Source organism: Lygodium microphyllum, chromosome 12 (assembly GCF_053477565.2).
Source record: "Lygodium microphyllum isolate KBCC chromosome 12, Lygodium_microphyllum_v1.1.10, whole genome shotgun sequence".
NCBI lineage: Eukaryota > Viridiplantae > Streptophyta > Polypodiopsida > Schizaeales > Lygodiaceae > Lygodium > Lygodium microphyllum.
The window spans coordinates 80,031,527-80,175,705 of record NC_141146.1 but is presented as its reverse complement, the minus strand read 5'-3'; the positions used below and the strand labels follow the sequence as shown (position 1 = coordinate 80,175,705).

The 144,179-nt window shown below is 41.9% G+C and overlaps 1 protein-coding gene and 1 pseudogene across 2 annotated transcripts; both read left to right on the top strand.

Moving 5' to 3' along the window:
- Positions 1-49,236: 49,236 nt before the first annotated feature.
- LOC148027972 (uncharacterized) lies at positions 49,237-112,328 on the top strand. 2 transcript variants are annotated; one of them, XM_087689666.1, is made up of 11 exons: positions 49,237-49,519; positions 49,625-49,698; positions 76,799-76,879; positions 76,991-77,108; positions 86,217-86,497; positions 87,856-87,969; positions 88,055-88,099; positions 88,229-88,291; positions 111,237-111,313; positions 111,520-111,628; positions 111,729-112,328. In XM_087689666.1, exons 1-11 carry the CDS (start codon positions 49,474-49,476, stop codon positions 111,789-111,791), a joined length of 1,071 nt encoding a protein of 356 aa, XP_087545792.1. In that variant the 5' UTR covers positions 49,237-49,473; the 3' UTR covers positions 111,792-112,328. The 2 variants fall into 2 exon arrangements, with proteins under 2 accessions (XP_087545792.1, XP_087545793.1); XM_087689667.1 differs by having other exon boundaries at positions 49,239-49,519; positions 88,235-88,291.
- Positions 112,329-132,508: 20,180 nt separating this feature from the next.
- On the top strand, positions 132,509-133,242 carry LOC148027971 (uncharacterized; annotated as a pseudogene).
- Positions 133,243-144,179: the final 10,937 nt, after the last annotated feature.

The window sequence follows — 144,179 nt, the reverse complement described above, 5'->3', positions numbered from 1 at the left end:
AATGCCAAGTAGAGACATGTCGTCAAAACCTTTGAGTATGACCCTACTTATGTAGCTCCTACCTCCTCTGGAATTTTGGCCACCATCTGTAACGTGTCCACTAGTATCATCTAGGACACGTCTTAGTAGTCCATCGGAAAGGATATCTAGAAAGCTCCGCCCGACACTCCCATGGAATGTTACGGGGTTTGCAATCTAGGGCTTTCCGCGTCTGCCACGTAGTGGAAGTATTCCGGCCGTTCCCACTTAGGATCGACCTGAATTAGGGTTTTCCTGATTGGTCATAACCTGACAGCAACTAGCGTCAAACCCAAGTGAACTACTTTACGCAGAAACGCCAGGTTCGAAGCGGATTCACGCTGCACTTGGTTCAAGGAGAATGGGAAACGAGAGGAATGCAAAGCTCAACCTCTTTGCCATAAGGCATAGTCCCATTCCGTTCCCCTAAAACAACGTAAATCGAGTTAAATCATAACTCTAGGTCAACATTTTTGTTGTTCGTGTCCTTTGACCATCATCCTGCTACTCCTCGTGATTTGAGAAAAGTTCCCCGCCAACCGGGACCACCCATCCGTAGGACGGACCTATGGCCCATCCCCCGCACTTTCCTCAGGTTGTTTTAGTTATTTAATTATCTAACACATTACTTGGACATGTAACAACCAGCTTCTTTAATTAACCTGTTAGGCACTGGTTCCTTCACGTAATCTTATCACTTGACATAGAAAAACAATATCAGACAAGTTCCTTATTAACAGGTCATCATATTTATCTTTGAAATACAAAGAGTCCAGCCCGTAGGGATTTATGGCTAGAGCCCCCCCTAGCACCCAAGTGTCCTCCTGCTCCAAGTAGCGCTCAACAGAGAGATCTCTCGCGGCGGGTTCGGTCCATATTCCCAGCGCGGTCAACAACCCCCTTGGTTAGGGTCAGACACGCAGTCGGGGGTAACTGAAGCTGCCTCTCCCTTCAGGCCTTCAACCTGAAGTATAGATATTCATTTATCTTTTAATTCATTGGTCAAACAAAGCCAAACAGTGCTCTAAAATTTGTAGCAAGCACAAACATTTCCATTGATTGTTTTTATTGGCAAACTACTAAGGAATGAATCCTTCCTTTCGAATGCATCCAGCATTCGATCCGGGATGACTTGCAACTTGGCAAGATCCCCTATATCCTGGGTTAGGGCGTACCCTATTAACCCAACTTGGTCAAACCTTAAAGTTCATTGGGTACTTTAGTTTCTAGTCTTTAATCTTCAATTAATCTTCCTTACTCAAGAAGGATATCAAAGTATACATCCTCTTGCAAGATAACTTGCGTAAGGATCCGCCATCCTCGTTGCAAGAATTTGGCCTTTCTTCTTGTGAGCCAATCACAAGATCATATGACTCCATACTTGCTACGCAAGTGCTGCATCGTACTATGCGATAATGGAGTCACGAAACAATCTGTTTCAGGTTCTTTAAGCTGACATCCTTACACCTAGGGTTTCCTAGCTTCATTTTTGTAAGATTCTCAGGGACAACCCTAGATCCTTTTACGATTACAGTTCACTGTCCCTACATTCTATGAATGTGGGCAAGTATTTAAGGTATAGACGTTTCTTGGAATTTAACTTATTCCTAGCGAGTATTTCGCAGCATAGGTGTTTTGAGTTTATATCAATTTGGTTAACTCCAGAAGATAATTTCGAGATTACTTCCACATGATTCGTTGACTATGCATAAATTGATTTTTCAACCCTAAACTTTATCCATTTGAGGTTAAGTTAATTCCAAATAATCCTCCTACACTTTGCGAACAGAATTCATGCTAAACAAGCAACCTTTTACTTGATAATTTATGCTATTGACAACGATAATTTCATAGAGTTTTTGCACCGTAAGAATCATTTCATGATTTGCACTTTCCATAATGATTTATTGCGATATGTGTTAATAGTGCGAGACGCAGTTTATACTTCAAGGCTTAACCGAAGTACACTATATTAATGGATAATAATCTAGTCTTATAATTTATTTCAATGCATAAGCTATTTACTAGAAATGCATTTATGCTTTCTTCGTTTGCATGTTTCATTTGAAAGTATTGATGACTAAGTTCCTTCGTCGTGAACAACTAGGATGAAATATATCCTACTTTTAATGATTAACAATATCAAATAAAAATTAAGAAGGAAAACCTGGGTTTGGGGTGAGATATCCACATGGATATCGGGAGATGACCCTCCCGCGGCTGCGCCTTGGACTTTCTTAGGAGGCATCGCAATTGTAGTTTTTCGGACGTGGAAGCAGCTTTACAACTCCTCCTAGGAATTCCACCGTCGCTCCCTTGCACCGCCCGTCGATAGTAGTTTTTTTGGAAGGCTCCCTCCTTGGAAGTCGGGGAAATTCAAAAGGGTGTTTCAGAGTCTTCTACGACTAAGACCCATTGAAGCCATGGGTAAGGCTTAATGGCCTTTTAATGACTCGTTCAAACGAGGAACGAAAAGGAATGGAAAAAAAAACACAAGGTGCGGGAGAGAACTCTAAGGGGATATAGTAACCATAAAGGTTATAAGTAAGGTCAAAGGACCCTTAGGTCAAACTTGGAGAAAAAGGGGCTTATGGGGGTTTACACATGGGGAAGGGTGAAAGGTTTTGAAGCCAAGGAAAAGGCTTAAGGGGTAATCACGAGAGAAGTGGTTTTAAGAGGCCACATGAAGGGGGTGATTCCAAAGCCAGGGGAATAGGTCTTTTAGGGATTATACACGGGGGGAAAAGTAATAAGACCCTTAAGGCCTTCGTGCTCTAGGGGGGAGTGACTCCAAAGTGAAAAGAAAGGGGTTTTCACATGAGGGTGAAAGGGGACTTAAGGGGTTTTTAAAACCAACAGGGGGGTTCTAATACCCATGGAAAGGGGGTTTTTGACATGGGGGGGGTAAAAAGGTTTTTGAAAGGCACAACAAAAGTGGGGTGAAGGGGTTTAAGGGGATTAAAATCGAGGGGGGGAAGTGATAATGGTTCCAAAAGGCATGAGAAGGGCCTTGGGAGATTTTTTTGAACACAAGGGGTGAAAGGGGGCTTAGGAGGATTTTAAACCTGAAGGGGGGGGGGGGGGGGGGGGGAAGGATTTAATGAGGCAACAATAAGGGGGTGAAAGGGGGCTTAGCTAGCCCCCTTAGAAGCTTCTCTTCAGAAGCTTCTCTTGCTTCATACGTGGCAGGAGAGAAATTCAATGCCGTGTTGGCGACGATGGTCTGGTGGCACTTTTGTGAGGCGGCGAGGCCTACAGCTATAGGCGGCGGTGCTGGGAGGACTGGCAGAGCGGGTATCGCGCCCTCACGAGTCGAGGGGAGAGGCTCACTCTCTCCCTCTCTGCAACAATGGCGTACGGCGTCTCTTCAAAGTCTCTAGCCCTTCGTCCATCAACATAGCATTCAGCCGTCCTCCCTCCCATCTCCCTTGAGTGGGGGGTTTTTTTTATAGGGAGAGGGAAGGGAATCCTCCCTCTCCTCGTGTCGTCGTGCATGGCCATGAGGCCGAGCAAGCTCCAGCGAGGAGCTTGCTAGCCTTCTAATTCCCTCTCCGTCCTCCAGCATGACCGTTGCCGACAGTGAGATGGATAAAAAATTTTCCCATAAATTTTTAATCGTTAACATATTACATTCTCTCCCCCTTAGAGGAATCGAGATGTCCTCATCTCGAGATAAACTGGGGATATTGATGGTTGAGTGTGCCTTCATCTATCCAAGCAGCATCCTCTTCGGGATAATCTTTCCACTGGATGAGGCATTCTCTCAGGGTTCTGGATCTTAATTGTCTCTCCCTAACATCTAAGATCCTATCGTGCCTTAGTTCAAGGACTCCTTGACTAGGCATTACAACTTGTTGATCGTCAAGTACATGGTTAGGATTAGGTACATACTTTTTCAATAGGCTGATGTGGAATACATTATGAACCTTTAGGTTCTTAGGGAGTTGTAATCTATAAGCATTAGGTCCTAGGCATTTGAGGATCTTGTATGGTCCACAATACCTTGGACTTAGCTTCTTGCAATCTCCTAAGGTTAGAGAACTCTTCTTAGGGCGTACACGAATGAAAACCATGTCTCCTTCTTTGAAGACTCTATCTTGACGCTTCAAATCCGCATAGGCCTTCTGTCTATCCTTGGCCACTTGGATGTCCTGTCTTATTGACTTTATTTGGTCATCCATCTCTTCCAACATCTGCCTTGAAGCTTCAACCTTTAAGGTTGGATCTGAAAAGTTTAGCGAACTTCGACAGTCATGACCATACAATGCTTGGAAAGGGGTCATCTGAATGCTTTCTTGGTAAGAAGCATTGTAGGCAAATTCAACCAAAGGCAAGTATTGAATCCACCTCTTTGGCTCACAACAGCAGTATGCCCTCAGCATATCCTCCATGACTTGATTTACTCGCTCTGTTTGGCCATCCGTTTGGGGATGGTAAGCGGTGCTAAAGCATATTTGAGTGCCAATAGCTTCAAAGATAGCTCTCTAGAAGTGTGATGTGAAGAGAGAATCACGATCACTAATGATTCTTCTGGGTAAACCATGTAGCTTGAATATCTCCTTGATAAACAATCTTGCAATGTCTCAGGCTTTATAGTTTGTCTTTACTGGAATAAGGTGTGCAACCTTAGTAAGCATGTCAACCACAACCATGATGGAGTTGTATCCTCCCTGGACTTGGGGTAGGCCTACAACAAAATCCATACTGATGAATTCCCATTTCATTTGGGGGATGTCAAGCAGTTGCAGTTTCCCTGGCATCATGACATGTTCGGCTTTGATACGTTGGCAAGACAAACACTCGGTGACATATTTGAGAACGTCAACTTTGAGCCTCTCCCAATGGTAGCTCTTCCTAACTGCATTAAGAGTCTTAGCATAGCCAGGATGTCCTGCGAAAAGGGAATCATGAGCTTCCCACAATATCTTCTGCTTAAGTGACTGGCTTGCTGGTATACACAGCCTTGTTCTATAGTAGACAAGTCCATTATTGATAGAAAATTCATGATACTTAGCATGCAACTTTTCATTCTAATCCTTGATAGAGATTTTCCTTAGCATTGTTTGGTAGGCCGGATCATGGCATGCTTCCTCTCTAGCTAACTCAAGTATAGGGTTATTTGGCATAGATACTTTTGTAGCTAGAGATCTAGCTGTTGATGGATTCTGCAAGATTAGAGAATTAAGGAATGCCTTGCGACTGAGTGCATCGGCAACTACATTCTCTTTTCCTGGTCGGTACTTGATTTCAAAGTCATACTCCTCCAACACTTCAATCCACCGACGTTGCCTCATGTTGACATCATAAGGTACTTGGTATTTGAACTCTTATTCTCTCAAATTCATTCTCTTGCTGAGCCATAACCAATTGCTTGAGAGAATGCAAGAGCTCAAGTAGGCATTAGGAGATAGATTTGATACTTGTCTGATGTCCAATTCTTCACAGTCATTTTGCTTCACTCTCATTGCATTAGAATGAGTAAATTCATGCTGAAACTCATTGAGGATCATTGCTTCTGCTTACCTTAACCAATTGAGTTATTGTGTCTTGATTGAGCCACCTAAATCATTTAAAAATCCATTACATGAGGGTAAGTCAGCAGTGAATCACTGCTTAGTAATCCCCTACCCTTGATCCCAATTTTCCATTCCATGCATTTCATGAAAAGGTTCAATTCCTACTTCCAAATGGATCTCATGTTGGGTGTTTAATTAATAAATGTAAGTCATGTATATTTCGTGTGAGGAAAAGCCCGATACTAGGTGAGGTGGAAAGACAAAAGAGGGGTGACCCCCTTGCCATCAAAGACTCTGAAAGGGTGCACAACCCAACCATGGGGGAACTTTGTCCACCTTCCGGTGATCTTGAGCCCGAAGTTTGCTTGCATGTGCAAGTATCCTCTTAAAGAACTAAGATATTGACTTGGCACTAATGTATGAGATGTATTTGCTTATGTATGGATGTACTTATTGATGTACACATGTACAAGATGTATTCACATGTATGGATGTATTCTTCGCTGCAAATGTATGGAAAATACTATTGAGGATATATTTGCAGAAATGAGAATGCATATGCAGTTAATCCCAGTGAATACAATGCTTTGAATGTATGAGAGATGCTTATGCATGGGAGATTATGCTAAGAGATGCTTATGACATGCTTAGTTCTAGAATAAGATTGCAAACAATGAATTTGGATGATTGGGAAATGTGTTATGCTATGTGGGATGACCCTTCCATCATGCATTGACAAGTTGATCCCTTGCAACCTCTTTCTTGATCCCCACAGGGTGCTGTAAGCAATTTACTTGTATTTATAGAAGTATACCTACTCCCAAGAATTGAGGTGTAGGTCTTACAGAGTGCCCACAGGTCTTATTAAGGGCCTTGATTAGTTTGGGAGCTATATTTGGACTCTACAAGATACTTACAGGTCAAAATAGGCCCCCATATAGGTGTAGACATGGTGCTGGACTATATAGTACAACAACACTTTTCTTATTACAAAATTTCATGTATAAAACTTGGGAGCACATGTTTATGCTCAGTTCAAAGAGGGCATTCTTGGCTTTGATTTGAACCAAAAAGTAGGTCAATTGAAGCTTCCTAGCTCAAGTTATGGGCAAAGCAGTGGCAGGTGGTCTAACGGGACTACACCTAACCATGGCAGGGAATAGGAGAAAAACCAAGGCCAATGAAGATGTTCAGCAACAAATCAAGGATGCACAAGAACCAAGGACTGAGAATAACCTTGAAACATATTATAAGGAGTATCCTCATGACATTATAAGCCTTAGTGCTCTTAATGGCACTCTATGTAGGTATGAGATAAGGCATAATCAAAGACATTAGGCTATTTTGGAAAGACATGAGGCTATACTTGCAAGCATAGCAAGAAACACATGAAATCATGCTAAGATGATGAAGGAAATGCATCAAATGAGAGCCACCATGGACACAGTTAATGCTAAATTCTCTAAGTGGTTGGAGATTCAACTGAAGGGAAAAGAGCAAGAAAATTGGTTACATGTACATGTTGAAAGAACCACCTTCCCATCAATTAATGCAAATTCTCAGGGCATTTTAGGAATAATGGACATTTCCAATAGTAGCTTTGAGCTTGGAGAGCCTTCTTAGAGGCAAGAGGATCCATTGGGGAATGCATCACGGGGAAATTCTCAGCTTCCATCAGCCTCCATGCCTTCAGTAAGGTTTTAACAGTATTTTGGCAGGAATCACTCTCATAATAGTACCATTTTTGGCACTCAAAATTATCAATTTTGGTTGGGACAGTTTGGACAGGCCACTCCTCATGAACGAGAGCTGAGAGATAAGATTATCTTCTCCAAATTTAATGGCCAATCCTCTTCCCCAGCTAAATTGAAAGAATGGCTTTCAAAGCTTGAAGACTACTTTGATATTTTGCCAAGAAATGATGACCAAAAGATCCACTGGGAAGGATTTGCTCATACGTGGTGGCAATATATTAAGAGGGAAAATCAGCAAGTTGATACTTGGGATGCATTTAAAGCACTTACAGTTCAAGTTTTTGTGTCTCCCATAGAGAAAGAGAAGCTTGCTCAGCAACTCGACAATGGTACAGCTTAAAGCAGCATGACTTGATAGTTCAAGACTACACAAATCAATTTCTTAATCTCACGATGTATGTTGAGTCCATAAGTGATGATGCAAAGCTGCATAAGTATATATATGGCTTGGATCGTGAGTTATCAACTAATGTTTCAGCATAGTCACCTTTTGATTTGTTCAAGGCTATTGAATTGGATGAAACTTACTCCCGTAAGTATCGTCGGGATACTTTAGTTCAGTCACAATATGGACAACAAAGAGGCTTGTCTCAGCCATCTTTTGGGCAGCCTAGAGAGCCCACACTATCCAATTTTGGACAACAAAGAGCTATTGTAAAGCAGGGCCAGTTATGGTGGTGGAAATATACCATTTGGCACCCCTAGAGTTCCCACGTATCCCACCTTCAATGCCTCAAGGCAAACCAGTAATTTCAGGGTAGTAAACAATGGCAGGGCCGAGAATAAACAAGGGGATAGCAAGAACAAGAATGCCTCAGCATTTGGTGGTCAATGATCCATTCCCATGGATTTGTACAAAGAAAGGAAAGAAAAAGGACTTTGTTTCAAGTGTGGGAAAAAGTACATAGTTGAACATGCTTCCAAATGTGCTTATAGAAATGTAAAGCCAAGAGTCCTGGTCTTTGAAGATTCGGAGGATGACCATAAGGATGCAAGTGCCTTTGTAATCATTGCTGAAAATGATGAGGCTGATGAAGAAATTGGGCAGGAAGAGTTCTTTGACCCTACAAACACCTTTCCTTTTGACCCTGGTAGTCATGTACGTGTAGATATGGGTGACAAGAATGACTCATATGCTGTTGTACTATCTCCTTGGATGCTTGGACATGATCAAAGAGTCCTAATACTCTTCGTCTTCAAGGCAAGATTCAAGGGAAATATGTGTTTATCTTGGTAGACAGTGGTAGCACACATTTTCATAAATAGAGCAGTCATGGATAGGCTAAAATGTTTTGCCACTGATTTACAGCAACCACTAAGGGTGTAAGTTGCCAATGGGAGTGAAGAAAATAGTACTCAAATATGCCCAGTTGTACATATTCATCTTGTTGAAAATTGTGGATAGAATGTAGACTTAATTGCACTTGACATGGGGCCAGTAGATATTGTGTTGTATAAATGTGAAAGAGAAGAAGTGACCAAGGAAGTCAAGGATTTATTGGATATGGGTTTCATAGAGCCCAGCTCATCTCCCTATGCATCACTTGTCTTGCTGATCAAAAAGAAAGATGGCTCATTTTGAATGTGCATAGACTATAGATATTTGAATAAGATTGTGGGAGCTTTCACTCAACCACCAAGACCCACGGACCGCTTATTGTTTCAAGCGTTCCAAGCTGAGCACTAATGGCTACCTCTCACATAACCGACGCGCCATCCATATCTACGGGTGTAGTGAGCTTACCTCCGTACCGTTCGAGTTACCTCCTCTCTCGCACACTCCGGTAGCTCCATGATCCAAGTGCAAGCTTCAAGAAAGCTCCATCCTCAAGCTCCACGCTCCAAGCTCCATTGCCGCGAGCAAGACAAGAGAAGAGAAGAGAAGAGAAGAAGAGAGGAGAAGATGGAGAGCTTCTCCTCCTCGGTCCCTCACCCTCACACACTCACTCCCTCACACTCTCACACTCCCTCTCTCAAGCACAAGCTCAAGCAAGTAAGAACAAGAAGAAGAAGAAGAAGAGGAGAGCTACTTTTGGCCACACACAAGAATGAGCTTCTCATTCACTTTTCAACTTTATATACAAAACCCTAAATCCCTTTGTTAACCCCAACACGAAGAGAGTGAAAGAAAGTGGAAAAGACGCAGGGCAAAGGCGGAAAAAAGGTAGCCCAACGGAAGAAAAAGAATGAGAAAATGCCAAAAGTGCAAGGACAACCGTTAAAGGCCAAGGCAACCACGAAGAGGGAAAGGCGCATAAAAAGCACACCCTAAAATCTTGTAAAAGAGTGCCGGGCTCTCACCCGTGCGATTTGTAAATATAGAAGGGTAGTGAAAAGGAAGCAAGGAAGATAAAAGGACAATGGAAAACAGGGCCTGGGCTATGACCGGCCATGTAAAAAAGGAAAAAGGGAATGACCGCCCAAAAGGGAAGTAGGGTTTTGTATATAAAGTTGAAAAGTGAATGAAGAGCTCATTCTTTGGTGTGGCAAAACTAGTCTTCTTCTTCCTCTCTTCTTCTCTCCTTCTTGCTTGTGTGTGCTCTTGAGAGAGGGAGTGTGAGAGTGTGAGGGAGTGAGTGTGTGAGAGAGTGAGGAATCAAGAGGGTGAAGCTCTCTACCATCTCCTCTCCCCTTCTCCTCTTCTCTTTTCTTATCTTCTCTTGCACACGCAGCTATGGAGGATGAGGCTTGGAGATGGAGGAGGCTTGAGGATGCTTGAGCTGGCATCAAGAATCGTGGAGCTACCGAAGTGTGAAAGAGAGGAGGGCACTCGATCAAGCATCAAGGTAAGTTCACTGCATTCGTAGGATCGACGGCGCATCGGCTAGGTGAGAGATAGCCATGAGAGCTCGCTTGGAATGCTTGAAACAATAAGCGGTCCGTGGGTCTTGGCGGTTGAGCGAAAGTTTCCACATTTTGGTTCCGTTGCCGGGACCAACGGATTCAAGCTCGAGCACTCGCACGTCCCATATCGAGCATCAAAGTAGGGCATTCACCCTGAAACGGAGCTTGAGATAGGTAGGAAGTCTGGTGTTTTTGATCTTCAGAACAGGCAAGTGTTTTGGAACAATCTAGTTATTAATGACTGGAAAACGTGGAGAAATTGGTTCAGTGTTTTGCTTTCGATTCAGGATGTGTTTAGGATAGATTAGCAGTAGGAAATCACACACGAAAAGGCAGAGGGCTGCTGCTGTGGAACAGGGGAAAACCACATGAAACAAAGGGAAAAAATGGAGTAGATGCAAGGTAACGGCATAGGAAACGCCAGGGAAGGAACCTGTAGTGTGTAGGGCAGAACTAGCAGGGTATAAACTCTGGGAGGGCAAGAGGACCCCATTTCCAACCAACGGAGAGCGAGAGAGACAGAGAGTGAGCGAGTGAGCGAGCTGGGCAACTGTCCGATCGACCGGAGCTAGGAGGACATCGCATTCGGTGACTTCAGGTGACCGATCTCATCCGCCCCACTTCAGCTCTATCACAGGGTAATCGCACGACCAATAGGATAATACACCTAGTGAAAATCGAGCAAATCGGTGTGCGTAACTCATTGGACCGGCGCAATCGGACGGCTGACCCAGTGTCCGATTTCCAAAATTGGACACTCGGACAACCGTCCAATCGGAACAACCCGTTCAATCACTAGACTCGGACCAACTGGTCCGATCGGACGATCCACGTGGCACTCGGACCAACTTGTCCGACTCAACCACTCGAACCACTTGGACGCTCCAACTCGGACCCACCCGGTCCGATCGGACAAAGTAACACGTGTCACCAGTCGAACCATGTCTGGTCTGATTCCTAGAATCGGACCCATTCGTAATCGGACCCGCCTAGAATCGGACCGCCTAGAATTGGACCGCCTAGAATCGCACCGATTCCTCGCACACTCGCCCGTCCGATTCTTTAGAATCGGACACGCGGACCTTAAGACCCCCACTTCGCCCTAACATACCTGGTCCGATCCCCGCAATCGGACCACTGGTAAATCGGACGTCCGATTCCCAGAGTCAAACCAAAACAAAACCTGACCCATCCAGGGACACACTGGGGCACTCCCCCCAGTGGCCCACCCCCACGTGAGCAACAGGAAGCAGCATAAGACCCTGTGACCCATAAGGCGGCCAGGACTAGAGTACCAAAGCCTGTCAGGCCCAAAACGAGCAAGGGTGAGTAAGATGCAAGGGAAGCACTCACAGCACTCTGATTGAATTTCCACACTTGAAGAACACTTAGGAAAGTCAAAAGCCTGATTGAGCACGAGTGCACGAGGAGCAACACACTCACGAGTGACCCTAAGTTGAGCACTGCATTCAAAAATTAAAAAGAACTCACTCAGATAAATTGCCAAAAAACCCACCACTAGGAGAAAACCCAAGCGTAACAAACGCAAGGCAGGATCAAGCAAGGAGTGACAACGACAAGGATCTGACTTATAACTAGGTGCGAGAATTTCACCATGACAGAGGGAGGCTCAAATCATCGATTTGCAGGGGAGCTAGATGTTAGCGCATTTTCGGAAGCCATACAGCAAATGGTGAGCAGTTAAGATGCGCATGCCAGGTACGAACACCATGGCAGGATGGCGGAGGCAATCATTGCAGACCTAGAGGAGGAGAGGAGGCTAGCCCGCAAGGCATTGCAGGGCATAGCAGACTATAATAGGGGCCAACAAGCAAGGAGCCTAAGGCAAAGCATGGAGCTGCATGAGGTGTAGCGAGTGTTGAACTTGGCTGGCCGAAACCGAACGGACCAGGAAAGAGCACTCGAGGAAGACCTGACGCTGGGCGAGCTCCTTATGAAACGGCTGCTCGATAACACCGCGGTGGAACAAAATGCCGCTGCGCTAGCAACCTCGCTACTTGTAGGAATAGAGACAAACCAGGGTTCAAAGAGCCAAGCCAAAATACCTATCGTCGCTAAGCAACTCGACAAGTACCAGCCACCGGACGACCCATACAGCTTTGTCGAGCAGTTCGAGCAGGTCTGCGAAGCCAATGGCCTCAATGACCAGGCCCAACGTTCGCAAGCATTCGGACTTTACTTAAGCGATAAGGGTAGGACGTGGTATACGAGCCTAGATGCTATAGAACAAGCCAACTTCAATAACCTCAAGGACCTTTTTGTCAAGAGGTTTGCCGAACCCGGATACTCTGACAACCTGCTAGTACGTCTGATGAACGTCAAGCAGAAGGAGAAGGAGGGCATCCGCGATGTGACCAATGTGAGAAGCCTCCTTAAGAGAATCCCCTTGGGCGAAAGACCGACTGATAGGGCAGTTTCAACCGTGTTCATCAGCGGGATTCGGGATGAAGAATTGTACAAAGCACTAGCAGGCAATTCGAGCTTGCAAAGGGACGTAGTGGCTAGGGTCTTTGAGGAAGCCATTAGGGTCGATGACCAGCTGAGGGAGCGGAGCTCCAGGAGCTCGAACCCAGAAGAAATCAACCCACGGAGTTTAGAATGAACGCCAACTTCTAGCGAGCGATCCAACGCATCGTCCCACGATAAGGGGAAGGCTGCCGAGACGGACCACGGCTTGGCCGAGGTCAAGACAGAACTGGCCAAAATACAAGACATGTTAAGGCGACCTACGCGTCCGCACGTCTAGTGCGTGTACTGCGGAGGAAACCACTTGCCAGCAGAATGTCAAGACCCTAGGTCAAGACCCTACACTAACTGCGGAAGGTTCGGCCATGATGCCACACACTGCAGACTACCATACACGCAACCCTACGGCCAGCTCTACCCGGCTAACAGGCCACAACCATTCTACGGAAGGGGAGCTCCTCTTGCCCTACTAGCACCTAACGACACGAAGCCAGCGGTCCCTAGGCTGGACATAAATCCTACCAGTATTCCTAGACCGCCTAGTCCCTATGTGACCCACCCACCGAGCGATGCTCCCGTGCACTACGTAGAGGAGCCCAGTGACAAAGAAACCTACATATACCCTTACGTCTCGCATGACGACGAGGGCAATGCAATCCTCATGGATTACCGACCAGTACCGATGATGGCACTAGGACGAGGACGGGGTAGAGGCCTGGGAGGGCAGCCACTGGATCCAATCACTTGTTGGACATGTGGACATCCCGGTCACGTCTCATCACACTGCCCAGAAAGAGAGCAGCAAAGTAGGGACAAAGCTGACCAAAGGTATGCAGAGTGCGGAATCACTCATCTTTTCATAGATTGCCCAAAACGGAAGCCGCCTTCTGGTACAGCTAATTTGCCGTCTGTCCCGCTGGGACTGTTTGGTGTTGAAAACCCCGATGGGGAGGCCACACCTATCCCCCTACGAGTGATGACCCGAGCACAAACGAAGCAGGCCGGTGTCTCTCTACCAGGACCTAGCAATCTTGATGCTACCTCAGTAGGAAAGAAAAGCCGTAGGCGGAAAAAGAAGAGGTCAGAGGCTAAGGTCGCACGACAGTATTACGACCTTACCCCACGGAAAGAAAGTCTCAGACGCAGAGGCAGAAACTTCAGCCCCTAGAACTACCCAACAGGAAAGCGCTAAGGTAGGGGAACACCCACACCCCAGGCGGCAATTGGAAGCCATAGAAAAGGTAAAGGAATGGGTGAGGGAGGCTCAACAGCACCTCAAGGATGTCGAGCCCATCACAGAGGATGAGATTGAGGACCTCTCCAACATGAGTGCGCTGTCATCACTACCCCAACCTAAGTCTGCCGAGGCTGCTATGCCACAAGCAGTACCGACAAGGCCAAGCCTAGACGTAACAGAATCACAGGACAGCCGTGGCCATTGGCCCGGACAGTCTAAACAAAGGGACGGACAAGTGTTTAGCAATCTCCTAACCACACTAATGACCACCCCTGTAACGGTTGGACTGGGAGAGCTGCTCAAGCAGCACTCTACCCTATGGCAGGACCTCAAACAGTGGGTCGAAAGACCACATGAGCAAGCTCCGGGAAATGCTCAAGACCAGGATGCCAAAACGCACTTGCCAAGTTTGACGCTACACTCAGACCCTAAGTCCTTGCACATCAACGCCTTCTGGGAGGGCTCGGAAATGCATGCAGTCCTGCCAGTCCTAGCCTTGGGAAACACAATGAGAAAGGGGATCGTGGACACAGGAGCTGGGGTCAGTGTGCTTAATCAGGCAGTGCTACAGAAGTGGGAAAACCCACCCGTCAAAACTGCTCGGTTTAACATCACGCTAGCAAATGGCATGCGAGTGAGACCATTCGGGGTCTTGAAGAATTGGCCAGTGAAGATTGCAGGAGTCCAGTTCTCTGTCGACTTCATTGTCATGAAGGGAGTGGACTATGATATCTTATTGGGTCGACCCTGGATGTGCAATGCTAGAGTTATTGAAGACTGGGGTAACAGCCTGATCTTCCTGGGCAGCCGAACTAACACTGTGAGAATAGAGATGGACACTTGGAAGACCTCACCAGTCGACCTGGATGCCATCTCTATTCTACTCAAAGGAACCACCCAGAACAAGGAACCCTACGGGTCCTTGACAAAGTATATCCCTTGCCCAGAGGACGAGTGGGATTGGATGCACGTTCTCGCTACACTTGGTCTGCCGTTCTCAGATCATGAAGCGTATGAGAAGGCTGTCAAAACAATTGGCAAGCCAAGAGAAACACAGCCTACACCTGTCTACATGATGGCAGCAAGCCTCCATGACGAACCTAAGCATGTCGCCTCCCAAGTGCCAACCAACAGGAGAGAACTCCAGCGAATACTGGGGCACCTAATGGACCGACTGGCGCGCAACGCAGCCGCCAATCTCAAGCCGCTCCAAGACCTCTTGGAAGAACCCGAATGGAAGTGGACCAGAGTGCACGAACTAAATCTCAGATACAACTGGGCATTGGTCCCCGGCCAACAAAATGAGGCAGAGTAGGCCTTGGGGGACGATGAGCAGTCCAGTGAGGCAGATTCCCGCGACGAATACGAAGATTGCCAACCCTTCGATGAAGGAAGTGAGGGTGAGATGGACACCGTAGAATATGACATCGAAGGGCGAGAGATTGAGCAAATCCGAGCAGATGCAAAACCACAGCCGAGGCCGGCCCTTAGAATGGACCAAGGGGTCATGTGTGCGAAATGCGATCGTGCTTGGTTAGAACAGATGGGAGCTGTGGATTTCAAGCAGGCCGGCTTGACCCAACCAAAAACGGCAGCCATGCTTAGAACCGAGTCGCCATCCGAACTGCGGCCGCCAGGGGAGACCACCTCCCCTAGTGAAAATGGGAAATTCGACTCTGAATCTAAAGTCACTTCAGAGGATGACCCAGAAATCCCTAGGCCACCCATGACCAAACGCACCAGGGGAGACTTACCCATCCACCTAAGGCGCCGACGGCTACGGCAGAATGAAGCAGAGCGTCCCAACGATGTGCGATCGGAGGAGCAAAGGAAGCCACAAGACCTCCCTAAGCGCTTTTCGAAATTCAAAAGAGGGGACAAGGTGGTGGTTCTGCTAAGTGCCAAGCGCCAAGGGCAAACCCGCGAACCCATCGAAGGGCCAGCCAAGGTCAAGGAGATAAACCTAGCCCTGGAACGAGAAACACCCCGACCGGTGTTCATTGCCGAGGACCTGACCACGGAGGAAGAATCCAGCCTCATCACTCTTTTGCGGGAGTACCGGGATGTGTTTGCTTGGTCTTTAGATGAGCTACGAGGGGTAGATCCGAGTGTTGTGACTCACAACAATCCCATGACAAGGATGCAATGCCGGTCAAGCAGCGACCATACCCCATGAATCCAAAGCACGCCCATGCTGTCAAGGAGTAAATTGACAAGTTGATGCGAGCCGGATTCATTTACGAAATTGAGCACACGGATTGGGTATCACCCATAGTCATTGTGATGAAGAAAAACGGCAAGATTCGAGTGTGCGTCAATTACAAGAAAGTAAACGCGGCAACAAAGAGAGACAACTACCCCTTACTGTACACCGAGCACATGCTTGAGAGGGTGGCATGTAAGGAAGCCTACAGTTTCCTGGATGGCTTCTCGGGATACAATCAGGTGCAAGTGTACCCTGCGGATAGGCACAAGACCGCCTTCGCCACTGAGTGGGGCGTCTTTGCCTATGTAGTCATGCCATTCGGGCTAACCAATGCCCCCGCCACCTTTCAACGCCTCATGTGCACCATATTCAAGGACATGCTTCGCAAGGAGTTAGAGGTCTTCGTCGATGACTTGTGTGTCCATTTGGCCTGGAACCAACATCTCGAAAAACTCAGCGCGGTCTTTGAACGGTGTCATTTATATCGTCTCTCTCTCAACCCCCTGAAATGTCAGTTTTGGGTAAAGCACGGCTGCATCTTGGGACACGTGGTATCCAAGAACGGCATTGCCACGGACTTCTCAAAGGTCAAGGTTATCGTGGACCTCCCACCCCCAAGTAATTATAGGGGAGTTCAATGCTTCTTAGGTCACACAGGATACTACCGGCGGTTTATACCGAACTACGCGCTGATCGTTAGGCCATTGTACAAGCTGCTAATTGCCTTCGAGTGGACCGAAGCCTGCCAACGAGCCTACAAGGAACTGAAAAAAGCCCTAACAACGGCACCTATCCTATGACCCCCAGATTGGACTATGTCGTTCCACGTACACATCGACGCCTCTAAGTTCGCCGTGGGGGCAGTGCTGTGCCAACCTGGTGAGCATAACTTAGATTACCCAGTGAGTTTTGCGAGCAGGCAGCTCACCGAAACAGAGATGAATTATTCGACAACAGAAAGGGAGGGATTAGCCATGGTATTCGCCGTGAAGAAGTTCCGGCATTACCTGCTTGCCACCCCCTTCACCTTCTTTGTCGACCATCAAGCCCTGCTCTATCTAGTCAACAAACCTTGCGCTACAGGACGTATAGCCCGATGGCTTCTCCTGCTCCTGGAATTCGACTTCTCAGTGGTAGTACGGAAGGGAAAACAACACTACATGGCTGACCATCTGTCTCGAGTACCCACAGGAGAAGCTGTTGGACAAGGCTTAGTGGACGAATTACCAGACAGCCACTTATTCCGCATATCCGATGAAAAAGACCTATTCAGGGCCAACCTGACACCATATTGGGCAGACGACATAGTCCAAGTACTCGAGCATGGGCTGCCCGAACGACCAATGGAACGGGCATGGTTTAGGCGATTAATCCTAAAGATCCAGCCCTATCAGTTAATTGTAGGCCAGCTCTAGGGCAAGACGGTCTGCTACGTAGATGCGTATGTGAGCATGAGATGCACGATGTGCTCTCAGAGGCGCACAACAGCATTGTAGGAGGACACTTTAGCGGGGATACGATAGCACGAAAGGTGTTGCAGTCCCAGCTATGGTGGCCCACGCTCTTTCGTGATGCCTCACAATTTGTCAAACATTGCGACGAGTGCCAACGGACAAGGGTCCCGGTCCGTAAAGATCAGATGGAGTTAACCCCGGTCATCGCTCGCCAACCTTTCGAAAAGTGGGGAATTGACTTCATAGGACCCATCAGCCCCGCGGCACAATATTCACAGGCTAGATACATTGTGGTGGCCACGGACTACCTCACCAAATGGGCGGAGGCGAGGGCCACACGGAAAAATGACGCTAGGACAACTGCCAAGTTTTTATGGGAGCAAGTAATCTCGCGTTTTGGTTGCCCCGTCGAATTGGTTAGCGACCAGGGAACGCACTTCATCAACAAAGTGATAGCCCATCTCCTATCCACCTTCCTCATCATCCATCGCAAATCCTCACCATACTACCCTCAAACTAACGGCCAGGCTGAGTCAACCAACAAAATTCTCATCACTGTCCTGACCAAAGTAGTCTCAGCCTCACGAAGCGACTGGGATAACAAGTTGATGGCAGCCCTATGGGCCTACCGAACAGCTTATAAAACAACCGTCGGACAAATGCCTTTTAGGCTAACCTATGGGACCGAAGCTATTCTTCCATTAGAATTCTTCGTCCCTAGCCTACGGATAACACTCCAAGAATGATAGGAGGGGAGGGAGGCATGGACGCAACGCTTAGTTGAGCTAGAACGCCTATCAGAGGTGCGTCTCCTAGCCACCCATGCGCTTATCTGTGAGAAAGCTAGACGCAAAAGCTGGTTTGACAAACACATCAAGCAACGAGAGTTTGAGCCGGGAGACCTAGTGCTCCTCTACTCAGTTAAAGGACACAAACAGAAGATGAAATTCAGAGGTCTCGGGCCCTTTAAGGTCCACACAATCAGCCGAACTGGTAATGTCGAGCTGGAAACACTGGATGGTGAGGGAATGGGCTTCTTTAATGGCAGTCGAATCAAAAAGTACTATTCGCCCACTCACCCACTGCATGAACAACCAATGGTGGAAACGCACGTTAACATACGAGTAGCCACACTTACGGAAATCGGCGAGAATGAGGAGGAGCCTGTAGAACCCGCCTACCTCCACATCACGGTCACGGCCAAGCAAACGTGCTCCTTCAACGCCCTAATTGATGAGGGGGCGGATTTTAACATTTTGATGCATGAGCATTGGACCCAACTTGGCGCACCAATGCTTCATCCCACAACAGCCAGATTGAACCCATATGGAGCCCAATCCTACCCGATCCTCGGCACATGCAGGGTTGCCATTTCTATCGAGACTGAAACTATTCCCATGCTGTTCTATGTCCTACCCGATGCCAGGGAGGCAGGCACAGAGTCATTGCTCGGGTGAACTTTTAAAAAACAGACCCGTTGCAATGTTGATTATGAGTCACAACGCATCCACCTAACAATCGGGAATGCGGCTATTGTCACGACTTTCAGCCAGCGCCTCGTAACCCCAGCATCGCTCAACGGGCCACCAATAGAAATAGCCGCACCCAGGACTAAGGAGGAGGGCTGTGCATATTTACTACACCCAGATCCCCATGCACCACGACCCGCCAAACCTAAGGCAAAACCCCAACAGACTCGCTTGCAATGGGTGCCGAAGAAGCCTCGAGATCAGCCTAGAATTAGATGCGCAGGTCCGCGGAACACCTACAAACCTAAACCTAGAAGACCAAAACGCCATCATCACAAGTGCCGCGTGGTTAAACAAATATGGATCCCTAAAATCATGCTGCGTGCACAAGGCTACTATGAGGGGAATGCCTTGCTGTGGATCCCCAAAGTCCCAACTGACACGGGCCCTGCTCATACGTCAATCGCAAGGCCTTGTCCTCTAACACTTCAAGACCACGAACCGCAAAGTCCACCCCAGTCATCCAACTCCTTTGCGAGTCACCCCACCGGCGTCACACACGCCCAATGGCCCAAGCACCGGCCACCACCACCGGAGGTATCACCCAACCAACCCGGCCCGCAACCTAGCAACCCTGCCGACCGCACTAGCATGGTCCCTAAGATCAAACCTGACCCATCCATCCGACCTATGCCCAAGTTGCTGACTCAAACAGGCCCCCAGTTGCTGCAGCTCTGTACCGACACAACCTCCAGCCCCAGCAAACCTCAACTACCCGCCGGCCTTAAGCCTTCCTATGAACGGAAGTCATTCCTAACGCTGGCCGCTGACCTCGCCAAGGACACGGGGGATGACGTTGTGGACTGCAGCAAACAGCTCGACGCCACCTTTGTGGCACTGGCCCTCAGCTATGACCGCCTAGACTTGGGACTGTTAGCGGAACCCCTTGCGACGGACGTGCGCACCATGCCTTGCTCTTGGGAGACTTTTGAATTCGCCTTCGCACAAGCTTCACGCTCTGCCCCGCTGAGCTACTCGCTCGCAAGGTCTCCAAGGAGCAAGCCATTAAGCAACTCCTCATCCCATCGTTTGACCCGCGCACGACGTCTGACCTCACTAGCCAAGAAACAACAAGGTTGTCCCACCTGGCGGACACCGAATCTCCCTTCTTGAATCAATGGTACACTCTTCGATTAAAATGGGCAGTGGAAGGCTGCCGCATAATGACCAACGCCGAGCCATCAAGACAGCCGAGTATGATCCCACATACGTCGCACCCACATCGTATCGAGTGTTAACCACTCTTCGAGCTCGAACCATGGACGATCATATCTTAGGATACCCCTATCTCGATCGCATCCTGACAGAAGAAGAGCTCCACATCGCAAGTCGGGTCAACTCCGGAGATTTCCTCATCGATGTCCTCACATACATCACCCACGTAGGCATCTGACCCTGTGACCTGGACTACTCTGCACACCTCGAATATAACCCCAACTTCTACGATTGGCTCCTCCACAAAACAACCTGAACACCTTGGACCCACACCCCCAATCCTGGGATGGATTTTTCTTTTCCACAAGGGGGATGGGGCAGTAAATCTAAAAAACAAACCAAGCATGAAAGTTAAAACTACAAAGTGAACCAAGCATGAAAAGGCTCCAAATTAAAATGCCATGCAGAAATAGGTGATAGAAGTTTGAAAGGAAAAAATCATGGTTATAAATGATAAAATCTGCTATGGTCGTCCTACGAATTGGTTGCCAAAAATACTAAGAAGTGAATTGACTGAATGTACAGGTAGCAACCATGGCAGGTCAAGACAAAGGTGGCAAACTCCCTTTCTCGGAGGAGGAACAGGTGCGGTACGGCCTCACGGTGGAAACCAAAGCATTCAATCAGCTGAAGTTCCACCACATATTCAACTTGGAAGATGTGGTTATTGAGGAACCAGTGGTACGACGGATCATGGAGCAATGCCACTTACAACGGTATCTGGAAGCAGTGGGCCAGAGGATAGACTATACCCTGTGCGCCGAGTTCCTATGCACCTTCAACAAAAACAGGGGCACCATCACAGTGCGGGACGCGGAAGCCACCAAACAGGTGCAGGTTGAACTGACCCCTGAACTGATAGAAAGAGCACTGGGGCTTCCGAACAAGGTGGAGAAGAAGCCGAAAAGGGACGTCTATGCCATGTTGGGAATGGACAAAGTGAAAGTCCACACCAACGACTGAGTCAACTTAGCAGACATCCCTGATCCAGAGATTCAGCTGCAGGCAAAAATGATGCATACCCTATTTTCGAGTCAATGGTACAATAGCATCATGTCCAGGATAAATGTGCCTTTACTCGAAAGCATCGCGGCTCAGGGACACACTGGATGAGGTGAACCTCAACGGGTTCGTGAGAAGGACAATTGAGGCCTCAGCAAAGGCCCTGGCAACAGGAGGAAGGGCCGTAGCAAGAGAGTCCCCCTCACCTCGATCAACCCGCAATGCCTCATCCTCCAAGGCCTCCACCGTAGGTTTTGGAGGTGCCCTCACTGCGATCCTCCACGAGGCAATAGGGCAAGGACGTGCGGGAGAGGACAAACAGGGGGATGGCGGAAAAGGCGGCGAATCGTCATCATAGTCCCAGCCCCAGGCGGAGGAACAGTCAGATGAAACAGAGACGGACACCGACGAGGAGGGAGAATGCCAGGCTGCAGCAGAAAGGAAAGCGGAGCAACGGACCAAAGCCCTGCATGAAAAGAGAGAGAAGGAGCGAAGGAGAAAAGAGAAGGAGGAGCTTGAATGGGCCCGAAGAGAGTCGGTAAGAGAAGAGGAGGAAAGAAGAAGGAGGGCTGAGGAAGAGTTGAGGAGGAGAGAAGAAGAAGAATTGGAGCTGGCGACGCGTCGCTCCATTGAGGAACAGCAGAGGAAAGACATGGAAGGAGCGGGCAGAACATACCAATCTGAAGCACCCGGCCCCAGCACTGGTACACCGGAACCTGTGCCGCCGCCTCCTACAGAAGGGAAAGGAAAAGACCCAGTCAGACCCGTCCCCCCTCTCCTCACACCAACCATGCAAGCCACTCCCCTCAAGGTGACGCCCCCTACCACAGCCGCCCTGATACACACCCCAAAGATCGATGAAAGCAATGTAGTCACCTGGCTACAATTCTTGGTAGAAAGAGAGTTGGCAAGGGAAGCAGCCGGGGCCACCCCAATCTCAGGGGCCAAAAGGGCAGCGACGGCCGAGCTGGAGCCAGGGCCAGAAGAGAAAAGACAAAAAGTGGAGGAGATTGCCACCACTACGATCATGCCCCACTCCCCACCTCCAACAGGCCACTATGATGACTATGTAAAGGAGCTGCTCGCGCAGTTGCAAACAGCCAGGCAAGAAAGGAGGGCGGCGGTGGAGGAGCTGGCAGCGGAGTGCGAATCATAAGCTACCCTCCAACTGGACAGAGTAAGGCAAATAGCAGAATATCAAAAGGAAATCGTTGTGCTTAGGGAGGAGGCCAGCACCAAGGAGGCAGAGGAGCTGAAAACCCTGAAGAAGCGTGACGCTACCTGGGAGGGACGAAGGAAAATCCTAATGGAGCATCTCACCAGGGAGAGGGAGACAAATGCCCACCTTCAGCGCAGGAATGACCAGCTATCTGCAACCAACTTAGAGGCGTAGAGTCAGCTTGAGAAAATTAGACAAGATGTTGCAGAGCTAGATCAATTAAGGGCAGAACAGGTGTGCAGGTTGCAGGCGACGCGGGACCAACTCAACGAGCAGATCGCAGAGGAGCACCGAGAGCAGTCCCGCTTGCACCATGAGCTCGAAGCCCAGCAACAACAATTTATGGCGATGACCCTCCGACAGGGGGAAAGCCTGGAAGACATGGAGAGGCGGGCAAAGGAATGGTCAAATCATAATGAGCAGAGATTGGGGGACTTAGCACGCCGGCTGGCCAAGGCTGAGGGAGACAAAGTGATGGCTGAAAACCAAGCAGAGGCAGCCTAGCTTGCTATAATAGCTCAGCAGCGCACCTTTATCAACACGCTGCTCCACACCACCCACTCAGAAACAGGTGAGGCCAATGATCAGTTGTTGCAGAGAAAGCTAACCATTGCACGCAGGGCCCTCATGGCAGGCCTGCACGTACCACTGCAGCTAGGAGGCCCTCCGCAGAGCCTAGAGGAACAATGAGCAGGACTGACAACACAGGAGATGGATGACCTGGGGTTCACTGAGGAGAAAACACAGGAGGAGGAGCAAGCGGAAGCAGGTGAGCCAGAGCTTGACCTAGGGCCTCAAGATGAGGAATATGTCCCGCTACCCCCTCAACCCCAACAAACCGAACTTCCACCCCATGACGCATCTGCCAAACGAAGAGCGGCCCACACCACCCGAAGGAAGGAAATGGTGGAGAAGGCAAGAAGAAAACAAAAGGCTAGACCCACCCCGAAACAGCCTGCCCCTTTCCTGCTGCGTACCCAAGACTCCCCCGCTGAGTACCGCGCTGAAATGATTATCTGGGAGCAGCAGGAGTATGGCCGAGACCCCTTCGACCTATGCTTCGAGTTTCCCACCACCTTGAATAGGATGCTACCCATTCAGTTGGTGGAGGATGTCATCGTCGTGGGGGCCCGGCTCAAGGCTAAATGGTTAGAAGAGCGTGAGGCCCACCCAACTGCTTGGGGGGCCGAGGACCGCAAATTTTGGCAGGACAAAGTCCTCCAGGTACCTCGCACAGTGGAAGGCTATAGTTCCCAATCCACCTGGAGGCAGCACATTCTTGACATCAACTTGGAGGCGTGGATGGCGTTTTGCAACACCCTCCCTTCGGAAAGGAACGACCCCACCTTTATGCCGTATCCTCGAAGGGTAGGAGTGGATTTTAACCCATCCATCCACGGCAAGTTTGACTTTCTCGTCATTGATAATACCAATACTACTTCCCATAGGAACGCTCTTCTCTTCACCCTGCCCGGCCGACTTGTACAGCTCTATAAATAAATTCCTTAACGAATTCACTTCCTGCCTCGACCCAGCATTCATCACCACCTGTAACTACCTTAGGTTAATTAGAATCCTAGTACACCAGGAACCTGCACCCCAAGAGCGCCAACTTCCACCCCTCTATTTTGACCCCAATGCCATAGACAGCACCACCATGACTCGTCTCATGATGCATGCTGCTCTTTTGCCATCCTTCTGTGGTGCACTGCTGGAAGACATGAATGATAGCAAATTCACACAGTGCAACCACCCTTTTCTCTCCACCACCACTCTCAAAACCCGCCTCCACACTAAAGACTACTTGCTAAGCTGAAAATTCCTTAACAAGGCCCCCCGCCCTCCACCCACCCTTCCCCACCATTCTGATGATGAGGAATAGAACTCCCGTTATCCCTTGTACTGCTGCCTCCATGTAACCATGGCAAAAAAAAAAAAAAAAAAAAAAAGGGAAGAAGAAGAAGAAAAGAAATGCAAGCAAGCTCCGACGACAATGGCACACCCCTAACAACGCCTCCACACAAGAGTCAAAGGTGTACTTCATCTCCCCATTACCACAATTCTGCTCCACACGGCCCCCGCCGCCCCGTCTTCTGGCTACGTAATATTTAAGTATGCACACGCACGGCACTCATATAATACCTACACAGAACTAATTCACAGTTTGGGTCCTCAAGTGCATGACAACACTCTCAGCTTGCTTAGAGTTCGACCTATCTCCCAAACTGTCTTGTGCACAATACAGAGACTAGCACTATCCCTAGGGAGAGACCACCTGACAGGTTTTCAATTGCAGGTGTTGACAACCACAGTCCAAGTGGCATTCGTTCTTCATCAACCTTCAATGCTAATTACCCACCCAGCATCCGACAAGCCGAAAAAATCATCCTACGTGGCATCCCCAACCAACCCCCACGTAAACGGTCACCAGTGCAGACCCCAAGCCCCTACCCCCCGAAGTCTTCAGTGCATACTACCACTTGCTCCCTACGCCAGTAAGTGCCATGGGACTGGCACTCGTCTAGGAGGGGGGTAATGTTAACCCCAACACGAAGAGAGTGAAAGAAAGTGGAAAAGACGCAGGGCAAAGGCGGAAAAAAGGTAGCCCGATGGAAGGAAAAGAAGGAGAAAAGGCCAAAAGCGCAAGGACAACCGTTAAAGGCCAAGGCAACCACGAAGAGAGAAAGGCGCATAAAAAGCGCACCCTAAAATCTTGTAAAAGAGTGTCGGGCTCTCACCCGTGCGATTTGTAAATATAGAAGGGTAGTGAAAAGGAAGCAAGGAAGATAAAAGGACAATGAAAAACAGGGCCTGGGCTATGACCGGCCATGTAAAAAAGGAAAAAGGGAATGACCGCCCAAAAGGGAAGTAGGGTTTTGTATATAAAGTTGAAAAGTGAATGAAGAGCTCACTCTTTGGTGTGGCAAAACTAGTCTTCTTCTTCCTCTCTTCTTCTCTCCTTCTTGCTTGTGTGTGCTCTTGAGAGAGGGAGTGTGAGTGTGAGGGAGTGAGTGTGTGAGAGAGTGAGGAATCAAGAGGGTGAAGCTCTCCACCATCTCCTCTCCCCTTCTCCTCTTCTCTTTTCTTCTCTTCTCTTGCGCGCGCGGCTATGGAGGATGAGGCTTGGAGATGGAGGAGGCTTGAGGATGCTTGAGCTGGCATCAAGAATCGTGGAGCTACCGAAGTGTGAGAGAGAGGAGGGCACTCAATCAAGCATCAAGGTAAGTTCACTGCATTCGTAGGATCGACGTCGCGTCGGCTAGGTGAGAGATAGCCATTAGAGCTCGCTTGGAACGCTTGAAACAATAAGCGGTCCGTGGGTCTTGGCGGTTGAGCAAAAGCTCCCACACCCTTTTGGGCGGTCATCCCCTTTTTTATATGGCTGGCCATAGCCTAGGCCCTATTTCCCATTATCCTTGTATCTTCCTAGCTTCCTTTCCACTGCTCGTCTACATTTATAAATTGCACAGGTGAGAGCCGAGTATCCTTGAATTAAACCATGGTGAGCTTGCGCTCTTTTTACAAAAGTTTTGACTCGCCCTTTTCCTTGTACGCCTTTCTCCCTTATTTAGGACTCTTCTCCTTGTGTGTCTTTGTTTTCCATTTCTCTTTGCCTTAGCCTTTCTATTTGTCTTCTGCTTTAGCTTTTCCGGATTTTCCACCTTCGTTCGTTTGAGGGTTAACTTTACCCCCCTTCTAGATGAGTGCCAGTCCCATGGCACTCACCGTCGTAGGTAGTAGGCTGTAGCATGCACCAAAGATGTGGGTGACAAGGACACCTGTGGTTTCCATGGAGGAGTATTGGTGGTGGTGTGGCAGAAGGTCCTGGGGGCCTATTGGTGGGCGAGGTGGCTAGTGGAAGGTTGTTGGAGTTGGTGGTAGGGCTATTCTGTGTTGGGGATTGCATTGATGGCCAGCACAAGTGTTGGTTTGTTGGGGATTTTGCACATGACGAGTCTTTGCGGGCTTGTTGGATGGTAAGGGATAAGCATTCAGAGTCAGGTGTTAATGAAGAGCGAACGACACTTTCGTTGGAGTCTTCAACACCTGCAATTGAAAACCTCTCATGTGGTCTCTCCCTAAGGGTAGTGCTAGTCTTCTCTATTATGCACAAGACATAGTGCAATTAGTTTGGGAGACAGGTCAAACTCTAAGCAAGTTGAGAGTATTGTCCTGCACTTGAGGACCCAAACTGTGTATATACTTTGGTGCAGATATTATGTGAGTGCTCGTGCATATTTAGGTATTACTTAACTAGAAGACTGTCGGCCTGGTTCCTTGTATAGCAATGGTCAGTGAAGCAAGGGCTTAGTTGATGGAAAAATTTGTCGATGAAGACGAGGAGTACACTTGAAGATTGCTTGAGACATCATTATGGTCTTGTCAAGGCAATGTAGCACAATTAAGCTCTGTGATGTCTTAGCTGTTGGTAGCTAGTGGCTACTCATAGTGCTTGAAAAGTATGGTGTACTTTTCCATCGTCTTTCATGCCGTGCTTACCACTGTTGAATGTAATAGCATTGAGATGGAGTGCAAAAGAATTGTGCAAGTGGTCCAGGGTGACAGGTCTAACCATAGGCGAGGGAGCTCCCTAGGTATGTCCTGCCCTTAATGTCCCCTGAACAATTGTGGGGGATGTACAAGGGGCTAGGGGATTAGGGACGGAGCCAGCTGACCAATGGTCACTGGACGTACCTAATTTGAGGACCCTAGGTGTGGTGTTGTGATCGTGTGTGCTTTTTTTTTCCCTTTTCTTTTCTTTCTTTCTTTCTTTCTTTCTTTCTCTTCTCCTTTTTTTTTTTTGTGGGAAAAACGAATACAATCAATGCCATACATTGAGGCTGTTAGCCTTTCATTTGAATTGAGAAATGTTGGGATTCAAAGGCTATTAAGAATTGATATTACAAAGATGATTGTGTCACCAGCCTTGATGCTAGAGGAACTGTTGTTGAGATGGGGAGATACACTTGAGATATTGCAAACCTCCTTGCGACACACGCAATGTCGATACAATTGAGGTAACGACTGCCGTGAGCCAACTATAGAGCTTGCCCCAGAAAGGGAGCGTGGCCCATGAATGTGTGTTGGGCCATGCGATGTGGGTGGTCGGCAAGGGTGATTTTTGCTTTTGGTAGCGTTTTTTTGTCGTAGCGCTTTGTGGGGTCAATAGTCTTACTGTGATCAGGCATTAAACACTTTCGCACAAGGACCTGTATTATCCTACATCCACTTGTCACTTCGTGAGAGTATATGCTCTCTTGTGTTAAGTGCATCGAACAAATGCAATCATGATAATACATAATTTTTTAGAATTCTATGATGTTCATTAGGATGCCTATTTCATTGCTTGTTAAGGTTGCATACATTAACGAAAAGTAACAGGAATGTGTACAAGTGGGGATCTTGCCCCTTTACTCATCAAAAAACAAAATGTTCTGGCATGCTGACTTGTCGAGCCACTTGTACATCATAGGAATTTAGTCGATAGGTACAAGGCAAGGTGAGTCTAGTTGGCTAGGCGACCGGGGCGGTGCTAGTGCGGGGCTCCCATGAGGCTAGGTAGGGAAGATGTCAGCCGAGACATGAATGGTGTAGTCTCGGGCCGCTGCCATTTCCAGAATGTCTTTAAACAATTCATTAAATTCTGCCCTATCCCTGGCCGCTTTGTCACTTCGTGAGCACCTGGTGCCCGAGCGTGCGTTGGGGGTCTGTGCAACTGGCATTGCCACATTTTATGTGCTTCCTAGAGCGTTTGCTCCCCTGGCCCACGGATTCTTCGGCCTTCGTCCGAGGCAGTGTCACTTGGGGCCACGTTTTTTGGCATACCTTTTAAGAGTGGGCACGTAGTGCACTAGCGGAGAGGCGTGTGCTCATGTTCCCGTCGGCTGCGAAGAGCGTTTTTGCAAGCTAGCTGCCCTTGGTTCTCCATGTTTTCCTTGCAAGGGGCCTGTAAGATGCGAATCAAGGATTAGGATTTGTTGCATGATAAGACCATTCATATGTAAGGGATTATAGTGCAGATTATCAAGCGCATAGGACGAGAAGGAGAGGGGTGGGGCATGCAGTGCTTGTTGTAGAGAGATGGCCCCCGTGATGTATATTTAGCCTCCTGCCATTAGCAGATCTTGGTTCACGCCGAGTCACCTCGGCTGGCGGTCATGGATTTAGGCAGGGCTCCTCCTCGGAAGGATAGACCGGAAAGGAAAGAAGGTGTATAGAAAGGGACTATACCCTGTCTACACCATCAGAGTTGTTGGTCAAGGCTTCCTATGGCGGTAATGTGGGTTGCATACCCTTCACTTGGAGGTGGGGATAGTCACATGGATTTTAAATGCATGATGAGAGGAGGGCTTGAGAAGCTTAGCCTATCAGACCCAACTCTTCTCCCTGCGCTTGACTATCATTGCTTGTGTGTGTTGATATTGTTTATTCATGGTGACACAAAAATGAGTTATATATATATATATATATATATATATATATATATATATATATATATACAAATCCATGTCACTTCACGAGGATAAGAACCAATTGTAGAACTCAGGGTTGTATTGGAGCGTGGCACACGCATCCAGTATTCGTGGCAGCTTACGCAATACCGATAGATATTTTGCCACATCGAGTATCATGGAACTTTGTTCGAGTCTACTGGCAATATGTAACTCCTCCTCAGTGAGAACCTTATCAAACAGAGCGTTCTCTTAGCTAGTTCCAGCTAAGTCCATACCTTGAATGTCAATTAGCACTCGAAGGGAAGTTGGTGCCACATAGGTTGGGTCCCTTTGAGACCGCCATTTGGCCAGTCGCTCCTCTAAGACTGTCATGATCTGAGCCCCTAGTTCGGCCATTGCAACGAGGTTCTCACACCAACGCTGTTCAAATTAACTTCGGCCCCTTGTTAGTCGTTTTAGTTGCTCTATGTCCACGAGATTCGGTCGGCAGAGCACATCATTGAATGTGATAGTTAAGCGCAGTTCATCGACTTCCTCATCAGGGATGAGTCGCATGCATTCATGTAAGATCTTGTCATAATGTCCGTCAAGATATTCTTGCTCTTCCCACGATAGCGGATAAGGCAAATATTCCTCAAGCTGCTCCCTAGGAATGTGCCCATGTCTATAAAAACATAGACACGTGCGAATAATTTCAGTTTAGTGTTCCACTCGATCAAGCACTCTGCGACATCTCTATGTTCTATGAGGGCTTGCTCGGTTGCTATCTCATGCAAAGTTCTAAGGGTTTCCTTAGGCTTTAGCATAGCTGGGGGCTCAGGCCTAGATGAGCAAGATCGGTCAACGCTAGGATTGCTCATACTCTCGGGGATTGTGCATTTTTCCTGAGGTTTTACTGCTATTTTGTCATGGTTCTCCTCGGATGTGACTGGTATAGGTTTGTCACCCTATTGTGATAGCGTTGTATCCACTCTTGATTGGTCAGTGCGAGTTCTATTATCGGTGGATTGAGTTTTGAAAGCAACTGTTAATGGCAACGGCTGCTTTGATTTTTCAGAGCACACGGATGTGTCTGAGGTTTCACCGCTATTAGGAGAGGCATTAGTGGGCTCATTGGTGGATGGACTCGATGCTTTATTCATCAGCTCTCCAGCACTCTTCGTCCCAATGTTCTTGGGGTCTACAGCCACCTACAACTATTGTTGTTTTCGCTGTTTTCTCCTCTTTTTCTTGGTCAGCGCAGGTGCATCTAACGGCTCAGGACCTTGGGCTAGGTCGACCTGCTGATGTGCTTGGTTGGGCCTCAACATTTCCCTTCTCTAGTGTGTCCTTATGGGACATGACCATGGCCTGCTGAATAGCCTCGCTAGGTTGTGAGAGCACAATTGCCTTCCTTTTTGGAGAGCCTAGCTCTTCAGCCAACTCCCTTGTGTGTAACTCCTCCAGTCTAGGCTTTAAGCACTTTGGAAGTGCTGGAGTTGTCGAGGAAGTTGGTTGTGACACCTCCTCCACAGGTAAACTTCTAAGGACATGTTCCACAAGGGGCATTGTCACGACCAAGGGTTGTGACTGCTGGGATCCCTGATTGGAAGTAGTAGCAACTAGTTTAGTGGGCTGGCTACCCTTGGTGGATTGCGGTGTCAAGTCCCTAGGGGGATCAGAAGTGGTTGTGTCTTTTGTTGGCCTTTGAGCACTCATCTGTGTGGATCGAGCATGAGTTGATCTAGTCACATTAGGTTGCTCATGCATATCCTTGGGTCGAGAGCTACAGATGGCGTCATGTCCCACCTCTTGGACGGTTGGAAGCTTTGATGGAGATAGAGATTGGAATTGAGCAGTCGCCCTTGACAACTGCTGTAGTGTTTCCTGTGTCTGTTTGGGAGAAGAGGGCGTAGGAGATCTAGGACTCATAAGTGGACGTGGCACTAGCTGAATGGTTTGCTCGAGGCTACTAAACGATTGTGCCATTTGCTTTGTTGAGCGATCAGCCTTGCCTTGAGCAATGTTGTGCCTATGATGCTTGTTCTCCCCTTGGGAAATCAAAGGCTCTTTGGGCACTAACGATTTTTGTGCATGCTCGATGGCTACATATGACATCTATCTATTTAGCATGCTAGGTTGAGGCTTTTTCCTTCGAACAATCATGCCTGGTTTCTTGCCTCGAGACGTAAAGTTTCCCTAAGACTTCCTCCTGTGTTTCATTGCTTTTGATGCACTCTGACCTTCAACTGATAGAGGTGGTGTAGCAGGGGATTTTGGTACCCAAATCCATCGGTTACCTGCGTAGTACCCTTGAGCACATAGCAACGCTTTGGATATCCATCGCGGCATTGTGCTGACCCTCCATCGATGCTTGCGTCTATAAGGCTTGGGCTTCTTTTGGGGTCTTCTACGATATTTGTAAGTCCAAAGCCCGTCCTTGGCATTGTCTCTTGACCTTCTTTTTTCAGGCATGGCCTCACTCACTGGTTCTCGTTGTTCGACCTGTGCTTGTGTCAGTTTTCTAACAAGTCCTTGCTCTTGTTAGTAGGCTTGATTGTTACGTCAGCACCTTCCTTGCCTTTCCCTCGAGGTTTGATGAGGTCACCTTTGCTAAAGGTTGTGACTATCCTCACACCCGGTAGTGTCAGGTGTATCCTCTGTGCTACATAGTCAGCCTCACATTTGGTTGCCCTTTTGAAGGGTCTCCCTAGGAGGGTTTCTTTCCCGCAGCTAGCACTATTTGGGGGAACATGAAATAGGATAGGCAAGCTTTCCGTTTCAATCGTTGCAATGATTTTGCACTTCCCCATGAGTGCTTGTGGGTGTCCCCCATAAGGGCTAAGAGTTGCACTAGTTGGTGTGAGCTCTGGTTGGCCTAATAGGGTCCATGATTCATAGGTCAAGATGTTGAAATCTGCTCATTCATCAATCAGAGCATCGATAGTATGCTCTCTTTTCGCGGTGAGCTTGACCCTAAGATAAGTAGGGGGTACTATGTCTTCGTCTTCCGGGTCTTGGCTTGTAAATTTAAGCCTTCTGATAGATGCCCTTGAGTCCCCACTTGCATGACCAGACGTGGATTCTCCACCAATGTCTTAGGTTGTCTGTGCAGTGTTGCTCAAGGTACATCTCTCGTCAAGAGTGTCATGTCTAGTCATCTTGGCATTTGTAGCTTGCTGATATTGCATTTTACTCTGACTAAACATGGTATGAACACAATGTCTTTGTGTTCTCGTGGTGTGGTTTTTTTGCCCTTGATGGCTAGATTGGCCCATTGATGCTCTAGGGTCTCTCTTTCTCTCTATTCGGGCATGGGCTTTTGGTTTCTCTTTTGCAAGTGAGAATCCATGCTCGTATAGAGCCATTACTACACTAGGGTCCAATTTGGAGGACCTGTCATGGCGTGCATTTTCTCTCCAGCCTACTTAGGGGAGGTGTAGAGGGGGCAAAGCCCCCTCTACGGGGGTCCAAGGGGGGGGAGGGGTCCCCCCAGCCCGCAAGGCCGTTACGGTAAAAGCCATGCACAATTTGGAGGACCATTTATAGCCAAATTTTGAACCACTTGCTCTACGTTTCAACCCCGTGATCGATCTATGATATGGTGTCGGCTCTGTATGGTTTCTTGGTCTATTTCATTGTCTTCAGGTTAAAATTTGAGAAAATTTAAATTCGGCCCAATAGGCCCGAATTACAGGGTCTAAGTGGGTCACTCGGACGGGCCAAGGCGCATGGGCCGAGGGCTAAGTTCAGACGATTCGAACGAGGTCACTCGGGCGGGCCAAGGCACTTGGGCCGAGGTCTCGGACGGGTCCAATCAGGCGGGCCGAGGCCAAATGTGCCACATGGCAAAAAGTTTTGACTTGGACGGCCGAATGGGTTGACTCGGACGGTTTTTCCTCGAACGGTCTGAGGCCGACTAGGGTTTGGCCGAGTGGACCGGGTGGTCCGAGGGCCGAGTCTGGGCCTCAGACCAGAGTCGACGTGACTCGAACGCACCGAACGCCGCGCGTGTTTTTTCGCCAAAGCTCGTAAAATTCGTCGTGCAAGGCGCTGGGGGTCTTCCCCCTTGTCAAGCAACTCCAGATTGGTCCTACTATTGTAGGGAGAGGTGTAGAATTACCTGGGCTAGCCAAAGATCTCCCTGATGCCAAGATTGAAGTGGATTTCCTCGCCAAGCTTTCCTCTTCTCTCCTGCTCTTCTAAAACCGTGCAATGCACAATGTGGCCTTTCTTGTCACTTCTGGCCCTTATACCCTCTTCCGGGTATGGTATTGGCACCCCCAATAACTCACTTACCGACCTTAGGCATCACAAGAAAGTTTTTTTTTTTTACCACTTTTGCACGATTCTTGCCCTTTTCTGCCCTGTTTTGCAACAGTAACCCTAATGCTTATTTTCTTTGTTTTTCTTTGTTTTCTCCTACTCTAATGCATCCAAATCACAAAGTAAATACCTACACTACTTCATCTCACAACATAAATCTCAAGAAAAACAACAAACCTACTTGCCAAGGAGATCGAATACCATCTTCAACCCCCTTGCTTCCTACCTATCTCAAGCACCGGTTCGGGAAAAACCCTACTCCAATGCTCGATTCGAAGCGCGCAAGCGCTCAAGGCTTGAATCCGTTTGTCCCGGCAACGGAACCAAAATGTGGGAGCTTTCACTCAACTGCCAAGACCCACGGACCGCTTATTGTTTCAAGCATTCCAAGCTGAGCACTAATGGCTACCTCTCACATAACCGACATGCCATCCATATCTACGGGTATAGTGAGCTTACCTCCGTGCGGTTCGAGTTACCTCCTCTCCCACACACTCCGGTAGCTCCACGATCCAAGTGCAAGCTTCAAGCAAGCTCCATCCTCAAGCTCCACGCTCCAAGCTCCATTGCCGTGAGCAAGAGAAGAGAAGAGAAGAGAAGAGAAGAAGAGAGGAGAAGATGGAGAGCTTCTCCTCCTCGGTCCCTCACCCTCACACACTCACTCTCTCACACTCTTACACTCCCTCTCTCAAGCACAAGCTCAAGCAAGCAAGAACAAGAAGAAGAAGAAGAGGAGGAGAGCTACTTTTGGCCACACACAAGAATGAGCTTCTCATTCACTTTTCAACTTTATATACAAAACCCTAAATCCCTTTTGGACGGTCATCCCCTTTTTTACATGGCCGGCCGTAGCCTAGGCCCTTTTTCCCATTATCCTTCTATCTTCCTAGCTTCCTTTCCACCTCTCGTCTACATTTACAAATTGCATGGGTGAGAGCCAAGTATCCTTGAATTAAACCATGGTGAGCTTGCGCTCTTTTTACAAAAGTTTTGACTTGCACTTTTCCTTGTGCGCCTTTCTCCCTTATTTAGGACTCTTCTCCTTGTGTGTCTTTGTCTTCCGTTTCTCTTTGCCTTGGCCTTTGTATTTGTCTATTGCTTTAGCTTTTTCGGATTTTCCACCTTCGTTCATTTGAGGGTTAACAAAGATCATTGTGAAAAACAAATACCCTATCCTCAAGGTGGATGACTCGTTAGATGAGTTGAAAGGGGCTAAATATTTCACAAAGATTGATTTGAGATCTGGCTACCATCAGATACGCATGTGTGAAGGGGATGAGATTAAGATACATTTAGGATTGATCGTGGGCTTTATCACTTCTTGGTTATGCCCTTTGGTTTGACAAATACACCCGCCACTTTTCAAAGCCTAATGAATAAAATACTTCAGTCATTTTTATTCAAATTTGTATTGGTAAATTTTTATGGCATTCTCATCTACATCCGTTCATTGGAAGCTCATCTATTGCACATGAGGTAGGTATTTGATGTACTTAGACACCATAGACTCTTTTCTAAGGAGTCAAAATGTTCCTTCGTGTAGACTAAGGGAGAGTATTTGGGCCATATTGTCAATTAGACAGGCATTAGAGTTGATCCAAAGAAAGTGCAATGTATCAAAGATTGACCTACACCTGTAAATACTGGCTCTTTGAGAGAATTATTGGGTCTCTCTTCATTCTAGCACAAATTTATTCAACATTACACCACTATTGCAACTTCTCTCATTGATAGGCTAAAAAAAGAAATATTTTTCTAGGATGCCATTGCAGAGAGAAGCTTTAATCAGCTGAAAGGTTTGCTTACTTCAGCGTTTGCCCTAATTTCTCCAAGGAATTTACCATTTAGTGTGATGCAAGTGGGCGAGGTATTGGTGCAATATTGCTGCAAGAACATGGGGTAATAGCTTTTGAAAGTCGAAAACTTGCTAAAAATGAGATGGTAATGAATGTTTATGATCAGGAAATGTTGGCTATTCTTCATGATGCCAGGAGGCATATTACACGGTGGATTCCGTGAGGTTTTACGGTGGATTCCGTAAACTTTTATTACCGGGGCTCATACACAAAGTGGATTCTTTGTGCGAGAAGTTGATGGGGATGCCTATCCTTTTCGGGCGTTTTGTTAATTTAGTGTGTACATGGGTGATTCCATAGCGGGTGATTCCGCAAAATACATATTTAAATTAATAAACGTTTATGAGTTTAGAGTGCGCACTCGTGATAAATTAAAGTTAGGATTGATTTCTAACCAATTGATTTATTTAGCTGAAGACTGCTAGGTATTCACTTTTTTCGGTTTAATTGTATTATTTTACTAACGATTGTGAATGCTTCAGTTGATGTGTAGAGACAGCAGCAGTGGCAGTGGAAAGCATTTGAGAATAGCGTGTATTCGAGTTATCATCTATATTTTGATGGGCACATACCTTAGGCATGGCGCCTATATTTTGTCGCGCCTATTTATCAAGGCGTTTGATATTTATTTATTATTTTTGTATGCACATGGAGGCACGATTTAGATATTTGTATTTGTACATGTACATTGTATTGGGTATGCCTGACTTCTTGGGCGCCCGCCCATTAGCTTTATTTCTATTTGACACAAAAGCAAACTCAAAAATCAAAAGCATGCTATTTTGTAATTTGGGCTATTATTTGAGCTTGAAGATGATTAATACATAAAATACATGCTTTGTGGAGCGCTCACACAAGGCATGGGGGGAGATTGCACCCAATTGGTCTCTTGTTCATGTCGTGCAAGTCTTCTACATTGATTTGTGTGCAAAAAGTAGAGTTCTTTTCTTCTTGGGGACCTTCTGACGCTCACTACGCGCGCTTATGGCATCCGATCTGTGCATCAGTGGTATCAGAGTGAAGCTGAGATCGAGAGCTTCCAATCGCTTATCATCTTGTGCGAAGGTAGAGCTCCTGGAACGAACAAGCTCTACAGTTAGTTTCATCGCGAACGGTCGATACGAGTGACTTCGTGGTGGTCAAGAACCTCTATCTGTAGCCTTTGATCGCGAAGGACCGACCTGAGGAGGCGAAGGACCACTTCTACATCTCCTTCTTCAAGACGTTTTTTTTTCAACAGTCAACTGATGATGGAACAAAACATGGACGATCTTATGGCTGAAGGTGATCTTCCCGAACGAAGAGCCCGACAAAAATTGGAACAAAAATTGGATTTAATTATGATGTAGCTTGATGAAGAACGAAGAGCCCGACAAGCTTTGCAAGCTCAATTGGCCAATTTACAATGATCTACCACCGACAAAGATGGATCACAACCCAAAGATCTTATACGACGTACCATTGATGCGACACTCGAAGCTCAATCCATCCGCAAAGAAACAAAGATAAGTAAAAGAAACTTCAAATTTCGTACTTTCAATGGATCTCGAGATGAAAAGACTATAATCATTTAGTCGATCAAGCATCTCTATGGTGGACTGTGGTTCGTAAGAGCATTGATTGTCCCACTACCTAGGAGAGTTTCCAAAAGAAGTTTTTGCAGGATTTCCTTCCTCCTCAATTCCATGAAAAAGCCACCTGTCCATATCAATTATCTTGGAGCAATGGAAGATGAAGAACGTGAGGAAATGCTTGACTTTACAGAAGATGATGACAACATTGGTACTACTTCAGATACTTTGTCAGGTATGCCAACTCCACATTCTTTGTTGACAATGAAATGTTTAGTGCATGGTAAAGAAAATATTATTTTACATGATGATGGTAGCACACATGATTTTATTTCTGCAAAGTTAGTGAAAGAATTGAAATTAAAAACTGTTTGTACGCATTATCGCATTAAAGCAGCATTCCTAGGCACAAGATATAATGGAACACAAGAGGTGCATAACTTAGAAATTAAAATTGGTGAATACACTAAACGAAGGAATTTCCTAGTTGTACCTTTGCAGTCTAGTGATATTATCCTAGGTATGCCTTGGCGTCATCAGTATAATCCTAACATAGATTATTTTACGCATTCAATTAAAAATTATTTTCAAGGAAAACAAATTACATTGCATGGTATGCACACTTCTAATAATTTTCCACTGCTTACTCATACTCAAGCTAAACGTGCATTACGTAAGAGTAGTAAATCTTATTTAATTTGGGTGAATGAACTTCAAGCTAAAGAAAAACATATGCATCCTAGGCATACACAGTTTCTTGCTCAATTTAAAGATTGTTTTGTTGATGATTTACCACCTGGACTACCACTTTCACGACCTGAATATCATAAAATAGATTTAATTCCTGGCACACAACCACCATGTAAAGCACCATATAGGCATAACCAAATTGAACAGAAAGAAATTCAAAATCAAGTAGAGGAATTGTTAAACAGAGGATTAATTAGACCTAGTAGTTCTCCATTTGGCGCACCTTTTTTATTAGTAAAGAATAATAATAATACTTATCGCATGTGCATTATCATGCCCTGAATAAAATTACAGTTAAGAATAGATATCCGATTCCTAGGGTAGATGATCTTATGGATGAACTATAAGGTTCTGCCATATTCAATAAGATAGATCTTAAATCTGGTTATTATCAAGTGAGATTGGATAAATCTAATATATTCAAAACTGCATTTAGAACACAATTTGGACACTATGAATTTCTAGTGATGCCTTTTGGTTTAACTAATGCACATGCTACATTTAGTCGAATGATGAATCGCATATTCTTGAAATATCAGCATTGTGTTATAGTATTCTTTGATGATATATTGGTATTCAGTAAAAACGAGAATGAGCATTATGAACATCTGTCTTTAGGTTTCAAGTTGTTAAAAGATAATCAGTTGTATGCTAATCCAGAAAAGAGTGAATTCTTTCAAATAGAAATTGAATATCTAGGTCATATTGTTTTATCAGAAGGTATTAAGGTTAACTCTAAAAAGATAGAAGCAATTTTGAATTGGCCCATACCCAAAAATGTGCATGAGTTACGTTCTTTTCTAGGTCTTGCTAGCTTTTACAGAAAGTTTGTAAGAAAATTTTCATTACTTGCCTTGCCTTTGACTAAACTTTTAAAGAAGGGTATTGTTTATCATTGGACTGATAATCAACAAAAATCTTTTGATTTATTGAAACATGCATTAACCCATGCTCCTGTATTACAACTACCTGATTTCAATAGACCATTTTTTTTAGTAGTTACTGATGCTAGCGGATTTGGAATAGGAGCCGTACTTATGCAAGATAATCATCCCATAGCCTACTCTAGCTGTAAATTGAAACCATCCGAACTTAAATATTCTACATATGATAAAGAATTACTAGCTGTAGTATAAGATTTACGTCAATGGAAACATTACTTAATGGGTTCTGAGTTTATGATTAAGACTGACCAACAAAGCATTAGACATCTCCTTAGTCAACCCCAAATATCTGACAGACATATTAAATGGGCAGCTTTCATTCAAAGTTTTCATCCTCTTATACAATATCAACTAGGAAAAGAGAATGTAGTAGCCGACGCTTTAAGTAGAAGACCGACAATTCCTGTCATATCATTTGATTCCCTTATCTCTATGAAATATACTTATCATCAGGATATTACTTTTCAAGCTGATTGGAATAAATTAGTTTCAAATAATTGGATTCCTATTGATTCACTATCTTACAATAATGGATTCATGTTTTATGAAAAGAGATTATGTGTTACAGTTCCATTTAGATCATTTGTTTTGAATGAGATACATTGTCCTCCATATCAAGGTCATAGAGGTATTATATCTACTTTGCGTACATTGACTGAAGATTTTTATTGGCCACATATAGACACTGATGTATCTAACTTTGTTTCTGAATGTTTAGTTTGTTAAAGAATTAAAAGACACCATGGCAAACAGTATGGTTTACTAATGCCTTTATCTATTCCATCACGACCATGGGAATAGATTTCTATGGATTTTATTACTAGTTTACCTAACACTAAAGCTAGCCATGATATGATTTGGACTATTGTAGACATGTTTAGCATACACGCATATTTCATTCCATGCAAGAAAACTTTAACTACATTTCAAGCAGCTCTATTATTTTTAAAAACTGTGTTTACTAATCATGGTTTGCTAAAAGTTATTATTTTTTATCGTGATTCTAGATTCTGTAATAATTTTTGGATTACTTTGTTTGCTAACTTAGGAACAAAGATTGATTTTTCATCTGCATTTTATCCTGAAACAAATGGTCAAACAGAAGCTACTAACAGTACTATTTTAGATCTTTTACGTGCTTTCACTATTTCAAAACCACACACATGGGATACATATTTACATTTACTTCAGTTTGCATATAACAATACACCACACACAGCTACAAAGAAAGCACCATTTGAAGTTATTTATGGTTATAGATTGTCTACACCTATTGCATCTTTATCAAATAAAATTCAGACTGCTGATGATATTGCTAACATGCATGCTACTATGTTTTATGAAGTTAAAGATATGATTGCCAAAGCCCAGCAATCATATACAAAACAAGCAAATAAGAAAAGACAGGCCATGAATTTCAAAGTTGATGACTATGTTTGGTTACGCATAGAAAAATGTAGATTACAAAGTGTAGATAAACACCAGTAGTGAAATTAGCACCTAAATTCTATGGACCATTCAAGATCATTCACAAAATCAATGACAATGTATTTAAACTGGAACTACCACAACATTCAAAAATTCATAACACCTTTCATATTAGTTTATTACAACCTTTTAGAGGCCAATTACCTATACACCCTGTCTATGAAAACCCACCTTTGTTAGATGAAGAGACTGAAATCCTTGAGCCTGAAGCTATTATAGATACTAACTTTATGACCACTAGAATTGGCCGTAGATATGGGTATGATGCCAGGAGGCATATCACACAGTGGATTTCGTACCACGGTGGATTCCGTGAGGTTTTACGGTGGATTTTGTAAACTTTTATTACTGGGGCTCATACACAAAGTGGATTCTTTGTGTGAGAAGTTGATGGGGACGCCTATCCTTTTCGGGCGTTTTGTTAATTTAGTGTGTACATGGGTGATTCCAGAGCGGGTGATTCTGCAAAATACATATTTAAATTAATAAACGTTTATGAGTTTAAAGTGCGCATTCGTGATAAATTAAGGTTAGGATTGATTTCTAACCAATTGATTTATTTAGCCAAAGACTGTTAGGTATTCACTTTTGTCGATTTATTTGTATTATTTTACTAACAATTGTGAGTGCTTTAGTTGATGTGTAGAGATAGCAGCAGTGGCGGCGGAAAGCATTGGAGGATAGCGTGTATTCGAGTTGTCATCTATATTTTGATGGGCGTATACCTTAGGCATGGCGCCTATATTATGTCGCGCCTATTTATCAAGGCATTTGATATTTATTTATTATTTTTGTATGCGCATGGGCGCACGATTTAGATATTTGTATTTGGACATTGTATTGGGTATGCCTGACTTCTTGGGCGCCCGGCCATTAGCTTTATTTCTATTTGACACAAAAGCAAACTCAAAAGCCAAAAGCGTGCTATTTTGTAATTTGGGCTATTATTTGAGCTTGAAGATGATTAATACATAAAATACATGCTTTGTGGAGCGCTCACACAAGGCATGGGGGGAGATTGCACCCAATTGGTCTCTTGTTCATGTCGTGCAAGTCTTCTACATTGATTTGTGTGCAAAAAGTAGAGTTTTTTTGTTCTTAGGGACCTTCTGACGCTCACTACGCGCGCTTACGGCATCTGATCTGTGCACCACTTCATGCCATAAAGAAATGGCACCATTACTTGTATGGTAGCAAGTTCAAAGTCAAGAGTGACCATAGGGTCCTCAAATATTTCTTATCTCAGTCCAACCTTACTCCTAAGCAATGTAGATGGGTGGCCACCTTGCAAATTTATGACTTTGACATTACCGATACTCATGGGAAAGACAATGTAGGGGTTGATTTCTTGTCTAGAATGTGGGCATGTAAAGTCTCTGCCATCATGGAATGCATAGTCATTGGATACATGAGCTTCAGGAGGCTTACCTATTGGATGCTAATTTCAGCAATATATTTCGGAATTCATAGCAAGGTCAATGTGCAAAAAACTCTCCATTTTAGCTAAAAAATGGGCTTTTATGGCTTAATGGTAGGATTGCTATCCCTCACACTTCCCCATTCAAGTAGAAGATCATGTAAGAAATGCATTCAACACTTATAACTGGTCATTTGGGAGTGTTCAAAACCTATGATGATAGAATTTTCAATAGTTTTCATTGGAAGGACCTTTGGAGAGATGTTAAAGAATTTTGTCTTAAGCTGCATGCCTTGTCAGCAAAACAAGGACAACACATTAAAGCCGGATGGATTGCTACAACCATTGCCTATTCTTGAGGGCAAGTTGACTCATATAACCATGGATTTTATTACAGGTCTGCCTCTCACCAAGAAAGGGTGGAATAGAATCTATATGGTGGTGGATAGCCTTACAAATGCAGCTCATTTTATCCCCACTAAAGCCCAATTTATTGCATCACAAGAAGCTAGCCAGTTTATGGAACATGTGTTTAAATTGCATGGTTTACCACCATAGGTCATTGTGCATGATCGGGATACAAAATTTATGAGCAATTTTTGGCAAGTAATATTCAATATGGGCACTAAGTTGGCTCCCTCTTACAACTTATCACCCCCAAACTGATGTTCAAACAGAGAGGGTCAACAAATGGCTAGAAACTTATCTGAGACACATTCGTCATGATGTTCAGCATGCTTGGGATGCATGGTTACATTTGGCTAAGTTTGCCTTTAATAACTCCACCCATGCTAGCATTGGAGTTTCACCTTTTGAGGCTTTATATGGGTATTAGGTCCCTCTCCCCATGGTCATCTTCAATGACAAGATCAATCCTCAAAGCAAGGAAGAATTGGATAGGATGCAAGTCCTACTTCAGCAATGTAAGCTGAACTTAAAGAGAGCTCAAGATCAAATGAAGCTTTATGTTAATGAGAAAAGATGGACATTGAGTTCCAAGAAGGGGATTTGGTTTTGCTGAAAGTACCTAAGTCTAAGTATGTGATGCCAGGAGGCATATTCCACGGTGGATTTCGTGAGGTTTTGCGGTGGATTCCGTAAAGTTGTATTTATTGTCGGGGCTCATACACAAGGTGGATTTCTTGTGCGAAAGTCAATGGGGATGCCTGTTCTTTTTGGGCGTCTCGTTAATTTAATGTGCACGTGGGTGATTCCATAGCGAGTGATTTCGTAAAATACATATTTAAATTAATGAACGTTTATGAGTTTAGAGTGCGCACTCATAATAAATTAAGGTTAGGATTGAGTTCTAACCAATTTATTTATTTTGTAGCTGAAGGCTGCTAGGTATTCACTTTTATCGGTTTAATTTTATTATTTTTCTAACAATTGTGAATGCTTCAGTTGATGTGTAGAGCAGGCAGCAATGGCATTGGGAAGCATTGGGCGATAGCGTGTATTTAAGTTATTTAGAAAAAATTATCATTTTTTATGGGTGCACATCTTAGGCATGGTGCCAATATTTATTTTGACGCGCTTATTTATTAAAGCGCTTAACATATATTTATTATTTTGTATGCACATGGGTACACGATTTAAATAATTGTTATTGAACATTGTATTTTGGCACAGCCCGACTCTTTGGACGCCCAACCGCTTTATTCTTTATTTGGACAAAAGCAAACACAAAAGCTAAAGCGTGCTAATTGTAAATTTGGGCTATTTTTTAGCTTGGAGATGAATAATATATTAAATACATGCTTTGTGGAGTGCTCACACAAGGCATGGGGGGAGATTATACCCAATTAGTCTTTTTGATTCATGTCGTGCAAGTCTTCTCTCTTATTTTTTGTGCAAAAGTAGAGTTCTTTTGTTCTTGGGGACCTTTCGGTGCTCGCTACGTACGCATACAGCATCCGATCTATGCACCAGTGGTATCAAAGCGAAGTTGAGATTGAGGGCTTCCAATCGCTTACCATCTCGTGCGAGGCAAAGCTCATGGAACAATAGAGCTCTACAGTCAGTCTCGCGGCAATCCGTCAATACCAGCGCGTTCCTGGCGGTGAAGAACCCCCTGCTACGTACTTGGATCGCAAGGGACCAGTCTCTACAGGCGGAGGACCACACATGAAGCTCCTTCATCAAGTCCTTTATTCTCAGAAGAAAGAGAAGAATTTTCAATTAGTGTGATATAAAGCTTAATAAGCTTTATAAAAAGCTTAATCTCCTAAAATTCAATGACAGCGGTGGCAGGATGAACTCGACAGCGTCGTCTGTGATCAGGACATACCGCCATCCTAAAACGTATGATTTAAATTATTAAGCTTCTTTAAAGCTTAAAACAATTTTACTCTTTAAATCTTCTCCATAGTGGTAGTTCCCACAAAAACAATCACGAACTTGTTTTCAACCTCCCTGCAAGTCCTTGTTCACACCTACGCTATGACAACGTTGAATTCCAGCAAACAGATTGCTACATGCAGTCTACACACACGAAGTATACGCTTGGAAGAAGACCATGACATCAACTTCAGCATTCGTAAAGAAGAAATACTGCAAAAAGCCATTTTGTAAACCCGACTTTGAGCTACGCTCATCCCGCTAACAAGATTTCGAGTGTGTGAGGTTGTTTGAAATTTTGCAGGATGTCTGATCAAACCATGGAAGATTTTATGGCCGAAGGTGATTTACCGGAACCAACGATGGAGCAAAAACTGGACCTAATTATGATGCAGCTTCAAGAGGAACGAAGAGCATGTCAAACTTTGCAAGCTCAATTGGCCAATCTGCAACGATCTACCGCCCGCAATCTGAAGATGTAATATGATGTACGATCGATGCGACACTTGAAGCGCAATCTATTCAGAAAGAAACAAAGATAAGTAAAAGAAATTTCAAATTTCGTACTTTCAATGAGTCACGCGATGGAAAGGCTGTATTTGCTTTTATCAATCAATTTGATTATTATTTCCATGAAGAACAGTATGCTGAGAAAGACAAAATTAAGTGTGTCACTAATTATTTAGTGGACATAGCATCTCTATGGTGGACTATTGTCCGCAAAAGCATTGATTTTCCTATTACTTGGGAGACTTTCCAAAAGAAATTTTTGCAGAATTTTCCTCCACCCCGATTCCATAAAAAAGCAATCAAACAGTGGGATATTTTACAACAGAGGGATCGTGATCCTATTTCACAATATACCGAGCGCTTTTTGAATGCTTTATTGCAACTTCGAATGCTTGAAGATGTACCTAAGGCAACCCTCCTGCACTAGTCCACCAGTTGTCAATCGTCGCCAGCTCCTGAAGCGCCCGACTGAAACGCCACTAATTAAATCGTCTAACACCTGCCTGATGGCTCAGTGCCAGTAAACCCGTAATTTTTCTGGCAATATCGGTACTATTATAGATACTTTATCAGGTATGCCAAATCCCCATTTTTTATTAACGATGAAATGTCTAGTGCATGGTAAAGAAAAGACTGTTTTATATGATGATGGTAGCACACACGACTTTATTTCTGTAAAATTAAACAAATAATTGAAATTACGTACTGTTTTCACTCATTATCGCATCAAGGCTGCATTCTTAGGCACTAGATATAATGGAACACAAGAAGTGCATAACTTAGAAATTAAATTTGGTGATTATGTTGAACGTAGAAATTTCTTAGTTGTGCCTTTGTAATCTAGTGACATTATCTTAAAAATGACTTGGCGTCATCAATATCATTGTGATATAGATTATTCCACGCATTCAATGAAGATTCATTCTAATGGGAAACAAATCACATTGCATTGTATGCACACTTTCAATAATTTTCCATTGCTTATTCATACACAAGCTAAACGTGCATTACGAAAAGGTAGCAAATCCTACTTAATATGGGTGAATGAAATTGAAGTTAAAGAAAATCAGATGCATCCTAAGCACGCACAATTTCTTTCACAATTTCAAGATTGTTTTATTGTTGACTTACCACCTAGCTTACCATCTATACGTCCTAAAGATCACAAAATAGACCTAATTACTGGATCACAACCACCATGTAAAGCACCTTATAAACATAACCAAGTTGAACATAAAGAAATTCAAGTCCAAGTTGAAGAATTGTTAACTCGAGGACTCATTAGACCCAGTAGTTCTCCATTTGGTGCAACTGTCCTATTAGTGAAGAAGAAAAACAATATCTATAAGATATGCATTGATTATCATGCCCTAAATAAGATCACTGTTAAGAATAGATATCCGATCCCTAGGGTAGACGATCTTATGGACAAACTACAAGGGTTTGCAATATTTAGCAAGATAGATCTTAAATTTGGATACCATCAAGTACGATTGGACATATCTGATATTTTCAAAACTCCATTTAGAACACAATGAATTCCTTGTTATGCCTTTTGGTTTAACTAATGCACCAGCCACATTCGGTCGTATGGTGAATCACATATTTTTGAAGCATCAGCATTGTGTCATTGTTTTCTTTGATGACATATTGGTTTTTAGTAAAAATGAGAACGAGTATTATGGATATTTATCCTTGGTTTTCAAATTATTGAAATAGAATTAATTATATGCTAATTCTAAAAAGAGTGAATTTTTCCAAACACAAATTGAATACCTAGGACATATTGTTTCATCTGAAGGTATTAACGTTGACCCTAAAAAGATAGAAGCAATTTTGAATTGGTCGATACATAAAAATGTGCACGAATTAAGTTCTTTCTTAGGTCTTGCTAGCTTTTACAAAAAATTTGTGAGAAATTTTTCATTGCTTACATTACCTTTGACAAAATTATTAAAGAAAGGTATTGTGTATCATTGGTCAGACAATCAATAAAAGTCATTTGATTTACTGAAATATGCTTTAACTCATGCTCCTGTATTGCAACTACCTTACTTTAATAGACCATTTTTCTTAGTAGTCACTAATGCTAGTGGATCTAGAATAGGAGCAGTCCTTATGCAAGATTCCCATCCCATAGCCTACTCTAGTTGCAAACTTAAACCCTCTGAACTTAAGTATTCTACCTATGATAAGGAATTGCTAGCTGTAATATAAGCTTTACATCAATGAAAACACTATTTAATGGGATCTAAATTCATGATCAAAATTGACCAACAAAGTATTAAACATCTCCTTAGTCAGCCACAAATATCTGACCGACACATTAAATGGGCTGCTTTTATTCAAAGTTTTCATCCACTTATCCAATATCAACCTGGAAAAGAAAATGTTGTTGCTGATGCTTTAAGTAGAAGACCGACTATTCATAATATCTCTGTGATATCTTTTGATTCTCTTCTCCCTATGAAAGATACCTATGACCAAGACCCTAGTTTTCAAGGTGATTGGAATAAATTAGTTGCAAATAACTGGATTCCAATTGATTCATTGTCTTACGCTGATGGATTTATATTTTATGAAAAAAGATTATGTAACTGTTCCATTTCGATCATTTGTCTTGCACGAAATTCATTGTCTCCCATATCAAGGCCATAGAGGAATTATTTCTACTTTGTGTACACTGATTGAAGATTTTTATTGGCCACAAATGGAATCTGATGTATCTAACTTTGTATCTGAATGTTTAATTTATAAAAGAGTTAAACGACACCATGATAAACAATATGGTTTATTGATACCTTTACCAATTCCAGAACGACCATGGGAATAGATTTCAATGGATTTTATCACTGGTTTGCCTAACACTAAACCTAATCATGATATGATTTGGACTATTGTCGATAGATTTCGCAAATAAGCATATTTCATTCCATGCAAGAAAACATTAGCTGCATCTCAAGTTGCTCAATTGTTTTTGAAAACAGCTTTTACTAATCATGGTTTACCAAAAGTTATTATTTCTAACCGTGATTCTAGATTCTGCAATAATTTTTGGATTACTTTGTTTGCTAATTTAGGAACAAATATTGATTTTTCATCTTCATTTCATCCTGAAACAAATGGGTAAACAGGAGCTACTAATAGCATAATTTTAGATCTTTTACATACATACACAATTTCAAAACCACAAACATGGGATGTACATTTATATTTACTTCAGTTTGCATACAATAACACACCACATATAGCTACACACAAAGCACCATTTAAAATTATTTATGGATATAGATTGCCTACACTTGTTATATCATTATCAAACAAAGTTCAAGCTGGTGATAATATTGCTAACATGTATGCTACTATTTTTGATGAAGTTAAAGATATGATTGCGAAAGCCCAGCAATCATATACAAAACAAGCTAACAAGAAAAGAAAAGCTATGAGTTTCAAATTTAATGATTATGTTTGGTTGCACATTGAAAAGAGAATATTACAAAGTGTTGACAAACACCCTATTGTAAAGTTAGCTCCTAGATTTTATGGACCTTTCAAGATTATTCACAAAATCAATGACAAAGCATTTAAACTAGAATTACCACAACACTGAAAAATCCACAACACTTTTCATATCAGTTTGTTACGACCTTTTAGAGGCCAATTACTTGTACACCCTGTCTATAAAAATCCTCATTTGTTAGAAGAAGAAACTGAAATTCTTGAACCTGAAACTATTTTAGATATTGACTTTATGACCACTAAAACTGGCAGTAGATATTCTAGATATTTGGTTAAGTTTAAAAATCATCCTGTTGAAGAGACTCAATGGATGCATGCTCGAGACCTAAGTGCTTACCCCTCACTGCTAGCTCCACATTGAGCTAATAGCAATTGAGGACAATTGCTATCCCACCCCGGGGGTATGATGCCAGGAGGCATATTCCACAGTGGATTTCATAAGGTTTTGCAGTGGATTCCGTAAAATTATATTTATTGCTGGGGTTCATATACAAGGTGGATTCCTTGTGCGAAAAGTCGATGGGGACGCTGTCCTTTTCGAGCGTCTCGTTAATTTAATGTGCAAGTGGGTGATTCCACAAAATACATATTTAAATTAATGTACATTTATGAGTTTAGAGTGCATAATCGTAATAAATTAATATTAGGATTGAGTTCTAACCAATTTATTTATTTTGTAGCTGAAGACTGCTAGGTATTCACTTTTGTCAGTTTAATTTTATTATTTTTCTAACAATTGTGAATGCTTCAATCGCTTTATTCTTTATTTGGACAAAAGCAAACACAAAAGCTAAAGCGTGTTAATTGTAAATTTGGGCTATTTTTGAGCTTTGAGATGAATAATATACTAAATACATGCTTTGTGGAGCGCTCACACAAGGTATGGGGGGAGATTGTACCCAATTAGTCTTTTTGCTTCATGTCGTGCAAGTCTTCTCTCTTGTTTTTTGTGCAAAAGTAGAGTTCTTTTGTTCTTGAGGACCTTCTGGCATTCGCTACTACGCATACAGCATCCGATCTGTACCACTCTCCCTTTGTAGTATGCCACACACATACACACACTCTCTCTTAGATCACCATTAAAGCAAATTGCAATGGCATGTGCTCCTACTTGGTCTCTCTCTTTTTCTGTAGTATGCAACATGCATGCATACATACCCTCTAAGATCACCATTCGAGCCGCTTGCCATCGGTGCATGTTTTTAAGCACACACATACACACACTCTCATAAAACACTCAAGGTAGGCTTAGCTAGTGTGGTACGGAGGACAAGTGGGCATATGATGGATAGGTAGGTGGTAGTTGAAGGCAAGTGGGAAGCCGTGGCGAGAGAAAAGGGGGGGAGGGGGAGGGGACAAGGAAACCAAAATATAACGTGTTGAGAAGTGACCCAGTGTGAAAAGATTAAGATTTTTAAGGGTTTTTTATCATTTGGAAAAACATAAAACCTGGGTTTCAATATTACTTTCGGACTCAATTGTTCGAATAATTGTGCTTTAGAAAACGCAGGCCATTGTGATTTTTTGGCTTGTGCGTTTTTCTTTTGGTATGCGAGCGTGAAAAGATCATTAAATCCGGGTTTCAATATGACTTTGGGACTCAATTGCTCGAATAATTGTGCTTTAGAAAACGCAGGCCGTTGTGATTTTTGGCTTGTGCGTTGTTGTTCTTTTGGTATGCGAGCGACCTAAGTCACAGTTCGAATGGAGTGCCGAAGTCGCGAGTAAGAAGAAGAAGAAAAAAGAAGACGACCACGATCATTACAGGCAATCAATAGGAGTTCGGGCGCAGGCCGGGCAGAGCCGCTCTTAGGCCGCGGCAGCGGCGGCGGCAGCCATGGACCTCTCCGACCTGGAATCGCGTGTCCACGAGCATCGCATATGTACGTTACGTTAACCTTTCATTCCATCATCAAGTGCTGCCGCTTCCCTCTTTGCAGTGTGTTAAGATCCTCGCACACTCACCCTCGTTTCCCTTTGATGGCCAGTTTTTGACAAGCTCGTGGAGCTCGTACCTGCCAAGTTCTACATAGCCAAAGAGGAGCAGGAGAATACTGCCTCGGTTAGTCCTGGTCCCTGCTTTCTGCCAGTTATTTCGATGGTTTGTCTTTTCTTGTTGAAGTATGAGATTCTGGAAGTGGTTCCTAGTTAATTGCCCAGAGCTTGGTAATCTTTGTGTAGCCACTGCAAGGTCCAACATGGTGCAGCGGGTCAGGTGCAGGGGTCTATGCCTGTTGAGCCACTGATATTAAGGTTGCACTAATTACAAATTACAGTGAGTTAATCCCCAATCGTTGCTCCTTAAACAGCCCAGAAAGCATTAGTTGTTAATTACCAAAAATAAATGGCGTTATTTCTAGCAGTAGGGCAAATGCACCATAAATCCTTTAGAAATAAAATCAGTTCTTTAGTGTATCTCTCACTCCAGCCTTCAGCCATCAGCGTTCTGCCCACACCCCATCCAGAGCTCTTGTTGGTCCATCTCAGCCTTCTGCTCGTCTTGAGGACATTGCCATCAATGGAGAGTCCTTCCCATCCAGCAAACATTTGTGTCTTTACTGGAAGAATCTGCTCTAATGTTGCTCAGCCTGTCACTGCTGCCTGCTTCTGATCAACCTGTCACATGCATGCAACCCATCACCAGCCAGCTCCCTGTTCTGTAGCGAGTCTTCAGTGGCACATCACTGCTGTCTGTCCTTTGTGAACCTTTTTCGGCCGTCTTCATCCCCCCACCTGCAGCATGTCATCAAATTTGGAATCTATCATCACCATGACTATTGCCACGCAATCATTGCATCTTGGGGGCTAGCCAGTCTTTGAGATTTAACTCCAATCTCCCTTACTATACAATGCCTCCCATTGGGAAAAGTGAATAACAAGGTCTAAACGAATTTGTTCCTTGGTTTGTCCTTGGATGACAAATTTTGCTCCAAATTCAATGTTGTCTGGTTGGCCTTTTAAAATTTCTCTGAAATGCCCAAATTTTAGTACTAAGATTTTAAGTTCTAGGCCCCAGTTTTTAAGGAATCTACTTGGGGTGGTTGATAAACCCCAAGTTCTACTGTAAATTAGGGTTAGTAGTAGAAATTCTTCCATTGCAACCTCCTGTCAATATGACTAAGTGACCAAAGAGACAGTAGGGTTTGTGGGGAAAAACATAGTGTGTATGACAAACACTGAGAGAGAAAGTAAACACAGAAGATGATGAAAGATGAATTATGCTGATGAAGTGAATCTGATACAAGGGTGCTGTAGCACAAAGGAAGCCCTGGAGTGTAGGAAGATTGCTGAAGAAGCCTCTGAGTTTGCAAACGCAAGATGAGGAGGTGTTGCCTGGAGCAGGGAGACTACCGTTGAAGGATGAGGAGCCTTTGAATTTGCAAATGCAGGGATGAAGAGTGGTACCTACGAGCAGGGAGACAACCGATGGAGCCTCCATCTGCAAATGCAAGCCTGATGAGGTGACGCCGGAGTGACGTCAGAAGGTTGGGAAGCAGCCAGGAACCAAATGCAAGGTGCAATTGCCTCTGATGAAGGTGAGGCTTGTTGGAGAGAGACGCCAGATGGTGAGGAATCTCCCTAGTAGCTAAACGCAAGAAGGTGGAGCCATTAGAAGGGTGGATGCTTACGCCAGGAGAGTGTGGACTCCAAATGCAAGGTGTAGAAGCACAGAAGATGCTGTCGCCAACAATGGAGGATGGACGCCAGTTGAAGAGAAGCACACTGCCACTATAAACGCAACCAATTGGAGATGAAGGCTGGCACCAGGAGAGTGTGGAGATGGTGGTAGGAGAGGAGAGAGAGATGATAGAAGAGAGTTTCAGAAGATTTATGAAGAGAGAGTGGGAGTGACTATAAACGCAGCCAATTGGAGATGAAGGCTGGCACCAGGAGAGCGTGGAGATGGTGGTAAGAGAGGAGAGATAGCGATGATAGAAGAGAGAGTTTCAGAAGATTTATGAAGAGAGAGTGGGAGTGATGGATTGAAGGATCATCTGTAAGGAATGAATGAGAGAGTGATCTATAAATAGGCATAGTTAGTCTAGGGTGGCATCCCTTTTTGGGGTTGTAAACCCTAAATGCAAAACGTAGAAACACAAAAATACAGTTTGTTGGTGAAGGGTTTCTCAACATTTGCTAGGATTGAATTTGGTTGAGATCTCTTGAGGGAAGTTGTGAATTGGCCAAGAGAATAGAGAGGAAGTTGAAGAGGGAGAAAATTCAGAGTTTCATTGTCAAAATTGGTTGACTAGCTATAAATGCTTGATAAGCAGCAACATAAGCTACCCAAGGGCTCAAGGAGCTATTTACTAGTTGTTGAGATTGCTTCTAAAATTCTCGCATGGTCTCTAGAGGTTGAAAAATGAAGTCCCTAGCAGAAAATTGGTGTTTGGCAACAAAAATTGGTCCTTAAAACAACAATCACCAACAGCCAAATGCCCCTTCTCAACAGCTCATGATGGAAAATCAGTCCCCCTCTCTTTTTTTTTTTCATGAAGATAATTGAATTAAGTAGTAAATATTTACATGAGACCATCAAGTCAACATTCTCTCTCTATCTCTTACATTCTATTACATCAGACCATCAGGTCAGCATACTCAATCTCTCTCATACTGTCTTTGTAGAAATTTACAAGATGCGAGCAAACTCTCAGAACGACCTATTACATAACCAATTCTAATAAATCAGGCAGAAAGAACAACTGGAGTAGAGCAAACAATTGGCAGCCATGAAGCAACAGACTGGAAGGACGAGGTCAGCTGACATCATAGAAGTGATTTGCCATAACACCAATCCACGCACATGGGCCACATGCCCATGGATGCCCGATGCCGAATCAAAAATAAAGGCATTACGAGTACGCCATATGTGCCCTAGGGCTGTCCATCTAAGAAAATGGAATAGGCAGGAACAATCTGAAGACAAAGAGGGCATAGAGGACATATTTCCCATAATCCACGAACGAATTGGTATGCAGTGCTGGGTCATTGAGAACCACACACGGAAAATGAAATTCCAGATCTGTTGCGCAACAGGGCAAGAGACAAAGAGGTGAGGCAATGTCTCATCGCATGTAGTACAAAAAACACTGCGCCCTGCAGAGATCTTTCGGGCACGGAGCACTTCTTCCGCTGGAAGACCCCCAATGAGCAGCCTCCACATGAACACTTTACCTTGATACGGAACCTTAGACTTCCAAAGCTGGATAAATCTATCCCGCCACTTCTTTTTGCTATCCCTGAGATGCCAAAACTTATTAACCTTCCCCGTGATCCATCTTTTAGCTTCCACCATCTGATGGTATATCTGATTCACTAACCTTTTTTGAAAGTCATCAGGAAGCACAAACTTCCAGTCATGCCATGGATGCAATGGCTGTAATGCAGGCAAAGGAGAGAACCTCTAAAGACAGTCTTGTATTGATAACCAAATGTCCCTGTATCCATGAGGCACTCTAAAGTACCGACGAATATGCCTAAAAGAATAAAGGCGGGGCTGCCCAGGAATAACCCCATCACAGACTGTCTTCACCATCCGATTAAACTTATCTCTCTGCAAATCTTTGTGCGGCCAATCCAACAACCTCGAGGAAGCCAGTATGTCTCCTTGCAGTGAATTTTCCTCCTTGCGAATGTCCAGAGGATGCCAGACAGGAAAATGAAGCATCTCTTGCCAGGAAGCAATTAAATGAGAAAGGAGAAAATACAGGGAGACCTTTATGGGCCTCGTAGAATTAAGCGCATGCCACCAGAAAGCATGAATAACCGTGCTTCCATGAGAGATGCCAATCTTTTCTATGAAGAATTTGGCAATATCTGACCAAGGATGACACTGAATACATAGACTCTGCAAAAGGGACAGCCTCAAAGTGGCCATATGCAAATTAACATCCAACAAAGCTGCACCCCCGATCCTTTCCGAAGTAGTGACATGTTGCCCAGGAGATCCATCCTTTCTTTTTCCACAGCATAAATCTGATAGGCTGGACCAAATCCAAAAGGGACTTCTTAGTCCAAGGCAGCAATGGTAGAAAGAATGAAATCATACTGATCATAATGCATTGAGCCACTTTTAGCCTTAACATGAAGAGGCCAACTCCGAGATTTCTAGTACATGAACCTGTCATGAATTCGGGATGCCATCCAATCCAACAAAGCACGGGGAGCAATCTCCACACCGATAGGATATCCCAGGTGTCTAGTTATATTGCCCCTTGGGATCACAATTCCATTCCATCCCAAGGCATGCAGATCATTCTCCGTATAGGAGAGGAGGGTGGATTTCTGAGTATTAATGTGAAGGCCCGATGCCAATGCAAAAAGGTTCGAAGCCACCATTGCCCGATTGACATTAATAGGATCCGCCTTGAGGAACATAAAAGAATCATCTACCAAAGATTGGCCCACCAATTGATCACCGCTAGGAAGAGATAACCCAACTATCTCACCTTGAGCTGCGAACTTATTCAATAATGAGAGCATTGGGTGAGTTACCAAAGCAAACAGCAAGGGGCTGAGTGGACATCATTGCGGAAGAGATCGAGATAAGGCGATTTCCTCCGTAATCCCTCCATTAAGAGCAATATGGGCCACAACTCCCTGATTGATGGTATCAACTAGAGAAATCATACGGGGGCCAAAACCCATCGTAGACATTAATTGCCGCAAAAATGACCAACTAACATGATCAAATGCCTTCTCAATATCCAACTGAAGCATAACAACCGGCTGGCTAGAAGCTTTGGCATAATTGATTCCCAGCTGGACATTCAAAATGTTGTGCATTATATTCTGACCTTTAATGAAACCGTATTGACGTGGATGAATGAGGTGCGGAAATACTTTTTGCAATCTGTTGGCAATAATCTTGGAGAAGATTTTATATAACGATCCCATAATTGAAATGGGTCTCCATTGTTTCAAAGAGGTCGGAGAGGGAACTTTGGGCAACAACCTTATGATTGCAATCTTCCAATCTGAAGGCATCATACTCGAGTTTCACACCTGCTGACACAATCGAGTTAATGGGTCCTTAAGCAGTTGCACATTGGCTGAAAACAGCTCATTAGGAAGCCCATCCCAACGTGGACTTTTCCTTTGAGGCAAGTGAGACAGCACTTCTTTCACTTCCTCTTCAGAAATATCGGCCTCCATTAAATCCACCCATTTTGGTTTGACCTGATTACTAACCAGGTCACAAATTTATGTTCGAGCAGAGAGAACATGTGAAAGGATCTCTTGCGGACCCAACAAGACCCTATAAAAGTCAACAGTCATCCGAATAATGTAGGTAGGATTAGTCACCATATCACCTTGCCTCTCTCCTCCCCCGCCCCCCCCCCCCCCCCCCCGCCCCCCCCCGCCCCCAACCCTTTGCATGGGAAGTTTTGCCAAGTGGTAGCCCTCTTTATCCAATTTTCAGCCCAATTAAATTAATTTTTGAAATTTTAATTCTAAAAGTTAATTTAATGATTAATTCTTTTTAATTAATTGTGCTAGCCAATAGTTAAATTGTCCAGCAATCGTGACCATTTATTAGCCCTTGGACAGTTCATGGATCAAGTCTTGCACCACAATAATTTGCATGATTTTTGTTTGGAACATAAGCGTGCTTATTAGCTTGGTTAATCTTTTTCCCCAAGCACTTAGTTGGTGTCAAGACATTTCCTAAATAGATTGGCCTCATTGCTTCAAGGCGAGGATCAAGAGAAAAATTTGGTTCCTAGCTAAACCAGTAGACATTCATGGAATATACCTTCATAGAGTGAAAATTTCCAAATAATACTTGTCTAATGTATGATCAAGTCGTCAAAGGCCAAAGAACTCATTCATTTTATTCAAAAGAGGGTAGAAGGTATGTTTCTCTTTGAGTAGAGTTTTGCCAAGTGGTAGCCCTCTTTATCCAATTTTCAGCCCAATTAAATTAATTTTTGAAATTTTAATTCTAAAAGTTAATTTAATGATTAATTCTTTTTAATTAATTGTGCTAGCCAATAGTTAAATTGTCCAGCAATTGTGACCATTTATTAGCCCTTGGACAGTTCATGGATCAAGTCTTGCACCACAATAATTTGCATGATTTTTGTTTGGAACATAAGCGTGCTTATTAGCTTGGTTAATCTTTTTCCCCAAGCACTTAGTTGGTGTCAAGACATTTCCTAAATAGATTGGCCTCATTGCTTCAAGGCGAGGATCAAGAGAAGAATTTGGTTCCTAGCTAAACCAGTAGACATTCATGGAATATACCTTCATAGAGTGAAAATTTCCAAATAATACTTGTCTAATGTATGATCAAGTCGTCAAAGGCCAAAGAACTGATTCATTTTATTCAAAAGAGGGTAGAAGGTATGTTTCTCTTTGAGTAGCTTTTATGCTATCCCAAGTCCTCAATTTTGCATTATCATGACACCACTGTTTCCACCACAATTTGGTTGCACAAGTGAGTCCTAAATGTGCTACCATGGACCTATTTGTTACATTAGTCCCAGCGAGAGAGAAATAACCATCCATAATCTCAACTTAAACTTCTGCATCTACCTCAATTTGGGATGTCCTTGCGAGTGAAATTCAACAATTTAATCTACTTTGAGAATGAGTTTCTTCCCTTGAAGGTTAATACGGTATCATCTTAATGTCCGTGAGGTTAAAAACTTATCTTAGATTTGTGAGACAATGCCTAATGGAGATCAACATTTGATTACTATCCACAAACATTCTAATTTTGAATCTCTAGATTCACTTTACCAACTCATTTCTACTTAGTCCATCCTTACCCTTTCTTGATTTTAGAAGTCTACTCAACTTCAATTTTCATCCAAGCCTTCTTGGAAATGACATGGATTAAATTTTCACTGAGTAATTTGAATGAACATTCTTTCATAAAATTATTCTTTTAATCTGCTAATGAATCATACAAACAAGACACTTGTTAACTTCGCACTTTAATGCTGTGCGTGACATGCTCGTCCCTAGCTCGGCTAGAGGAAGCAATCTTTAGTTGTTGTTTGAATGCTTCTCCACGAGCAACATTATTTGGAGCCCATAGGATAAATAGACTTAGTCAATTGGGTGATTTTTGAGTCTATCTTGCCAAAATGGCAAGGCAATAACCCAAAAAAGATCAAACTTGAGGGTATTGAACTTGTAAGGTCATCCTAAAAATATCCATCTAACATCTGTCCTAAAGAGACCACTTGGTAGCCTCTCTCTAAGAATGAGAGAACCCAACAATGCACTTGGTCCAAGGAGAGTGGAATGAGGGAGAGTGATGCGTCAACCCTTCGGCCATAGCACAACTACACTCCATTCTCCTAAAATAATAGTAGTTTGTGTTTTATCTTGCCATGTAGGTAGTCACAATTATTTAACTCCAATCCTAAACAATAATGTGGAAAGGTACCCTGATAATTAGGATTGCCTGTCCATAGGTTGGGGCCGTTTGAACCTTCGTGTTGAGCTAAAATGCATTGCAAACTAATTAGCTTTTTAAAACAGCCCTAGAACATGTAAAGTATGTCACGAGTATGTGAAATTTTAAGATGCTTTAATCTTTTCAATAACATTTGATTAAGTTACTAATCAAATGTGTAAGGTTGTTTAGCATAAGTGATGCACATGGCAATTATTTCATGGTATCAAGCCAAGGACCTCGAGGTTCCAATGGGTGTCAATGACAAAAGTTGTGTTAAGTTATGCCAACTAGGTTTTGGTAGTTAGTTGGTGTTAGTTTTGACCTTAGAACAGTGGTTTGGCCAATAACTGTTAGTGGCAACACTAGGGACTAGTATGAAGAGGTATAAAGGATAGAAGCTGAGATATTAGCTGTTCTTCGGTCCTTGAAATCCAAACATTGGACTTTCAGACATTTTCATAAGAAACCGAGTTCTATGGCCTAAGTGGCCACGCCCCATCCTAGGGGTGTTGTAATTATCTTTACCTTGTGATAATATATATCTCGCATTACAAAAAAACACTAGGGACTAGCATTAATTAATTAATAAATCTGGTCTAAGGGTCAATAGAGGCTGGGGATCACTCTAAGTTGCAAATGGCCTAGTCAATTTAATTATGGACGGGAACATTAATTTTGGACAGGGTCAAAAGGATTGAAATTAATTTTTAAGATTATTTAATTTTGAAAGTTAAATAAAATAAATGACTGGATAATTTTGAAAAATGGGTTTAGAAGGCTGCCACTTGGCAAATGCCCATGCAAACTCAGAAAACGTTTTTGGGGGTTGGGTCTTAGCCATTTAATCAATTTTCAACTTGAGAGAGAGAGAGAGAGAGAGAGAGAGAGAGAGAGAGAGAGAGGGGGGGGGGGAGTAGGGAGTTGTTGGTCCATTTTTTGATCAGAGAATAGCAATTTGCTGCAGAAGATAACCATTTGGGGGGGTCTCAGCCAAGTATAGCAGGGAGACACCTTCTAGGGGCTGGCAATAGCATTGTTGATTAGATGACAAGATTTTGGAGGTGTCTGGTAGTGGGTGATTGCATTAAATGCAGGCTGGAACAAGTAGCAGGCAGATTTTCTGATTTTCTTGTGAAGAAAATCAGATTTCTCTCTCATATTGACTCTCTCTCACCTTCTCCAACCCATTCTCAAGAGATTTCGGCATTTCTTAGGCAATTTTGAGCAAATCTCAACCAAATTTGGTGGACAATAGAGGAAGCTTTGTTGTAAACCCTAAATTTTTGTAGAAATTAAGGTTTTGCAGCTACCTTAGGACGCGTGTCAATAGGAGAAGGCATCACACATTGAAGTCAACCCTTGAAATTTGTGTAATTTTCAGGGAATTCAGATGCCAGGCCTTCCATTGTAAATTTGGGGCAGCTTTTGCTAGTTGGGATCCAATTATAGCAAGTCCTGGGTGAAAATCAAGGGGCAAATGGCCCAAGTTGTTTGTTGATTATTGGACCAGCAAGGGGCTTTTGGATTAGCAAAGGAGATTGTGGAATCTCATCTTATACTCAATCCATTAGTAGTTAAAGTTAAAGAAATACCGAAAGGGGGGCCAGTTTTGAGGCCAACTGGGTGTCTATTGTCCAAGATTGATTAGGTGATGTGTGTATTTTAGTTTATGGTCATTTATTAATTATTGTAATTAAGTGCTTGATTAGGTTTTACCACCCTATTTGAGTAGGAAGGCTGATTTCTAATTACCAAAAGTTTCATTAAATGGTGCGCGGTCGTAGAGAGTTTTGTGTCTCATAAGCATAACCCTAATTTGGGAGGATCCTTCCATATCTAGAAATAGACAAGTTGCCTATTGTTCAGCCCATCCTTTTGCGTAGGTTTGTCACTCTTTGTGTAGATTTCAGCCATTAGCCACCTTTCATTTGCTGTTTAGCCATCACTAATTGCAGCCTATCACCATATTCAACTTCTTGTTGCCCCAAGCGGCCTGTTTTCAGCCATCACCCTGCTGTTACGTATTAAGCGTGCGTTTTTAGCATTCAGTGCTAAGTGAAGTTGCTACCATCTCTCCCACTAGGTGACTGCTATAGTACTTGTGTTTTCTTTGTCCAGCAAGTCGCTTACATCAACATACACCTTTCTTGCTATTGCTTGACAGTCCTCTATCTTGGGTGATTAGTTCTTAGCTTGTTCAGGTGGAACACTGTTGTGTTTACTAGATTTCAGCCTCTAGATTGCTGTGTTTTGGTGACTAACATGCTGCCCTTCCACATTTAACTCTCTCTTAGCTCCGAGTGGTGGTCACAACACTCGGGATCCATATTTGGTGGATATCACTCTCTGATATCATTCATTGCTCTACCCTTGAGTATTCTGTACATTCTTCTATTCATCTATAATATTGATTCATTTACTTTCCTAGATTGCTGTGTTTTTGTGACTAACTCGGTGTCCTTCCACATTTAACTCTCTCTTAGCTCCGATTGTCACAACACTTAGGATCCATCTTTTGTGGATATCACTCTCTGATATCATTCATTGCTCTACCCTTGAGTATTTTGTACACTCTTCCATTCATCTATAATATTGATTCATTTACTTCAGAGTTCTTGTTTTGAGTTTTGCGTCTAGTGTTTGCGTTTATTGGATTGTTGTTTGAGTTATTGTGTTTTAGTTGTGGTTGTACATTTAGTGTTTTCTTTACGCTAACCCTAGCATATCTTCTCATGGTATCAGATCCGATTCTCTTTTCAAGAGAGTATCCTATGGTATTGTGGAGGCCTGGTTTTGTGTGAGATACATGGACGACATGTAACCAATTCACAATGTCTCAGACTTCTTCTTCTTGGGATCCCATGGTGTCTTTTTAGGCATCTCCATCGCTGGAGGCCTTGAGGAGGCATTATAGACTCCATGAGAAAGATGATGCTTCACCTTCACCTTCCCATTTTTCTCATTTTTTGAGCTTCATGATAGATGAGGAGTTTGAAAAATTGATGTGCATCAAGTATGATCCCAACTACATATCTTCTACAAGCTTTTCTACTATATCCGAACCGATTGGTGAGGTTGGCTATCTCTTCGATGAAGGAGGACATATAACATTTGGGACGACTGCTGAACCATCTTGTTCGTCTTAGCCAGACCTAGTGTGAAACTAACCTTCCTTCTCGGATAGGGTGGTAAATAGCCTAATTAAGTACTAATTACAGCAAGCATAGAATTCACATAAACATTTTACTACTTTTATCTTACACATTGGACATACGTGGTTGGTCCCAAAACTTAGTGTGCCTTGTGGTATTTCTTTATCTTATATTACAAATGGAAGTAGTACAACTAAGATCCTTTGATCTCCTTTGCTAATGCAAGCGCATCTTGCTATCAAATTGACCAGCAAGCTTGCAAATCAATTTGCCCCTTAGTTTGCTTGGGGATTGGCCTTCACCCTACTCCTTGAAAGACAAATTCGGCCCCAAATTTAATATTGGATGGCTAGCCTCTTAAATCCCCATGAAATTCCTCAATTTTAGCTTTTGGAATTCAAGTCCTAGGCCCTCAATTCTGAGCACATATCTCAAGGAGAATGTTAAAACTCTAATTTTCGCTATAAATTAGGGTTTATAATAGAGATTGATTAAAATCTCTTTCTCGGATGGTTCAAACTGTTGGAAAATGTTGATAACTTGAGAGATGGCTCGAGAATGAGAGAGAATGCTGTAGAGAGAGAAATCTCAGAGTTTCATGGCGAGAAAAAAGTTAAAAAGCCACTATTGCCCTGTTCAAACAGCCATGGAAGTTGTCACCTACATCTTAGGAGCACCAAAAAGACTGCTGCCCCCTCTTGTATGCTGTCATTTGCACGAGGAGGGCCTTGGGCAAGCTACTCTTGGAGGGCTCCAAACTATTGTCACATGTTGTAGGATTGATCCTTGGTAGTTGCAAATTACATTAGCAACCTCTCCTTGCTCTCCAACAGCCTCCTTCTCTCTCACAGTGGTTGGAATAGACTTCCATTAGCCCCTCAAAACGTTTCTCATACTTGCATAGATAAGCTTTGTCAAGTGGCAGCCTTTTAATCCCCTAAAGATGTTCATGACTCCTTGAAAATTGAAGCAAAGACATTTGTGGTTTGTAAATTGTGTTAGTATTGGATAGATAATATCTTGTGATACTCTATCTCATGGGTAGCCACTCCCATGTTAAAATAAGGATTGGACAAATCGTACCTAACTACCCTGCCAGTAACTACTAGTAACTACTGAATATCAACATCAACGAATAATCATGATATCATCATATGCATGTGTAATGCCATTGGTAACTAGTAATTGGCAATTGTAATGCTAAATTGATTTCTAAGGCATCATGACTCTTATCTTCAAACTCCATGAGTCATCACTCATTCAGATTCTGAGGATCCGTGCACCATCTTCTCATCTAACTCAGAGAATCCTAATAAAAAAAATGATAAAGCAATCTCAATCTTAACCTCAACCTCAGCCTCAGACTTTGGCCCAGACTCTCCTTCTCTATGCACGAGTCCCATGGACTAGTGTCGATGGCTCCTCATAGAGCATAGAGTAAATATCTTGCTGGTCCTATGGTATCTCTGAGATGTCACACACCTTCTCTATATCAATTTTGTCAACATTCACTTATAAAGGTGAACGAGACGAAGATATAAGAGAAGTTTCAACGTGTTTAATGTTTACTTATATTATAATTTACAATCTAACTTCCAAAAAGTGAGAAGGTTAAAAAGTTAAATTACAGATAATACAATTCATTATCTATGAAGGCTTAGGCGATAGATCGGTTCTCTCAAGAAGCTGAAGATTGCAATGGCAAAACATTAAACTCTCCAATTGGGCTATTGTGAGCTTTTTTCTCTTTTTGGGGTAGAAGAGGACCCATGTGCTCTAGTTTCTCTTGGTATGCTTTGAACTATAATCTTGTGAGAGGACATGGATGACAATGCATTTCTATTTAAATTTAAGAGATTGAGGTTACATAATTACTAATAGGCAAGCCTCAAAATCAACATTAAGTAGACCATAGATTATAGAACCTAGGTTGCATAATGCATTAGATTATGAAAACATAAAAGTCGCGACTCATATTAAAATAAGAGTACAATTATTGTATTTCTCCCACCAAGAGACATATTGATGTTGTGTCTCTCGTAATCTATTCGTGGATTGGCCAAAATGAAAAGAATGATTGTAAAATGCAGCAAATCATTCTCTACTTTTCTCATCATATCTAGATCATCCCCTGTGAAGCATCTCACGTACTCCATGAAGCTCTCCTCCAAGTCCTCGCAAGTGTATTGCTCCTCATTGCACCAAAGGGGATGCAATATATGTGTAATAGCATGGATTGATTTATGGAATTGATTCCATCGTGCATTTCATACTATATGAATCTCATCAATTCTTGAGAGTAATGGATAATGGATCATAGATAAAATAAGTTAGAATAATAATCAATGAGTCATTAACACTAAACAATCATTCATATTACATATGTAAAAGTTAAATAGTAACTTACTTGTCTTAGGACAAAAAGCTATTGTGAAGCAAGGTCTCGTTAATTTGTCAATTTTATCCATATACTTGTATAGGAGACTCAAAGTATTGCCCTTCATATCAATGATGCGCGAGACAGTGTAAATAGAAGTGAGACTCTTCACTAATATCTTGGATTGGAATTATTCGTGAAAAATGATCTTTTTTTTTTTTCAAATCTTAACATGCTTGTTGTTATAAAAATGTCATTTACCCAAGATATTTACCCAGTATTTTCAATGAGCAAGTCAAAGCAATGGAATACACATGGAGTCCATACTATGCTAGGGAACTTATCCTCAAGTCCATGGATATACAATTGCTTTCATTATTTGTCACCACTTGCACTATATTTTGGACTCCTATATCTATATGACTTGTCGCATGTGCTCCAAAATGAAAGCTCAAATGATGGTATGACTTGAGGCAAAGGCATCAATGGCATTAATGAACAGGGTGCCTTTGCATAAAGACATCAAAACATTATATACAGCCCTTTGATACATATTTGACCATCCTTTACATAAAATCGTTCATCCATATTTCACCCATATCTCCTTCAAGGGTTCCATTGAGTCTCTTTGGATATTTTTTTCTTTTGAAGCTCCCATGTGCATAATGCATCTGTTGTAGAGGGGCCTTTCCACTCACATGCTATGTAGCTGACTACCTTTGTCTTATCTGTGAAGGCATTCTTGGCCGTTGCAACAGGAGTGGTAGTCCTCAGAGATGGGTAGTGTGAAAAAGTGTAATGGGGGTAAGATGGGGGAGTGGACTGCACTTGGGAATGGGCCCTAGAGTGTCCACCAAGCATGCGGGTAGTGTGCAAGGTGGATCCATAGGTAGGGATGGGTTGAGGAGGCATGGGCATAGTAGCTGTATGAGTAGCCCATGGTGGAGGTAGTTGTTAGAGATCAGATCATGTCAGCAGGGCAGGCCTGGTGCAGTCAGACTGCACAGTGGCAGTCCGACTTGCAGCAGCCAGTCGGCTGCAGCCGCCTGGCTATTTCTGGCGCCCTCTTTTCCCCTGTTTCTCGGCTATTTATACCCGACATTCTCAGCAGTCTAGTACACTTCTCTGCTCGCAGATTACAGACCGGTGACGCGTAGATTCTGTCTCTGTTCACAGATTTCAGACAGCAGATAGTGCAGACTGCAGCGGACTTCGAGGTGGACAGCAGGTTGCATCGTCGAGGTGGAGACACGCAGTCCAGCGCACTGTGCCCGTGTATATATCTGCATATCTTTGTATTCAGCATTCTTTATATAGCAGATCTTCATCGTCCACTGTCTCTCTCTCTCTCTCTCTCTCTGCGTTCTCTCTCTCTCAGTCCTACGCTTCCGCACCGCTGCACTCTGATATGGTATCAGAGCAGTGCTTGAGGACTGACTGAGCGCAGAATCAATCTGAAGAGGAGTTTCCATCGCGACACAAATTTGCGTTTTTTGCGTTTAAGGGCAGACAGGAGGGCTGCGCCTTGGAACAAGGCTGAAACGAGTGTGGGCGCACAGGAAGGTTGCATCGTCGAGGTGGAGACACGCAGTCCAGCGCACTGTGCCCGTGTATATATCTGCATATCTTTGTATTCAGCATTCTTTATATAGCAGATCTTCATCGTCCACTGTCTCTCTCTCTCTCTTCTCTCTCTGCGTTCTCTCTCTCTCAGTCCTACGCTTCCGCACCGCTGCACTCTGATATGGTATCAGAGCAGTGCTTGAGGACTGACTGAGCGCAGAATCAATCTGAAGAGGAGTTTCCATCGCGACACAAATTTGCGTTTTTTGCGTTTAAGGGCAGACAGGAGGGCTGCGCCTTGGAACAAGGCTGAAACGAGTGTGGGCGCACAGGAAAGGAGTACAGGTGGTGGATTTGCTACTGTTTGACATGGAGGAAGTTTGAGTTTTCAGCCTACAAGTGCAGGTTTTACTTTTTCATCGCCTCCGACGGGTGAAGAAGCTTCAGGACGCGGAAGAGCCTTAGCAGGCTGAGTTTTCCCAGTCAGAGGAGGCTGCTTTTGCGTTTGTGAAGGCATTGCAGGCGAAGATGTCTACAGAGATGGACTTGGAGTTTCAGGCGATTATGGACCGGAAGGTGCCTATCTTACCGGCTCTTCCTACAGATCAGAAGCTCGACGGCGACAACTATCGCATTTGGCGCGTCATGATGTTGGCCATCCTTGAGTCCTATGATTTGGCGGAGTTGGTACAGGAGGAGATTGACCGGCCCTCGGTAAGAGATGAGTCCAAACTCTGTTCCGATGCTCATGCGGAGTTGGCCAAGGCCCAGTCTCATTGGGACAAACTGAATGCCAGGATTCGAATCCTTTCTCTTTCTATCATGCACTACAGCCGTGATCGCTCACATCGAGCACTTGACGGTGGCTCGGGAGATATGGTTGGAGCTTGATCAGATGTACAATCGGATGACCCTAATGAAGAGGGTTTCTTTGGAGGTATAGATGCGGACCTTGTCCGTAAATAAGTCTTCTTCGCTACGGGAACACATTAACAAGCTAAGGCAGCTACAGATGCAGGTTCAGAATGCGGGGAAGCCGATTTCCTCCGAAGACATGGCGATCACACTATTGTCCGAGTTGCCGCCACGATTCGGTACATTTTACTTTGCCCTTATTGCTTCGGGGTGAGAGTCTACTCTTCGGTGGGAAGAGTTGGTTCCTATGGTTTTGGACCAAGAGGAACAGTTAAAAGGACAGAATGCTTCCAAGTTGGAGGCGCTGACAGGTCAAGCCTCTCAGAAGAAGGGGAAGGACCAAAAGAAGAAGAAGGGGGATAACAAGTTCAAGAAGGACAAGGAGAAGGACAAGGACACAGACTCCACATGCCATATTTATGGAAAGACTGGCCATTGGAAGAAGGATTGCCCTGACAAAGACACGAAGGACACCAAGAAGAAGGACACCAAGGATTTTGGAGCAGTGGCTGCACCCTCATCAGCTGTATTTCTTCATCTAGCTGTCATTGAGGACGCTTCGCCGAATGCTTCTGATGCTGCAATGACGGCTCCCCAGGCTCGAGAGTGGATTGTTGATAGTGGTGCCTCACGGCACATGACTCCTTCATCAGATGGTGTTGCCCAGCTGCGACCCTCGCGTGGGCAGATTCTCATTGGAGACAGCTCTTCAGTTTCTGTTGCAGGTCGGGGTAAGATGCAGCTTATTCCGGATGGACGAGGTGGTACCCATACCTCACAGGTTTTGCATGTACCAGGATTAGGGTATCATCTCCTTTCAGTTCATAAGATTTGCTCCCTTGGTCTTTTGGTGGAGTTTGACAGTACTACGGTGCGAGTCCTTGATCGTGGATCGAGGAAGGTTCTCTCATCCGGATATGAGGAGAACGGCATTTACAAACTGAAGTCTTCCACCGCCCTCTCTACTCTTCTTCTTACCTCACAGTCACAGTCAGAATTATGGCATGCTCGGTTTGGTCACCTGAACTATGACCATCTTCGGAGGGCGTCACGTGGACAGCTTGTTCGAGGGTTGCCGGATATAATGGTGAGCCAGCAACCATGTGTCTCCTGCATTCGGGGGAAGCAGCATAGGGATGCCATTCCCCACACAGCTTCGCGGCGGTCTACTTCACCGATGGAGCTAGTATCTACGGATCTATGTGGCCCTATGAGGAATGAGTCCTTGCGTGGGAGCTCGTACTTCATGCTGATCGTGGATGACTATAGCAGGATGACATGGACCTACTTTTTGGCATTAAAGTCAGAAGCTTTCTCGCACTTCAAGGATTGGCTTCTCTTTGAGGAGAACCGATCAGGCCGGAAGTTGAAGACCTTGCGATCCGACAAGGGAGGTGAATTTGTGTCTAATGAGTTTGCTCGGTTTTGTGCAGATAGAGGAATTCACCAGGAGTTTGCCAATACCAATACTCCTCAAGAAAATGGTATTCTTGAACGGAAGAACCGCAGTGTGATCGAGATGGTGCGCACCATGATGGAGCACTGACAGACCCCTCAGGTTCTGTGGGCCGAGGCTGTGGCTACTGCAGTCCACATCCTTAATCGATCCCCTACTTCGGCCGTGGAAGGGATGACCCCATTTGAGGCTTATTTTGGGACGAAGCCAGATGTTTCTTACTTTCGGGTCTTTGGGTGTGAGGCCTATGTTCACATTCCCAAGGCTCACCGTGATAAATTTGAAGCAACTTCCCGAAAACAGGTATTTGTTGGCTACAGCTCCCAGTCCCAAGGCTACCGACAGTATGATCCCGTCAAACGGGATGTGCACACTAGCCGTGATGTGCGGTTTGTGGAGGTTCCGGCTACTTCAACGGGTGAGGAGCATCCCGTTCTTGGAGATCCAGGGGAGAGTTGGGCTCCTTCTATAGTTCCACTGGAGCCCGTGCCTTTTGATTATGATTCTGTTTCTAACACAGAGTCTATAGTTCCACCGGACACCTCTGAGGAGTTACCATCGTTGGATATTCTAGAGTCTTCTGCTGATGGAGAACGACGAGGGGAGGTTCGGCCTCCTCCTCGCTGGGCCCGTGACACACTCCGTGATTCAGGGATCGAGGGGGTTCCTGAGGAGTGGGGACCGCAGGATGGTCCGCGGCGGTCACGGAGGCACCAGGCACATTCTACGGAGCTTGTTTGCTCCAACTATTGTTTGATGACCCGTGTTATGCAGGATCGAGAGCCCACCTCCGTGAAGGAGGCTTTACAGTCCGCCCCATGGAAGAAAGCTATGGAAGCTGAGTTGGAGGCTATTGAGAGGAATGGCACTTGGTCACTCGTGCCTCGCCCCCCGAAGAAGAAGGTGATTGGAGTCAAGTGGGTCTTCAAGACCAAATACCTCAGTGATGGTACTTTGGATAAGCACAAGGCTCGCCTTGTTGCTAAAGGTTTTGCACAGCGCCCAGGTATTGACTGCCATGATACTTTTGCCCCCACAGCTCGTATGGCGACCATTAGAGCTGTTCTTGCTTTGGCTGGCCATAGGAGATGGCCTGTTTATCAGTTGGATGTGAAGTCGGCCTTCCTCAATGGTGATTTGAAGGAGGAGATTTATGTTGAGCAGCCTCCTGGCTTTGGTTCTTCCGATGAAAGTCTACAGGTTGAAGAAGGCCTTGTATGGCCTCAAGCAGGCCCCGCGTGCATGGAACGAGAAGATTGATTCGTTCCTCCAGTCTCAGTTGGAATATTGGCGGTCCAAGGCTGATCCGCAGCTGTATGTTCACACTTCCGAGGATGGTTGTGTGCTGTTTGTATAATATGTTGATGATTTGATTGTCACAGGTGATGATGCACAGCAGGTCCAGGAGACGAAGTCAGCTTTACATCGGACGTTCGAGATGACGGACTTGGGTCTACTCCATTTCTTTTTGGGCCATGAGATTTATCAGTCTCAGAGGGGGATCTTTATCTCTCAACAGAGATATGTATAGGAGCTCTTGATGTCTTTTGAGATGGAGGATTGTTGGGCCCTCTCTACTCCTATGGATCCGAACTGGAAGGCCACTTCCCATTCAGCTTCTCCTTTGGCGGATGTGTCCCGCTATCGACAATTGATTGGATCCTTGATTTGGCTTCTCAACACTAGGGTTGATCTATGTTTTGCTGTTGGGCTCTTGGCAGGGTTCATGAGTGAATCTAAGACGGTGCATTGGCAGGCTGCTCAGAGGATACTTCGGTATCTGAGGGGGACGTCTGATTTAGGGATTCATTACCCCGCAGGGACAGATGGGTCAGATCTTGTACTTGCAGGTTGGAGCGACTCGGATTGGGCTGGTGACGTGCACCACAGGCGGTCTACTACAGGTTACTGTTTTACTTTGGGTGCAGGTGTTATTTCATGGAGTAGCAAGAAGCAGCCCACGGTAGCCCTTTCGTCTACTGAGGCAGAGTATCGGGCCGCGTCTTCCACCACATGCGAGGTTGTGTGGCTTCGGAGATTATTGGAGGAGCTTGGGTGTCCCCAGACTCGTCCTACATTGCTGCGATGTGACAATGAGAGTTGCATTGCCTTGGCAAGGAATCCTGTTTTTCATGCCCGGACGAAGCACATTGAGATCCAGTACCACTTTATCCGAGAAAAGCTTCTGGATGAGACCATCACTGTGGAGTATTGCAAGACGGTGGACAATCTTGCGGATTTGTTTACGAAGGCGCTTCCTCAGGCTCTTCTTCGGCGACATTCCAGATCCCTCAGGCTTCTGCCCTGCCCAGGCTCTGAGAGGGGGTGTTAGAGATCAGATCATGTCAGTAGGGCAGGCCTGGTGCAGTCGGATTGCATGCAGTCGGACTGCACAGTCGACCTGCAGCAGCCAGTCGGCTGCATTTAATGCAGCCGCCTGGCTATTTCTGGCGCCCTCTTTTCCCCCGTTTCTCGGCTATTTATACCCGACATTCTCAGCAGTCTGGTACACTTCTTTGCTCGCAGATTACAGACCGGTGACGCGCAGATTCTGTCTCTGTTCACAGATTTCAGACAGCAGACAGTGCAGACTGCAGCGGACTTCGAGGTGGACAGCAGGTTGGATCGTCGAGGTGGAGACACGCAGTCCAGCGCACTGCGCCCGTGTATATATCTGCATATCTTTGTATTCAGCATTCTTTATACAGCAGATCTTCATCGTCTACTGTCTCTTTCTCTCCCTTCTCTCTCTGCGTTCTCTCTCTCTCAGTCCTACGCTTCCGCACCACTGCACTCTGACAGTAGTATGGGAACACGTGGAGCAGAAGATGAAAATCCTTGTATAGGTGTAACCCAAGGTAAGTGGGATGACGCACCATAAGCCGAGGATGAAACTATTGTGCGTCTGAGTGGTCATGTGAGAGGTGAATTTGGGCATAGTGAGGGGGATGCCCATCACAGTCATCCTAGGTGCTATTGGTGTGCTCATTTGCAGAAAGGTGAGAGGCCTTGTGTTAAAGGGTGGCATTTTCCCTAACGAAGTATCATGGTGCAAAGAGGTAGAGGATGGAGTAGAGAAAGAGAAGGTGCTAGGAGCGGAGATAGAAGATCCTACCCCTAGTGTGTGTGAAGCGGATGTGGAGTAAAATCCGAGATTTTGAAAGGATGAAGAGAGATGATCAAGGGTGTAGGTAGAAGAGGGTTGGATGGGAGGGAAGTGAGAAGTGTGTGGTGTGTTATATGCTCAAATGAAACAGAAGCTGTAGATGTACTTGAATTCCGTCTACTTCGTGAGCCCCCTCTATTAAAGTTCACATATGTAAAACCATCCGGATCCTGCACCTCAAAAGAAGAAACAGGCGAGGGTTTTGATTCGTTCAACTCAAAAGGGTTGTACGAACTTGACACTGAACTTGGCTGAAATGATGAAGATGGATCACCAGACGCTCTAAATGCCATATGTCCTCAATGATCGAAGAGGTGGCCAGCCTCACCAACCAGTCCGAATGTGGTAGCAAAGCTTGTAGGAGGGGTGTAAACATTACCGTACTTGTTGCGATAACACTTCTCAAAGTCCTTTGTCATGTTAGTGAAATTTGGAATAGGAGTAGAAAAAGAAGGTGAAGGTGAAAGTGGAGTGTCGCCCTCCTCACCGAGTCGAAAATGCTGTCTCAGGGTCTCCAGTGATGGAGAAGCCTGATAGGATATCATAGGAATTGGAGAAGGTATTTGGGACATTGTGATTCGGTTACGAGTCGTATTGTGTGCCTCACACAAAGACTAGCTCTCCACAATATCCGCAGGATACTCTTTACAAGAGCACTGGCTCTGATACCATGTGAAGAAAACTACTAGGGTTTGCACTGAGGAAACACAGAGTGTACGATCATGACAGAAACACAAAGAGATGGACACAGACACAGAAAACAAAACTCAAACCCTAAACGCAAAACTCAAAACTCAAACGCAGAAACAGAAGAAGGGAAAGAAGAACACAACTTTGAAGTGAATGAATACTGCAAATGAATGTAAGAGTGTACAGATGCTCAAGGGTAGAGCAGTGTGTCGGAGAGTGACGTCCACCGGAGACGGATCCCAAGTCTGTGACCACCACTCGGAGTGTATAGTCTGCAAGATGATGATGCTAGAAGGGCTTGGAGCATCAAACGCAAGTAGGAGAAGCTGTGGAGATGGAAGGTGGCCCCTAGACGAGTGAAAATGCAAACTGTGGATGTTGCCTAGATGAGCAGGAGCACCAACACTTGTCGCCTAGAGGAAGAGACACCAAACACAAGCAGCTAGAGTTGATGAAGATGCTGGCGATGGCTGCAAGATGCCAAACACAGCTTGGAGGAAGGCGCCAGGGCACTACAAGGGCTGATGGAGAGGTGGCAGCAGTCTTGAAGGCTGGACAGCCACATAGAGGTAGATTGATGGCTGAAATCTGCACTCAAGGGTGTGAAACTTGCACAGATGGGAATGAGGCTGAATGGGGGCAGCCTGTCTATTTATAGATGTTGAAGGGTGCCCCAAAGAATTAGGGTTTTTGGGGGACTATTGAAACTCTCTCGGATTGCTCCCCTTTTTAGGGTTTTTCATTAATTAAATGTGTTTTGGGGCTGTTTTAAGAATGTTAATCAGCTGAAAAGCGTGTTTTAGCTCAACAGATCTATGGTGACCAAAAGCTGTTCAAATTCAAAGCTTGGACTCTTTACATCAAGGATCAAGGCATCTTGACGGTAGGAGACACAATGGCTGAAGATCAACATGTTAATTTACTTTCTTTAGTCTTACCAAAAATCCAAAAACATTAGACCAAAAAAGACCCTTATTTGCACTTAGGATACATACCTATTGGCATAATTCCTTTGTTCCGTAGAGGACTTAATGTTTCCTGTATGGCTGCCATATTAGATACTAGACATTTAGAATTCATGGATATCATAGTAGGAGCAATAGTTTCCCCTCTCTCTAATGGCCCTATATTCTTTGAATGCAGACCAAATTATGTTATAGCCATGGACGATCCCTATCTACCAGAACTTCTTATGTTGCATATCCGTACTATGGGATTACAAATGAAAGGCTCATCTGCACACTTAGCTATTCAATACAGAATGGTATTCTACTATATGTCCTTAGCCATACTTAGAGTAGTAGAGGGTATGAACTGATCCAAAGATAGAGGACATACTATAATTATGAAATCTGAGTGGTCTGAAATAGAATTACCACATGAATGGCAACTAGGCATATCCTCTATACAAAAGAAAGGGCTTATGTCTCCTAAATTTATTTCAATCGAGAATATCAAAGGGAAAACTCTTGAGCTCCCCACAAAGAGCTTTGATTGAAGCAAATACTGCTAAATCCAAAGCATCTCTTCAACAACCACAACTGAGAATCTCCCCTTCACAAAGAGCTAATCTTTTGAGATTCCATATTGAACCATGTACACATCCTTCTATAATACATGGAATCAGTCAACATTGCAGAAAATTGATTGAACAAGCAACATCTTCATCTGTTGTTAATATCATATAGGAGTTTGAATATGAGCATCATATATATAGAGGTGCACCTTATCTTTGCCCCCAGGATACTACTTCTTGGACTACAGAAATTCAAGCTACAAATTGGACACATCTTGCATTATTCTTTCTCTGAATCCTATGACTCCTCAGATGACATTGATCTTTACAATTCCGATTCTGAAGAAGAAAGTTCATATATTATTGCTAACTCCATAGACTTTGATGATACCTTGTATACTGAGTCCAGTTTGGAACCCACTTCATCTACTTTTACTTTCTCCACTTCCACATCTAGCTCTGATAATCCTATTGACCCAGATTAATCTTGGATCCTCTATCTCCAAAAGCAAACAGAAAGGCAAACAACAATATCACCTTGACTCTGACAAGACATCTTCCTCTACAAGTAAAGAATCAACAGACAAAAAAAAGAAAGAGAAACTTAGGCAAGAATTTTTCCACAATCCCTATGATATTCCAAAATTAGGTATATTGAGCGCAAAAACTAAATTTCAAGCAAATATGTTTGTTCCACATAATCTTGAGCAACTGCATCATCCAAGAATTGCTACTTAGTTACTACAGTCTATACACCATACCCTCTACTACTCAAGGTATGACTAAGTACATACACTGGAATACCATTTTGTATTGGATAGCTAAGTGTGCAGATGAGGCTTTCATTTGTAATCCCATAGTACAAATATGCAACATAAGAAGTTCTGATAGATAGGGATTGTCCATGGCTATGATATAATACAAAATCCTAGTTTATATCAGTCTTTCTTTTTTAGAGATAATTGCCAAAATCCTAACTTAAGATCAAATTTGCTAAAGATATTGGCCTTCTTGATTCTCCTTATCAAAACATCCTTAAGAGGGATAGGGTGTCCATGACCGATGAGAGAAGCATTTAGAGGCTTATAGTTGATCACCATTCTCTTTTTACCTCTTTTTTGTTCTGAATGTTAGTTGACATAGAAAGCTTGGCATGCCTAGGGGAAATTTGTTGGTTCTATCAATCCTTTTGATAGAAGAGTCTCTATTTCCTGTCTGCATAGGATCAGATCCTCATCCTTCATTCCTGAGTGTACTGCTTTTGTTGGTATGACATTTGGTTTTAAGGGCAAGGAAATAGCATAACCTATTCTTTTTTCCCTAAACATCAAGGGATCTTCATTCATGAATGTCATGAGATGGGCTTTCACCTTTTCAATGTCTGCAGCATATTTTGTCATTTCTGCTTGTATCCATTCTTTAGCAGTTGTAGCTTTGTGTGGAGTAGACAGCTTTGTCAGTGAATAAATGCTTTGTCAAATCTTTGGGAGGAGAGGAATATTTACTTGTTTTTCTCCATAAGAAGTAGTGAAATGGTCCATAGTATATGTAACTCGGTGTTGGAGAATATTAGTTCCTAGTAGCAAATCATATCGCATTTGCTTCATGAGTTAGATTTCCATGGGAACCTTAATATGTCCAAGATGAAGATAAGCTTGTGTCACATGCATCAATGTAACTTTCTTATTGTTAGAAAGTTCTACAATGATAGGGCTAGTGATCTTTATACAATTGGGTGGAAATAGTTCATATGGGGCTATGGTGAGGCTGGATCCTGTGTCTATCAAAGTGTCTACATATAGTGAGAATTGCGGCATGTTCTTCAATTGTACACTTATCATAGGAATAGAATCTCCATTTGTGAGTGCGTTTACTCTGTATGTTGATTGTGGGGGGGATCTGAGCCTTATTTGATTTATAGGCTTTATATTGTCCTGTTCTGTAGCTTGTGCATGTAGTTGTGCTAATACTTCAGTTGTATCTCTTGCAATTTGCTTCTGACCTCTTAAAATTCTTTTGAAGACTTTGCACAATGACTATGATTCTTATTGCATCTAAGTTAATGTTGTTAACATGTCAACCCCCTCTTGGTGAGTAGTAGCACTGGTGCGGTGTATAGAGTGTAGTAACTGAGTAGTAGTTCTTGGATGATGCAGCTGCTCAAGATTATGTGGAACAAATATATTTGCTTGAGATTTAGTTTCTGCGCTTAACATACCTGGTTTTGGAAGATCATAGGGGTTGTGGAAAAATTCTTGCATGAGTTTCTCTTTCGTTTTCTTATCTGTTGATTCTTTACTTGTAGAGGAAGATGTCTTGTCAGAGTCAGAGTGATATAGTTACTTGCCTTTTTGTTTGCTTCTGGAGGTAGAGGGTCCAAGATTGATCTTGTCTTTCTTGCTTCCAAAATGTACTGAATGGGCATTGACTGGGATGAAGGTATCTGGGTCAATAGGATTATCTGAGGTAGATGTGGAAGTGGAGGAAGTAGAATTAGATGGAGTGGTTTCCAAACTGGACTTAGTATACAAGGTATCATCAGAGTCTATGGAGCTAGCAGTAATATATGAACTTTCTTCTTCAGAATCAGAATCGTAAAGATCAGTGTCATGTGAGGAGTCATAGGATTCAGAGGAAGAATATTCACTTGTTGAAGTATCACTCAAGTAACTTGGTAGGCCATTGGGCAATTGACGGACCCTTTATCTGATGCCTTAGTTTGCTTTGGGTTGGGATGCCTTGGGGTGAAAATGGGTTTGAGCTTTTCTTCTAGTCCCTCTTGGTTCTAGCTTTGGGCTTGAGTGGGTTATTGAGTTAGAAATGCATTATAAACTGATTAGCTCTTTAAAACACCCTTGAAACAGGTAAAGTACCAAAGTTTCATTAAACAGTGCGTGGTCTAAGAGAAATTGTATCCCATTCGCTGCTACCTTAGGCAGCCTATTTCCAGGCATTGCCCTATTGTATGGAGGTCTCCATCTGTTGTGTCATCATAGCACCTATTCAGCTTGCATTTTTGGCATTTGGTGCTATGTGAGGTTGCTGCTATCTTTTTCACCTGGCAATTACTGTAGTAACTGCATATTTGTTGGCTAGCAAGCCACCTACATCAGCACACACCTCTCTCGCTCTTGCCTGTCAGTTCTGTGCCTTGGGTGATCAATTCTCAGCCTGTTCGAACTATGAGTGGTATACTGCTGCGTTTATCAGACTTCAGTCTCTAGACTATTGCATTTTGGTGACTGCTCGCTGCCCTTCCACATTCAGCAGTCTCTCAGCTCTAGCTGGTGGTTACAGCACTCGGGATTCATCTTTGGTGGATATACTCTTTGATATCAGTCATTGATCTGCTCTTGAGCATTTTGTACACTCTTCCATTCATCTAGAGCATTGATTCATTCACTTCAGAGTTCTCTTCTCTCTTTGTTTGTGTTTGTGTTTTTGCGTTTTGAGTTTTGCATTTAGGGTTTGCGTTTATTGTGTTATTGTTTTGAGTAATTGTGTTTTGGTCATGGTTGTACATTGTGTGTTTTCTCTACGCAAATCCTAGCATATCTTCACTCTCACCCACCCACTTTCCATCTCATGCACATGGCTAGCTTTAACTATCTAAGTAGTTTATACTACCACCTTGTTTTGATATATACAATCCTTAAACTTGTATATTACACAAGACTCATTGCATGATCCTCTAGGCACAACGCATCAAACAAATAATCAAGCAGTGAAAAAAACAATTCCTCTAATTTGGGTTCAATACCTTTATTACAATCCCTATCAGATTTTGACTCCCCACAAAGTTCGTGAAAGAAATGAGGAAGATTGTTATGAACAGTTGCAGTATTTGATATTTTTGGCTTGTGTACAATGTGTCAATACTTGATACATGTGAAAAATGTGTAGATGATTGGGAGCGTGAAAGGGAAAGCACAAATAATCACAAAAACAAAAGAACATGTGAACACAAGAACTTAAAATGTATGGCAAAGGAATTGTCTAAAGGTGAAGCATGACATGTGCTGTATATCAACAGCAGGGTCCTGACTCCTGGCACAATGATGACCAGTAGAAGAGCCTCCAGTCTCCCTCTCCAAGGATGCAAGTTGATTCAATCGTACAAGAATGAGACTATTGGAGCATATATAGAAGCCTCAAGACCAGACGTGAGACAACTGAAGGAATCATACTGTGGCTAAAGCATTGATATGTATTAAACCAACAATGTACTGCAAGATATTCTGTTGTTGACAGTCAGGACATGCAAGTGGCGATGCAATGTCAGGATACCTTACTGGCTGCTTTAATTGGCCAGTTGCTACTCAACTGTGTCCAGTATGCATATGACAATATATTGAGCTAAAACATTTGAGCATTAAATGCTGAACTACAATTTATGAAGACCTCTCTGGAAGTGTATTTCTTTGAGAGTTATATTAAGTTTGCAAATAAGTTCAAATAATTTTTTGCCTAGACCTAAATAAATTTATCTGTTTAGTTAAAGAAAAGTTTGAAGAATCTTTCATCAAATGCTCTTATTACACATTTGATTGGTTAAATATAGCCCTCCTTGACAAGTTTAACATTAGCATTGGTAAGAGCTGAAGCCTTGGTCATGGGTTTTAGCTTGGGGAATGGAAATCCCCACAACATGCATTGGAGGTGATGCTTGCTTGGGTTTGATTTTTGCTAAATTTAACACGTCATACAATGTAGAGGGCAATTTCATTTGTTCTTGTCATTTTTGGTTGTATTTCCACATCAAAAGTATGGCTTCATTTGGGTTGGAATGTTTGATTATAATGATATCCTTGTGGTAGGACTTTTTCAGTGAAGTTTCAGATTTTTAGCATAAATGGATAAAAAAGAACACTTTTCACACTTTTAGCTGATTTTGGGAATCCTGGAAGGTGTGCAGCATCATGGCATGGGCAAAGCTAAAAGAGCTGCAGCTAAACAAGCAACAAAGGAACATCTGAAAAAAGCAAAGCGTGATAGGGTATGCTTTGATTATTTTTCTTGTCCTAAATAACCCACTCAAGATTTGAGATAGGCATAGCAAGTCTTATAAATATCTGACATTCTTTATTGTTGGCATTTTGTTGCCTAGTTGGATCCAGATAAATTCACCTCTACCTTACAGCTGCTTGAGCAACAAGCAACTGAAAGGCCTGATGATACACAAGAGAAGAATGAAGCAGAAGAAGCTGCAAAAAGTAGACTTCGAGGTTATATTTGTGATGCCTTCCTTAGAACAGATTATTATCATTGCTGTAATTTCAACATTTACAAGATCTTGCTGCACTTAAAAACTTCTTATGGCTTCTATGACCTTTAAAGTTTGAATTTACTTAATTCAGTGGCAAATTTGCAGAGTCAATGAATTTCATGTGGATCAGAAGTAGTGAGTTTGTCTATGTGATGTGTATTGTGCTAGGATCATTCATTGCTTATAAAACGAATATTGTCTACTGAAGCTTAGGAGTTTCATGTAAGATGTCTTTGCCGAGAAACCACTTCTTCAGTTCACACACTTCATTTAGGCGCACTGACAGCCCCAAAAAGGGTTGGTGTCCACATTTTGGCCACTTTTTCAGTGGGTGCATACACAATGGTCCGCCACCCTAGACAACTTATGCCTATAAATAGGTGGTCACTTCATTCATTCTTCACTTCTACCACCCCACCACTCTTTAGTCATTCTTTACCCCTCTTCCTTCGTCATCAAATACCCTTCACTTCTCGTACCAACCCCTTTCACTGCCCTTATAGCCCTTCAAGAGGACATTGTGGTTCGTGGCTCATGGTTGCCTTCACCTTTCCTATTTTGCTTCAGGTGCCTTGTTCTAGCATCAGGCCTTGCGTTTGGAGCATCTTTCACCTGGCATCACCATCCTCTGCTTGGCATTAGCACCCTTCTCCATCTGGCTCCATCTTCACCTGCGTTTTTCAGATTGGAGGCCTTCTCCTTGCCTAGTGTCATCATCTCTAGGTTGTCGAGCGTCAGTGATTTCATCACTCGTCCATCATAGGGGCTGTTGGGACCTGCATTTTTGCACCGTGGCTCCTCTTTCATCACCTGGCGTCATTCATCAAACACAAGGGCTGCTGGGACCTACGTTTTTGCAGCATGGCTCCTCCTCCATCACCTGGCGTCATTCGTCTATGACAGGGGTTGCTAGGACATGGGTTTTTGCAGCTTGGCTCCTCCTCCATCACTTGGCGCCAATCGTTTGTCTAGAGATTGTTGGGACCTTCATTTTTGCAGCCCAGCTCATCTTCCATCATTTGGTGTTATCATTATCCACCTGGCGTTGGGATTTTCGTTTTGCTACCTAAGTCTTTTGCTGGCATTAGAGGATTGCAGTTTGCTCCCTCCATAACTGGTGATCATCTTCCTCATCTCGGACGGTATCAGAGGACTGCGGTTCGTGTCCTTCACCTTCTAGTGATTACTTCGATAGCCCACTGCTTGGAGGACTACGTTTCACTCCCTTCACTGTGCAGATTCCCATAGGTATTGCTGCTTGATTTAGACAAGACAATGCAGTTATCTTCTGAGCTTCAGCTCCGTTGTATCAACTTTTCTTCTCATAGCGTGATTCAGCGCATAATCACCTTGTTTTTCTTGTGTTTCTGAGTTGCTCTTCTCTCTTAGTATTTGCTGTACACACATTGTGTTACTCCCCGCAATCCCTACTGTCCCTCTACACTGTCGCTTATTTTGACATGGTATTAGAGCATACCTATTATTTTTGACATTTTTTTCTTTAAGATACAATGAATTTGGTCCTTTACTAATAATGACTCATTTGTTTGTTTAGGTACTGATCAGTTTGACTAAGATCCCTTGCCATGCGTTTGATGCAATGAAGCTTAGAAGCTACACTTCACATATGTTCAAGAGTTGTTATATTGATTTGGTCTAAGTCTTGCTTTCAAGCATTCAAACATGTTTATTTGATCTATTTTGAAGGCTTTAGTAGGATTCATTTGCTCATTGGAATCGGTATTAGTCTGTTTAAGGTTCATGGCTGAAGATAATCTTTGTAGTTTTTGTAGGCCCACACTACCCAACAACTTGTTAACCAAAACTTTACAATGCTGCTTTTGGGCTTCTTGTGTTAGCAGACGTTGTGTACGTTGTCTTCTTCTATGTACATCTCTTGCTTGAATTTCTTTCTCAATTGCAACATTGTGACCTTGCATTTTGATGAGTGGAAAAATTTGATGGAGGAGTATCTGGCCATGATAGGACTTGCTGAAATCAACCTTGATGATGAGCTCCAAGAGTTCAAAATATTTGATTAGGATAAAGGTCAAGTTTGCTAAATAGTGGCACTTTACTTGCGGGGTTCACTACTATTGGACCCCCAAAGTTCGAGTCACCTTGTTGCTCAACAAGTTGGCACCTAATTATTTAATTTCATGAAACAAGCCATATCACAATCTAACTTACGAGCCTTCTATGAGGTTGATTGTTAGTTGTTCCATTATTTGCGATTGTTTAACCGAATTTATAAGAATTTTGCCATCTTCAAAGGGGGATCTTGTTTTTATTCTTGAAAGGGAAAGCGAGGGAAAGGCAAGTACAATGCCCAATCTTAGAAGACTAGTGATAAGCATGGTAATATTTAATCTAGCCTAAAAGTGGGTTGGCAGAATGTACCCAAGAAGAATAGAGGTTTGCCTAGTATTGTCAAAGGGTAGGCCATTTTTGTGATGATGAGTGTCAATCTAAGGCCAAGGGTAGAAGTCTTCCTAATTCCAACACATGTGGCATAATGTTTTGACCAAGCGGTGAAGTTTGACGTGTTAAAATGAGTCTTGTTATTGAATGCTTTTTGGTTGTAGTAGAAGGATGGAAGGATGAGTGAGGTATCACGTGGATAGATTGTGGTAGGAAGGCAGATGTTTGGCTTTGCATTACATGCAACAACAAGGCGCTTGGCATGGTGACTTGTGGTAGTCGTCCCATTCCAGGTGGAATTACTTGATAGAAGGGAGCTAGGTATTGGCATGTGAGCAAAATATGGAGATGAGAGAGTTTATCCATGGGTTACATCAAACGGTATGGCAAGCTATCAAGATGACAAAGCTTGGTACTTTGGAAGTAGCCCAAGATGTGGACCTAGAAGCTGATGTTAGTAGACCAGTCAGCTCATGAGTAGTCTGTGCGTGCACTGTGGGCTGAGCACAATTGTTATGCATTTATTTTTTGGGTGCTTGATTTATTGGCCCCTGATTTAGGTCGATTGGGCATTATTGAGCTGACCGACCTGATTATTTCATTCATTTATTACTGGCTGACTTTTTGTTGGTTATGGGCTCTCTATAGGCTGGTTGCTCTCCTCCATTCATTCATTACTTGCAGGTTCTATTAGAGATAGATAGGGAGCCGATGCCAATGGCCATACAACCAGTTGTGTATGAGATTGCCTCATGTTTGGTATATGGATTTCATTTCCCGAGCATGTCTTTGAGTTCTCTCTTTGCAATGTTCGTTTGTTTTTCTCTTTCTTCTCATTTTGTGCAGTCTATTATAGCTGTCTTCTACGCTTCCTGTTGGAAATAAAGGCTCACCGTGCCTTTTATCGTGTTTGGGTGTGAACACACCCTTACACTTCTTGTACTTTATATATATTATCAAAACCTAAAAAGTCGCACACTAGTCTTTGTACCGAACATCAAGTGTGTCATGCTCACTCTCCTCACCACTGCTCTCTGCTCTGTGTGTGTGTGTTATCTGTAGCATTCACTCTCAGCTCAGTAACATCTCCATCAAACTGAGTTCCTTAAGAAGAGTGGTTGGGCAAGCCACCTTCGTATACTCGCTTGAGAGTGTTTGGCTGCGAGGCATTTGTGCACATTCGCAAGAAAGAATGCAACAAACTTAAGCCAAAGTCGTGTAAATGTATTTTCCTAGGATATGGTGATGAAGGTGAGATGGGGTATCGATTATGGGACCCCAAGAAAGGAAAAGTAGTTCGCAGCAATGATGTCATATTCTAGGAAGATTGCATGCACAAATAGACCGAAAGAACATAGGAGGTCACAAGGGTTATATTCCGGGAGGATGTATCAATAGGACAACAAAGAATGCTCATTAGATAGTAGCAAATACCTGCTGTAAATGTCCTTGAAAATGCAGGGAATGATGCTGAAAATGATCAGCAAGATCTTGCCCATGATGTCCCACAAATTCAACAAGAACATGTGTCTTTGGAACAACCTGAACTAGCTGTACAACATGTTGAACCTGTAGAACAGTAAGTTGTTAATGCAGATTTGCAAGCTGAACAGCTAGCAAATCTTGACCACTGGGTCCGTAGGTCGACTAGAGTGCAAAAACAGCTAGATAGATTTGTTCTTGGTGTAAACTATGTGGCTGATTATGTCATGTTAACAGATTGTGGTGAATCATCATGCTTCCAGGAAGCAATGGATAGACATGATAGTAAGAAATCGCACAAAGCAATGCTATCAGAGATGGAATCCCTCATGAAGAATGGCTCTTGGGATTTGGTACATTTTGCCAAAAGGACAAAAAGTGCTACCTTGCAAATGGGTTTACAAAACGAAAGTCACTTCTGGTTGTTTGCCAAAGTACAAGGCACGCTTGGTTGCTAAACGGTACAAGCAAGAACATGGAATTGACTTTGATGAAATCTTTTCTCCTATAGTCAAAATGACTACTTTGTGAACCATCTTGGGCTTGGTTGCATCTGAAGACATGGAACTCATACAGATGGATATAAAAACCGCCTTCTTACATGGTGATCTGCATGAGGAGATCTATATGCAGCAGCTTGAAGGTTTTGCTGTAGAGGGAAAAGAGCACATGGTCTGTAAACTCAACAAGAGTTTGTATGGGCTGAAGCAGGCACCACGAGAATGGTATTATAAATTTTATACATTCAAGCAATCTCAAGGATCTCATTGTTCTTAAGTTGATCACTGCTTATACACCAAAAAGGTAGCAGATGGTAGCCTTATTCTCTTGGTTTTATATGTGGATGACATGCTGATTGCAGGCAAGGATGTTCATGCCTTGGACTCCTTGAAGCAGAGTTTACACAATAGCTTTGATATGAAAGATCTTGGTGAGGCAAATCACATTCTTGGCATGCGTATACTTAGAGATAGATCAAAGGGTCTTCTTTATCTGTCAGAGCAGGAGTATGTCACGAAAGTTTTGTAGCGTTTCAATATGGAGGGGAGGGGGGGGGGAGTCATTAGTGTACCTTTGCCTCCATATGTGAAACTTAGTGTAGATGACAGCCCTATATTAGATGATGGAAAGGCTAAAATAGCCAAGATACCCTATGCTTCAGCTGTTGGTAGCTTGATGTATGCTATGGTTGCTATACATCCTGACATTGCATTTGTGGTGGGAGTGGTTAGCAGATACATGGCATATCCTGGGCAAAAGCATTGGGAAGCAGTGAAGGGTATTATGAGATACCTTAAGGGCATAAAGGATTTGTGTATTTGTTTTGGTAAGCAGAAGTCATCTGTTGTCAGTTTCACGGATGCAAACTATACTGACCATTTTGACTGCAAGAAGTGTACTTCAGGATATGTGTTCATGTTTATAGGAACAGTCTCTTGAATATCTAGGTTGCAGAAGTGTGTTGCATTGTCTAAAACAGAGGTAGAATATGTGGTTGCTACGAAGGCATGTAAAGAGGCTTTATGGCTTTCATGTCTGGTGAGAGGGCTTGGTATTACAAAGGTTCCTATCCTCCACTGTGACAGTTAGAGTGCTATCATGCTAGTACGGAACCCTGTCTTTCATGCAAAGACAAAGCACATACAAGTGAAGTATCACTTTATCAGGGATGTACTTGACAGAAAGGGCATTGAGCTTGTCAAGGTACATACAGATGATAACCTTGCAGACCTTCTCAGGAAGGGTCTCCCAACCGAGCGGTTTGCTCATTGCTGCTAGATGATGGGGGTTGGATAGTATATGTGTATTTCAGGTTTGTACATACATAGACTTAGTTGATTCTCTCTCCCTTCAGGCACGTTGCCTTTAGGTGGGAGGTTGTTGGGAATAAAGGCTCACTGTGCCTTTTACCATGTTCAGGTGTGAACGCACCCTTACACTTCTTGTACTTTATATATATTATCAAAACCTAAAAAATGGTACACTAGTCTTTGTATCGAACATCAAGTGTGTCGTGCTCACTCTCCTCACTACTCCTCTCTACTTTGTGTGTGTGTGTGTTATCTGTAGCATTCACTTTCAGCTCAGTAAAATCTCCATCACTTTCATTGCTGCACCCACTTCTGACATTGTATTAGACGTCCGTGTTAGGTTTTGGAGTGCTGTCTTTTGCTGTTGCAAGTCTGCCTACTGCGGTTCCTGATCTTCCCTGCCTACTGCTGCCTAGGCGACCTGATTTTGGCCAAACAGCCTGTTTTCAGCCATCTGCTGCCTGTGTCTTGATTTTTTACATTATTTAATTATATTCTGCTTGCATTTAATGATGTTATTGACCGTGTTTTACTTTCCAGCATCTGTGTTTTCAGTTTTTCCACTTATCTGTAGGTCAGGTGATTGTTCCCTGTTGGCTGCAATTGATCAGATTTTCCCTGTTGCAGCAGTTATTTCTGTGATCAGCTCCTCTCTGTATCATGTGTGAACTTGTGATCCGTGCAGTCTGTGCCATATTTGGCTGTACTGTCTCTCTGTTTTCATTCTTTCCTTCATCTTCTCATCCTATCATCTCCAAATAACACTCCCTATTGCTCTATTGATGATATACTTCATGGCCGTGACTATCTCACATGGAGTGTTGTCATGAAAGCATGGGTGGTGTGTTTTTTCAGAAGCTATTGTGTGGCCCCAGACTTCAACTCCTCCTCACGACGATTGGGACTATGACAACTAAGAGGTGTGGGAGAAGTTGCAGATGTTGTACAAGGCTCCATCGACTATGCATACAGTGACCCTCTAGATAGCTTAGGCAAGTGAAGTTCAAGCCAAAGGATACAATTCAATCTTTCTTACTTTGTGTTACATGGGTCTCGGATCAGCTTCTGCACATGCAGTCCGCACTTCCAGAGACTCATCTAATTGGGGACTATACTCTATAAGGTTCCTCTGCAGTTTGATGGAGTTGCCAATGCTTTGAGGGCCAAGACATCTTCGGTGCTAGTGAGTTTCACCCTTATGTTCTCAATGTTGCTTAAGCATGAGCCATTCTTGGAGGCTACCGTCATGACATGCTATCCATGATGAGGCATTTGCAACTTTAGAGTGACGATCGGACGAAGAAGTCGAAGGTACAGTGCTATCATTGTGGAAAGAAGGAACACCTACAAAAGGACTATAAGGAGTTAACGCCCTCGTGGAAGGAGGAGGAGGAGAAGAAGAAGCAATCCTCCTCCTCCTCCTCCGACTCCAATTCAAATCCTTTGGCCAAGGCAAGAACCAATGAAACTAGCCTTCCTCCTTGTAAAAGGTTGTAATAACTTGATTAATCAATAATTACAGCAAGCAATTAAAGCACATAAAGTGAATTGCACAATTTATCATTTAATCTTGGACAACGGATAGCATGTTGCCCCCAAAATTGGTTCCCCTCGTGGTATTTCTTTATCTTTTATTGCAAATGGATAGAGTATATTGAGATTCTTTGATCTCTTGGCTGATTCAAGCCCCTCTTGCTAGCATAAATGATCAGCAAGCCTTCAAACTAATTTGCCCCTTGGTTTGCTTAGGGATTGCCTTTCAATTGTGCTCCTTGGGTGACAAATTCAGCCCTAAATACGTACTGACTGAATGGTCACTTGAATCTCTTGGAATCCTTGATTCTAATGACTAAAATTCAAGTCTCTAGGCGGTAAATTTTGAGCACACTTTTTGAACCCTAATTTTTGCTGTAATTTAGGGTTTATTGTAGAGACTCATCAAAGTCTTTGCCTCCAATAGTTGAATCTGCTAAGGAAGAATGAGAATAAGTTGGGGGATGAGAGAGAATATTGAGGAGAGAAGATTCTGACTTCTATTGCGAGAAACATGAGGAATTTAGTTGCTATCCTGCACCCACTGCCAAGAAAGCCCGGAAATGCAGTTGCCCTTGGTTTGTTGCTGTTGCTTGTATGTGTAGGGCCTCCCCAACCTGTCATCTACTGTTTGGGTTATGAGCTTGTGTCTTTTTCACACCTTCAACTCTATCGAAGGCCTTCAACTTGCAGCTACAAACCCAAGAAACACTGCTGTATGTGCAGCCAACAATACAGTCCCAAATCTCTCTAGAAAGCTCTTCAGACAGCCTCAAATCGTCCCTTTTGAACTGTGAACTGTTCCTCTTAGAAATGACTAAATCTTGCACCTTTGGACAGCCCTAGAACCAGTAGATAAAAGAGCTTAGAGCTTTAAGTTTCTTTTTTGTCGCCTTCAGCTTCATAATTGTGTGTGTGTGTGGGACAGCCAACTCCATGTCCATGAGTATGGGAGAAAGAAAGAGAGAGAGCCTGACACAGAGTCAACCTTGTGCCCAGAAAAAGCATTCCACACCAAATTCCATTATGCAACTCCTTTCAATGAGTTGTTTTTCCCAAAATAAATTCTTGTAGTGTGGATCTGGCTTCTGCGCAAAAAGAAACTCAAAAGCTACCTGAATCCTGCCCACGCCTGCCCATGCCCAGTTATTTGTTTCATTCCTGAATCCTACGTCATATGCTCCATCTGATTTAGTGAAACGACCCAGCAAGTTGTTGGAAATACAATTGGCAAGGCATTATCAGTTCCTTGTCTCTCCTTATCTGAGTCCTAAGACAGGAAACACTAATTGAGGCAAGATGACCTCGTGGAATTATGTCAAGGTAATCGGTGTTTTGTTAAATACAATTATTCCATTAGGATAACCACATCATTAAATATTTCAGAAGAGTGGTGCAGCTGGTTAGAGCAGTGGAGTCTTCCTTGATACAGATTTTGAGTTTATTCACCTTGCTGGACTTTTGTTCCATTAGGATAGCCACACCATCAAGTAATTCAGAAAGAGAGAGGTGGCTGGCTGTAGAATGGTGCAGTCTTCCCACCATGGAAAATCATGGAAGGCTGTGTCAAACACATTCGTAAGACCTGCTGTTTGTGAGTTCTAGCCTTGGTTGAGGGCTTTGAGTGCGTTCAATACTTTTGACAATGGTTGTGTTCAACTGAGTATTGCCAGCTTTTTACATCAGTGTAATTCAAAGCATGTTTATAAAAAAGGTTGAACACTGAGCATTGCTAGGCTTTTACATCTGTGTAATTCAAGGCATGTGATAAAAAGGGTTGAGAGAGAGAGAGAGAGAGAGATGGTTTCCAATGTTCACAGGTAAAGAGACCAGGGCATCTACATATGAAGAATTACAAGAGCGTCTCCGCAAACGTATTGAGATGCTTCGGGCAAAAAGGAATGCTGATGCAGCAGCAGCAGCTGTCAGGAATGCTCGAACTTGGCAGGACGAAAAAAAACGTGATGGGAAAAAACAAAAGCAAAAGCAAAAGCAAAAGCATATGGAGATAGTGGCTGAAGAAAATGCTGAAACAAGTGTGCTTTCAGAAGTGAAAACTAGAAAGTCAAAACATGATGAGTCTAAAGTTTCCAATCCCAAGGTATTTAAATGGTTTTACTGTTCTTATTTATATGTAAGAAGCATATGAATTTTCTTTTATGTAACAGATGCATTTTTAAGGAAAAGAGGTGTGGATATACATAGTCCGAAAGAAAATACTTTTAATATCTTAGTGTAGTCTAACTGCTCAGTGAAGCACCTATTATAATTCAGAAGTCAACTCTATGGATTTATAATATCAGAAGACAAGTAGAGTTTGTTGCCTTACAATGCATTACGAACATTTGTAACTATGTGCAAACTTATGTTGGCTTTTTACTATCAAAGTAGATTTTTGGAAAGTTGCATGATGGCTTCACTGTTAAGATAAGGGCCCTCATATACATCTTCATAAATCAAAGCAGCAAATCTTTATAGATTACTTGATCTATGGTTTACATTCAAATGGCCTTAGTGAAGGTAGATAGAGGTGGTACAAAGTTGTCTATTCTATTAGAAGCCAAAAGTTAACTTTAAAGTGGCATTTGTTAGCATTGCCTGTAAAGGCATGCTTAGGTTCAAGCTTTAAAAGTTACCCCAAGTTAAGTGGTGTCGTTGGCACAATGTAATATTATATTGTACATCTTACTTTCTCTACATGAGACAATAATTCAGAATGCATGACTGCTCTCTGTCTTTGTCTTTCTCTTTGCGTCTCTCTCTCTCTCTCTCTCTCTCTCTCTCTCTCTCTCTCTCTCTCTACATGTGTGTGTGTTCATGCCTCTCTCTCTCTCTCTCATCAACTTCTTTCAGACAGTGACCACCCATACCACACCAACACAGAGAAGAGTGACAGTCCAGAGAGCTGAGGAGATCAGAGTGGCATGCTGACTGATGGTGCAAGGGTACAAGACACAGAGGCTACACCAGAGAGAGATGAGGGACATCCACTAGTGATACGAGCAGTACCTGAGAGAGCTGAGGGGTCAGTCTAGATGCTACCCCATACTATCTCATCAGGGATGCATGACATACTTTACCCACTGATCCTGACAGGATGGAGTTAGTTACTAGTGTGTCACCACCCAGCCACATAGCTAGGCATGTATTGCTCCATATGTCCTCCCTATCATTGTCCTATTGTATCTCTATGTGGGCACTGTACTGTACATGCTTGTGGTAGAGTATTCAAATCCAACCCAGTAAGCAAGCGTGTCTATGTGTAAGTTAAAATGTGGTTTCACATCAACTATAGAACCTGACCGGCAATGATTTACGTCCTGCAAGGCTTTGTTGTTTCTTTGTAAGAATGACTTTATAAACGCAAACACCAATTGAAAGTGTTTGCACTTATCATTGATACTTGAGAGTGAAATTCTGACTAGATGGTGCTGACAATCTTCTGTATGATGTCTATAGGTGGAGGCTGCAGACACATTTGAATTTGGCAGAGTAAAAATGGGTTTGCAGGCTCACATGAATGGAAGGAGCAAAAAAAAGCACAAGGAATCCAAAGAACAACTGCTTGCAAAGGTGAGCAGATATAGCATATTTTCATGGCTGAGGATGTGTCTGGTTTTGGATACTAATGGGTTGCTTGGTCATTGTGATCATGTAGGCAACAAAGCTGCAAATGGAAATTATTGATCCTCAAAAAGGCCAGGTCTCTTTACATTTTTGTCATGTAGCTTGTCTGCTCTCATGACAGATGCAATTAAAAAAAAAGAATGTACCTGATTACAAATTGCTGCTCTGTTTCTAACACCCTGTTTCTAACACCCTTTCCACATAGCATCAGGAAGCAGCCATGAAGCATACGTGGAGTGCTGCTCTTAGCCGTGCATCTGGGGAAAAGGTACCTGCTTGCACTTTGAACTGCATGGCTGTTTATTATTTTGAAATACACAGGAATAATTATTATATGTATGGTCCTTTAACTTCCTACACATCATAGGCATCCTTTGCCAGTAAATGAACACCAGTCTATCGGAATCTCTAAAAGTTACGAAGAAAATTTCCATAATTTTTCCTATACATTTGGAGCTTTTTGGTGGAATGTGTATGGATGTCATTTCTACTCCGTTGTTTTGCAGAATGTTGCCATTAGAGAAAAACCATGAAATTGGGACCATTTTGATGTCATGTGTACTAGATTTATATCTACTCCATCATTTTGATAAATGTTGCCATTAGCAAAAAAAGCATCTGGATGGTTTCTTGAAGTTGCACTAGGGATGACCTTGTAGGCTGATATTCACCCTTGGAAAATTTCAAGGGAAAGTAGATTTAAGCACTTTGAAACCTACTTTATCAAAGTTATTCTGTGAGGTCTTTAATATTGCAAATCAAATGAGGTATGCTAAAAATTACATTCGCATAGGGAAGTGTCTTCAGAAGTAAACATGTGTGGTTGTTAGTTTGCTATCAGAATTATGAATTCAGAATGTGCATAATTTTTAAAGATAACTCCGCTGCCTATGCAGTCTGCAGTGTCAATCTCTCTGCTCTCAGCCTGTGCCATCTCACGACAATCTGCCCATAACCTGTCCACTGCCTGCCTGTCATCTATTCCTGTTGCAACAACAGCTGGAAGGATTGCCTGGCCTGACACAGCCATTCTGAAGTGCCACCTGCCTGCAAATTAACGGACAGCCTGCATGTCATCTCAACAGCCTGTTCTTCGATTGCCCTTGATAGTCAATGTCCTCGTGGAGAGTGATTGGAAGCACTGCTGTCAATAAGCTAAGGCCTCTCAAAGGACAAAGCATCCATTGAAGAAGGCTCCTTCAATACATGGATATGAAGGAACATAGACTCATAGGTAACAGCTGGTGCAGAGGTAGAGGAAGGTTCAAATGTTTTAGTTCCATCCTTTGCTCCTGGACGAAGGTGAGGGTACTTCTTCCACTATTTCTCCTTGAGATGTGTCCCCTTTCCTCAGTATGGGCATCTAGGCTTCTTTGAATCTGTGTTAGAGCTTGAAGAACTCTCATGTTTCTCCTTTTTGTGCTTGGCCTTGGATTTCTCCTTCTTCTTCCCCCCCTCTTGTACCTGCTGTGAAAGCCTTTGTGGAGTTGGATCCACTGGCTCCTACCTCTTAGAAACGTGTGTCATGCTCCAAGACAAGGGGGCTAGCTCTTCCAATAGAAGAGTCTCTCGGGTCCTCCATGTAAGAAGACTAGTGTAGAAGACATCGTACTTTGGAGATGGTAGTTAAGTCAAGATAATCATCTTGCCAAGGGATGCAAGCTCATCCCTCATATCCTCCAACTTGTTGATGTGATCCTTCATGGAAGGAGAGTCGTCAATATTGAACATTTGAAGTTTCTTCTCCAAGGTGATTATATGGGCAAATGTCTTTTGATGATACAAAGAAGCAATTTTGTCCACACTTCTACGGCTGTTCACAATCTATGTACATGCACTAAGATAGAATCCTATAGGCCCATGAAGAGGAAGGATGAGGCTCTAGAGTTGAGCCGATTCTATAGGGCTGTATGGTCCATTGTCAAATCCCACTTTGAGATCTTCCATGAGACAGGGAATAAGGTGGGTAACAAACTCCCAAAGATCGAAGTTGTCAAGAATACACTCACCTTGTAAGACCAATGCGAATTATTTGATCCATCTATCTTGTCTTCTTTGGGCAAAGAAGGGAGAACGGGCACTTGCATTGATGATGCCATCATAGGTATCCTAGGGTCAAAAGGATGGGCCCTATGAGAGACATGGCGCGCGCGCACGAGAGAGAGAGAGAGAGAGAGAGAGAGAGAGAGAGAGAGAGAGAGCTTCTTCGATCTATGTAACTTGGCAAGAGAGGGTTCCCATTTGAAATAGGGCTCTGACCTTCGATCTTTGTGACAATCACACTGCCTATCACTGGAAGTATGAATAGACTCCTCATATGAGTCATCAAAGCCTTGGAACCGGTGATAATCCATATCTTTGACGCGTAAATACACTAAATCTGCTGTGTTTTGCTGTAGAATAGCTCGATTGGAGAGAATAATCAGCTACACCTGCAAGAAAACAATTGTAGATGTCCGCCTTTGTCGAAAGCACTTGTAGAACACAAAAAATCTGTGTTTTCTGCAGCAAACAACAGGCTGAAGATTTGCTTATTCAGCAATAGGGTGGTCTTCTTTGAAGGAAATCTCCACGTCTTTACCTGGCGATGATACCATGTGAGAGTGTGCAATGAAAGAGGAACACACACGAAGAGAAAAGGGGAAGAAAAAAGACAGTAAGAAAAAAAGAGAAATATGCATTGAATCTAGAAAGAATGCTGAATACAATGATGGACTGATCAGCTCTTGCATGCAGCCCAAAGTGTCAGTGAGGGCATCGGATTAGGTTGGAAAATGATGACACCACCAAAGAGGGCGATGGAGACAAAGACAAAGTGTGTAGCCAGTAGCCGCTGCAAGAGATGGAGAAGAATGCTAAACGCAAAGTGTGCACCTACAGAAGAATAATTTTCCTTAAGTATTCACAAGCTATAAATAGCCAAAATGCCTCTGAATTGGCCAATCAGCCTGCAGTGCCACTAAATGTGGCAATTCGTGTTACGGAGATGTGAAATTTTGAGATGCTCTAATTTTGTCAATAACATTTGATTAAGATATTAATTGAATGTGCAAGGTTGTTTAGCACATGTGATGCACATGGCAATTATTTCATGCTAAAAGGCTAAGGACCTTGAGATATTAGTTTGTGCCAAAGGGAAAAGTTGTAGTTAGTTATGCCTGATAGATACTGGGTGGTATCTAGTGTCAGATTTGGACCCAGACTAATTTATTGGCCATTAATGTTAGTGGTGACATTAGAGACTAGGCACTAATTGATTAATTAATACTAGTCTAAGGATCAATAATTGCTCAAGGATACTTGGAAGATAAGTTGGTCTAGCCAATTTGATTATTGGTTGGTGAAATTGATTTTCTAAGCACTAGAATATTTATTAAATTAATTTTTAAAATTAATATTTTGAGAATTAATTTAATAAGTTGGATAATGGCCCATGGGATTAGAAGGCTGTCACTTGGCAAAACTTGTCCATGTAAGTGGAAAAAACGTTTTTATGGATTGGTGAAAGTCTATTTCAGCCATTATGAGAGAGAATAAGATTGTTAGAGAGCAAGGAGAGGCTGCTGATGAGATTTTCAGCTACTAGGGATCAGTTCTATAGCATGTTGTAGTAGTTTGGAGCCCTCGAGGAGCAAGTGACAGTAGCCGAAGGTCCTTTTGGTGCAGATGACAGCATACAGGTGGGGGCAACAGTCTTTATGGTGATCGTAAGTTGTAGGTGACAACTTTCATAGTTGTTTGAGTAGGACAGCAATGGGTTTTCAGCATTTCTCGCAATGAAACTCTGAAAATTTTCTCTCTATAGCATTCTCTCTTATCCCCTAGCTATCTCTCTAGTTATCTTAGCATTTTTCAGTAGTTTGAGCCATTAGAGAAAGAGATTTCAGTTATACTTTGTTGTAAACCTTAATTTATAGCAAAAATTAGGGTTTTGATAGCTGCCTCGAGATGTATGCTTAGAATTGAGGGCCTAGGACTTGAATTCGAGCAGCTGAAATTGAGGAATTTCAAGGAGATTCAAAAGGCTAGCCAGCTAATATCAGATTTGGAGCTGAATTTGTCTTTCAAGGAGTAGGGTGAAGACCAATCCCCAAGCAAACCAAGAGATGAGTTGGGTTGGAGGCTTGTCAGTTTTAATAGCAAGAGACACTTGGATTAGTAGAGGAGATCAGAGGATCTCATTTGTACTTCTTTCATTTGCAATATAAGATAAATAAATATTGCAAGGGGCGTCAATTGTGGGGCTAATTGCATTTTCAGTTTTGTAAATTTATTAACTGCTGTCATTAAGTGCTTAATCAAGTTATTTACGACTCTATGCGGGAAGAAAGGTTGGTTTTAATTCACTTGCCAAATTTGGCCAACCACATCGACAGAGACCGTAAATGTTGATGTTGCAGGCAATAAATGTCCGCAAGGATTGGCGTAGTAGATTGCAGCAATCAAGTGGTGTACATGGTGATAGATATGTGGCAAAACCAAGAAATGTACACTAAATTACCTGAGAAAAAAAATGTCTATTGTGAATAGAGTTGTCTCCTTCGTCAAAGCACATAACAGATATGTTAGCTTCTAATGTCCATGTTTGATTCAGATTGAGGCTCTTATATAGGATATGAAAGTGTATGACACGCATAACTACTAATACTTATTGCATAGTAAGCGATGCATGTGTGCATGAACATCTTTTCATGATCTTATGAGAGTGAGAACTACTTCTCCTTACTCTGTAGTTGATTGTAACCTAGCTCTTGTCTAAAAGACTTGGATTGAGCAAAAATAAATTTCTTTGGTGAGGATCGGCTATCTTCAACCTTCAATCTTATGTCCATTACTTTCACATTTCCATGGTTGTAAATTGTAGTATTTAACTTTAAGCATTTGCTCTCTTCATTTCTTAAAATATTAAGTACTAAAAATAAATAAAGATTATAATTGTTAAGCATACTACGTTGTTTGGGGCATTTATGAATGGCCTATATGAGCTTGATTTATATGGAAGGAGAGCATTAGAAGATGCATTATAGGTTGATGCCACCATTATGGATGACACTAAGTTGTGGCTAGCTTGATTTGGTCATCTTAATTATGGTAGTTTAGTTTGCTTGAGAAGTAAATATAGGATGCTTTATCTCCCTCTGCTGAAAGCACCTTCTCATAATGTATGCGAGAGTTGTGTACTTGGCAAAATGCATCGCGCTTCGTTTTTCAAAAGTGGATTTATGTATGCCGGTCATATGTTATAGCTTGTGCATAGTGATGTTTATGGATCCATGCATGTCAAATCCATCAAAGGATTGATTTGTTACCTTCATTGATGACATAACCTGTGATTGTTGGACATATGCTTGAGGTAAAAATCAAAAGTGTTTACATGTAAAAATCTTCTTGGTCTTGGTTGAAAATGGTAGTGGATGCAAGCTGACTAGTCTCCGTATAGATCGAGGGGAGAGGGGATACTTGTCACGAGAGTATAATCTTTTTTTGGCTAAAAGGAGCATTAAACATCAATGTACTATGCATTATACATCTCAATTAAACGGTGTGGTTAAAAGAAAGAATCGAAATTTGATGGAGATGGCATGTTGTATGCTTTAACACAATAATCTACCTCAAGCTTTGGCTTGATGCTATTATGTGTGCGCTATATGTGTTGAATCACAGCCCCACTAATGTATTGATTGAATGTATATCTTATGAGGCTTGAAATGGCTAGAAGCTTATGATGCATAGTATCTCGAAATGGCATTTGAGGGGTTCCAAACGAGATGGCCATTTTAGATCAAGACGGGAACAGAGAAATACCGTTTTGGCACTTGACGATGGATGTGCAAATCGGCTATCGAGAGGAAAAACACGTATTTTTGCTTGTTTTGCATTGTCTTCTTTGCAATTGTCTCCTCCTCTTGCTCAAGCCGCTCTACCTGACTCCATTTTTTCCTCCTACTTCCTTTCTTCTCATTCTTTTTTTTCTTTCTTTCCCTTCTTCTAAGTTATTCTCATTTCTTCTTTCCTTCAAAGTTTTTCCTCTTTCATTATTCTTCTATTCTCCTAGTCCCGCTCCTTCATCATCATCATCATCATTATCATCATCATCATCATCATCATCATCATCTTCTTCTTCTTCTTCTCCTCCTCTAATTTTCTTCTAAGTTCTTAACTTTTTTTCGAATTCCTATTACCTAATCATGGTGCTGGATCCATTTTAGAGGTATGTCACTCTAATCAAGGGATACGAGACCTTCGGTGGATACGAGGGTTCTAGTGGATCGAAGAAGTGGTAGTGCAACTATTATGGATTGGAGAAATTAAGGTGTGTAACCCGCGTGAAAAACCACTTGACATGCATTTCCAACAAAGATATTAGGCCTTGTGTAAATATGTTAGCGGAAGTAATGATAAGTCTGTATCTTTGGTGCAAAAAATGTATAGGGATTGAGCTATAAGAGCACAAATCCTCTCAGCCAACACTACATAGAGGATAATGAAGCACAAGTGTAGCAAGGAGAGACTAGTGAGCCTAGTAACACTAGTCAAATTCAAGGCGTCAATGGCCCATAAAAAAGAAGTTCATCTATATCTGTATCGAGTTCTTGTGGAAAAAGGATTCCATTGTCGTCTTCCAGTGGTGGTGGGCAAAGGGACTCTTTGCATGGTATAAGTGTTTATACAAGTCTTTAAAGGCAAACTATAGTGGAGGCAACTAGGGAGCTCACATGCTTATTTATCCTGTGTGTCATCCCTTTCAATTTGATCACTACACATCAATGGAAGCGGACGATCAGGGCAGTGAGCTACATAGGGTGTGAGTGGAAACGTCTTTTTGCGGATGCATTATGCATATATAAGTTTTGAAAGGAAAAGGTATCCATAGAGGCTTAATTGGAGCCCTTGAAGAAGATATGAGTGAAATATAAATGAACAATTTATGTGAAGGATAGTCGGATATGTATCAAAGGACTGTTATATGAGCTTTTGTTTTGAAGCACATCTGATAGGTCATCATGGATATAGGAGTCCAAAATGTGATATAAGTGGTGACAAATAATGGAAGTAATTGTAAATCCATAGGCTTGAGGATGAGTTTTTTAACATAGTATGGCATAGGCTTGAGGATGAGTTTCCTAACATAGTATGGTCTCCATGTGTATTCTATTGTTTTGACTTGCTCATTAAAGATATTGCACAAATATCTTAAGTGAATGATATTTTCCAGTTAACAAGTATGTTAAGATTTATGAAGAAGAGGCCATTTGTTACTAGTAATTTTGAGCCAATGGCACACTTGAGCTATTGAAGACCTTTGCCATTAGATTTGCTTATATGTATGTTTATTGTATTGGAGAGGTTGATACGAGTCTGTCCAAATTTGATACGGATCATTGCATATCAAGAGTGGCTCAATTGGAGTGAGAGAGAGTCTCCAAAGACTTTTGCTTTTAGGCATAATGTTTTGATTGAGAGTTGGTGGATTGAGGCAGAGACATTGGTGAAGAGTCTCACTTTTATTTACACAGTCTTGCACATCATTGATATGGAGGGGAGTACTTTGGGTTTTCTATACAAGTATATGGATAAAATTGATGAGACCTTGCTTAGCAATAGCTTTTTGTCCTGAGACAAGTAAGTTACTGTTTAACTTTTACATATGTAATATTAATAATTGTTTAGTATTAACAACTCATTGATGATTGTTTTAACTTATTTTATCTATGATTCATTATCCATAACTCTCAAGAATTGATGAGATTTATGCAGTGTGGAATGCATGATGGTATTGGTTTCATAAATCAATCCATGCTATTGTATATATATTGCATCTCCTTTGGTGCAGTGAGGAGCAGTACATTAGCGAGAAGTTGGAGGAGAGCTTCATAGAGTACGTGAGGTGCTTCAGAAAGAATGATCTAGATATGATGAGGAGAATAGAGGATGATTTGCTGTATTTTGCAATCATTCTCTTCATTTTGACCGATCCACAGATAGGCTACGAGAGACACAGCTTTAGCATGTCTCTTGGTGGGAGAAATACAATAATTGTGCTTCTACTTTGGTATGTAAGTTACAACTTTTATGTTTTGATAATCTAATGCATTATGCAACCTAGGTTCTATAATCTATTGTCTACTTAATGTTGATTTTGCGGCTTGTCTATTAGTAATTACTTAATCTCAATCTCTTAAATTTGAATAGAAGTGCATTGCCATTGGTGTCCTCTTGCAAGATTGTAGTTCAAGGTATGCCTGGAGAAACTAGAGCACATGGATAATCTTCTATACCAAAAAAGAGAAATAAGCTTATGACAACCTAGTTGGAGTGTTTAGTGTTTTGCCATTGCAGTCTTCAGCTGCTTGAGAGAACCGCTCTATTCCTAGAGCCTTCATAGGTAATGAATCATATTATGTGTAATTTAACTTTTTAACCTTGTTACTTTTTGAAAGTTGGATTGCAAATTGTAATATGTATGAACATTGAACATGTTGAAACTTCTATTATATCTTTGTCTCATTCATCTTTATAGGTGAATGTTGATAAAATTGATATAGAGAAGGTGTGTGATATCTTAGAGATACTACGGGAGGAGCAAGATATTTACTCTATCTTTATGAAGAGCTATTGGCACTAGTCCATGATATTCGTGCATAGAGAAAGAGAGCTAGGGCCAGAGTTTAAAGCTGAGGTTGAGATTGAGATTGAGATTGAGATTGCTTTATGATCATCTTGATTAGGATTCTTTGAGTTAGATAAGAAGATGGTGTACAGATTCTCGAAATCTGGATGAGTGATAACTTATGGACTTTGGAGATTGGAGTCATGGTACCTCAGAAGTCAATTTAGCATTGCAATTGCCAGTTACTAGTCACTAGTTACATTATATATGCATATGATGATATCACGATTGTTCGTTGATGTTGATATTCAGTAGCCTACTAGTACTCACTGACAAGGTAGTCAAGTACAATTTGTTTGATTTGTCTAGTCCGTGGACTTAGTATGGTATCGAACTCACAAAAAAAATCTTGGACAAAATGCGATGTTTTGTATGGTCATTAAAACATACATAGAAAATTTAGGGTTAGGCTAGTAAATATTACTTGTTTTAACATGGGAGTGACTATTCATGAGATAGAGTATCACAAGGTATTATCCATCCTGCACTAACATAGTTTATAAATCATAAATATCTTTGCTTCAGTTATCAACAACGAGTCATGAATAGGTTGAGACAAAATGTGAATCCAAGACTCTAGTCACAAGTAATTTTCAAGATCCAATTTTATTTATAAGATATGTACAATGGATTTAAGAGAAAGCTAGCTAGAATAATGAACCATGGTTCATGGATCATGGTATAGTGAGTGACAAGTAGAAAAAATAGTAGATAGTAGATATAAAAAGAAACTTAGGAGTAAGACTTAAGGTGAGCTGTGTATAATGGAAAGGCTTTATGAAGAGGCTTAGACATTGTAAGAGGAGTAAGTAATATATTGATATAGGTAGAGGCAAGGGAAGGAAAAGAAGACGAGGTAAAGGAAGAGGAAATAGAAATAGAGCTATAGGGGATGAGATACGAGAAAAAGGATGTAGAGATAGAGTTTAGAGAGAAGTCGATGGAGGAGAGAGAAAAGTAGAGGAGCTTGTAAGAGAGAGGTAGGCGGTGGGTGGTAAAGTGAGGTGTAGATAGAGGTCAATGAGGAGAAAGATGAAAAGGGTAGATTAAAAAAACCACCTTTCTTTGAATACCAACTTAAAAAAAAAGGATAAAAATTGAATGGATTGTACATGTCCCACCAGACTAAACAGATTGTACTATAGGGATTTGTCTGTGGACGGAATGCAACCATGCTCACTGGACTTTGGACAGTTATTCACATGACACAATTACATATATCTTAATTTTGCTTATTATGCATTTCGGTTCCACTGTTCTTGATGTCAATCTTCACATGATTCATGAGTCATAAATTATAATTCATTTTGTTGTTTAAAGTTTTGAAAATTGAGTCTTAGCTATCTTAACCATTGAGTTGTTTACATGATGCTTTAGAGGATGAGGATTGGATGGCAACTATGTAGTCAGGGATGGACTCATCCATAAAAATGACACATGGGAATTATGTGACTTTCTTGTTGGCAAGCGCGCTATAGGTACAAAGTGAGTTTACAAATAAAACCATAGATATGATGGTAGCATTGATTGCCACAAGGTATGTCTTGTTGCCAAAGGGTATGCCCAATGATATGGGATTGACTATGATGAGATGTTTGCATCCACTTCATGTATGACTACAATTTATAGTGTTATTGGTTTGACTGCCCATTTTGATTGGCATGTACATCACTTGGATGTGAAGATTGCTTTTCAGAATGGCGATTTTCATGAGGAGGTTTATGTGAGAGAACCTCTTGGCTTTGTTTGGAAAGACTTAGAGAGTAGCTTTGTTCAGAAAGGCTTAGAGAGCTAAGTGTGTCGGTTGCGTAAGGTCCTCTATGGTTTGAAACATGCACCTAGGGTAGGGTATGAAAAGATACATGCATATGTGATCGCTCTTGGCTTTATTAATTCACACACTAAAAGTACGCTTTATGTTTGCAAAGATGGGGATAATCTTTTGATTCTTATTCTTTATGTGGATAATATGTTGTTGATTGGACCTGACGAGACACAAATTTTGATGTCATAGATCTTGGCTACTTGCAGTTTTATCTTGGCATATAGTTAATTGCAGTTGAGGGGGGCATTGTTTTGCAATAGTTTGAGTATATTGGTAGCTTCTTGAGTGTTTTTAAATGCAAGATTGCAAGCCTATCTCTTCTCCGGTTGAGATAGGTCAAGGTTTAGACTTGAAGATACAAGATATCCATTTGATACTTCTCTCTATTAGCAAGATGTTGAATGTCTATTGTATTTGTATAATACAAGACTAGATATTCATTTTGGGGTCTCTCAATTGATATGCTTTATGCACAACCTTGGTACCACATATTGACAAATAGTCAAAGGTGTCTTTCGCTATCTTAAAGTCACTTAGACATTGGGTTTTTTAATTCTAAAGGTACTTCTCTTTGCTTGCATGCACTCATAGATAGTGACTGGGCTAGACGTTTTGACACATGGTGTCTAGCAATAGTAATTGTTTCATGCTTAGTGATTCACGTATCTCTTGTCTGAGCAAGAAGGGGTCTGTAGTGGCCATACCAGGTTGTGAAGCTGAATATATGACAACATTTACAGCTACATTGGAATGTGTACGGCTTAGACGCCTTTTGGTCCATCTTAGTATAGGACAATAATCACCCACTCTTATCTATACTAACAGTTAGAGTGCGATGGTACTTTGTGAAGTCTAGTATTTCATGCTTACACTAAGCACATTGAGGTGCATTATCATTATGTCAAAGAGAAACTCCATGTAGGGGTAGGATTGTCACGTTTGATGGCATCTAATTAGTACTGTCTATTATTAGTACGGTACTAATCGGACTAATAAATCTTGGACTTACATTTGATGAAAAAAATTATACATATATTTTTAATACCTATACTTAATGTTGGACTAAAAATAATACACTTTAAACATTTAGAGACTTTATACTAGGAGTTTACATATGAAGAGCTTGAGGATAGAGAGGATGATTGATGGAGAGCTTGAAAGTGGAGGTAGGGTGGAGGTATGTGTTGAGCTTGAAATTTGAATTTGAAATTAGAGAGGGAAAGGGAGGGAGAGAATATATTTTGAGAGAGAGAGAGAGAGAGAGAGAGAGAGAGAGAGAGAGAGAGAGAGAGAGATTGGAGGTATGTATAAGTGTGTTGTGGAGACGAAGCCTAAACAACACCTATAATTTACCTCGAAAGTTGTGAGAGTGCGCAACGGAAGAGGAAATACGAACACGGAGGGAGAGAGAGAGAGAAAGCAGAAAATAAGGAAGAGAAATCTGCACTGACTGAAATGAATGCTGAATACACTGAAATGGACTGATTAGTCCCTGCACGCAGCCCACAGCGTCAGTGAGGGCACCAGATCAGGCTGATGATGATGGCAGCACCACCACGGGGGAGAAGGAGTGTCGAAATTTGCAAGAAGACAACTGACCAAGTGGGGAGGGGGGCTGCCAATATATAGGCAACGGACAAACCCTAACCCTAACCCTAAAATGGGCGCAAACCCTAAAATGGGCGCAAACCCTAAAAGTGCCCTAAAATGGGCGCCCCACAACAGTGACCAAAAAGTGGCCGGGCAGCCAGTGGCTGCCCACTAAAAGAGGCCAAAAAGAAATACACAACCTAAGACAGCCAGTCAAGAGTGACTAGCCTCCCCCATCATAACACATGACAGACATGTCAGAGCTCCTAATGTCCTCGTCTGACTCAGACTAAGGCTCACAGGCAGGAGATGACAAGGCATTACAAACATGACTGCTAACAAAAGTAACCCCAAATGGTCACAAACAAACACTTGGAAACAATCGGATAGTTTCGATTGGAGGCCATCAGAGTGATCAGACATGTCATAAAGAATAGGACGGATTAGACAAGTTGACCGGTCCATCAGAGGTGGATAACTAGGTGCAAGGAGATTGACTTGGTTTATGTCCCTACATAGGACAACTCGGTAGAGGTGTTTACAAAAGCTCACTCTAAAGAGAAATTTGAAGCCTTTCACAAAGCTTTAGGCTTAATAGCATTTAGGAATTGATCTGCCAATTCCTTGTATATGCTCATATCATTCACTCGAGGGGAGTTTGTTACACTTAGTATTCCTTTGTAGTTTTGGTATGAACACTTTCTTATCCATTGGCACTTTTTATTTTCTAGTTGGAGAAAGGTTTTTTCCATGTGTGAATACCCATTAGTGGGTGTGGTACTTTAGTACCTTAGGGATTGCACTTTCATTATCATTCTCACATAGTGGATGTGTCCTTCCAATAACTCTCTTCTCTCTTATTGTTCATGTGAGCACATGTGAGAGTGTGTGTGTTGTTAAATCCTAACCTAACAATGACATGTTCAGTTTGTGAATATGTGCGATTTGAACTTAACACAAAATTTTGCAAGTAAAATACATTGTTATGTACGTTCCTTAAAGTTTATACAAATCAATTTGGTAATACATTACACATACATAAAAAACATGTTAAATCATGATAAGAAGTCCAAATATTATGAACTAGAAGACAAGTAGAAGGCTAGGAGTCTAATCCCAAGAGTAATATTATGAACTAGAAAATAGTTACAAAGCTAATTATTAAAAAAGTGTCATATGAAAAGTGAAAATTTCAACTTACATGTTAGGGGTAAAAATGTCTCTTGAGTCTTGGCCATACTCAAAGACACATTGCTGCTCTCGTTAGACAAGGGAGAGTACTATTTTCTTTATCTCATCTGCTAGTGCTTGATCTCATTGGCTAGCACACTCTAGGGATTTTGGGACATGGGTTGGGTTGTCCACCGATATTGGACGAGTGAATAAGAAGGCTGGTCATTACTTGTGTAGGACTTCAATTAGACTTGCTTGGGGCCTTCTTAAGTTTCATGGTGTAAAATTGTAAAATTGAAAAGCTTGACAAAAGACATTGTGGTAAGAGAGACATTGAGTGTGAAGAGAGAGAGAGAGAGAGAGAGAGAGAGAGAGAGAGAGAGGGGTTTGAGATAGACAAAGGGGAGGAGAGCAAGAGAGGGGGGGAGAGAGGGAGAAGAGGAAAACTAGAGGTAGAGAGAAAAAGGTGATGTAGGTGTCGATGAAAGAAGAAGATAGAGAAGGAGAGGGAGAGGATGACTCAAGAGGAGGATGAAGAGTAGTAGATAGTCAAGAGGTAAACGAAGAGAAGTGCATGATCAAATACACAGAGGCCCCCTTTTTATAAGGAAGCTGAGTGCTGAGCAAGAAGTTCAAACATAAAGTGATCTAAATAGTATTATTAGCTCTAAAATAGGATCTTAAATCTATATTTGTGAATAATTTCACCCCTTACAATTGATCAACATGATCCTCAATTCTAGGCTTTGGAGATTTAATCTTCACCATTATTTTATTCAATGCACTATAATTGACATAGGCACATAGAGCCATCTTTCTTTTTTGCCAATAAGCCAATGTTGACTTATTGGGTTTCATCCCTTTATGCTAAAAAAATCTTGCACCTTTGTATGTACAAGATTTAGTATTATACAAATGAGTTCTATGCACACTTTTAGGTAGTTTTTTAAAAGGGAGTTCTTCCAAGATAGCTACATCTTGGCTGCCCTTGCACATTGGGTTATTGTCATGCCTAGAGATATGAATTTTCTTGGACTATTGTGTTTTAGATACAACAAAGTTCTTGAACTGGTTCCTATTTTGGACAAGAAAATGAAGGGCATCCTAAAAATCCCTCTACTTTTATGCCGTTTCATGTTGTGTTTATATATATATACATATATATATACATATGTATATACATATGTATATATATACATATATATATATACATATATATGTATATATATAGATATATATGTGTATATATATGTATACATACATATATATATATATATATATATATATATATATATATATATATATGTACATTATATATACATGTACATTATATATATATGTACATTATATATATATATATATATATATATCTCTGTGTGTGTGTGTGTGTGTGTATAATGTACATGTATATATATATGTACATGTATATATATATATAAACCTAAAGTGGTAGACTCGTCATTGTAACAAAAGAATCGTGCTCACTCTCACTCTTTGTCTCTCTCTGTTGCTAACAGCCACTGACTGTCTCGATCTTCACGCTCCCAATCACTACAAACTGGTATCAGAACACACTGCACGCTTCCCGAGGTAAAAGGCAGCTCGCGTACAGCTGCTGGGTGTGTGTCTGTCGGCAGACGGGAGAGTGGAAACAGTTGCATGTGACAGTGACAGTCAGGCAGGATCACGGCAGGTCCAGCGTGGACCAGGCGACAGGTCCAGCGTGGACCATTAGGGATTAGTGAGCAGCAGCAAGCGTGACGGGCAGCAGCCGCGACCATGCGGCAAAAGGCGCACACGACCAGGAGACAACCAGCGTGGCGACTGAGGAGCTTGCGATAGACGGGACCAGCGGGGCTCACGGGCGCCAGCTGACGGGTCAATGGACCCGTTACCCGTCACCCGTCATCCATTTTTTTTTCTTCAAAACTTTTTTGAAATTCCTCTTTCCCTATCGAGGGTTCATGCGTGGAGGCACAGCTTCCAATTTTCGCACAATCTAAGCCCAGAAATTTGGGGCTTCTCCAGATTGAGTACTGTGCTTGCAAAATTGAGGCATTCGTGTCAGAAATTGCAGACATTGTGTGCACCAAAATTATTGAAATTTTGCTCATTTGAGTGAAATTTCTCAACATTGGACCCAAAAAATTTGGGGCTTTTATTGTATTGGTGAAATTCTGTTCAGCTGAGTTAGATTGGCTGACATTGGTGCACATCTGGACCTGAGAAATTTGGGGCTCTTGCAAAATTTTGTGAAATTTTACTAATTTTTCCCGTTTTATGCTTTCGGAAACATGTATTAATACAATTGGGACAGATTGGTCAGTGAAATCTGGGGGTTTTGCTGAAATTGCTCTATTTTGGAAAAATTGGTCTATTTTATGCATGTCAGAGACAGTTCAGCTGTATGATTAATGCTTTGAGCACAAAAAATTTTAGGGCTTTTGACCGTGCGTGTCAAATTTTATGCCCGTGGATACATGTACAATAGAAATTGCAGCTAACGTTTGGGACTTCTCATGTAATGTGATGCATTTGCCCTTGGAACAGTTGTAATCCGTTGTAGCACATGGCTTGGTGCTTCTAAAAATTTACTTACAGATCTGAAATTCTTGCTTCTACGTGGTCATTTATTGCTGGTTGGTACTTGTTTGTACCTTGGTCACTTGTGTGACAGTTTGGGCTTGCATTTGCTGAAATTTTTTGGTCAGATTTGGGCTGAAAATCATGGTTGGCAGCAGTAATCTCATGCACATAAAGAAGCTTGAAGGAGCACATAACTTTGTAGTTTGGCAAAAAACAATGCTACAATATCTTGTTGCAAAAGAAGCAGGCAAAGCCAATGAAGCAAAAAAGGGCAAAATCCACATATATGGAACAAGACGATTGGGATGAGTTAAATGAGCTTGCACACTCAACCATTGAGCTATTGATTTTTGATGCCTTGTTGTTTAACATTGAATGTTTGTATTTTGCACATGCTATTTGGACTCGGCTGGACGAACTGTATGCATAGAAGAGTGCCGCAAGCAAAGTGTATTGGCTAAAAAAGCTTATGGATTTACCTATGAAAGAGGGTGCAACAATGTCTATTCACTTGAGTGAGTTTAACTCCATTTTTAGCCAGCTGGTTGCCTTGAAGTTCTTGATTGATGAAGAATTTAAGGCTACGTTATTGCTTTGCACTCTTCTAGAGAGTTGGGATACATTCAGGATTGCTATGAGCAATTCTAATGTGATTCTTTTGTATGCTGATGTAGAGAGTGCTCTATTCATGGAAGAAATGAATCGATAGAACAATGCATCCAGTAAGTCTTCTAGTGCTTTGCATACTAGGGGCAGATCACAACAGAAAGGCAAATTTGATAGCAAGGGACGTAGTAAATCACGTGGCAAAGATGTTGAATGTCATCATTGTGGCAAGAAGGGTCACTTTAAACGTGACTGCAACAAATGAAAGAAAGAGAAAGGAAAGGGCAAGAAGACAGATGATAGTAAGGAAGAGAAGAAAGAGAGTCAACCTAAGAAGAGCAGTGTCAAAATTGAAGAGGTGAATGTAGTCACTCATGATAGTGATAGTGGAAATGATGTATTCTTTGTCTCTTCACACTTTGGTGCACATGCTTTACTTGCAGATACAGATGATGACATGCATGCCTAGATTCTCAATTGAGGTGCTTCCTTTCATGTCACCTCTCATCGTGAGTGGTTTTTTGCCTATACAGGGGGGTTGACATGGTGTTGTCCATCTTGGGGACAACTATGCATGTGACATTGCAGGTGTTGGTAGTGTGCAATTGCAGTTTCAGCATGGTTCTGTCTTCACACTTCAGCATGTACAGGATGTATCTCAGCTCAAGAAGAGCTTGATTAGTACAGGGCAGCTAGATGATGATGGATTTCATACCACCTTTGGTGATGGGAAATGGAAGATCTGTAAGGGATCTAGAGTGATTGCCAGAGGTTGTAAAAGTGATACCTTGTATCCTCTCCATGTATCTAGTGTGAGTGATCATGTTGTTGCTATGACCGAGCAGCCAAGTGTTTCTTTGTGGCATGGCTAGTTGGGACTCATGAGTCAAACTGGAATGAAAGTGCTCTCTTGTTTTCGTTATGCTGATTTTGAGCATTATGATCATTGTGATTATGGTAAACATGCACAGACGTCTCATAAAAAGTCTCTTTCGTTGAAATCTTCTCCTTTAGAGTTAGTACATTCCGATGTATGTCAGATGCTAGGATTATCTTTAGGGGAAAAGAAATATTTTGTCACCTTTGTCGATGATGCTACACAAAAGGTATGTGTTTGCCCTATTCGTAGCAAGGATGAAGTGCTTGACAAATTTAAAAAATTCTTGGCATTGGTTGAAAATCAGACCTATAAGATACTCAAGTGTCTTCGCTCTGACAATGGTGGGAGATATGTATCTGAAGCCTTTCAGGCATTTTGTGACAACAAAGGGATCAAGAAGGAGCTCACTGCCTCTCATAATCCACCCCAAAATGGATTTGCAAAGCATATGAATCGGACTATACAGGTTAAGGTCCGTACGAGGCTGTCTCATGCTGCATTATCCCATGGTTTTTGGGCAGAGGTTGTTATGACAGCCGTACACTTGATTAATTAGTCACCAAACATGTCTTTTGGGGGGGGGGGGGGGGAGTTCCCCAAGAAGTGTGGTCAGGCAAGCCATCTTCATATGCTCACCTGAAAGTGTTTGGCTGCGAGACTTTGTGCACATTCGTAAATAAAAACATAGCAAACTTGAGCCAAAGTCCTGTAAATGCATTTTCCTAGGATATGGTGATGAGGGTGAAAAGGGGTATACATTACGGGATCCTGAAAAAAGTAAAGTAGTATGCAGCAATGATGTTATCTTCCAAGAAGATCGCATGCATAAACAACCCGAAAAGACTGAGGAGGTCCGTAGGGTTGTATTCTGGGAAGAAATACCTTTTGGATAGCAAAATGTGCCCGCTGTACAACAGCAAATACCTGCTGTAAATGAACTTGTAAATGCAGAAAATAATGTTGGAAATGATTAGTCAGCTATTGCCCATGATAATGAGCCACTATATGTATAGGAACAGCGAGGACAACAAGCTGTTAATACTGATTTGCAGGCTGAAATGCTAGGACAACAAGCTGAAAATACTTAACAGCCAGCAAACAATGATCATTGGGTTAGGAGATCTTCTAGGGCTACAGGACAACTTGATAGATTCATTCTTGGTGCAAACAATGTGGCTGATTATGTCATGTTGACAGACTGTGGTGAATTGTCTTGCTTCAAGGAAGCAATGGACAGGCAGGACAACAAGAAATGGTATAAAGCTATGTTGTCAAAAATGGAATCTCTTGAGAAAAATGACACTTGGAACTTCGTGTAGTTGCCTAAAGGGCAAAAAAAACTTCCATGCAAATGGGTTCACAAGATGGTTACTTCTGGTTCCTCACCAAAAGTACAAAGTAAGATTGGTTGCGAAGGGATACAAGCAGGAACATGGAATTAACTTTGATGAGATCTTCTCTCCTGTAGTCAAGATGATTACATTGAGAACCATTTTGGGCTTGGTTGCAGCTAAAGATATGGAGCTCATACAGATGGATGTAAAGACTGCATTCTTACATGGTGATCTGCATGAAAACATATATATGCAGCAGCTTGAAGGGTTTGTTGAAAAAGGAAAAGAGAAGATGATATGTAAACTCAAAAGGAGTTTGTATGGATTGAAACAAGCACCAAGAGAATGGTATCATAAGTTTGATACATTTATGCAGTCTCAAGGTTTCCATAGAAGTCAAGTGGATCATTGCTTGTACACCAAGAAGGCAACAGATGGCAGCCTAATTATATTGGTTTTGTATGTTGATGACATGCTGATTGTTGGCATGGATACTCATGTCTTGGACTCACTAGAGCAAAGTTTTCATGGCAGCTTTGATATGAAGGATCTTGGTGATGCGAATGACATTCTTGGCATGAGAATACTCAGAGATAGGTCGAAAGGATTGCTCTATCTATCTCAGCAGAAGTATATCTCCAAGGTTTTGTAGTGTTTCAATATGGAGGGGGGGGGGGGGGAGACAATTGGGATTCCATTGCCTTCATATGTGAAACTCAGTGCAGAGGACAGCCCTACATCTGATGATGAGAAGGTTGAAATGGCCAAGATACCATATGTTTCAGCTGTTGGCAGTTTGATGTATGCTATGGTTGCTACACGTCCTGACATTTGCCTTTGCAGTGGGAGTGGTTAGTAGATACATGGCAAACCATGGTAAAAAGCATTGGGAAGCAGTGAAAGGAATTATGAGATACCCCAAAGGCACAAAGGAGTTGTGCATCTGCTTTGGAAAGTAGAATGCATCTGTTGTTGGCTTTATGGATGCAGACTATGTTGGTCATGCAGATTGCAGAAAGTCCACTTTTGAGTATGTGTTTACTTTCACACAGGAGGAACAGTCTCTTGGATCACCAGGCTACAAAAGTGTGTTGCATTGTCTACTACAGAGGCAGAGTATGTGGTTGCCATTGAGGCATGCAAGGAGACTTTATGGCTTTCACATCTGGTGGGAGAACTTGGCATTACAGAGTTATCTGTTCTCCATTGTGATAGTGAGAGTGCTGTCATGCTAGTACAGAATCCCGTCTTTCATGCAAAGATGAAGCACATACAGGTGAAGTACCACTTCATTAGAGATGTACTTGGCAACAAGAGCATTGAGCTTGTCAAAGTGCATATAGATGATAATCCTACAGACCTTCTCACGAAGGGTCTTCTAGCTGAGCGGTTTGCTCATTGCCGACAGATGATGGGAGTTAGCTTTGTACATACCTAGACTTAGCTGATTCTTTTCTCCTCTTAAGGCACATTGCCTTTAGGTGGGAGGTTGTTGGGAATAAAGGCCCTCGTGCCTTTTAAATGTGCTCGGTATGAACACACCCTTAGTACTTGTACTCTCATATATATATCTATCTAAAAACCTAAAGTGGTACACTTGTCATTATAACAAAAGAATCGTGCTCACTCTCACTCTCTGTCTCTCTTTGCTACTAACAGCCACACTGACTGTCTTGATCCTCGCGCTCCCAGTCACTACAGAAAGTCACCATTTCAAGGGTGAAACATTTCAGGAATGAAACGTTTTGTGGTTACCTTGTTCTCAATCCCTTTTTAAGTTATTCTTTGATTTGTCTTGTTGCTTTTTCATGTTGGTTTTCACTAAGACCAGAGGGCAATGTTGGAAATTGGGTGAGCATTCCTTACTATATTAGATGGTTTGGCATCCTTCTTAGTAGGCAATCCAGCAAGTAAGTCACTAGGGGTTACATCTTTAGATTCACTTAACAGTTGATTGGAATCAATTTTATTGTACATTTAGAAGTACTTTTTTTTGGGGGGGGTTTTTGATTGGAAACTAGGAAAACTTTGCTCAATAGACAAAGGCCAAACAAAATATACCTCACACTGCTTGCTCCATCAGCCAATTTAATTCAAGTGATTACTTGAAGGATAGTCTGGCACATGTATTCACCTTGAATTAGACAGTTTTACCATCTTTCTCAATTAATTGTAGTGTATTATTTCGATAGCTTGTTTTTAAAAATCGGTTCTAGACTCCAAATCCATTCTTTGCATAGGACAGTAGCCCTATCCATGTCAATGAGTTGGAAATCAAAGCTATCCTTTTACATTTAAATCTTGATTTCTAAATTTTGCACTGCTGTGTTCCATATTGTACAACCTTGCCCTTTCATTAGCTTTACAATGTATTGATGTTGACTAAGCTTCAGCTTCTTGAAAAAGGAATAATTGATAAATTATGTGTAGCCGAGTCATCACTCATGACTCTTAACTCTATGCCCTCCTTATCAAACCATGCATCATTACCAACTCATGACTAGATAGTTGGGGAAAAGCTTCAGCTTCTTGAAAAAGGTATAATTGATAAATTATGTGTAGCCGAGTCATCACTCATGACTCTTAACTCTATGTCCTTCTTACCAAACCATGTATCATTACCAACTCATGTGGCCCAAATGTGGGCTGCCACATGAAGGGTAACATGTTAATATCTACGTCTTCTGTCCATGTGCAAAGCCTCTAATGGTCTATACTTTTCATATCCCTAAGTTTCCAAGGTTTGAATTACATGGATTTATTAATTCTTTTTCCTCTTGTTGGGACCTTTAACATCCCCCTTCTTTTTCTTAAGGCAATTTCAAGCAGAGTGATTTGGTGATAAGCAATTAAAACATCATTTTTTTTCTTACCCTCACAGTCTTCTTGGTTAGTATTTTGTTTCTCTGCAAATGTTTGTAGCTTTTCATCGTTAATGAAATGCAATTTTCATGTAAAATTCCCTAGGCAAACAAGTCCCTAATTCTTGGCCTTGGCTCCAACTTGGTTGAGTGTATCTAATGATTGAGCATGGTGCAAGAAACTGCTAAAATATCAATAGTGTGTACCCAATCCAAGGCATTCTCAGCAATCTAAAGAAATATCAAAAGGGGAGCCTTGTGCTAGCTCACATTTGTGTTAGTTGCTGTTTTTATTGTTAATGTTGTAATCAGTGTCTCCCCATGGGCTTGAAATGCAATCTTCATGTAAAATTTCCCATGGGTTTGAAACTCCCTAATTCTTAGCCTTGGACTCCAACTTGGTTGGGCTTATCTAGTGATCGAGCATGGTGCAAGAAACTACTAAAATTTAGTTAGTGTGTAGCCAATCCAAGGCTAAAGAAATACAGTAAGGGGTGCCAGTGTTTTGAGGCAATCGGTGTCTTCGTGCTGAGTAGGAGAACTCTAGCTGCCATTTGTGTTACTCGCTGATTTTACTGTGAATGTTGTAATTAGTGTTTGCGGATTAGGGTTTATTGCCCTTTGTGTTTTAAATGGCAGATTCCAGAGAGTCAATTCATGACATCTCAAACAGGTATTGTGGCCAGTTTAGGATAGCTTCCTGAAGCCCGTTTGTGTAATTATTCCTAAAGCAATGGTTGAGGATGCATGGGAAGTGAGTGAGAGAGTTGATATCTTTAGCTTAAGCAAATTGACGTCCACAAAGAATAGAAGCAATTTGGTGGATTGGTCATTTGAAATAGTTGGCCAAGTTCATGAATTATCTACTTGGCAATGGACCATGAATGTATAGTTTTATGAATGATTGGAGTCATATCCCTAAAAGGGGCATGGCTGATTTTGGTGCGATGGTGACTTGGTCTTCTTTAAAATATCAGTCGTAAAATGCTGGAGTGAAGTGCAAAATTCTGCTTGCTGTGTGTTTCCACTGCAAATTTCAGCAGGCTTAGAGCAATGAGTTTCATCTTTTTTGAACTACATGTAAATCGTATTTAGATGATCTAGTAGCAGATTTCCTGGGGTTGGGTTTGATCAGAACGATGTGACCTTTCATTCCAGACAGATTGAGCAGTCAACTTGCTTTTATTGATCAATCAGTCAAAATGCATTAATGACCAGGACATTGATTGGTGCCAGATGGATTTGTTTTTCAATGTTTTTGATGCAAAGCTAGGCAAAAGCTCTTCCATTAGAGCTCATGTAACTTAATAGAACAATGGAAAAAGGGTAAATTTAAAGGTACACAAGTCATGACATTTGACTTTTTGTTTTCATAGCCTTTAAGCATTTTTATTCTTGACCTTTCATTTCCATAAGTTTTACCTTAATTCCCATGATCCCTGGCCTGACTCTCCATAGTTATCTTTCTTTTTCTTTTTTGAACTCGGCCTATGTATTTGTTGCATAATAACTCTTGGTTGGAAAAATGAATTAAAACAACCGGGTGATCAACCTTGCTTTCTGCTTTGATCAGTGGGTCGATTGTATTTTGTGCATGTTAGTAACGATTCCTTCTGAGTTGAAAGTTATTAGTTGAATACAAGCACCTACAATAACCTTTCAACTTCAAATCTCTGTTTTCTATTAGGTATATGATGATCCAAGACTTTTGAAGCAAAGCATCAAGCGAGAGAAGCAGCACCAACTGAAAAGCTCCAAGAAATGGTTGGTTGCACATGATTACTTTGTGTTTTTGTATATGTGATTTTACTCTTGAAGAAGTCAGTGATTTAGATTATTTGAGCCATTTTGAAGAGGGCTGCTTCAGAGTGTTCAATATTTCAAAAACTTCTGGATCTTGTCAAAATAGATATTTTCTGCTTGTGGCTATGTTTCTTGGGAGTCAGGTATGCTGATCATCTTGCTGACAGGTTGGAAAGAAAGGATTCCACGAAACAGATGATGGAGGCAAAACAACAAGCCCGTTCAGAGCACATAAAGGAGCGTAAACAACAAAAGAAAGAAAGGAAAATTGCCAATGTGATTAAAGAGTGCCCCTTTTATGCTCAGATATTATGTTTTCAGAAAGTTGTTTGCCTCACCTTCTTCTGATCTGTTTTCTGCCATTTTGTGGCTGCAGAGGGAAAAGAAGTTAATGCGACCTGGATTTGAAGGTCGAAGGGAAGGTTTCATCAATGAGTAAAGGAGGAAAGCATACACTCTTGAAGCTTTCCGTGTTGCTGCAACACACAGAAATGGAGGATAAGTTCAATACACGCATTAAAAGTCCTGAAAGAAGGTATTATCCCAATGGGCAATGCTCCAAAGATGGACATGGGTATTGCGTCGACACTGACAAACAGTGGGCTTAAGATTTCTGGCGGGGCAGTTTTCACATGTGTTTTCCAGCTCTTTTGAAGAGTTACTCAAACAGGGTTTTCTGTGAAGTAAGGACTGTCGTAATGAAGGAACCTGCAATCCTAGCCGAGGATGAGTTGTTTGACATTTTCGGAAGTTGCGAGGGACTTAAGTCACCCACAATTCCTGTCTCCCTCTGTCTCAGGCCCTGTAATGTATTGATGGCCGAGGCCCGTGAGCCTTAACCAAGAATCATGCCCAATTTTGACAACTTACCCAGTACTTCAACATCAAATTCAGCATAATTGGAAGCAACTACTCAAATGTGACTAGATGTTCCCCTTTGGTATTACCCAAATTTAATAACAATTTTTTTGTGCTCCAGGTGATGGTATGTGCTTGTAGGCTTGCTTTCACATTTACCAAAGTAGGTGTCATGGAGGATAAACGAGTTACTTGCAACATGCCCAGTTTCATACTATGAGCCTTCTCTTGCATATGGGTAGACTACACTAGATGGGCATGAAGAGAAAGGCCTCATTAAAATGTCCAATTATGGCAACAAGATTCATAGCATCCTATAGATGAGTTGCAAACAGTGTCTCTTAGTGTGGAGCGGTTGTGGACCTCTTTAGCTTTTAGTTTTCTAACCCTACTGCAAACGCAATGATCTCGGCTTTACTTTTTTATTTGTTTAATTTTGTTTTTTTTTTTCACTTTTCCTTTTTTCTCTTTTCTCAACCAACAAAGGGAATCGTGAGAATGGAAAGGTGCATTCATATGTGCAATGACTAGACATTAGCTTTGAATACAAGATGGAGTGGAAGTCTCTTGGCAAGGACAAAAGTGGAAGTTCCGGGGAATAATGAGGCGAAGTCCATTTTGCTGAACCAATTATGATCCCATTGTCCTTGTGAAGTAATATAGATCGAAGTCACGCTATAGCCATGGAGTGTGAAAGGATGGTCAAGCCTTGCTAATGACAAGATTGAGGTCGTGTGACTAGAAATAAGACCAATACGTATAATAATGCAAAGCATGGTGGTAGGAGCTTGAAGTACAACAAACCATCTCCAAAGCCAATTGCACAAGGTGTGATACATCAAAGAAATCCTTAAAGAAGTGCTCAATAGTATCTTGGGGATCTCCATCCTCAAATAATTTTGTTGTTAGTAGTATCTTGTTTTATATGCAAGATATGCCAATTAAAGTCATGCTTGGGAAATGAACTTTGATTGTGATCATGCTTCTTGAAGGTGTGTATAGTGAAGAAATATGCTTTGCAAATCAAATACTCTATGCAGTGCACAAAAAGAATGGATGTATCGAGTAGAAATTGCCTAGTCTACACTCCATGGTAGTGTTACGTGTATCAATGCAATAGATAAATGTCAATTAAATTAAATATATTATGCTCTAATCTTGTCATTGAAAAGTGGAAATTTGCATATTTTGTTTTGTATATAGTGTGTGCCCAATTAAAGTCATGCTTGGGAAATTAACTTTACTCGATCACTTGTGTTCATTAAAGGTGTGTATAGTGAGGAAAGATACTTTGCAAATCAATCACTCTATGCAGTATACAAAAAGAGATACATCGAACATAGTGCAAAGTCCATTGTAGTGTTGTGTGCATCAATGTAAGAAATAAAGGTTCTTTGATTAAATTAAATATGTTATGCTCAAATCTTATGTTATGTACATTCACTCATGTAAGATAGCTAAAGATGCTTGGGATATACTTGTGTACTTATATCAAGGAAGAAATGAGGCATGCATTGCTTGCGTACACATTTAGAGAGTAAACATATAGATTAATGTAAATGTGGACAAGGTTTTGAAAAAGATAAAAGTTCACAAGGAAGAGTTGATTGGTGTACACGAGATTTTGCCAAATAGTTCACTTATGTAAATTATTTTCAATGGTCCTTTGGATTCTTATTCAAGTTTTGTATCTACTCTTTATCTGATGATGAAAGAAAATTCGAATGCTTTGTCATTTGATCAGTTGGTTTTTGTTTTATTGCAAGAACAATTTTAGTAGAACAAGTCAACTATGTATGTTGTAGATTGAGCTTTTGTGGAAGAGTTGATTGGTGTAAATGAGATTTTGCCAAATAGTTCACTTATGCAGATTGTTTTTAATGGTATTTTTGAATATTATTCAAGTTTTTAATCTATTTTTCATTTAATACTGACAAAAAATTTGAATGGTTTATCATTTGATTAGTTGGTGTTTTTAAAATCACAAGAAAATTAAATTTAGCAAAACAAGTCAATTATGCATGTTGTAAATCGAGCTTTTGTGGCCAGTCAGAGAAGTAAAAGAAATGCTATCATGTCTACCAATAAGCAAAAATATGCAAACATTATTTAGACAAAGAAAGCTACTAAAGATGAGAAAAGAAATGATAAAGATCATGTCATTAATAAGGACTATCCTAAAGTCGTCGTAAAAGAGACTAATAAAAAGAGAGGCTAGTACAGTTGTTGCAGATGCCTCTCCCTCTAAATCAAATTTTCAAATTTTTTTGTAGGATAGAGAATAGAAATTCAGTATGCAATGTAAGTATGATTCTTGCATGTTTGTTATGGATTTAGATATGTAGTACTTTGATATGGTGCCACTAAGCATATTACTTCTCAATGTAGTATTTTCAAATCTCTTGAGTTTGCCCCCAAAGGTAATACTGTCCCATGTGCAAATAACTCCTCTTATCCTATTAAAGGAGTTGGCCATATAGTATTAAGTGCTACTAATGGTAGTATTCTTATACTTATAAATGCTTTGAATATACGAGAGACCAAGAAGAATTTGTTATCAATATCTATACTTACTAAGATTAACTTGATTGTAAAATTCATTTGTAAATTGAAAGCACCATTTGGTGGTACAAAATGTGGTGTCCTTGATAGCCCATGCCTTTGGTGAATTATGTGTAGGATAAACCATATTGTGAAGAAATAAAAAATTTTAATAAAAAAAGAGATGGGGGGGGGGGGGGGGGGGAAACTAAGACAACCTTCTTTACACCATTTATGGCTTTATGCCATTTCTGGCTTTTTATTATTAGGGGCAGTGGCAGCTTGCCGAGGGGAGAAGGGATGGTGCGTATGGGTGGCAATAGGGGGAGGAGGATCAAGAGTCCAAGCTTTTATCCATTGCTATTGGACTGCAAAGAAGCGCGAACAAAGAAGCAACGAAAGGGATCATGGCACTAGTGCAAGATTAAAAAAAATTAAGTCAAGAAAAACATTTGCTTAGTTGTGGCACAATGTTGGTGCAAGCAACCTCAAAATCTCCCAAATCAGTGAGCAAAAGAAACTATTCTAGCAATTGTTGCACCGGAAAATATTTTCATGCAGATATCCCCCAAAACGTCTTGTCTTTGGTATCCGCAACACATTGACACAACTCAAGATTCCTCACTTGGCAAATGAGCTTTTTGTGGAAAAAACTCTTTTACTATGGTCATGAATATTGTAGATGACACAATAGTGGAACAATCTAAAATTGCTATTGTCTTAGGTGTTCATCAAAGGAATATAGTGATGGCAACTTCTTGGCTATATGTGAAAGATGAGGATGAGGTGTTGCCTTTATGCCTCATGGACATTGTAAACTAGAGTTTCTCCTAACAAGGACATATATAAGATGAGAATAGAAGAAAAAAGTGTTATGAAACATATGGCATTTGCTAGATGACTCTCAAGTAATTTCATTACATTATTTTCATAATTTGTGAGGTGTATTAGTTTGACTATTATTGTAGAAGGTTCAATATAGAAGATGTGCCATACAATGCCAAAACTTTTGGTATTCTATTGCCCTGCAGTGGTTTTATGCACATTATGAAAACAATCTAAATTTGGTACTTTCTGTAATGTTAGCAAGACTAGAAGTGTTGCAGCCCTATCTATGCAGAATACATAACAGGACAACAAATGCTTCATGGGGAAAAATACCCAATCTCATATCAAGAACTCATATAAACTCATAACTAATCATATAGAGACATAGAAACATTGACTTTAGTACTAATGATTAGAAAATGAGAAGTAAATCACAAAGAACATGTTGCAAATAGAACAAGAACACCACAAATGATGGCGCCAACTACCAGATCCTCTCTATAATCATATGAATCCATCATACATCAAGTGTGGACATCTAGGATGATCAGATAAAAGAAAATGACACACAAAATGCCTCATCAGGTCACGTTTTACAACTGCCTCAAAACTGCACTTCATGAGGCACTAAACTTCATGAGGCAAATAGGGGCTGCCTCACATATAAGACTAACATAACTAAGGTCATGTTAAGGGCATAATACATGATCCATAAAGTGTGAGACCATGACCATGGCTAAAACTTGGTAGAGCCATGACACAAACCCTTGCATGATCCATGAAGTCAAAATGCCTTATCAAAAAAATTGACATATATAGTGAGAAAAATTATGCCTTACTCACTGCCTTGCATGGTGAAGTAAGCCACAAAGAGTAACCATAAGTAGAGCCTCTCCAATAGGATACTTATAGCCCTCTAAATGGTTGCATAATCCCCTCAAGAGACAGTCACAAAACCTAAAGGTATAACATAGAGGCATACATAACAAGGATTAAATAAGTATGATGGAAAAACAAGGAAACTGAATTTGATAGTGGTACATCAAAGGGGCTCATGAGCTATGAGGCTCATGAGCATCATGGTAGTCTGTAATAGAATGCTCTTGGGCATGTTGCTCATGTGATCCAATAGGTGAAATATCCATATCATGAATCATGTCAACTGTGAGATCCCTAATCTTAACCTGTTAGTTAAGATCATGCAAAAAATCATTAATATAAGCCCTAACCACATCAACAACCTATGAAAGAATGCTGATTTTCAACACTATGAATCTGCATAGCATTTTGCAAACTAGCAACCATATCCACAAGTCTATGGTACTCAACTTGTATACTATTCAACTTCTCTTTAAACATGTCTTTCTCATGTAGCAATGCTTCCATATTCTCAGATACAAATGTATGATGCAATATTGCATAGGGCCTAGAAATAACCTGTGACAGCATGGTGGCAATACCATCCCACTGATCATGCATCAAACTAGTCAATGTAGCCCTCATTGAAGCCAAATCTTGTTGCATAAAAATAAACCCATCTAGATCAACCTCCATGTCACTCAAGAGTTTCTTTTCAACCTTATGCGAGAGATGAGAGAGAGAGTCTAGAGGGACAAATACAGAATAATCTATCCGTGTCATGAATGAATTTCTTCTAGTAACTGTTCTCCCCCACGCGCGCGCTCGCGCCCAACCACCTTCGCGAGTCCCCCCCCCCCCCCCCCCCCCCCCCCACCCCACCCGTGATAAACCTGCACTCGTTACGCACTCAACACGGCACAGAAAGGTAACTCGATATGAGCTCAAGGTATACTCTTGTATTATTCAATCCAAAAAGCGGGACAACATAGACACATCCCAGGACTACACCCTCATGACGCCGCACATAAGAGGGTTCACCACTAGGCATAGGGAATCACACGTAGAGTGAAAACAAGGCAAGGCTTTGAGTCACTACTACTCCCTATATAGGTGCAATCGGTAGCAACGGCATGGTATAGCTACAAAGCCCTTACACTCACCCCCGCTTACTGGATTGCTGACCTTAGCAATCTAAGAGTAGCGTTTGTTATTTGACTCATCCGGGGTCTTAACACAGCTTTTCCTATCAAGCTGGTTAGTGTCTGCCGGTCTAAGGGACTGCGGGGTCTTAACACAGTCTATGCTATCAGACTGGCCAGTGTCTGCCGCACTAGGACGTTGGGGCTTTTTATTTGCTGGAGTTATTTTTGATGATTGCTACCATGCGGGTCCACCCTCGACTTGATTACATTTGAGGAGTGGGGCACGTGTGGGTCTATGCTTGAGAACCGCATTATTTGTTGAAGTACTGGAAAGGCTCAAGGGTCGTTGGAAGGACCTGGGGGGTTCTCCTCGAGCCAAAGGGCAAAGGCATCCTTTCCGCGTTCGCGGGCCTCCGCTTTTGAGATCCAAGTGGCCTCCTTGAGTGGACGCCCGCGCCACTTGGTGAGGTATTCGGGGAAGCCTCTTTGTTCTCAGCGTCGGAGGAATGCTTCTACTTCGAAGGGACCGTTGGAATGGAGCATTGGTACGCGCCGTCCCCATTGGTTGTCGGGATAGAACCTACGCAGAAGACGAGCATGAAATGCGTTATGAACACAAACACTATCTGGCAGGTCCAGCTTGTAGGTGACTTCGTTTAGCACTTGAGTGATTCGGTAGGGTCCATAGTAACGGTGATTGAACTTGGGGGTCATGTTTTTGGGAAGTGACATATTCTTAGAGCTCACTAGGACCATGTCTCCTTTGGCGAATAGTACAGCCTTTCTCTTTTTGTTTGCTTGCTATGTCATGGTGATCTTGCTCTGCTCTAGGCTTTGCTTAGCTGCTGCATTGCAGTCTCTCCATTTCTTCAAGAACTCTTCCGCATCTTGATCTTCCGCTTTGGCCGCTCCGGATGCTAAGGCCAATGGTGTAATGAATTCTTTTCCTATTGCTAACTCGAAGGGGGTTGTACCCGGTTGCCGAGTGTATGGAGCTATTATAGTGGAATTCCAAAACATCAAGGTACAATGCCCAATCTTTCTGGTCCACTCGGGCATAGCTTCGGAGATAATCTTCGATGCCTTGGTTGACTCGTTCTGTTTGTCCATCCTTCTCTGGGTGGAAGGATGATGAGAATCTCAATTGTGTTTCTAGAGTCTTGAAAAGTTCCTTCCACATGTTGCTCATGAATCTTCCATCTCTATCTGATACAATAGCCAGCGGCGATAAGCCATGAAGTTTGAATACATGTGTGAAGAAGAGGCGTGCTACCTCCTTGGCATTCAGTGGTGGTTTGGCTGGGATGAAGTGAGCTTGTTTGGAAAAATAGTCCACCACTACAAAGATGATTGTGTACCCATGGGACTCAGGTAGTTCCACAATGAAGTCCATGCTGATGACGTCCCAAGGGCGGCTGGGTACTGGTAATGGCTGTAGTAAACCTACTGGTCTTGATCGTGGTGCTTTGACCATTTGGCAAGTGGGGCAAGTTTTGATGTAGTCTATTACTTCTTCCTTCATATTTGGCCAGAAGAACTGCTTCCTGAGGGCCTCCAAGGTTTTGCTTTGCCCTTTGTGGCCTCCAATCTTGCCATCATGTATCTCATGCAGTATGAGTTTCTTCAACTCCACATTGTTGGGGATATACAATCTCTTGCCTAGAAAGAGGATACCTTCCTCTAAGGTGTACATTCCATGTGGGGTCTTCTCTGCTTCCACATCTTTGATTATCTTGTGCATTTCTTGGTCTTGCTCTAGGGCCTCTTTGACGAGTTCTATGAAGTTGCTGCTGACCACACTGACAGCTTTTAGGTCAGCTTTCCGGCTCGATGCATCTGCTATCTTGTTAGTGGAGCCGGGCTTGTGTTTAATCTCCAGGTCGAATTCGGCTAGAAAGCCTAGCCAGCGGGCTTGCTTTGCCGATAACTTGGGCTGAGATTGGAAGTATTTGAGGGAGATACTGTCGGTGAAGACGACTGTATGCGTGTCTTGAACATAATGCTTCCATTTTCTAAGGCAGTGTATGACTGCCAACATTTCCTTCTCATGCGTGCTCCACCTTGTTTCAGCACCGGTGAACTTCTTTGACTCATAAGCAATGGGGTGACCCTCCTGTACCAGGACACCTCCTATGCCATAGTCGGATGCATTTGTGGAAATTTCAAAGGGTTTGGTGAAGTTTGGCACCTTTAGGACGGGAGTTTGGCTCATGCACTTCTTCATCTGCTCAAAGGCTTCCTATTGCGCATTCCCCCATGTAAAAGGGTGATCTTCCTTGGTGAGGTGGGAGAGGGGGGTAGTGATGAGGCTATAATCTTTTATAAATCTTCGGCAAAACATTGTGAAGCCAAGGAACTCCCGCACTTCTCTTACATTCTTGAGTACAGGCCATCTTTGGACGGCTTCCACCTTCTTAGGATCCACTTTGATTCCCTTTGCTCCTACAATAAAGCCTAAGAACTCCAACTCTTTCACTGCAAACTCACATTTTTCCGGCTTGGCATATAACTGATGCTGCCGCAGTTTCTCAAAAACTCGGCGTAGGTGCTGCTTATGTTCTTCTAATGTTTTGCTGTAGACTAGGAGGTCATCTATGTAGATAATGACAAAGATATCTATCTCTGGTCTAAAGACTCCATCCATGAGGCCACAAAATGTGCCTGGCCCATTGCTTAGGCCGAATCCTAGTACTAACCACTCAAAACTACCATATCGTGTGCAGAATGTTGTTTTGGGGATATCTTCTTCGGCTATGCGGATTTGGTGGTATCCTGATCTAAGATGAAGACGGCTAAAGTACTTGGCCCCGTGTAACCTATCTAAGAGATCTTCCACTAGGGGCATGGGGTATTTGTTTTTTATGGTGATTTTGTTAAGGGCCCTATAATCTACACAGAGTTTGAGTTCCCCATCCTTCTTCTTTACAAATAACACTGGGCACCAAAGGGGGATTTGCTAGGGCGGATGAATCCTTGTTCTTCTAGTTCATGCAGTTGCTTCTTCAGTTCCATTAGTTCAGTGTGATTCATGCGATAGGGAGCTCGAGTTGGTGGGGCAGACCCTGGGATTAGCTCAATTTTGTGATCTACATCTCGCCTGGGTGGTAGACCTTTGGGCAGCTCGGCTGGCATCACATCTTTGAACTCTTCCAGTATTTCTGCCACCTCTGTTTTCTTGTTCTATTGTCTGGGTTTCTTGCCACTTTCTTCTTCTTCAATCGGTCGGATCATACATAGATAGACCATATCTCCTTGTTTGACTGATTTTTCGACTTGCTTGGCATTCCAAGTCATGATACGTGGCCTAATAACGGTCCCCTGGACCGGTAGACTTTGGGTCTGGCCCTTTGGTTGGGTTGTAGTCTATTTCATTGTTTGGCATGATACTCCTGGCTTATTCTCCTTCATTTTCACTTTGATTGGGGTCCTGCCAGGCAGTTGCATTCTTTCACATGGTACTTTGACGCCTTCTCCTTGCATATCTAACATCATTTCATTTACACCTTTACCAAACATTGCAATGACATACTTGTCATAGAATTCCAATCCCAGTATCACTTCAAAATCATCCATGGGGATTACTAAGAAGTTGAGTTTCGCCTTCCACTTGTCGGCTGCTACTTGGACTGCAAAGACTTGTTTCACCTCCTTGGCTTCTCCTTGTGCGAATGTCACTGTTAATCCTTCTGGGGCCTTCGACAGTTTTAATCCATGTTTTGCTGTGCACCCTGGTGTCATGAAGTTGTGTGTTGCTCCTGTGTCCACCATGATAGGTTGGTTACCCTCGCCCACTCGGCCTTTGATGTATAGATGGTGGACTGCTGCTACTTTGGCTGCCATACATTGGGGTCGGGCGCTAACTAACCCTACCCTTGGGTGGTCCATGCTTTCTTCACTCCCATTAGGGATTTCCTAGATTCACGGTGGTTGTAGTTCTTCTCCTCCATATGCACTAGTTACATTCACCCTTGATCCACTTGACGAAGCTGTATCTTCTATTGGGCATCTGTTTTGGTAGTGTGGACCCCCGCATTTGAAGCATCTGATTCCGACAGACGGGCCTAGGGGTCTCCACCATGACGTGTTTGATCCTGCCGGCCCATACGATGTACTAGGGGTTGGCCTGTAGTGATTGTTTCCCCATCTCCCTGCTTCTCCTCTTGGTACTAAGGCGGTTTGTGATACGGCCGTGGTGATAGTGTTGTTTTGGCTCCTTGTATCTGTGAATGCCCCTCTAGGAGCATTGGACCTCTGGTTCCATGAGTTGTTGTTGTTGAAGGTGTTGTTGAACCTGTTTTGATTCCCTTGTGCTGTTCTTTGCCTTCCAGGTCCACGGCCATTCTCATGGCTTCTGCTAAGCTTGTTGGCTCCTGTCTCTCCACATCTCTTCTAGCCCATTCTTGCATCCCAAACAAAAATCCATGTAGCTTAGTATCTGTATCCATGTTTGGTAGCTGCAGCATGATCTGCCTATATTTGCTGACATATTCTTTCATCTTTCCCTGTGTTTGCTTGAGGTTCCTCCATTCATCTCTCACTTTGAATTTCTCCAGCTTTGGAATAAAGTAGTCCTTCAGTTCTTCCTGGAGTTCTTCCCACGAACAGATGTGTGGCCCTGCTCTTGTTCTAGCAAGTACCAACTGGCAGCGTCCTCCTCCAAGTAAATGGCTGCCACCTCTACCTTCCTGTCTTTAGTAATTCATGAATACTTTAAGTACCTGTCCACCTCTGCGATCCACTTCTTTAGAACCAAACCATCTCTCTCTCCCTTGTACTTGGCGCGTTGGGGCATCTTGAATTTTCCATAATCATCTTCTGAACTACTGCTATCTTCCTCTTCTTTGCGATGGTGCTTCTTCTCCTTCTTCTTGTCTTTCTTTTTGCTTCCTAATTCTACTACTTTCTCCTTCTCCTTCCTTGTATCTGGCGCCCTCCTAGATGTCTCCTCTCTACCCGTTCTATCCATCTCCTCTTGCATTCGGTGTCTTTTCTCCTCTTCTTGTTGTTGAATCACCCATTCTCTATAGCCCTGCTCTACTTCTAGTTTTTTCCTCCTTTCTTCCTCCTCTTCTTTCATTTGCATGTTCCTCCATATTGATTCTAGCATGCCTGACATACCATCTAACTGTCTTTCTAGTTCGGCCACTTTCTCCTCTTGGGCCACTCTCCATTCTTGTCCCCTACTCTTCTTCCTCTCCTCCAGTGTTGGGAGGGTGACGTTCTCCCTTTCGTCCTCCATGTGGTTGGTGGTGGTGTCGACGTGGGGAAGCCGTGTTTCACCTGTGGTGGTGTGGGTCGTGCCGCGGGGAAGTCGCGTCACGTCTTCAGACGGTGGGATGTCGCGGTTGGGGTGTCACGCCGGGGCAGTGCGTCGGGGGGGTGTCACGATGTGGGGCGATGCGACGTGGGTTGACTCGACGTGGGGCGATGCGACGTGGGACGACATGATGTGGGGCGTCGCGACGTGGGGCGACACGACGCGGAGCGTCACGCTGTGGGTCGTTATGACTTCGATCTCTTCGGGGCACTGGATATTTCCTCTTGCTTCTGTGAGCACTCCTTCACTCCGAGCAAGAGTTGCTTGATACAAGTGTGATAAACCTGCACTTGTTACGCACTCAACACGGCACAGAAAGGTAACCCGATATGAGCTCAAGGTATACTCTTGTATTATTCAATCCAAAAAGCGGGACAACATAGACACATCCCAGGACTACACCCTCGTGATGTCGCACATAAGAGGGTTCACCACTGGGCATAGGGAATCACACGTAGAGTGAAAACAAGGCAGGGCTTTGAGTCACTACTACTCGCTATATAGGTGCAATCGGTAGCAACGGCATGGTATAGCTACAAAGCCCTTACCCCCCCCCCCCCCCCCCCCCCCCCCCCCCATCAACAACAACACACAAAATTCTGCCCTCGCTGAAAAAAAGCAGCCAAAAGCTCTTTTACCAACACCTCTCTCTCCTTCTAGACTTCTACTACTACTAAGTAGTGTTATCGGAGTTTACCATCTTTTTCAAGACGCATTCATATGTTCGTTGAGCATTTCTCTCATAGCGCTCAATCTTCATGCTCTAGACTCTAGAGCCTCATCTCTTATCAAGATTTTGAGGGACATATCTAGCTAGAATAGCTTTCCTGTCATAAGGCAAACCAATACCTTGCTGCAAAGAATCACTATGTTTAGGCCTATGCATATTCTCCATCTTGACCTTGGAGAATCGAACCTTTTTCTTCACCCCTGTAATAACCACATCTTCGTGAACATTGTCATTTTTAACATCATCATTCAGCCATTCTGAAATGTCCAAAGACATAGAACCTCCCAAAGCATTAGCATTTGAAACTTCAAGAGAAGAAAAACCCATAAACAATGAATCTGCAAGCTCTTTTCCCTGACCATTTTCAGCATCATTTGAAGCATTACCATGAGACAAATCCTTGACATAAAGATCAACAAGAATGCCATCTACCAATTTTTGCTTTTTGAATGCACTAACCTTATCCATTTTGGGTGACTCCCAAAGAGATGCATGCAAAGTCGGGCACACTACCTTGTGAGCATACAAACCTGCCAACATATGCCCAATGCTGCTTTTTTGCTTTGTTGTTTCCAAACTGTTGGTACATGCACTTCTTGCATGAGCTTATCATAGAAAGTCTGAGGCCAATAGGGAACTCCAACATCCTCGGCATACCACAGAATATTGAATGTATCCTTTGTAATGACATCCGCCTTAATGAAGAGAAGCAACCTTTGCATAAACCACTTTATGAAGAATCTTCTTTTTGGGTCAGCATGTCTCAAGACATATCGACTTCTAGCACTAGTAGCATTACCAAACTCCTACTGCATCACTTCATCAGTACATATCCAATGCTTTGGTCTATCATTGAGTTCAAGAGAGAATACTTGAGCTAAAAGAGAAGGTGTGAGGTCCACTTGTCCACCAAATTTTCCACTCTCTCTAATCATCAAAAGTTGCTGTTGGGCATGTACACTATTGCCCCAAGAATACCATGGAAATTCAGCAAAAGAAAGCAAACCAATCTGCTTAACCCAGCCCCTGGTATTGGGCTCATTAGTATCAATGAGTATAGAACAATCGATCATTGGTGTAGCCAACTCATCCTCATCATCACTAGACATAGTTGAAGATGCTTTCAGTGTAGAATCCTTCACTTTGGAAGGAGTTGTGTCCGGAGGGCTGTCGCTCCAGTCTGCCTCCTGCTCAAGAACCCCTCGCGGCTGCTGTCGCATTTTCTTGACATGGTTTTGGGCACCCTCTTTCGTCGTGTTTTCACCATCGTAGCTTCAATAACTTGCTAAGAATCAGATAAGAAAAGAGATGAAGAATATGAAGAAAGATGAAGGTGTGGATTTGTAGGATGGCACTGTTGAATAGGCACAGGTGTCAAAACTCGTGTCTTCTTTCCCATGCTTTCCCCTTTTTCTTCTTTCCCTACTTCACACAATGAGTCAATCTCCTAGAAAAGAGAGAGTGTATAACATACTGATGACAACATGTACTCACTATGAGTTTGACATTTGTCTCATGTCTCTTCAAATAAGTCTCATGCAACTAAAACTTGATGTCCTCACACAGCTCATTACCAAAAGAAATGCAGTTGAAGTCAATTGCCCTTCTAAACCATCATGCACAAGTCCATAGTTAAAAGATAAAAGTCCTTTCAATGCACAATCCATCAATGCCATGATAATACTTTGCCAAGTCATAATATCTTGTGGAAAAAATTTAAAGATATAGCCACCATAAGGCAAATTCCCATAGCCCAATTTTAATGCAAGATAGTTCCACCACTTCATGAAGCTCCTTTGCACTTGTAACAAGACAAAAAACAACTCCAAAATATCCTGCACTTCATAGAGAACCATTGAAATTTTCATAGCTTCTTTATGAATACCATAAGTAATGTTAAAAATAACATCATCAGCCACCAACATCTGACAATAAAATAATGGTTATTTTTGTAAAGAGTCAATCCAAGAAACCCTAAAACAATCATAAGGGTTAAAGAATCACAAACTGCTCTATGAGGTAAAATCCCATGGCTTGCTCTATGAAGTAACATTGCTGATGGTTGAATCAAATTGACTGCAACTATGGGTTTCCCCTAAACTTCATGAGGTAAATCATCATAGTCTGGTTGTACTAGCCTCCTTAATCTAAACCCATTTACTGTGGGCATGATTATTTCACCCTGCCAAGTAGCCAACAAAAAAGTTGACCCACATCTTTGACAACCTCATAAGGACCAACTTCAGCTTTTTCGAATGCTTTTCAAAATGGGAGTTATACACCATAACCAAATCTCCCTCCTTAATTATCTTCTTCTTGATGTGTCTGTTTACCCATGCTTGTCTTCTTGATTGCACCACTGTTGAAAGGTAATGGGCTATAATTTGATCTTCTTCCAGCTACATCAACTTTTGCAACTTGTCATGAACTGACTCTTCAGGACATAGTCTATAAGTAACCGTCACTCTCAAACTAGGAACTAGAAACTCCATGGGGACCACTGTCTCAAGTCCATAAACTAACTTGAACGGAGTCAAACCTGTTGAAACCTTGTGTGTTGTTCAAAAAGACCATAGTACTGAATCCAACTTAGTGTCGCAATCCTTATGGTTATCAGCAACAACTATCTTCTTAAGAATCTGAAGCAAAATCTTATTAGAACTCTTGGTCTGCTCATTTGCTTGAGGGTGGTAAGGTGTAGATTTCTTATGCAGAATCATATGTTTAGATGTCAACTCCTTAATCACTTCATTCAGAAAATGCTTACCCCGGTCACTTACCAACTCTATGGGGCAACTAAATCGAGTCATTATATACCAAAATATACTGATTCTTACTTTGATGAGCAGCTGGCTTGATGGGGACCACAAAATCAATACCCCACTTTCGAAAAGTTCTAAAGGCAAAACTCGATGATCTTGCATTCTGTCCCTAGATTGAGGTTGACCTTCCTTTATACAAATAATGCACTCCTTTGCATACTGATGAGCATCTTTCCTACATCAAGATTGCACCCACCGCAATGTCAGATGCGTCAATAAAGACATGGAATGGAATATCCCACTGCGAAGGTTGTAAAATCGGTGCTACTACCAATATCTTCTTCAATATACCAAAAGATTTATCCTAGTCATGCCTCCAAAAAAATTGAACTCCCTTCTTAGTAAGCAATGTAAGCAGAGCACATATATGAGCTAAATACCGCAAATACCGACTATGCCATTTCACTTGCCCCATGAAGCGCATCACTTGCCGAATTGTGGTAGGTACAACATCCTTCTGAACTGCTTGAATTTTCCTCGAGTCAATAGCCATACCTTCCTCAGAAATAATATGTCCCGAAATAATTCCTCTTTTGGCAGCAAAAACATATTTGAATGGGTTAAGTGACATGCCAAATTGATGGCATTTTTCAAAATAGAGCCTGAGATGTTGCAAATGATCAACTTTCTTGCCAATTACACAAAAATCATCTATGAAAACCCTCATAAAATATGTAAGGTATGTATCAAATGTTTTATGAGCTGCACCTTGAAATTCTGGTGGTCCATTCTTTAAACCAAAATTCATAATAATACTTACAAATGCTCCCCATTCTGTTATAAAAGCTGTCTTATCCATATCATTTGGATGCATGCGGATCTGATTATATCCAAAGAAACCATCTAGAAAACTGTAGATCTCATGGCCTGCCACATCATCCAATAAAGAATCCGTAAATGGAAGAGGGAATGGATCAATTATTGTTGCTGCATTCAATTTTCTATAATCCACACAAACCTGTATCTTGCCATTCTTTTTAGGCACTGCTACAATAGGTGACAACCAAGTCACTTCATTGATGGCGGTACCGCTTCTACATAATAGGTTTTGCATCTGCCTTTAAGTTCATTCTATGCTGACACACCCTTCGATCAAATCCCTTCATGTCAGTATACTCCTAAGCAAAGATATCCTGAAATTCCTTGAACAAATTGATCAATTGTTGCTTGAAGTCTTCCTCAATAAAAATACTCACCTTTATCGGTTTAGAAGTTGCTTTAGCTTCCAAATACACTTCCTAAACATCATCTTCAAACACTCTAGTTGACTTATTCATAGTGTGCTAATATTTTAGCTCTGCATCAATAATAGCTTGTTGACTTGCTTTATCTAGATCCTCCTCTGTCTCTAATGAAGGCTTCTTATGCTCTTTACGAATTTCTAGATCAATTCCTTTACTCTCCTCAGGAGTAACATTGCTTTCTGCAACCAAATTACTGTTTTGCTGTATGAAATCACTGCTTTGCTCTATGGAGTCACTGTTTTGCTCTATGGGGTGATTGTTTTGCTACATGGAGTTAGTGTGTTTTTGCATGGGGTAACTATGTTATTCTGTGGATAAAACCACTTCTGATTGATATTGCTGGAAATATATTATATTGAGACAAAATCTTTTCAACATCTACCTCAAACACTAGTACAACTATAGGATTAGCTTGCAGAAAGAGCTCATCTTCATTATCTTTGATCTCTGGTGCAACATTCATTGTCATGGTACTTGTTCTTCAATACCACTTGATTAATTATAGATAACTTGACCTCCTTACTCCCATGAGCGATGATTGGTGTATCAGAATCTCAATCCTGCTTCAACTTGGCAAATCTAAATCAAGGTCTTTCGAGTAGCATATTATATGAGTCCCCTAAACCTTCCATGCGGACAACAACAAAACTAACCTTGAACTTCAGCCTTGCTACTCGAATAAGTTGATTCTTTAATATCCCAAGTGGTTGAAGTCTTCTTTGATCTGCCATTTTAACTTGAAACGGTGCTGCAACAAGTCCTCGCAATTTATGAGCCAAATACAACTCTTTAGGCAGAATATTGACTCCTGAACCTCCATCTAATAGTACATCATCAAACTTACTACCCAAGTATTCAACTTGAATAGTTGGAACTTTGTAATCTACCACCTCCAATTGTGTGGGGATCACCGCTTGACATTCTAAAATCTGTCCCCTATCCTTGGTAGAATGTTTCAACACTTTATTTTGATTTGACATAATCTTTGTTATAAGATTTTTCTTAAATCTTGGGATTAAATCAAGGATTGGTTGCAAAGTTAGCTATAATGAAGACTTAGTTAATGTAGGAAATAACTCATGGAAACCATGCAATGACTCGTATGGATCCAAACTTTGATGTTGATCATTGAACCGCATTCCTGTCATTAACATATTTTGTTGGTTTTCCTCATGCAACAATTGACTCTCTTGAACTTCATGAGGCAATTTTGTAGCCTTAAGCTGTTTTGAGTTCTACTTCTTTTGCAACTCCATAACTTCATTGGAGCGGCCTCTCTAGCCTTTTCTTGGTCCTCCCAATAGATCTTTTGCTTAGCATTTTCCTGATATTGGCCAAAACTGCTGTTTCTTTCGAATAGTCTTCCAGAACTATGCAATTTGAGCAATCACAGCCTACCTACAGGTCTAAACCATGCTTGTTACATTGAAAACACCCTTACTTGGCACCTCTTCCTGAAAAACTTCTTGAATTTGCTAGTCTACTTGTTGGTTTATTGCCTGGCTCTCCATGACTTCTGCAAGTATCTCAACAAGAACTATTGCTACGGGTGTCGGTGGTTGTTGTCCATGGGGTAGTCTTGCCAGTTTCATTTCTTGCTGCTCTCTAGTCTGCATTCCCCTTTCATCCCTATGGCATACCCATAACTCGCAGTTAGGTCTCCTGACATGTGTCCTTGCTTGCCATAGTAATAGCGAGGCCCTTGATGCCTTGCTGAAAATGATTCCACTGCCTTGGCTGGTCATTACCCCATTACTTAGGTGGCCTCTAAATCCTCACTTCTGTGCCAAATCAGGTACAATTTGGTTTACCGATGTCATTGGAGGCGTTGTTTGCTGTCTTCTTGTATTCCATACCACTGGATTGTACCAGCATTCTCTAGCCTCATGACCCACCTTCTGACATATGTTGCATGACTTCACATTTGTGGAAGTAGTCATAACTCCCATTTCCAATAGTTGTTTCTTTATTTTCTTCTCCAACCTTTTTTCCAAGGCTAGGTTTTCCTCTTTTTCTTTCCCCTTCTTTTTGTCCTTAGAATAACTCTTATTTTTCCTGGATTTATTTTTATGCTTCTTTTGTCGCCGCTTACTTGGATCGTCATTCGAGTCGCTTGATTCAGTATCTGTCTTAGAGCAAAACCTAATGAGGTATCTTCTTCATCACTGCTATCCCCTGAATCAAAATCAGAGTTTGAGGAGTCATGCTTACTCTTCTTCTTGGACCTACTCTTGCCCAGCCTTTTTTCCACTCGTTGTGTTGCTTCAACTAGGACATCTATGGTATTATTATTTCCCACTTCCACATTAGCAATTGCTCCCGCAATAGCTTTATCCAATCCCTTAACAAAGTACAAACATTGTAAATCCAAAGAAGGCCTATCTTCTTCATTCAACTTGTTTGATAGGTTCTTAATTTTTTGTGCATAATCTTGCACTAGTATTATCTTCTGCTTGATTTGCTTAAGCTTCTTTAACACATTTGTAGCTATCTTATATTTTCTAAATTGACTTAAGAAAGCGGTTTTAAGGTCATCATATGTCGTAAAGTATCTAGCATCATAAGTACTATACCAATCCATGGCCTTAGCTTTGAAGGTTGCTGCAAACTGCTTTAGTTTGACCCGATCCCCAAACATATTGTTGAACCCACTAGCCACCCACCTTGTCCGAAATTGTGCAACATGATAGTCCGGGTCTTCTTTCTTCTTGCCTGAGAACTTGGATGCCCTGACCTTAGAATTGAGTGGTGGGTTGGGATTCATGACTCTTGACTTCTTCTTCTTTAATGGAGGCAAGGGATCAAAAGTAAGCGACTTATTTGTCGTAACCACTTGTCTCCTTAATAGGACTACACTTCCTAACACCAAATGCTGTAATCTCTATGCTACACTGTCTGGAGGAGTTGAAAGATCTTGCAAATTAGGAACTCCATTTGCTTCTTCAGGAGAACTTGAAGGGGATTCGGTAGATGTAGCAGGGGAATGATACATAGTAGTGGTACCAAAAGAGGTACCCACATCCTAGAACTCCTCTCCAAACTATGGAAACTCCTCTTCATCTAGGGTGTCAATTCCTCCTGCTTCACCATCGTCATTCTGCAATAACCCCTGTTGTTGCCCTGCCAATAACTCTCTTAATTCTCTAGATTTTCTTTGGGTTAGAACAACATTTGATGGGTACAAGCAATTCTCTGAGGGTAATTCTCTGACATATATGCAGAAATGCAAAGGTAAACCTTTAAACTGCATCATGCTGCTTCAAGTAGTCGACCACTGCTTCAAGAATCAACAAGAGTTTAGATTTTTGTTCATCAAAGAAGATTATTTTGATTATGCTTTAATATCCAAAATAGAGAATACCAGAAGAAGGGATTTATCAACCTGGTTTTAATACTACATAACTGCTTCATACAAAGATGCCGCTTCATCTAGAAAGACTGCTTCATGCAGGAAACCACTTCATGCAAGAATTCTGCTCCATACAACATCAAATTCGAATTTGAATTGTGTTTTAACACAGAGAAACAAGGACGCAATGGCAGGATCGCCAAAGTGTTATTGCCCTATCTATGCAGAATACATAATAGGATAGAAAATGCTTCATGGGGGAAAATACCCAATCTCATATCAAGAACTCATATAAACTTAGAACGAATCATATAGAGGCTTAGGAACACTGACTTCAGCACACTAATGATCAAAAAATGAGAAGTAAATCACAAAGAACATGTTGCCCAAGAACACCATTGATGATGACGCCAACTACCAGATCCTCTCTATAATCATGTGAATCCATCATGCATCAAGTGTGGACATCGAGAATGATCAGATAAACGAAAATGACACACAAAATGCCTCATTAGGTCACACTTTACAACTGCCTCAAAACTATACTTCATGAGGCAAATAGGGGCTGCCTCATACATACGACTAACATAACTAAGGTCAAACTATGCTAAGGTCATAATACAAGATCCATAAAGTGTGAGGCCATGACCATGGTTAACAAGAAGTACCAAAAGTACCAAATTTGAGACTTTATAGAGATATGTGTACTTGTTGTATTGTACCCAATTTGGTACTTTCCTGGATGACATGCACTTACAATACCAAAAGTACCAAATTGGAAACTTTATAGAGACCTAGGTACTCTTTGTGTTGCACCAAATTTGATAGTTTCTTGGAAAGCAAGCACTTACAATACCAAAAGTATCAAATTGGAAGCTTGATAGAGGCCTCTGTACTATTAGTATTGTACTAACTTTGGTACTTTCTTAGATGACATGCACCTACAATACCAAACGTACCAAATTGGGTACAATGCACAATTTGGTACTTACAAAGGTGTGGGCACTATTCAGAAGTTACTAGGTTTGGTACTTTCTTGGCATGTACAATAGCAATTGTGTCAAATTTGGTTCTTTATGAATAGAACCAAAATGCACCCATAGTAATGTTGCTATGGTAAGGTACCTGAAGGTATATATAGTATTTGAAGTCTCCTTAATACCATGTATAATACCAAATCTTGCACTAATTCACCTAATTTGGTGCTATATAGCCTAGTAGAAGTTTATACAGTACCAACAATGCCATGTATTGTGCCCAAATCTATACAATAGGTTTTGAAATATAAGATTATCTTATATATAGAATTAGAATATTCTAACCTAGATTGTTTTTATATCATAGGTTAAATCATACTAGAGATTCAAGCAAGCTCATCTTATAGTGTAGTTATTTCTTAGATGCTTTGAGACATTAAAGCCGCTCTTTGTTTAGAAGTTGATGCTTGTTGTTGTTTGTATCATAATGCTGTATTTCAAAGAGGCTTTCAATTAGATGCAACAAAATAAGTTTGAGTATCATGGGAAAGCTCATTTTTGCACATGCTCTATTTGTTGTAGAAACAGTGATGCATGGTAGTGTTTTGCAAGCCAAGTAGTGTGTTAGTACATCACTAGTTTGTGGGAATCCATATTGTGCATGAAGCCTCTTGACACCATGCAAAGAGATGCTCGTTTGGAGATTGTTCCCTTTTTGGTGTAACAAACTTGACATTTTTCCTAGATGAGATTTCGGTGGATAGTATAGAGGTGTTTGTTAAGGTTTTCATGGATGTTGGTATTGGACGATTCGGTGTCATTAGAAGTGAGAAGAAGAGAAAGGACTTTGTTCTATGAAGAATGACAAGTGCTGCTTTTTGTGACCTATTTTCAGATCACCTTAAAAGTTTCATCAAGCACAGGTTCATCCTTCTGTGGTAGGCACAATAGTCCAAAGATTGCATGCTTAAGTTTTCTAACAATATTGTTGTATCGATCATTGATTTCATGGATGATTACTCATTTAACATGCAAAATGAGATTCAATCCATGCATTGGTGGTCAACCCAAGTAAAAATTCTTTGTGCACATCACACGTGAGAGAAAATTGATAGAGGTGTTGTTGAAAAGACACTACATTTTTATATATTTGATGATAAGTTGCATGATACCTTGTTCATACAACATTGCTTTTTGCTTCATAACAAGTGGTTGAAATAACAAGGTCATTACTTGTGATATCATTGGGTGTGGTTAGATGGTGCTGCATTGCAATTCAAGGCACATATACCATTTCAATTTTGTGCAAGATACTTAGGCTTGCACATGATGTATAACACCTTTGCATTGTGACATGGAAAATGAGAGCATGATGGTGCTGGGGCTATCATCAAGAGAACACTTACACACATGAGGAGTTGAAATCGAATGTAATGCCTATGAAGTGTGTGATTGATGTAGTTAATTTTTTGAATGCAATATTTGTGCACAAAGGACAATGACATAGGTGCAATATACATAGTTTTTTGGCTTGTTTCACAGGATGATGTGCAAGGGGCCTATAATGGGATTGTAAGAAGGTTTAGGGCTCTCATACAATCCATTGTGTTGATGGATATTCAATAGAAAATCCATGTGCTGCCCATCTTCAGACACTCTCATGCTTTTGTGATCCATGTGTAAGTAAGCAATGGAGGAGATGCAAGATTAGGCAATACATAAAAGAATGGAAATATGTATCTATTGTAATGTTGCCAGAGTCAGAAAATGCAGACAGTGAGGAAGGGGAAGGGGACATGGAGAATGAAAATAGTATGAATATTGTAGCAATGAGTCAAGATGTTAACCTACTAATGTATGAGGGAAATCCTTAGATGTTGTGTGAAATGTTGTCTAATGAGGATAACTTTGCAGTGAAGACAACTGAGGCCACCCAGGACTTCTACATTTTGAGATGCACCAAAGCCATGTACTAGATAGAGAGAGCACAAAAGAATCAGTGGCATAATAGAATTGTTAGATGTGGACTTGTGGTTGAAAGCTTCTACTATGACCAAGTGGAGGGAAGATGTGATACATATAGTCTTCTCAAACATACCTCCAATCATGATCTACTCTTAGAGAGCCACATGGTCCTTAATGGAGCCGACATCTAGACTCCAAAACTAGTATAGGTTAACCTTTGAGGTGTATGATAACATATACCATAGTATACCATATGATGATGGAGCCGAAGAGGATGAAGCCATGTAATCCTTGCCCACCTCTGCCAATAAGGAAAGTGGATAAATTTGTACTTTTTCTAATCATGGAACAACATCCTAAAATTGAAAATTAGAATATAAAAAGTGACAATTACAATACCAAAATGGGAACTTACAGTACTTACATTTTGAATTTTGGTACTTATAGTACTTGAAACCTTTCGCTCCCATATTTTGGTACCTAAATTACTAAATTTGGTACTATACATTTTAAGATTGTCCAAAAATAAAGATGTGTCTGGTGCACCAAATTGTTAGAGTAGAACTTGGTACTTAATAGCACCAAAATTGATACTGTGTAATGTTGGATTGTTAAAACACCTATTTATGAAAACTTTAGAGAAGCATAACATAAGCTACTTCAAAACACCAATTCTACCACTTGGAACCTATTTATAAAAACTGTAGAGAAGCACAATATAAGCTACTTCAAAACACCAATTCTACCACTTGGAACCTATGCAATATCCATGTCACACCACAATACCAAATATGATACTATCATTTTTGCACTATACTACCAAATTTGGTACTTTGTAGTATCAAAGTTGGCAATGTGAAGTGCCACTATGACATCAAGCTAGAGTAATATAATTTTAGAAAAAGCATAAGAGATATGCCAAAACACCACTACAATCACTGGACAAGACTATAAACATCAAAGACAAGGTTGAAAGTTGGATGTGGACATGTTCTTTCTTGCAAGCAATCTCTAACTTGTCATATATTTTGGTTGTTAAGTGAAAAAATAAAGAGGATTAAACTTACAAAAACAAAACATTAGAGAAGGCGACTACCAAATATCATGAAGACATCGTTCAACGTAGAACCAAAGTAGCTACCAACAGTACAAAAACTCCCAAATATCATTCAGGTAGTACCAAATGAGCTACCATGTAGTACCAAAACTACGAAAACTACCAATCTATCTACTCACACCTACACAATTCCAAGCAGTGCAGGCATTGCCAAAAGGTAGAAATAAAAAGTGCCAACCACTACCAAAAAATGCGAAAGTGGCTATAGCAACAAATGTACTAGAGAGCACCACATATACCAAAGAGGACCACAACTACCAAATGCCAATGATAGCAAGAGGCAGTAGCAAAAATAGCTAGATGCAATACCAAAATGCATCAAAGTATTGAATATACCAAAGCCTACCAAATGTTTCAAATACCAGAGCGCTCGAAATGTACCAAAGAGGACATAAACTATCAAAATATACCAAAAAGAGCCAGAGATAATAGAAAAAATCACTTTAGCTCAAAAAACATCCAAAGAGAGTACTAACAAGCAGCAAATGTACCAAAAAGTCAAAAAGCATCGAATGTACTAAAACTATTAAGTGCACTAAATGTACCAAAGAGCTCTATATAGAAAAGAGAATAAAACTATGAAAAGATACCAGAAATACATACATATGGTTTCAGAAAGCACCTTAGCGGTAAAAATATTCAAAGACAATACCAAAAAGCAAAAAAAAAAACCAATTATTCAAAAATCACCATAGTATTATAGAGTACCAACAAGCACCAACGTTTTACCTGATGTGCTAAAGAGCACCAAATGTATAAAAAAGAACTAGAACAACCAAACACGTTGAGAATCTCTACCAAAGTTGTCAGCTAGAGAGCTTTATTAAGGGTTACATGTAGTAGCAATGTCGAGGTCAAATTAAGACAAAGTGCATTGAGTGTACTTTTTCAAACTCAAGTAGTTTTCAAGGTGTTTTATATTATTATTGACCCCAAGGCATGACAACATTTTTTGCCTTACTCCTAGAGTAGCTTCCACCTTTTTTACCTCTACATCATTACACATAATTTGCTATTGAAGCTCTTGGAAGCATGTTTTGTACAGTTTAGTGTCATCCCTTATATGCTCTACCACTACATTCATGTGAGGTTCCTCCTCCAACAAACGTGGAGGAGTCCTCTTAGTAGTTGACTAAAATTCATATCCATGCACATCACCATCCCATCTCCCCATGGGAAACCTTTAACATGGGAATCTCAGTTCTACTTTAGAGGGGAAGCGTGGACAAGTCACCCCTAACAACAATCTAACACCCACCTAAGAAAGACCACTTTGTAATCAATCAAAGGCAGGAGTGAGGCTAACACCGCACTTGGTTCAAAGAGGGTGAGAGAAGGGGGAGAGTGTAACTCGATCCCCCTACCCATAAGGTAAAATATCAGCTCCATCCCCCTAAAACGATGTTAAACCTGGTAATTAATCCTACCAATATTTAGCGCAAAAGCTAGAGACAAAGATGGCTACAACTAATAAGAAGATTGAAGATGATGTCAAGGAAATGGAAATCAAAGTGCAAGAGGAAGTAGAGAAGGAAATCTAAACAAGGAAGAGGCAAATTAACAAGATATGATGATAGACACCATTTTTTAGTACTCACTTAATAAAGCTACATTTAAGAGAATATTGTCTTTCATGCATGTTTATGATGCATTCCTAATGGATGGCATGAAGAAACACAAGAGGAACTCAATGACAAAGACCATCGGAGATGCTGTAAGACATATAAGCTAGAGACTAAACTATGGCCAATTATTCTGGAAGAAAAAGGGTTCAAATGGATGATATCATGGAAGTTGTGAATCAAGGAAAGAACTTTAGTTTGGAAGCATGCAAGGCAGAGTTAAAGTTTTAAAGCAATGAAAATATTTGAAGGGAACAAAAATACATATTGCATATGAACTAACACAAACATAGCTCAAAGCACCACCAAAGATGAAGGCAATTAGGAAGGAGGGTAAATGTGCCATTTATCAATGTGAAAATCTATAATAGAGAAGTTTGAAAATCCTAAGTATTGAGTTACTTTTGGATCATGATGCATTTAGTAACTTTACTAGCTTTAGTATTTGGTTTCCTTTTTGTGCCAATGGCACCCTAAGTGGGTTTCTTCTTTTGGCACACTTAGGTGGGTTGTTTCTAGCATCTTGATGGCTGTATCTTTGTCCTATAGGCTTTTGAGTCATCTATAAGGACACACACACAAATACATGTATATAAACATCATCAATCTAGCCAAGCCTCATGAGCTCTCTCTATCAACTTGCAGACCAAACTAATGTCTAGAGGGTCCTTAATACTATCTCTTTCCTTTTCTACTAAGAATGCAAGATAAAGTCAAAGTATTAAAGCAATCAAAATTTTTGAAGAGAACCAAAGCATGGATCATAGATGAACTTATACTGGCATAGCTCAAAGCGAGAGTAAGTGAAATCACCAAGACCCCCGTGGCTGTGAACCTATACCTATCTCGTGAGATTATCCACCACTCCCAAACGGCCCCACTACTTGAGCACAAGGTGTGGAAATCTTGCGCAACTTGCAAAGATTAGGGATTTCCCCTAAGCTAAAAATGATGTGCGTGGATGGAAACCTCACAATGAGCAATGAAGCCTCCCACAAGGACATCACTGCTAATCCGCATGCAATACCGGTTGTAAGTAACGTATTTCCAAATGATAAATGCTTGCTTTGATTCCTGCATGAGATGCATTAGACCCATGTTGTGCCATACATGAATAGGACATTAAAAAGGATAAATTGCATCGCAAGTGATCAAAGGATTGAATTTTCCAAATGCGCATGTCAAAAGAAGTCGATTGTATTTAGATACCATGCGATGAATTCATAAACAACATTCAAGGCTTCAAGCATGTCCTCACAATAGTAGGTGTGTTTTCCTCGCTTTGAAGGTATATGTTGCAACTTGCATGCCTGAAGGATTGCATGGCAAACAACTCTGTCTAGATAAGAATCGTTATCGAAACTCTAGACCGTTGCCCAAGCTCTCGTTAACAGCTTATGTTGGATAGTTTGGGAGTTTTGATGTTGTGTCTAGTTAACACAAACGACGATCATAAGGGATAAAACTGATATGCCTTGAGATCCGCCCGATAGCTACGATGTTATCAATCCTATTCAGGGTTGGATTATCTACCAAGGTAAGTGACCTATGGAACTTATGTCTTGTACAGTGTTAAAACCCCTAATAAATGCCTTAGCCGAAAGAAGGGTGTGTTAAATAAGTTTTATATGGAACCGCTCTTGATCCCAAGGGGGAGAGCGAATATGCGATGGAGAGTTATCTCGACTATCCCTGCAATGTTTAGAAAAGGACACCATTGTTTTTGTTGATTGATCGAATAACATCCGAAAATGCTTTTGCATTAAACTGATTGTGGGATGTGATTTGGATGATTATTTCAAGTGGTTGTGATTGTTGGAAAATTCATGGTAGGGGTCTGTAATGACAAGTTGTCATGGGAAAATAAAGGAATGTTTTTCTTGGAAGATGAAATTAGGCTGATTGACTTGATTGTGCTTGACTCTTGATTGGATTAATTAAGGAAGGATATTTTTAGTGGGTGGATCATCTCCAAGGTCACACCACATTTCAAACAGAGAGGGTACTGCTCGATTCACGGGCCGAAGGTCGAGGCAGAATGGGATGTATAATTCTTCTGTATGGGGAGGAGACAAAGATTAACATGAGATAAGTTAAGGAAGTTGTTTGAATTTGTTTGTTAAAAAACGGCTTACTCTGTATTCGTGTCTGTGCTATAAATTACGCGAAAAAATCATATTCCTTAAAACATTAATTAAAGAAGTTGGTTTTAAATGTCGCACATAAATGTGATAGGACCTAATTGGAAAACAAAAGCTATCAAGGGAAGCGGGTGGGCAAAACCCCGATGGGTCTGTCCTACGGCAGGGTGGTCCCAGAGAACTGGGAGGCTTCTCACAAGGTTATACCATCGTTCGACTATAGATATTGCCAAATTAGAACCCGATTCATGCCGTTTTAGGGGACGAATGGGACTATGCCCTATGGGTAGAGAGGTTGAGTGGCGCATCCCTCTTGCTCACAATATACTTGGGTGTATGGGTTGAAGGCAAAATTTGATGTATTCATGTGCTTTAAACATTTGGTTGCTAAGCTTGAGGCTAAAATTGGCTTAAAAGTGTAGATACTTTACATGGATAGAGGGGAGGAAGGGGTATATGTCTCGTGCTTTTGAGACATTTTTGGAGATTAGCCGACCTATCCATGTTGACGTGTAATCTACTGCCTTGTCGGCTAATAGATCGCTTTTACTCAATGATTATTTTTAAAAAAATGTTTATTTGATTCTCTTAATTTTTTGAAAACTCCTAATTACATACTAAAGCCCCTATTCACACATATACCCCTTCCCAAGCACAATTTGGAACAAACTTCGGGTATTTTCACAAAATCTTCCAATTTGCACCCAATCTTCACAAAGTTTTGGTGCTTTCATCTTGCTGCTCTCCTCTCATGGGCTCCAATACTGAACAATGATATTAGAGAAAAATCTCTCTACTTGTGAAGCACTCCACTATTTGCACTTGCCTTAACATCTAAAGCTGGAGGAGGATGATGATGAGGAGGAGATCTCTAGTTTACATGCCATTGAAGTGCCTAGTTACCTAACACGCAAGAGGCATTGACCTACAATAGGGTTGCCCTCATAATGCTGCCTATTCTTCTAGCGCTTTTCCATTAGCCACTTGTCTTGCCCATTGTTGTTACTAGAGTTGCTGTCTATTGTGTTGCATTCTTGTTGTGCATTAGGTCATCTCCACCTTGTTTGTAGAGTGTTGTTGACGATTGCCCTTGTCTAGTGTTTGCATCTCTATTTCTTCTCGATGTGTCTTCCATCGCAGGTATTTTTGTGAGATTAAGGGTTAAGACTTTGTTATTTTCCCCTTTAACCAAGCATGCATATTGACTTAACAAGGAGACAAATTGTTTCACATGTATAGGCACATGTTTTAAAGGCAACAAATATCAGCTATCGTGAATCACACTACAATGTGGAAATGTCAACGCAAGAAGGAAACCTTCTTAATTGGTAGATTAGAGTTGTAAAAACTCTTGTTTCCATGGCCTTAAGTTGAGTCCAAGAGCCATACTTGGATTTTGGGCCCATGCTCATGTGTCATATGCCTCTATCTCCCTATAAGCCATGCATATGCACCTTTGAATTTGTCCAAATTTGAGTCTTTGAGCTTTTTGATAGAGCATGCCATGTGTTAGCTCCTATTACAAATAACCTTTCTACTTCATGTATCTTCTCTCAAGAATCTTTTGTACGGGATTTGAAGAAATACCCTAATGTAGAAACATAAATGAAAGTGTATAAACTCAACAAAACACAGTGAGGGGTAGGGTAGCTTAGAGACAAAGAACACAGTGAAATGTGAATTAATGGCTGAATATTGAATATACAATGCTAATACATCAAACAAACCATGCAGGAATGAAAATGGTACCTGAAAATCTCGTGTCTCATGGACTAAGGTAGAGGTGCTGAGTAGAAGAGTGTGTTGTACTCTTGTTGGATCCTAAATGTAACAAGCCACCATCTAGATGTCGGATAGCAGCAAACACAACAGTGTATGGTATCAGATCAATGTTGGTAGATAGGGAGAGGAGAGAGAAAAAAATGGACATAGATTTTTTTGATGACGTGTACTATCAGATGGCAGCACAAACTGGTCAAACGCAGCAACAATGATGACATGGCTTGTAAGGTGGCAGCTGGACTAGTAAAATGCAGCTTGTGGAAGATCGTCAAGGAGTGTAGACACTAAATGCCGCCTGCATATTGTTTGCTAGGATGAACGTAGCCTATCTGGTGAAGATCTGATTGTTGTTGGTAGCAAAATAGGGTAGAAAACTAGTGTGGGAGGTTGGAAACAGGTTGCTAATGGATGTGGACAACAACGGGTAGCTTCTGCCAAGATGTCTCCATAAATGGGGTGTGGGCAACAAAGCTAGAGGGCTTGAAACTTGCAAAAATGTGATTTGGACTGAATGGAGAGTAACCTACCTATTTATAGAAAATTTTGGGACCTCGTATTGCACACTATTTTAAAACTCTCTCAAACTATGCACCACTTTAGGGTTTTCATTAATTAAGCATTTTTGGGGCTGTAAGTGGCTAGTTTAGCATGTAATGCTTATGTTAGCTCAACATCCCCTCTTGAACCCAAAAATTGAGTTAGAAAGAAAGACCAACCTAAGGTTTTAAGTGTTTTTGTTCTTATGTATTTTTTACCTAAAGGTGTCCCACCCCAGAGCAGCTAGGGCATTGGACAAAGGGTGCATGGTGGTTGCTCGATGGCCAACCAAGACTACAAATGCGATGGTTATCTTACCAAGGGAGTCCAAGTAATGCTTATGTTAACTCAACACCCCTTCTTGAACCCAAAAACTGAGCCAACAAGAAAGGCCAACCCAACATTTTGAGTGTTTTTGTTCTTACGTTTTTTACTTGAAGGTGTCCCACCCCAAAGCAGCTAGGGAATTGGGCAAAGGGTTCATGGTGGCTACTTGGTGGCCTACCAAGACTACAAAGGCGATGGTTATCTTACCAAGGGAGTCCAAGTGGTTACCCTAGAGAGGCTAGGGTGTTGAACAAATGGTGAACATTAGTTGCCTAGTGGCCTAGTAAGTCTTGCAAAGACGGATGGAACCACAATGTGCTTTTTTGTTGTTTTTTAATTCTTGTTTATTTTAATAATGAGTGTTTAACAAAGTAGAGGTGGCTATTGATTAAGTAATGGATGGGTGACTAGTAGCCATTTTCAAAAGCTTTCACAATATGAGCAAGCTATGCCTATCGTTACTAGATACCGATGACGAAGGAAGAGGCTAGTTGCGCGTAAAGCAAATATAGTGAGTATGTGGAGAGGTGAAAAAGATATGTGGAAAGTAAGCTAGTGAAGCTTAAGTGCGCAAGGGAGATTGCCATGTGCAATGCGGTAAATATGGTGGATCCAAAGCATGGTAATCGTAAAATGTGTTTCGTTGGTACTAAAACATGAAACACCTGAAACACTTGAAATGTTTCCCTAAAATTCTACGTGAAGTGGTTGACTAACACATGATTGGGAAAAAATTACTTTATCTTGTCTTTTGAGGTTTTTTGATACTCTATATGTAGGATATACATCATTTGTTGATATGAAAGGATTTACATGGTATAAATGTGTAAGTTGAAACTCATTGTTTATAAAGAAAACCATCTCATGCGCATTATTCAACCATTTCACTTGGTGTTTCGCTTGGGTCTTGCCCAAAGGTGAAACATTTTGGGGTGAAACACAATGTTTCAAGGGTAAAACGTTTTGGAGGGAGACCTTTCACGATTACCTTGATCCAAAATTGACCACTAAGAAAGACCTTTCACGTTTTGGGGGGAGACCTTTCACGGTTACCTTGATCCAAAGTTGACCACTAAGAAATACTGAGAAGAGATAAATGCACACATATGCATGTTTATAGGGTAGAATGACAACACATTGGAGTTATGCAAGAGCTAATATAGGTATGATCATGCTTATGCAAAATGCTATGCAACGATACTACTTGGATAGTGTCCTTGTAGGGGGATTGTTCACTTACCCAAGCATCCTTTTTTTGCAATCATGTCATCTTGATGATGCGGATGAAGATACGAGGTAAAAAATACAAAATGTCTAAAAAAGAAAGTGTAAACAATAACTTATCACACCATTAAGAGAAGAAAGGCATCCCCTCTCAAATTGGAAGGGAAAGTTGGAGAGAATCACCCTTTTCTCGTCAATCTAAGGAAGTAGAGGAGAGTGTTTCCAAGCTAATCTTGGGTAGAATGTATTGCAACATTGGCGTATTGACTACCTTGGTCAATACATTTGCAAAGTTGTTGGATGAAGGCAAAAAATTTAGGCGTATGTTGCCTAGCTCAACTTGCTCCTCTGGTGATATGGTGATGGGACCTAAAATGGGCCGGCATTGGCTATAGCATGCACAAGACAACCCCACAACCTCGCGGTCAGGAGCATCTACAAGACACATTGCCCTACCATCGTACATACATTTTGCGTTTGTATCGTGTTTATAGTCCGACTGTTAACCTTTTCAGACTCCTCAGAGGGAGATCCAACACATTTTGGTGTAATTCACCATGTAGAAAAACATAGGAGGCACCCCTTGGCTGATTGCCACACCCCCACTCTATGACTCTCCTACACCTTGGGCATTGGCCCCTCGATGCGTCGCTAATACATATAACACATACAAAACAAACTCCACTCTTGGTACCAATATTATATCGTTCCAGGAGTGTACCAGTCCTCACTTACTTGTCCCCTTGGACTCATCGTCTAGACCTATAGCTTGGGTGCCTTACTCTCTCTAGCGTGGGTCATTTATACTTCAACCAAGTGCTATGCATACCATGAAAAATAGATACCATGTGTATACGATTCATGCAAAAGTAAAGATTTATTTTGTGCACAAACAATTAGGGTTTGAAAATAAGCATATATGTAGTGTAAAAATAGCTCTTTTAATGAATTTCCGCTAATGGGCAATGCTTCGTTGTAGGAACCTAGCACCAAGCCTAACCTCGTGCTGCTAGATCCATTATTTCCAAATAAACCGCATCCTAAATGTTATGCATAAAGAGAACAATCTGACTTTTTATTATTTCAGTGCTTAAACTATTATATAACATCATCCTCCCTCTTACCGTTTAAATTTTACTGCGGTGCATAGGTGTGGAGGGGTTTTATGTCATTTTTTATATGTAAAAGCAATAAATATGCACTTTAACACAAAAGAAAAGACCAAACTAAGGCTTAACCTCATGCTTCAGCCCCATCAAACATTCACATACATAGATCTTATTTTTCCATTTTTTTCTAGCGTAAGAAATCCATGTTTTTTCGTTTTTTCCTATTTTTTCTATTTCTTTTTAATATAAAATAGGTATTTTTGGTTTTTTTTCTGATGACTGATGATTGGAATTGGAAATCAGAAATTTTTCTTATTTTATCCTATGTCCACTC

Excerpts from the sequence above, each read along its gene's own strand:
- LOC148027972 (XM_087689666.1), top strand. The coding sequence starts at position 49,474 with ATGGACCTCTCCGACCTGGAATCGCGTGTCCACGAGCATCGCATAT. Across the intron at positions 77,109-86,216 it reads TGCAAAAAGTAGACTTCGAG|GTAAAGAGACCAGGGCATCT; the intron begins GTTATATTTGTG and ends CAATGTTCACAG. Across the intron at positions 111,629-111,728 it reads AAGAAAGGAAAATTGCCAAT|AGGGAAAAGAAGTTAATGCG; the intron begins GTGATTAAAGAG and ends TTGTGGCTGCAG.